The sequence below is a fragment of the Sturnira hondurensis genome, unplaced genomic scaffold (genome assembly GCF_014824575.4).
Source record: "Sturnira hondurensis isolate 20B ecotype Veracruz unplaced genomic scaffold, ASM1482457v3 Scaffold0005279, whole genome shotgun sequence".
Lineage (NCBI taxonomy): Eukaryota > Metazoa > Chordata > Mammalia > Chiroptera > Phyllostomidae > Sturnira > Sturnira hondurensis.
The window spans coordinates 17,956,069-18,100,247 of record NW_028077910.1 but is presented as its reverse complement, the minus strand read 5'-3'; the positions used below and the strand labels follow the sequence as shown (position 1 = coordinate 18,100,247).

Genomic DNA, 144,179 nt, shown 5'->3' with positions numbered 1-144,179 from the left:
GGAAACACAAAGAAGCCAACACTGTATCAGTTGAGATAAACTGAAGAATCAGGATTTTCTCAATTAACAGCCTCTTCAACGGCCCCCTGCTTCCATCTTTGCCTTGCTGCAGTGTCTTCGCACCCAGCTGCCAAGTGGTCCTTGAAAAGTATAAACCAGAGCCTGTCATCACCATAACTCTCTAGCAACTCCCACTCTCACTCAGCAAGAGCCACGGTCCTTGTAATGGCTTATCAGGACTTCAAGGCTGTTTTTCTCCCTCTCTCCAACTTGGAATTGATCTCACACTTTCAGCTCTGTTCACACTCCTCTTTGCTCTTCCTACAACATGCCCAGTGTCTTATCATCTAAGGGCCTCTGCCCCTGAGTACCTCTCCACCCGGAATGCTATTCCCCTGTACTTTGCCGCTGCTCAAATCCTTCAAAGTACATGATTTAAGAACACCTTCCCCCGCCACACCATATTCACCTCCCTAATTTACTTTTCTCTCTACTAGTTATGGACTGTTTACTTATTTAATGATTTATTGTGTTCCCCACTTATTTTGCCTCACTCAACTGGAACTCCATGAGGGCAGGAATTTTTGTTTGTTTTTCTAGTACTGGGAACATAATAGACATTCAGTAAATACTTACTGAAAAAATTAAAATAGTACAGGAAAATGTTTTACATTCAGTAAAATCAGTGTTTTTTTAGAATGTCAAAGAAAAAGTTAAAGAGCTGTTAGTAAAGAGAATGGCAAGAAAATGTGTTTTCAGATTAAGCTGAAGAGTACGTTTTAGGACTAAAGTCAAAGTGGAGCTTTATGGACAAAAGAGAAAAAGCAAGGGAGGGGAGGGGAAAGGGGAAGAAAGAAGAAAGAAAGAAGGAAGGAAAGCAGACATAATGTTGGCTTAAAAGGTCACTGGCTAAGATCCCTCTCTTCAACGAATGTTGTCAAGGTCTCTTTCACGGAGCATTACTGCTCGGGGCGGGGGGGGGAGTAAAATAAGGTTGTTAGCCCCCAACATTCAAACCTGTCCCTGAATTTTATCCCTTTAATATTTTGAGTTTCTCGATAAAGTTTTTATTTTGAAAAAAAAGGTGCAGATTAAAAACGATGAAAGAGTGAAACGAATGCCATNGCTTAAAAGGTCACTGGTTAAGATCCCTCTCTTCAACAAATGTTGTCAAGGTCTCTTTCACGGAGCATTACTGCTCGGGGCGGGGGGGGGAGTAAAATAAGGTTGTTAGCCCCCAACATTCAAACCTGTCCCTGAATTTTATCCCTTTAATATTTTGAGTTTCTCGATAAAGTTTTTATTTTGAAAAAAAAGGTGCAGATTAAAAACGATGAAAGAGTGAAACGAATGCCATAAAGTGCACTACCCTGGGCTACTTCTGAGAGATATCCGCTGGAGATTGCTGATGGAAAAGGTCCGAATCGCAGAAGGTGGACTGTAGAGACTCTCGCAGCCGGGCTTCGGGTTCTGAAGACTCCTGGGAAAGAGAGCAGGGCCACAGCAAAGAACAAAGAACATCCTGGTCTTCAGGGAACGGCCTCAGTGAACTTGGAGGTGAGGTGGTCAGAGGACAAGCAGGGACCGAGTGCCAAGAAAGTGAAGCTCCCCCAGAGGCAGTCCAGCCCGTTTGTTTATCTGGGGGAGTAAGCGTGCTGCCCTGTGAATTTGCAACTTCAGAGGGCACAGAGATAAGCACACAAAGACATTCTTGGAAATGATTCAGAAAACAGGAGTTGGAGCTCTGAGGAATGTGGTGGAATAAAAAGGCAGTGTGATTTTAGTGTCGAGAACAATGGTGTGCCTCCTCACTGGGCTCCAAGCGGGGTGTTGGTTGTCACTGCTGGAAACTGAGGAGTGAGATCCCTTGTTCTACGGGATTTGTGCCTGCGGTGGCCAGAGACACACAAATGGATCTATGACAAGTGTGTATAGGAAAATGTAGAGTATTAATACATGAATGTGGGGGAAGTCACACTACGCAGTCTCTTGGCTGTGAGTAGTTCAGTTTTATTTTTAGCTTTTATTAACTGTTTAAATTTGCTTGGAGTCTTGGAATCACACCTTGCCACTGGACTCCCCTGATTCAGGCCTTCTTGATTGAGTGCTTAGACTGCTAGAAAGAATCTCTGTTTTAACCTCTCAAAACCTCCTGTCTCTTTCCTCTCTTCTGCTCTACACAGTCATCAAGATGAACTTTCCGGAATACAGATTTGATCATATGTACACTCCGCAATGCCTGCAGTTTAAGATCTAAAGCTTTTATCATTCTGTGTTTCTAATTTACCTTTCTGGTGCTGCCACTCGCTCCTGTGCTGGTTTGGCCTGGAAGGACGTTGGCTGATTCCTCCCCACCCTCTCCCCAGTTCTAACACATACAGAGGACCAGACCCTTCTGGGCCTTTGCTCAAACTAACTGCATTCCTGAGTGTCCTTTCGTCTTTCTCTACCCTGAAAACTTCCGTGAATCTTTAAGGTCTAACGCAAATATCACTGTTATGAAGGATTTTTGCTTTAGGTTTCCCTCCACAGAATCACTTCACACTGGGCTCATATTGCATTTTAACAGCGTTAAATTCACAGATGGCTTAAAGGCAACAGACTAAATTCATAAATGGCTTACTGTGCCAATTAAACTGGGTGTTTTTTAAATATATCCACTCTTCTTATGCATCTCAAGATCAGCTTATGATGAACCACTAGCCTAATTCTCGTGCATAATAGATGTTCAAAAAGGTTTATTGAGTAAGTAAATGTCTTTTATCTGGGTATATTTTCACTTTTTACAAGCACAATCAAATAAAGGGAGATAGAGTTTCTTGCCTTGTTTTTCTGTTTTCAATTTACTAATTTCTAGCAACCTATTTATGAATGGTAAGTGCCTCAGTGGAGAGATGATTCTGCTTTGCTTTTGGAGTGCCAGTGGACTCAGCTGGAGGAAAGAGGTAGTAACCACTAATTCAGTTGATTGCTCATTATGTGTCAAGCCCTGTTCTAGGCTCAGGAGATTCAATGAAGAGAAAGATAGGCAACGCCCCTACTCTGCAAGAACTTCCATTCCACAAAGAAGAGACAAAATAAATGAATAAACAGAGAAACAAGGTAATAGTGTTAGTGATAAGGACTAAAAGGACCATAAAATTGGGTGATGTGGTATAGTAACTAATTAGGGATGGGCATTAATTAGGTGATTACCTCTCTGATGAGGTGAGACCTGAAAAAGAGCCAACCACTTAACATCTGAGGGGGCCATACAGTGTACCAGTTACCATATTATCTGCTTCCCATGTTTCTTCTGCCTTTATATCTTATTACCTTCTTGGAGCAAAAGTCAAGCTTGAGAAAAATGGTTTTAGATAGGATTTCCTCTGAAAAAAAAGCAAATACATTGAGATCTCTTAGTATGTTGCTGATATTAGCAAGATAATATTGCCCACCTTCAAGGGTTAATCTATTATATTAAGCTTTCCCTTATTTGCAAGTTACATATTTTAAAAATTATGTTTATTTATTCAAAACTATGGTAGAAACTACATTATAACAAGCTTCATTATAATAGAATTCTAACAGGTCAAATTAAAATGCCTATTGATATAAATACCAATAAAATTAAAATGTAGAGTTACATGAGAATATAGATTACTTAAATATTGTTTAATGTTTAAAGATAAAATAACAGACACTTCAAAGTTAAAAACAACATTCATCTGCTAAGAATGATTTCTTATTAATTGAATCTTTATGTGCAAATCAGATGCTGACAATCTGAGAAGACAGCAGATTATGCACCCTCAAAAGCCATCTTAACATATCATCCCAAGATGGCCTTTTTTAAAAGGAGAAAAAAGGGTAGGTAAGCCATTTGGAAAGATGTTAATTGGATAAGAGTTGCAGTCCCACAGGGATTTTCCTAGTACTTCTTTGTCTGTTGGTAAACAATCCTTTACCTGCATCGGTCGTTCCCTCCCTGGAACACAATGGTTCAGATACCGTCTAGATTGAATCACTCGTTGGTCTCCTGGGGTCCTGCTGGTCCTGCATTGCACTTCCTGAAATAACAGCTTTCCACATGCATTAATCACAAGTATATCAACTATAACTGAAGCTAAATTCTGTACCTCTTAAAAAAGATCTTTATTTCTTGAGTTCCCCTATCCCTGGTAATAAACATCTTACTTTACATCCAGAGACCTTGTTAAAGATAAGGACTAATATTATCATTCTGATTTTAGAAGGAAGAGATTGGAAGCAAGGTTTCTCTGGCCTTGCTCCGTCCATCTCACTTAGAAGTGGTACAGAGAGCTTTGCTTATATTTTCATAAGGTATATCTGCAAAAGATATCTCCTTGTTATTAACAAGAAAGTAAACAATTTGTGGGAATTTCTGCACGTGTTTTTGAGATTTGTGATTAACTAGATTTTAGGAAGCTAAGGAGGAGTATGAGTCAGTTACATTGAGATTTTGTTAAGGTACAGATAAGGGAGACTCGGGAGTTTTATTTTTAAACCAACCTCCTAGGGTCTTAATAAAATATGCAGTAGTCATTACTTAATGTATCTCTGCCTCACTAGTCTTTCTTAACAAAGCTGGAAGAACTTTAAAGAGCATGTAATTTCCATTTTATCCCATGGGGTCTATGTCCTTGGTCAGTTTGGAAATCAAGCCTAAAACAACAACCAGAGAAAGTTTGAATTTACATCCAGGATAACAAACAGGTTTCATATTTCCTGACACATCCAATCAATTAGAGGTGGCTGTCCAAGGTTGTGTGTTGAGCAGAATGACAAAGTACGAGAGCTCAGTGGGAAAAAAACGGAATGGATTATTTATATGTACCGTGAACCCAGGCAGGGAATGTGACAGCACTCACCGTGCATTTGCTGACTCTGATGAAGACAGTCACAGAAACAAGGGAGACCAACGATTGTTTTAGGGAATCATGATGAGGCAAAAGAAAACTTCCTCACCAAAAAGAGAGAAAACGTATAATACGTGTGTGTGTGCATATGAATCTGGAGTAAAATCATTCATTCATTCAATAAATGCTTATGGAGTGTTTGTTTAATTTGTACAATAGTATAATTTACATGTTAAATATAATATAAATATATAAACATAAAACTAATATAAATTATGCTATATAAAAATAGTACAATAATAAATGTTTGTTGAGTGTACCATTCTAAGGGTTAGAGATACAATAGGAAACAAAACAAATTTCCAACTCTCTTCTATTCCATGTGAGAAAAAGAACCCAAAAAGCAACTAAAATAAATGTTCTGTCTGGGAGTTTCACGAGCTAAGAATAAAAATGAAGCAAAAAAAAAGGAAGAGAGATTATTGGCCCAATATTTCCTATGGATGTTTGGCGAAGGCTCTCTGGGAAGGCCATCTGTGAGGACAGCATGGAAAAAGTGAGCAGCAGAGCAGTGCAGATATGCTGGGTGAACAGCCCTGTTCGGGGAGGAGGCAGCACAGAGACCCTGCTGTGGAAGTGTCCTTGGTGAGTTTGAGGACCAGCAAGGAGTTCAGAGTGGCTAGACTCTAGAGAGCATTGGGAGAGAGAGGGGGATGAGGTGAGAGAGGTTAATAGGATACAGATGATGAAGCCAAGTTTAGTGGGTCATTGTAAGAAAGTCATCTCTTATTCTGAATGAGACAGTTTATCAGAGGGGAGTTTTTAGCAGACAAGTCCCATAAATGACTTGGTTGCTCACTGAGAAAACCTGCAACGGTGAAGGGAAGGGGCAAAAATGGGAGAAGCAGACCACTCAAGAGGCAGCTGCAGTAATCCAGACAAAATGCTGGTTAAGCTTGAACGAGTTTAGCTGTGGAGAAGGTGACAAGTGATCATATTTAGAATATTTTTTACATTCTTTTTTCATTTTTTTTGTTGTTCAAGTTCAGTTGTCTCCATTTTCACCCCATTCCTCCCCCCTGCCCCCACATTCCACCCATCCCCCCCTCCCACCCTTGAACCTACCCCCTTTGGCTTTGTCTATGGGTCCGTTAGACATGTTTCTTGACAACCCTACCTCTATATTCCCCCCATTAGTCCTCTCCCTCCTCCTCTCTGGTTACTATCAGTTTGCTCTTTATCTCCATGTTTCTGATTGTATTTTGCTTGCTTGTTCCTTCTGTTGATTAGGTTCCACTTATAGGTGAGATCATATGGTATCTGTCTTTCACTGTCTAGCTTATGCCCCTTATGTCACTTAGCATAATGCTCTCCAGATCCATCCATGCTGTTGTGAAGGGTAGAAGCTCCTTTTTTCTTTCTGCTGTGAAGCATTCCATTGTGCAAATGTACCATAGTTTTTTGATCCATTCATTTATTGACTGGGACTTAGGTTGCTTCCAGCACTTGGCTATTGTAAATTATGCTGCTTTGAACATTGGAGTGCATAGGTTCTTTTGAAGTGTTGTTTCAGGATCCTTACGGTATAATCCCAGCAGTGGAATTGTTGGGTCAAAAGGCAGTTCCATTTTTAGTTTTTTGAGGAATTTCTATACTGTTTTCCATAGTGGCTGCACCAGTCTGCATTCCCACCAACAGTATACTAGGGTTCCCTTTTCTCCACAACCTCTCCAACACTTTTTGTTTGCTGATTTGTTTATGATGGCCATTATCATTGGTGTGAAGTAGCATTTCATTGTGGTTTTCATTTGCACCTCACTGATGGCTAGTGATGTTGAGCATCTTTTCATATGTCTCTTGGTCCTCTGTATGTCCTCCTTAAAGAAGTGTCTGCTCAGGTCCTTTGCCCATCTTTTAATTGGGTCATTCGTCTTCCTGGAGTGGACTCGTGAGTAGTTTATATATTTCAAAGATCAAACTTTCATCCAAGGTCTTATTTGCAAATATGTTTTCCCATACAGTTGGTTCTTTTTCCAATTTAATGCTGTTTTCTTTGACTGTGCAGAAACTTTTTTTAATGAGGTCCCATTTGTTCATTTTTTGCTTTATGTTCCTTGCTCTAGGGGACATATCAGTGAACATATTGCTGCATTGAATATCTGAGATTTTCCTGTCTATGTTCTCCTCCAGGACTTTTATGGTGTCACCACTTATATTTAAGTCTTTTATCCACCTTGAATTTATTTTTGCATGTGGTGTAAATTTGTGATCTAGTTTCTTTTTTTTTTCATGTAGCTGTCCAGATCTCCCAACACCATTTGTTTAAGAGGCTATTTTTACTCCATTTTATGCTTCTGCCCCCTTTGTCAAATACTAATTGACCATAGAGACTTGGGTTTATTTCTGGGCTCTCTATTCTGTTCCACTGGTCCATGTGTCTGTTTTTATGCCAGTACCAGGCTGTTTTGATTACAGTGGCCTTGTAATATAGTTTGATATCAGGTATTGCGACCCCTCCTACTTTGTTCTTTTTTCTCAAAATTGGTGCAGCTATTCATGTTCATTTATGGTTCCATATAAATACTTGAAATATTTGTTCTATATCTGTGAAATAAATTATTGATATTTTAATAGTGATTGCATTGAATCTATAAATTGTTCCAGGTATTAGGGACATTTTGATGACGTTAATGGGTTAATCAACCCATTTCCAATTAACCAATGTTAACTGGAAAATCCATGAACATGGTACATACTTCCATTTATTTGTGTCTTCCTTAATTTCTTTCTTCCTTGTTGTGTAGTTTTCTGAGTATAGGTCTTTCACTTCTTTGGTAAGGTTTATTCCTAGGTACTTTATTTTTCTTGTTGCTATAGCAAATGAGATCTTTTTTTCTGACTTCTGATTCAGATCTTTCATTGTTGGTGTATAAAAATGCCTTAGATATCTGAATATTGACTTTGAATCCTGCTGTTTTGCCAAATTGGCTTATTAGGTTTAGTAGTTTTTTGGTGGGATCTATAGGGTTTTCTATGTACGCTATCATATCACCTGCCAACAGTGACAGTTTTACTTCCTCTTTCCAATTTAGATGTCTTTTATTTCTCTTTCTTACCTGATCTCTGTGGCTAGGACTTTCAATACTATGCTAAATAGAAGAGGTAAAAGCAGACATCCTTGTCTTGTTCCTGATTTTAGTGGAAAAGCTTTTAGTTTTTGTCTATTGAATATGATGTTGGCCATAGGTTTCTCATATATGGCCTTTATCATGTTAAGAAATGTCCCCTTTACTCCCACTTCACTGAGTGTTTTCATCATAAATGGGTGTTGTACCTTCTCAGATGTTTTTTCTATATCTATTGATATGATCAGGTGATTTTTGTCTTTCCTTTTGTTTATGTGATATATTATGTTTATTGATTTGTGAATATTGCACCATCCTTGCATCCCTGGGATGAATTCCATTTGATCATGGTCTATGATTTTTTAAATAGATTTTATTTATTTATCTTTAGAGGGGAAGGGAAAGAGAGAGGGAGAGAAATATCAATGTATGGTTGCCTCTCACGCGTCCGCTGCTGGGAACTGGCCTGCAACCCAGGCACGTGCCCTGACTGGGAATTGAACCACAATCCTTTGGTTTACAGGTCCACGCTCAATCCACTGAGCTACATCAGCCAGGACTATGATCTTTTTAACATATTGCTGGATCAGGTTTGCCAATGTTTTGTTGAGGATTTTAGTGTCTATGTTCATCAGCAATATTGGCGTGTAGTTTTCTTTCTTTGTTGTGTCTTTATATGGTTTTGGGATTGGAATGATGCTGGCTTCTTAAAAAGAGTTTGGGAGTCTTCCCTTTTCTTGGATGTTATAGAATAGTATGGGAAAGATAGGGGTTAGCTCTTCCGTAAGTATTTTGTAAAATTCTCCTGTGAATCCAACTGGTCCAGGGCTTTTGTGTGCCAGGAGTTTTTGGATTACTAATTCAATTTTATCAACTTTTATAGGTCTGTTCAGGCTTTCTGCTACTTCCTCATTTAGTTTTAAGAGGTTCTATTTTTTCTAGAAATTTGTCCATTTCACACTGGTTTTCAAATTTTTTGGCATATGGTTGTTCTTAGTAATTTCTTACAATCCTTTGTATCTCTGTGGTATTATTAGTTGCAATCTCTCCTCTTCCATTCTGATTTTGTTTATTTGGGTCCTTCCTGTTTTTTTCTTGATGAGTCTGCATAAAGGCTTGTCAATTTTGTTTATCTTTTCAAAGAACAAGCCTCTGGATTTGTTGATCTTTTGGATTGTTGTTTTAGTCTCTATGTGGTGTAATTCTGCTCTGATCGTGACTAGTTCTTTCCTTCTACTTACACTGGGCTTTGTATGTTGTTGTTCCTCTAGTTTTTGTAGATGTTTAAGGTTAGGTTGTTTATTTGAAATGTTTCTATCTTTTTTAAGTAGGCCTGTTTTTGTTACTTCTTGTTTCTCCCATGTTGCTTTTAAGGTTCTCTCTTTGTCTTTAATACTTGGCAATTTAATTGTGTCTTGGAGTAGACCTCTTTGAGTTCATCTTGATTAGGATCCGCTATGCTTCATGACCTTGAGTGGCTTTTCTCCTCTCCAGGTTCCGAAAGTTTCATGTCACTGTTTTTAAACAGGGTTTCTATCCCTTGCTTCTTTACTTCTCCTTCCAGTATTCCTATGATTTCAATGTTGTTGCATTTCATGTTGTCTTGCAGTTCCCTTAAGCTATCTTCATATTTTTTTAGTCTTTATCGTGCAGCTGCTCTACCGGGGTATTTCTTTCTACCTTGTCTTCCAGCTCACTAATTTGGTCCTCTGCTTCATCCAGCCTGCTTATAATTCCTTGTAGTGTGTTTTTTATTTCAGATATTGTATTCTTCATTTTTCCTGGTTCTTGTTTATAGTTTCTATTTCTTTTTTCATACTGTTTTAATTCTCACTTAGTTCCTTGTAGTTGTCTGTGAGTTCCTTGAGCATCCTTATAAACATTCTTTTGAGTTCTACATCTGATAGTTTGCTTGCCTCCATTTCAATTAGCTCTTTTAATAAGGAATCTTCCATTCCTTTTTATTGCAGGGTTTTTCTTTGTCTCCTGATTTTATTGCCTCTTTTTGTATGTTTCTCTGATTCCTGACGCTCTGCTTTGCTAACTGTCTTTGTAGGGTGAACTTCTCTGGTAGGAGTTCTATGGGATTCAGTGGTGTGGTCTCTTTGATCTCCTTGTCTGAATACTCTAGGGTTACCCTTTCTCCCATTTGTGTTGGCTCTCTTGTTTTACCCGTTGGTGGTTCTTTCGTTGGTGGGTTCTCTCCCCCAATGGGTTTACTGGTGGTCATAACTCCCACCTTATCTTGTATGTGATCAGGGGCAGGGCAAAGGTGAAATGGAATAAGACAGCAGGAGAGAATTCTATGGGATTTAAAGTACCAGCAAGTAGAGAACAGATAGGAAATCCTTTGGAGAAGTACAGCAGTAACCTTGATATTTCACCCAACTAGCTACTTTTTATAAAAGGTAAAAAAGAGATAAGCCTTTTACTGGATGGGAGAAAGAATGTGAGCTGAATCCAGAAAACAGAGCACTTGTTCGAGTTTAGATGGTGAGATATAGTGGCAATAAGGGATAGAAACTAGGCATAGTATGCTAGAGAATAAAATTAACCACAATGGTAGTAAAGCTCAGGAAGATAGTGAAATGGGCTAAGACCAGAGAGGGGTGTTGTGTAGGATTTACAATAATATGGAACAACAATTATTTACAATAATGCAGGGACAACCATAATATAACAAGAAATATACTATCTGAATAAAGAGAATAGAAAATAAAAGACCAAGAGTAGTGTGTTATTGGAGTATGAGTGAAGTGAGAGAAGAAAAATTAAAATACAATGTGAAAGAGAGAACAAAGAAAACCAAATAATGCAATTAAACAAACAAAATGGAGAAAACTGAACAGAAAGAAGAGAAATAAAGAAGAGAACAGCAGTAAAAATAATGAAAAACAATAATAACAATAATAATAATAATAATAATGATAAAATGCAAGTTCTATAGGACAGCAAAGTGAAATTTGTCTCAGCTTCCCCACTGGAGTTAGCCTTCAAATCTCTCTCTGGATCTGTCTTTCCTTCTTTGGTCCTTTCACAGCTCTGGGTCTTATTGTCTCACACTTGGGGGGAAAAAAGCCTCCTGCTGACTTTAAACCCACCAAGCAAGTTCTGCTGGTCTTCTTGGATCACAGGTGGAGGGGGGCTGGGCTGGGCTTTTTTCCTTTCCTGTGGTTTTTTTGTGAGGATGGGGGCCAGGTCTGGGCTGCAGTATGCACAGGCGCCCAACCTCCAGCCCAAGCCCTCAAAGCTCGGCGTGACTCCCACTGTATATCTGCACCAGGCCGGCCACTTTAATGCACCACTTTGTGCCGCCCATTAGGTACACTAATTAGGAACAACCCCCACCCCTCCTCCGCCCTCTTTGCTGGCCTGGGGGCTGTGCACTCTCAAAGTCCCTTCGGGGCAGTTTAGTTCCCCCGTTAAAATAAGTCTCTCTGGGGACTGATAACTCTCTGAGTCCTTCCTGCCTGCCTCAGATCAGTCCGTGAGCTGCCCCTCCTCCTCCCTCTTCACTGCCCTGGCTACCGCACAGGAGAGGTCCTTGCACACAGCGGCTGCGCACCAGTTTTTTGAGTGAGTTCCCCTTGGTTATGGGCTGCTGTTCTTAACAAACGTCCGGCTTTTCACACAGTCCAATACTCTGACCAGTCTCGAGTCCCTTTGGGTAACAATCAGTCACCACCCAACTCTTCTCCCGTCTCCAGGTGTCTCCCTGCTCCCTGATTTCTCTGGCACTGTCCAGCCAGTGACCAGAGTCCAAGCCGGGGAAGCCCCCCCGCTGTGTCTCCCACTGCGTCATTATCCCCACAGCGACTTCAAACGGCCAAGGGTCTCCTAGGCAGGCTGACTTCCCTGCTCCGGGAGGGGAGGGACTGCAAAGTTACAATCACTGGCCCGTTTCTCCTCCGAAGCTCCTACAGCAGCTGTGGTCCCAGGCGCAGGGCAGTGGACCTTCCTGTCTGCCTCCCAAACCTCCTTACCGTCCATTTTTAAGCGTCTTCTGCAGTCTGGTTTCCAAACTTCACGTAAGCTATGATCCCGTTTGCTGTTCACTCTGTTCTTCAGAAGACCAGCTGGGTGTCTCAGTTGTGTGCACAAGCGAGTTAAGCTCCAACCTACCTCCCTGTCATCTCCCAACCCCTGATTTTTTTTACATTGAAAAAAATTATTCAATCTACTTAAATGAAAAAAAGTTTCTATTTCTCTTACTTCCCACCTACCCCTTCCTCTCACAACCACCAATCTGTTCTCAGTATCTATGAACTTAGGTTTGTTTCTTTCTTTCTTTTCAGATTCCATATATGAGAGATTATATAGTATTTGCCTTTCTCTGTCTGACTTAGTTCAGTTGGTATAATACCCTCAAGTCTCATCCACGTTGTTGAAAATGGCAAGGTTTAATTCTTCTTATGGCTGAATAATATTTTATTATATATATCATTATATATATATTTCATTATATATGAATGGATACATACATATGTGTATATATGTGTATATTACAATTTCTTTATTCATCCATCAATAAGCACTTAAGTTTTTCCATATCTTTGCTATGGTAAACATAAATGTAGCAATGAGCATGGGAGTGCAGATTATCTTTTCTAACTGGTGTGTTTGTTTCCTTTGGATAAATACACAGAAGTGGAATTGATTGATCATATAGCAGTTCTGTTTAAACTGTTTGAGGAATCCCTATGCTATTTTCCATAGCGGTTCTTCCAACTCACATTCCCACCAGCAGGGTGTATTGCAAAGGTAAGGCTGATGTAATTTGCTAACAGGTTGGAGGTGCAATGTAGGAGACAAGTCAAGAAAGACTCCAGCATTTATATCCTGGGGAACTGGAGAAATACATTTATCATGTATTGAGACAGGCAGGATCGTGGGAGCAGCAGGTTTTCAGAAAAAATCAATAATCATGTTTGGACTTATATTTTTTTAATTTTTAAACTCAACTTCATTGAGGCATAATTCACAAAAAATAAAATGCACCAATTTAAAGTGTTCTGCTTGATGAGTTTAGACAAATGTGTAGAGTTGTATAATGACCATTGCAGTCAAGATATGAAATGTTTCCCATCAGCCCCACATTCCCCTTGTGCCCTGTCCCAGTCAGCTCCCCCGTCACTGTCCCTGTGGCTTAGGTTTGTCTCTTCTACATCACATACTACGGTGATGTAGTATGTGATTGTTTGGACCCTGTTCACTCAGAGTAATTTTTTGTATGTGATTTTATCCACGTTGTGTGTATCAATAGTTCATTTATTTTATTGCTGACTATTGTTTGTCTTTCATTAATGAATTGTTCTAGTTCTTCCTATATTCTGGATATTACTCCTTGTCAAATATATGCATAGCAAATATTTTCCCCCANGTCTCTTCTGGAGATTTATGTATACACGGTGATGTAGTATGTGATTGTTTGGACCCTGTTCACTCAGAGTAATTTTTTGTATGTGATTTTATCCACGTTGTGTGTATCAATAGTTCATTTATTTTATTGCTGACTATTGTTTGTCTTTCATTAATGAATTGTTCTAGTTCTTCCTATATTCTGGATATTACTCCTTGTCAAATATATGCATAGCAAATATTTTCCCCCAGTCTTTGGCTTACTTTTTCTTCTGAAGAACAATGCACATTAAAGAATAGAGCTTTTAATTTTGTTGAAGTCCATTTTATCAATTTTTTCTATGGTTTGTGCTTTTTAAATGTCAGAAAAATTTTGCCTACCCTGAGATTGCAAAAACTTCCTCCTATGTTTTCTTCAAGTTCTATAGTTTTAGCTTTCAAGTTTAGCTCCGTGATTTATTTCAAGTTAGTTTTTATATATGGTGTGCACTTTACTTTTTTCCAAGTGGATATTCAATTTTTCCAGCACCATTTGTTGAAAATAATTTACTTTCTCCATTGAATTATGTTGGCATCTTTTTCAAAATTCAATCGACCATAGCTGTGAGAGACTATTTTTAGACTCCTTATTCCATTGAATTGATTTATGTGGATATTCTCATGGCAGTTCCACACTGTCTTGAGTATTATAGTTTTATACTGAGTCTTGCTTTGTCCTCCGAGTAGTGGTAGTGGCTTATTGTTGTTACTAATACCTGGATTTCCTCGTCATCCCTTGGTTGGCTTCTTAGCTTTTCTTCTTGCGTGTGTTACTATTCAAATGCATTAAGCCCCTTTGTTGTAAATACTTAAAGAAGTTTATGATTTCAAGTTAAATTGGACTAGCATAAACTCTCACAAATTTTGCAGGTAGCTACTATGATTATTTCCACTTTACAGATGAGGAAATACAGAGGAGTTAAGTCATTTACCCACGTTTAAAGAGCCAGTGAGTGGTGAAGGCAAGTTTCAGGCCAGATAGTCAAGCTCCAGATATTGTGCCTTTGGCACCCTGTTCTGCTTCTGGGAACATCACCAATGTAGATGATATTCAGACCTTGAACCTGAATAAAATCATACAGAATGGGATAGAAAGAAAAAGGGTCAGAAGACTGAATCGGGAGAACTGCAATGTTCAAACCTGTGAAAGATGAAAAGGTACTAAAAATGATACTGAAAAGAAGCAATGAGTGACAGAGGATGACCATGAGGAAGAGTAGACCTGGTAAAGAAACTGTTTCACGAGGAGGGAGTGATCAACTGCATCAAACGCTGCTGGGTGTTAAGTAAGCTGAACACTGGGAAATGACCACTGAACTTGGCAATGTAGACCGTTGATATTCTTGGTTAAGAACCATTGTGGTGGAATTGTAGGGTAGAACTAGCCCAGTTAGTGGGCCCAAGGGAGAATGCAGGAGAGGAAATTGAGACAGCAAGTATACACAGCTCTTTAGCTGAGTTTGTTGTGGGGGGAATGGGTCGTAGGTTGGGGGGTAATGGTGGGAGAGATGAAGTCAGGTTTGTACGATGAAGTGGATAATCTAATGAAGAAGATAATATTGGTGATGCAAAAGGAGGGAAAGAAAACCAGAAAACACCTATACTGGAGAAAGCACGTGAGAATGGGGCCAGATCCAGTGTGTCGAGAGGAAGGGCCAACGGTGGGTGGAAGGAAAAACTACCCCTTCACAGCAGCAGAGGAATAAGCAGAAGATGTGGGTGCAGGGTGGTCTGGCAGACTTTGTAGGGAGAATGCGTGAAAATTCTCTAATGAGAGCTTCCAATTTCTCAATGAAATAAGAAGATGGAAGTTATAGTGATTTTTCAAAAATGGAAAAGACATCAAATGGGAGAGTGCAGAGTAAATACATCAGAGACGTGCAGCAGACTTGCCAGGTTGGGTAGCACCAGGGACCTGCTTGAGGTTAATGGTCATGAATTTAAAGAGAGATTGAGTCAGTGAATACTGAATAAGCATTTCCATTTTTTAAGTGGCCATCTTTATTCTAATAACATAGTTAAAAAAAGACATTAAGCTAAATTTTTCAACTTTTAGAAATAACTGGCCAAAGGAATCTTCATAAAACTTGCCAATTAAATTATTATACTGAAGGCAATTTTCTGACTTCGGTCACTCTACTGTGGTTATATGGAGAATTGCTTGTGTTTATAGAACCCATAATGAAGTATCTGGGGGAAAGAGTCAAAGGTCTGCAACTCCTAAATGGTGCAGAAACAAGAATAATGTGTAAGTGTAAACTTGAATATACAAGTGAATATATATATATACATATATGTATACATACATCATATATGTTTACCATATATGTGTGTATGTATATATACATTTTTATATGTGTATGAATATACAGAGAGAAACAGACAGACATGGAAAACAAGAACACACAGAGAGAGTGAGAAAGGATAGAGCAAATGTGGCAAGTATTAATATCTGGGTTAATCCGGAAAAAAGTATTCAGGATTTGTTTAGATTATTCTTGAAACTTTTCTATAAATTTGAAATGGTATCCAAAAAAAGGAAAGAAAAAAGAGGACTGGCCAAGGATTTTTAGACCTATCTTGAAATAAAATACATTTGAAAAACCACTAAAATCTTATATCTTATCTTGAGTCTTCCACATAGACTTATAATTCAGAAATTTTAAGTAACTATTCAGATAAATGTTTGAGAAAAATGTCAAGGCAAGACTAATAGTTGTTTATTTTTAATCTGTGTCTCAAAGCATTAGGGTAAATCTTCCACTGAGTTATAAATGTCTATTATTAAGAAGGAATGTGGTTGTACTCGTCGTTACGTAGGTAGGCCTCATCTGTACCTGCACTCTCTCCAGGACTATGCAATGTAATGAAAAACATCCTACTCAGCACAAAATTCCAACAACCATTGTTGATTCCTCTTACTCCTTTTCTACGTCTAGTAGAAAATGCTCAGAAAATGCTATTGATTTGATCTCTCAAGTTCATTCTAAATTCCTCACTTCATTCTCTCTATAATCATCACTCTTGGCCAACTCACCACCACCATTGCCCTGCAGACCTGCTTTTGCTATTGCCCATCCGTCCAATACATTTTTCACATGGCAACCAAGGTCATCTGTTTAAAGTCAGGCATGATGAAATGCTTTGTACATTCCAATGCACTGAGAATTTTACAGGCCCTTCCTATGTCCCCAAGCAACTCTCTTCCTCCTGTCCCTGACATTCCACCTGCTCCAACCACACTGCATGTTCTACGGTTCCTGGAACAAGCCCAGTCTGTTCCCATATCAGCCTTGGCTGGAATGCCCTTCTCCTTGATCTCACAGCTCAACATTTATTCAGCTAAATGTATGAATCATCTCCCATGAGCTGGCACGACTCAAGGCTTTGGGGTTACAAGAGTGGAAGTGGTGGACACAGCCTCTTCACAAGGCTTATGTTCTAGCCAGTGACATAATCAGGACTCGTACATCTTCAAGTTAACGTAATTTGGCAGGTCCTCTCTTTAAAAAACCTATACAATTATGCATACGAAATTAGACAACGAAAGTGAATACTTATTTAGAAAAAGAGAAAACATTTCAACCTCTTTCTGGGCCTTGGAGATTCAAGCCCCTTTCCTCTGAGCTATCCTTCCGCAAATTACTAGACACGCCTGCATGCTACAGCTTTCTAGTTGCAGCCTGCCCACCCCACTTCACCCTAAACACTTCCCAGCATCCAGACACCCCCACCATTCACAGGGGCTCCAGATAAGAGAGGGCCTCTAAAGCTTAAACTTCACTGGCCTCATGGGAAAAAATTTCCCTGTTTCTGATTTTGTGAACAAGACTGATAACACGCAACAATGCTAAAAATCATTTTCAGAGAGTGCTAAGTACTACAAAAACATAAAAGTAGGCAGTGTGGTAGAGAGTGCATGGGCAGGCAGCATTAAATACAACAGAAGTGAAGATCTTAAACTTGATTCCAGAGCAAAGATCATACAGAAGCCACACACCCTTAATGGTCATAGGTTATTTCTAGTGCAGCAAATTTAAAAAAGGGATCATGTGGAAGGATAGCAGAAGCCTACATTGCATTTATTAAAATACAAAGCTGTTTTATGTCTTAAAAAGCTATAAATTTAATTTTTAAAGAAAAGAAGGATTTTGTCATAAGATAAATAAAGCTAATAAGAAAAAGCAACCAAGACAAGCTATTGTCACTTTTAGCTTTGAAATGGTAGTTCAAAACATCTTACAGTGTTTTGGGGGCATATTAACCTACCCAAAGGCCTTTTAGAAATTGTCTTCAAACTCTAGGGTCTCTGTTTAAATAGGAATGCACAGTGCAGTATCTTAGAGAAAGGAACTTAATGAAGAGGGGGTTCAATTTTTTTTATATTAAAGGGTTTTTTAAAGATTTTATTTATTTATATTTAGAGGGGAAGGAAAGGAGAGAGGGAGAGAAATATCAATGTGTGGTTGCCTCTCATGTGTCCCCTGCTGGGAACTGGCCTGCAACCCAGGCATGTGTCCTGACTGGGAATCGAACCTCAATCCCTGGGTTCGCAGGCCGGCGCTCAATCCACTGAGCCACAACAGCCAGGGCTGTAGTTTAAAATTTTTTAAAGATATCCTCTTACATCACAGCAAAGCTTGCATGAAATGTTTCATGAACTCTTCCCTCAGAGCTCAGTAGAGAGTGCCTGCCTGTAAAGTCAGAGGAAGTATGAAGTGTGCAAGACATAGCCTTTTTTATACCTACATCCTTGCAGAAATTTTGTCCTTGAAATTCAGTAAATTCTTTAGAATATCCCCTGATAATGAACACCCTGCATCATATTTTTCCTAGAATAGTATGGGCCTTTTAATCTGTAGTTTCAGTTATTTCTCCTTGTAAAAATATTCATTATTCTATTTTTGAATACTTTTATTCTATTCCAGTGTTCCATTTGTCTTATTCCTAGATACTTAAGATCTCTGTGTAAAATTGTGTTTTGTTCTCTGTGTCTGCTACATGCCCTCTAAATGCTTTAATCTCTTTGTCTTTTTCATATCAAACCACTGTGATCATCCCAAACCTTTCATCCATTTCAGAAACTCTATTCTATCCCCATTACTTCTAAAGTACTTATTAGTTCTGTATTAAACATGCTCATTTTTTGTTCTTAGACCTCAAATATCCCATTTTTCCTCTTTCTGCAACTTTATTTTTTGTCTTTGTTAAATCTCTTCTTAATTTTTCTATCACCGAATATTTCATGGTGTGTGTAACAGGAAACTAATACAGGTTTTTTTCTTGGAAAGTGGGGTGCTACTGTAACACATATCCAAAAATGTAGAAGTGGCTTTGGAATTGGGAAATGAATAGAGGCTGGAAGAATTTGAGGACACTTCATTAAAAAATCTAGATTGCCTTGAAGAGATGACTGGTAGAAATACGAATGTTGCAAGTGTTCTGGTGGGGACTCAGAGGGGAGCGCAGAGCACGGTAGAGAACTTGTCTGTCATCTCAGAGAATACGTACATCACCATGAACAGAACTCTGGTAGAAATACGAAGATAAAAGGTGCTTCTCGTGGGGTCTGAGAAATTTATTTCTTTGTTTGATTGTTTGTTTTTATTTGCCTTTGGAAGAGAAAAGAACAGAGTGGTCAATTCTGCTCTATTTGTATTTCTACCTGAGCACAGACATTGGTTATGTGTGTGTCTTTTCTTATGCTGGTTTTCAAAAGAAATGAGAAGAAAAGGACAAAAATTCCTCCTCCCTTTTTCTGGCGCTTGTCATCCCTCTTCCATCCTTCTGCCAACCCCCCGCCCACCATTTTTGTTCTATTTTTTGTTTGTTTTGCTAAAAGTCCACATTCCTGTTTATAATCATTGGTTTGCTCTTTTTCTTTTTCAGTAACATTTCATTACACACACACGTACAAGCAGAACTTATTTGTAAGTGGTGAACCTGGATATTTAGCTCAGGATGCTCCTAAGCAAAGTAGTGAAGGTTCACTCTGGTTTCTCCTTGCTAACTATAGCAAAATGTGAATGGAAAAAAAATAAACAGAGGGAGGAAGTATTAAACAAAAAGGAACCAGAACCTGATGATTTGTACAATTTTTAGCCTTCTCTAGAAACAAAACCAAGGATTCTGGACCATTTGGTGCTGAAGGGATTGAGCATGTAACTCATGGATCAAATCAACCATCAGGAAGGAAGCCAAGGATAGAGATGGAGTTATCAAGGAATGATCTATAATGGACTTGCTTGTCTGGTGGCATCACGTGCTAAGAACTGCATGGGAGACCCAAAATGCTTTTGAGAATGTTATGCCCATTTTGTTATACAAAATGAAGAAAGGCTGTCAGACTTCAGGGGTTCTAAAAGCAAAAAAGGGGGGATAACAAATTTGCATGGCTATAAATGTGTGCTAACCTTTAAGGAGAAAGAAGAGTCACCCCAAGGGCAGAGCCACAGATGCAAAGGCGGAAGCCAAAGGGCAGGCCCCTTATGCAGGTTCAGAGGGCAAAGCACTAATCCTGAAAGGATTATTCCCAGGCCATGAGCCCAATGGAACACGTCCTGATGGGTTTTGGACTTGCTAGGACGCCTTTATTTCTTCTCAGTTTTTCCCGATGGGAATGAGAATGTCTATGCTATGTCTCTCTCACCATTTTATTTTAGAAGCAGGTAACTTGTGTTTCTAGTTTCACATGTCTACATAGAGGGAAAATTGCGGAGGATTTCCAGAAATTACCAAGAGCTGTCCTCCAGAACTGTGTGAGAATACATTTCTGTTGTTTTAAGTCACCCAGTTTGTGGAAACTTGTCATGGCAGCCCCAGGACACTAATACATAAAAGAACAAAACTAATTTTGTTCTTTTATGTAATAGATTTCATCTGTTGGAGTTTGTTTGTTTGTTTGTTTGTTGTTCAAGTACAGTTTTCTGTTTTTTACTCACATTCCAGCCCATCCCCCGCCAAGCTCCCCACCTTCCTCCAATTTCCACCCCCCTTAGTTTTTGTCCATGTGTCCTTTATACTAGTTCCTGTAAATCCTTCCCCTTTTCCCCTGAAATTCCCTTCCCTCTCCCCTCTGGTCACTGTCCCCAGTTCTCTATTTGAGTGTCTTTGGTTATATTTTGCTTGCTTATTTGTTTTGTTGTTTAGCTTCCTGGTAGAGTTGAGATCATATGGTATTTGTCTTTCACTGCCTGGCTTATTTCACTCAGCATAATGCTTTCCAGTTCCATCCATGCTATTGCAAAGGGTAGGAGCTCCTTCCTTCTTTCTGCTCCACAGAATTCCATTGAGTAAATGTACCATACTTTTTGAATCCATTCATTTACTGATGGGCATCTAGGTTGCTTCCAACTCTTGGCTATTGTAAATTGTGCTGCTATGAATGTTGGACTTTTTTTAATACTATGTTCCTTTCTTCAATGCTTTTACTGTAGTACTTTTTAAAGTAGCTTTTATGTCATTTCTTTTTGTCTTAATTATTATTCATTTGAATTGCTCTATCAAAATCTTATTTTGGATCCAAATAATTTTGGTACATTCTTCTTGTCTTCTTTCCATGTTTCCTAGTTTTTTATTCCTCGGAATTTTGGTATGAATACCTGCCTTTCCCTAATTATGCATGAATGAGAAGGACTAACTCCAGCTAGAGACACCACAGACAGAAGACCTTCCCTATGTGCTTTTTCATATCATTTTGTTAGAAATTCTCTATATAAGAAAGTAGGCTAGAGATTTCAATGAATACCTCACAAAGGAAGATATCCACAGGGTCCATAAACATATGGATAAAAAAAAGACTGAATTGGCAAGGATCTGAAATAATTAAAAATATCATAGATTGCTGATAGACCTTAGTTCGATCATCTTGCAAAATTGCTTGGCAACATCGGTCTATTAAGCCTGATCACCTATGTACTCCATGACCCAGCAATTCAACTTTTAAATATATACCCAATAGAAATGTATCCATGTGTTCACAAAAGACATATAAAACATGGCCCTGGCTGGTGTGGCTCAGTGGACCGAGCACCAGCCTACAAACCAAAAGGTTGCTGGTTTGAGTCCTAGTTAGGGCACATGCCTGGGGTGTGGGCCAGGTTCCCACATAGGGGCGCACTAGAGGCAACCAATCAATGTTTCTCTTCACACATTGATGTTTCTCTCCTTCTTTGTCTCCCTCTTCTCCTACTCTCTAAATAAAATATTTTTAAAAAGACATACAAAATATGTTTATAGCATTTCCAAACTGGAAACTGCTCTAATAACTCAACAATAAAATGGGGGAAATATACGTGATATGCTCACACAATGGAATAATATACAGCAGTAAGAATTAACCAAGTAAAACTACACACAGTAAGAAGGATGATTCTCCTAAACATAAGGTTAGCCAAAAAGAAAGTCTGTTCTAGACTAAATGTTCATGTCCACACAAAGTTCACCTGTTGAAACTAGTGTGACTACATCTGAAGATAATTAAGTTTACATGAGCCATATGAGTGGGACCACAATCCAGTATGATAAATGTCTTTATAAGAAGAGAAACCAGAGAGGTAATTCATATTCTCTTTCTCTCTCTCTCTCTCTCTCTTTCTCTCTCTTTCTCTCTCTCTCTGTCTCTCAGGCACAAAAAAAAAGATGGTCATCTGCAAACCAAGATAATAGCTCTTACTAGATATGAAATTAGCTGGAAACTTGATCTTGTATTTTCTAGTACTGCAAGAAACTGAAGTTCTGTTGTTAAAGCCACCTCTTCTTTGTGATTGCTTCTTGTGGCAGCTCAAGCAGCCCAATACTAATCTATTGCATAATTCCTCCATTGATATATATTTCAAAACAGGCAAAAACTAATCTATGGAATTAGAAGTTATAATTGATGTGGGTAATGACTAGAAGAGAACACAGGAAGAGCTCTGAGACACTAGAAAGAATTCTAGTTTTTTTTAATTTTAAATATTTTTTTACTTAATTATTCTTCAAGTACAGTTTTCTGTCTTTTACGCCCATCCCAGCCCACCCCCCCCATGCTCCCCACCTCCCTTCCATTTCCACCCCCCTTAGTTGTTGCCCATGTGTCCTTTATACTAGTTCCTGTAAATTCTTCCCCCTTTCACCCTGAAATTCCCTCCCCTCTCCCCTCTGGTCACTGTTCCCCTGTTCTCTATCAGTGTCTTTGTTTTTATTTTGCTTGCTTGTTTGTTTTGTTGTTTAGCTTCCTGTTAAAGGTGAGATCACATGGTATTTGTCTTTCAACACCTGGTTTATTTCACTCAGCATAATGCTTTCCAGTTTCATCCATGCTGTTCCAAAGGGTAGGAGCTCCTTCTTTCTTTCTGCTGCATAGAATTCCATTGTGTATATGTAGCATAATTTTGTATTCTAGTTTTTTACATAATTGCATGGATGTCTTAACTTTGTGAAAATTATTTGTGATTTATGCACTTTTTCTAAATTTATGTTATACAAAAAATATTGTTTTTTTTAAGTTCAGTGTCTTAGTTCACCCCTCCTAGTCAAGCCATAATTGGGAGGTGGGGCGGGGTACTTTTGTTCATATGTTTTAACATGAGGCTACTCTAAGGGTGCAGCTCATTCTCCCCGATTCAGTGAGTTCAAACAGAGAGTCCCAGATCTTTGGATCCATTACTATCTTCTACCAGCTGCCAACCCCTTCCCACTCAGATTTTTTGTTTGTTTTTAACTATAAAACATTGGCTGATAGAAAGAAAATTTATAGAATTTCACCTGCAGTTCTCCAAGTGCCTCTTCCCACAGATGATTTTAGCTTATTTTCTCATTTGACATCCTTTACACTAGATCCCTCTGCACAAAAGGCATTTAACTGCTGCAGTTTTTCTTCTCGAAGGCAGCGGTTCTGTCCTGTTTACTGTTCACTGCCCGGCCCCCATCACCAGCACCCTGGACAGTGTCCGGTTCTAAATAAATGTTTGTGAATGAATACATGATTTAATGAATGGAAATGTAATCATAGCAAGTAAATATAGTGTGTGCTGATGTTAGAAAAAGAGAGAGAAGAGTCATCTCCTGGCCATTTCTTTACTCTTTTAAGGCAGTTTGCTAGCATTGCACTAAAGCACAAACTAAGCATTTCACTTACTACATTAGAAAAATTAAAACCCAAGAAGAGATGACACTAGAATTGAATGAAAAGTAAAGAATAAGTTGATAAACAAAACTGCACCCTGACTCTGAAAATGCCACACCATGAACAAATATCTTTTAAGACTCCAGAAAAAGAGATTGAAAACAATTTCATATTGATGCATTTGAAAAATCTTAATATTTGCAAATAGTAAGTGTCATTTTCTAGTAAAACATCTACTTCCAAAACTACTCCATGAAGAGGAAGAAAACGTGAACATACCAATGCACTATCCCCCCACCCCACCCAAGAATACAGGTTCCTGGTGATTTTATAACTCAGTTATTTCAAGTCCTCCAGGAATAAATCATTCTTTGCTTTTAAAGTGTTTTAAGGTAATAGAAAAAGAAACATCACTTTCAAGTGTATTTTATGAGGTCAGCATATTGATACCAAAATCTGGCCAGAATGACATTAAAATAGCTAATACTTACAAAGAACTTTTTGTATAACAAGCACTATTGTAAGTGTGCTAAGAATATTAATCCATTTAATTCTCACAAAATGCCTATGAGATAAATACTACTGCTATCACCCTTTACAGATAAGTAAACAGGCACAAAGAGGTTTTGAGTGGCTTCTCTAAGATCCCACAATTAGTTCATAGTGGGACTGAGGTAGAATCCAGGTAACCTGCCCGGTTCTAGAAAACAAGCAATTAATTATTGCACTGCCTGTCTCACATAGAAAACAGAAACTATAAGCTTAACTCATTTGTGTAATTAAAAAAAATTTTTTAGCCTCACCCAAGGAAATTTTTTATTGCTTTTACAGAGAGAGAGGAAGGGAGGCAGAGAGAGACACTGAGGTGAGAGAGAAACATCAGTCGGTACCTTCATATATGCACTGAACTAGGGATCGAACATGCAACCTTGGTTTGTGCCCAGACCGGGAATCAAACCCATGACCTCTCAGTGTACAGGACAGTGCTCCAACTGAGGGCCTAACTCATTTATGAGTGAAGATGCCAGCATCTGAGATAAGTTATTAGCAAGTTTAACTCAAAAGTATATTAAATAATATGAAAAAAAATAAATGTACATCGTGACCAAAATAGGGTTTATTCAAGAAAATCATAGATAAATAGCATGAGTTATTTATATAATTTTTAAATTCTTAGTAAATTAAAATGTGTATGTAGTCATTTCAATTAGAAAAAAGAACAATATATATATATATGAAAAAGGCAACAATTATCATCACTCATAGATAGTATAGTAAGTGCAAAAAAACAAATTTTAATCATATGAGAATTCAGTAAAGGAATTGTTGAATAGATCTGGGCAACTAGACCCAGAGTCTCGGAGCAAATTGTTAATCAGTTGTTAAGCAAGTTGTTAATGAGTTGATCAGTTAATCACTCTCATGTAATAAAAATGAGGATAGAAGCCCTGGCTGGTGTGGCTCAGTGGATTGAGCGCAGGCCTGCAAACCACATGATCTCGGTTCGATTCCCAGCCAGGGCACATTCCTGGGTTGCAGGCCAGGTCCCAGCGGGGGACGCATGGGAGGCAACCGTACATTGATGTTTATCTCCCTCCCTCCTTCCTTTCCCCTCTAAAGATAAATAAATAAAATATTTTTTAAAAAATGAGGATAGAAGGTGACAACAAATATATGCCACCTAATATTACTTTGGCCACTAGGTCGTAGTGTTATGGGACAGGGGCCTGGCCCTGAGAAGGGTCTGCATAGGGCCAGCTGGTAGTGTATAGATTCTTGACTACGTGTAGATAAGATTTCACAATGCTAGTCCAGGTGACTATGAGGATACATTTGTCAAAGCTGGGGATAGTAAAACGAGGAAGGTCTTAGCATAGAAGAAGCAACAGGAGAGCCTAGCCTGGATTGCTTTAGCGCCCTGAGAAGTGAGAGAAAAGGGGGCTTTAGGGACAGGTTCTGGAAATTAGCTTGGGACAAACTGGCCACTGCCCATCTCCTACAGGGGTGTCCAAATTTTTGGTGTCTCTGGGACACGCTGGAAGAAGAAAAGTTGTTTTGGGCCAAATATTAAATACACAAACACTAATGAAAACAAAACATCTCATAATATTTTAAGTGAATTTACAGTTTTGTGTTGGGTCACATTCACAGTCTTTCTGGGCCGCATGCGGCTCATGAGCTACAGGTTGGACACCCCTGCTCAGAGTTGAGGAGAAGTGTGTTTGGGGGGAAAGAAGTGGAAAAGTAGAGGAAAACGGAGTGGCAAGGGCTGTTCTCCAGAGGGAGAGAGTGTGTGCTGGGTGTTTTGTCTTGAGGCTTTTATGTTTTTCTTGCAAGTGGGAATTGATGGGAGGAATCAGGGGAAGGTTTCGGTAGAATATTCATCAGTTCTCCAGGCATGTCCTTTCAAGGTCCTGGTCTCCACTGATTGGTCAGTGACAGGGCAAGGGATCATTAGTTATTGTAGTTAATTCTGGCCACATCCACCTGGTTTTGACGCTTTTCTGGGCCTGGAGCTGAAATGCAACTGAGTCCTAGATTTTGTCTTTGGAGAGGGGAACTTCTGTATCTGGCTGTAAAGAGCTTGGGCAGTTTGTTCAACTACCTGTCTCGTTTTCCCTGTTCCACTTGCCAAGGAATTTTCCTAGCTCTTCACTATCCTGTCTCAATAGGTTACAGACTCCAAAAAATACACAATCACACACCTGCCCTTTTGGGATAAGAATGATGTTCGGAGAGTTCGCAGCAAAATTATATAATTTCTTATGTGTAAGACTGTCTCTTTAACATGCAAATATCTCTTTGGGCTGGCTGAGAGCTAAAATCTCGTTGTTAAAGATACTGCTCTTTAGCTGGAAGCTTCCTTATGTATTAAGTACAATATTTATGGTTATATCATTTACTAACTTTCAACAGGCATCTCCACTTTAGTGCAGGTACATTAGGGCAAGTATGTTGTCCCCTCAGGCCCTTTGTTTACTCATTCGTAAAATCAGGGGTTTGAACAAGATCATCTAAGATTTTTCTCCAGCTCTAACATTCCATGTTTCCAGGGTCCTCAGACCCTACCCAGAGAGCAGCGGGTACAATAGCCGTAGTGGAGGGACAGTCCCGATGTCCTGACGACATTAAGAAGGAGCAAAATGGGGATGGGATAGGAGGAGACTTGATGCAATGGGGACGGGGGGCTAAAAGCAAACTCCACATCTTTCAGGACTGGGTCTAGGATATGCCTTATAAATACTATTTTTGCACGTAAATATGTAAAACAGATGTCCTAAGTTAAAAACACCTGTACAGATAAAATGTACCAGGCATTCTTCATTCGGCTTTGTTCTGGGATATGAAGTCATGAAGGGGAGTCAATTACTGTAACAACCATTTATTGCTAAGATTCTGACACCAATTCTGATGTGTGGGGTTTCCCCCCACACCAAACAATTCTATACTCCAACTCAATTCTGACACTACCTACCTGGAATTTGCATCAGATTCCACAGGTTAAGGGCTCAGGCCCATAAGTCAGCCCTCTCTGCAGATGCCAATGACAAGTCCAGGTTGTTATGTGTGCTTATAACTAACTGACTATAAATCCGAGGACTAGGATAAAGAAAAGATGATATTGTCTTTTTATAAAGACAATCATTAAAATGTTAGTGTAATAATCTAAGAAAAATAGGAAAATAAGGTTCATTCTGGCTCATGTTAGCTTTGGAATTGTAGGGGGAGGATTCTAGAGATCCTATAGTGATAAAACCTTTAGGACTTGGAAATTGACTGTTGTATGGGAAGCAAGAAAGAAATCATTGAAGACCACTTCCCCAGGTAACTCTGTGGGTTAGAGCGTCATCCCCAATACTCCAAGGTTGTGGGTTCAACCCCCAGTCAGGGCACATACAAGAATCAACCAATGAGTGCATCAGTGAGTGGAACAGCAGATCTCTCTCTCTCTCTCTCTCTCTCTCTCTCTCTCTCAAATCAAATACAAATTTAAAAATAAATAAATAAACAAATAAAGAGGACTTGGATGTGTTCATCCTAGATGAACTAAGACAGTGCTGATTTCATAAAGTTTATGGGTTTACGGGAGCACAAGTATGTGAAGTGTCCTACAAATGGGAGGAAAAGTACACCTATTACTCAGGAAATCTACTGGACTCGATATAGGTCTGGTAGCTGTCAGCCCTGAGATTGTGGCTGAAATAATAAGACTGGGTAAAAACAACCAAGGAAGAAATGGTAGATGAAAGAAGAAAACGATGCTTTATTTGTGTTGACACAAGAAGGTCCAAATCTTTACAGAATTTTTATAAAAATTTATTTGAGTCAAACAGAGGGTATGTCTGGAAGCAAGATCTCAACAAACTGGAAAAAATGGCTTTAAAGAGTAACAGTTTGCAGTTTCTTTTATGTATTTGATATTAAAGAGTTAAGGTAAGGGGGATTACACGAAAGCAGGAAAAAGCAAGGCAGGAATGTGATCACAGTATAGTTAACATTATGTGCTCCCTAGAGGGTGTGCTTGAGAAGGAGGGCTCTGAGAGGGGTACTCCTTAGGTATGTTGACCCAGATGCACAGAAACAACAGGCAAGGCTTGCTTAAGACAAAGATAAACGTGTTGTTTAAAAAAAAGTGTATGTCTGGGGCTAGGCACCATGAGCTGCCCAGTAAGTTATTTTTATCAGACCACCCTGTGAGCTTACTTTTTATGGAACCTGTTTTTGTCTACATTTAGTAGACACATGATGGAAACAGAGGACAGCAGAGGCCAGTGCTAGCACAGTGATAACAGTGTCTGCAGCTGAGAACCGAAAATTCAAGAAATATATATACATTAAAACATTGAAAAGATCACAGGGCTAGAAATGAAAATGGGGAAGTTGGAGTTCATGCTGTCTGTAACTACCAGAACCAATAAGTAGGGACAAGGATTGAATCTTTGTGGGAGTTCTATTCAGATGCTGGCAATGAAAGAAGACAGCAGGTTATGTATCCTCAAAAAACTGTCTTAACATTTCATCTCAAGCCAGCCTTTTTATGAGGAGAAGGAAGAAGAGATAACAGGTTTGGAAAAAAGTTTATTTGGGTAAGAGTTGCAGTCTGGAGGTAATTTTTCTAGTACTTCTTTATCTGTTGATCAGCAATTCAGATACCACCTCCATTGCTTGCAGACCCCCTGGACACAAAGGTTGAATTGCTTGTCAACCTCCTAGAATCGGGTAGGTCACACATGCCAGTTCTTGGAATAAGAGATTACTGCCTGCATTAATTACTTAGGCCTATCAAATAGGGCTGAAATCTTTAATTCTAGGGTTTCCTTATCAGAAATAATAGAACAAGTTAAAAGAGGTTTTGAGTAAGAGGGATGAGAGGATTGGACAGAGTGGGACCACTCACAGTTAAGAGAGGTCTGTCTGGGGTCAAGATAATCTGAGCCCAAAAGGGGCTGATATGGAGGGAAGATGAGCATCCTTATAATTGAAGAATACTAACCTGACCCTTTTTGCTTTGAGATACCTGCAAATGATATTAATCATTCTCTGCCTTAGTGACTTATTGAGGATATTAGAAGAGGAGAAAGATTATACTTTGTGGAAAAAAATTTTTATACCTGCTTCAAAGAGTTACTGAAGAAATTAATCTGACCCTACATTTCTCAGCAGAAAGAAACTCAGTGAGTTTTATATGAGCAAAATCTGAGGGTGCCAAACTAGATGAGCTCAAAGAGGCCTACACCAAAACACATCGTAATTAAAATGGCAAAATTGAAAAACAAAGAAAGAATCTTAAAAACAGCAAAAGAATGACAGTTATCTGAAAGGGAGTCCCCATAAGACTGTCAACACATCTCTCAAAAGGAGGTTTTCAGACCAGAAGGGATTGGCATGGAATATTCAAAGGGATGAAAAGCAAGGGCCTACTACCAAAACTGCTGTAACTCAAAAAAGCTATTATTTAAAATTGAAGAAGAAATAAAGAGCTTCACATACAAGAAAAAGCTAAAGAACTTCATTACCAACAAACCACTATTATAAGAAATGCTATAGGTATTTCTAAAAAGGAAGAGAGAAGTAAAAGGAAGAGGAACAGAAGGAACATAATTACAAAGAAAAATGGCAAGAACTGATACATAAATTCAGTAAAGTAGTAAAAGTCAAAATTAATATTCAGAAATTGGTTACATTCTTCTACATATATAAAAACTATCAGAAAGAGAAACTAAAAAAAAATCCCATGTATAATTGTATGGAAAGAATACCAGGGAGTAAGTCTAACCAAACAGGTAAAAGACCTGTACTTGAAAAATAATAAGACTTTGGAGAAAGAAATACAAAAAAGATACAAATCAATGGAAGCATACACCATGCTCATGGACTGGAAGAATTAACATTATTAAAATGTTCGTAGTACACAAAGCAATCAACAGATTCAATGCAATTCCCACAAAATATCAATGGCGTTTCTCACAGAACTAGAACAAATAATCCCAAAGTTTGTATGAAATCACGAAGACCCTGAATTGCTACAGCAACCTTGAGAAAACAGAACAGAGTTAAAGATACTATTCTAACTGATATAGAACGATACGACAAAGCTAGTTACCAAAACAGCGTGGCAGTGGCACAAAAGCAGACACATAGATCAGTAGAATGGATTAGAGAGCCCGGAAATAAGCCCATGCTTATATGGTTAATCATATGTGACAAAAGCGTCAAGAATATACAGTGGGGACAGTATATTAAATAAATAGTGTTGGAAAATTGAGTGGATACATGCAAAAAATAAAACTAGACCACTGTCTTACACTCGATATAATATATACTATATTTAAGTCAAAATGTATTCGAGAACTAAAGATAAGACTTTACCACAAAACTCCTAGGAAAAAAACCATACACTCTCTGACATTTCCCTTAGCAATATTTTTCCTGATATATCTCCTTGAGCAAGGGAAACAAAAGAAAAATGAACATATGGGACTACATCAAACTAAAATGATTTTGCACAGCAAAGAAAGTCATCAACAAAACAAAAAGAAAACCTACTGAATGGAAAAATATTTTCACCAACAATACCTCTGATAAGAGGTTAATATTAAAAAACTTATGAAGAACTCATAGCAGCCAACACCACCCCCTTAAAAAAACAATCCAATTAAAAAATTGAATAGACGTTTCTCCAAGGAGGACGTACAGATGGCCAAAACACATATGAAAAATGTACAACCTCATTAATCACTAGAGAAAAACAAATTAAAACCATAGTAAGATATCGCCTCACACCGGTCAGGATGGCCGTCATCAATAAATCAACAAAGAGCAAGCATTGTCGAGGACGTGGAGAAAGGGGAGTTGGTGTACACTGTCAGTGGGAATGCAGGCTGGCGCTGCCACCATGGAAAACTGTGGACGCTCCTCAAAAAATTAAAAATGGAATGACCTTATAACCCAGCAATTCCACTTCTGAATATATAGTCAAAGAAATTCAAGACACTAATTCAAAAAAATATATGCATCCCTATGTTTATTGTACTGTTATTTACTGTAGCCAAGATTTGGAAGCAACCCAAGTGCCCATCAATAAACAAGTGGATTAAATATGGTACTACAAATATACAATGAAATATTGCTTGGCTATAAAAAAGAGAAAAAATCTTACCATTTGCAACAGAATGGATGGACCTAGAAGAAATTATGCTAAGAGAAATACACTATACAGAGAAAGACAAATATCATATGATTTCACTTATACATGGAATATAAAAACAAAATAAATGAACAAACAGAACAGAAACAGACTTCAAGATACAAAGAAAAAACTGATGGATGCCAGAGGGGAGGGAGGTTGGAAAGCTGGGTGAAAAGCGTGAAGGCTTTAATAAGTACTAATTGGTAGTTATAAAATAATCATGGGATTGTAAAGTAAAGCATAGGAAATATAGCTAACAATATTGTAATAGCTATGCATGCTGCCAGGTAGGATCTGGAATATCAGGGGGAACACTATGTAAAGTACATGCTTGTCTAACTGCTATGCTGTACAGCTGAAACTAATACAAAATAATGTTGAATGTATACTGTAATTGAAAAATAAAATTAAAAGAAGAATGATAGGTTAATGATGAGCTTTATCATTGTAAGTTAATTGTTATGCTATATAAAAAAAAAAAAAGAAGTCTCCAGTCAAAATACTTTGGCACTTTTTCCTGGACACACTAGAGATCTAAGAAAAGCTAGAAATCAATTACACTTAGATTATGGTTATAGCCAGGTGAGATGCAAACTTTCTTACTCAGAGGTTGCTTAGAAGCCACATTTCTTTATCTTGCTTTGCTGGTTTTGATTGTATGTAAGGAGCACCACCCTCAAGGTCAGAGTCAGAAAAAGAACAGAGATTTAAAGGCCAAATTGAGCAGCTGTCCTCGGTCTGGGTTCTTCCTGTGGCTGCTGTTGTGCAGTGCTCAAAGCCCTACCCTTGCCCCAGAGTCAGGGTCACCGAGGTACACAGGAAATGCATCAGGAAGACCTGCTGGAAGTGAATCCGAGGCACAGGCTCCTTGGTATGTACTGATGGGCATCCTCAAAGTACCTGCCGCTGGCAGCTCTCCCTCCAGGCAGAATTGGTTCCAGGCTTGTGAGTGCTACGTGTCCTAAAGTCAGGCTGTAAAACCACGTTTCCTTCCCCTTTCTCTATATATTGCCAATAAAGGAATTTGAATGCTCCTGGCGTGAAACTTGCAGTCTTCTTCGGGGTGGGAGGGGATGGACACATCTCTGTAACTGACACCTGTCTTCATGGGGGCGGGGCGTGCAGCCGGTCTCCTGGGGGCCTTCCTGCCCTGCAACACCAGGGCACACGGCACAGTTTAGGTGGAGAATGCGCTCCATTCCACGTGCCGAAATTTAATTTTCAGTCAGTCCGTCAGTTATAATCAATTTAAAAACTCCTTGGTGAGTGAAACTTGAACTCACAATATTCCTGAGTCTCATTTGTCCCATCATCACAGTTAGTTATTACATTCGGCACGTAACAAATATTTAGATGTTTTGCCAGATTGTCAGAAGAAACAAGCCTCTCATTGTTGTGTTTTATTATAGACAGAAATGTTACCATTTCAGCACGTTGTCCAACATCCTATCCACAACTTACTACCACCACCATTAAGTATTTCTTAACTCAGGGACACTTGCTCTGTTTCCTTGAACTGTAGGAGTCATTGTCAAGTCCTTCTTTTCCTTTAGCTTCAAAATTAAAAAATAAATAAGTAAGTCCTGAAGATTGTACCTCAAAATATTCTGCTTTAATGGCCTTAGATGATATTAATATTTTTAAATATCTTTTTGTAATAGTTTAAACATTTATTTAATTACCAAAAAAGCCAAAACAAAATATTGGGTTGGCCAAAGATTCATTGGTTTTTAAATAAAAATTAAAGACACACTTTTCATAGTTTGCTCATGTGGTAAACACATGGTAGGCAAATGGTCCTTTTTAGACCAGCTAGTTAATTTGTTATAAAATTAAACTATTTAATCTGAATATAAATTATTGCTGACAACTGTTAAAGGGGAAAGAGAAATTCAGTGGGTAATTTATTTTCAAATTGTTCTGATCACTAGAAAAATCAAAAGTAATCACAATAGTGAAGAGTGCTAGGTACCACATCCTAGCTTAAAACACCCATTTCATATTTTTAAGATCATCCACCTTTCAATATCAGACTGGTTGGCAGCGTTTATCACTGGCCCTACCCCTTGTCATCTGTCACCATCAAGAGCACTGTGATGAGAGGATTCTGACACCACCTTAAGACTCAAACGATAGTTTTTGTAAACAGATCTCTCCATCTGCATTTTTGCCTTCTCTGTACAAGCTTCCCATGACCATCAAGACAGCACAGGCATCCTCGGGTAAACCTCTCACCTTCTTGCTCCCTGGCACAAATTCCAGCATGACTTTCTGTTGCATCAACAGAATGTAAACAGTTTGCAGTACATACAGATTTCTTTATCACCTGGTCCCTGTCTTTTCAGTCTCAAGAAACAACTCCTCATTGCTTCTCTGTCCCAATGCTATTTACACTTCAGCAATTCCAAACTACTTGAAGTCATCAAAATATTGCAATGTATCTCACACAAAATTTCATGTTCTCTATGTTTTTACCTTCTTGAATGCTTTTAGCCTCTCTTTTATTTTGCAAATTCTTGAAATCAGATAAAAAATGAATTAGAAATGAAGTTAGCAGATACCTCCAATTACAAAGTTTTGGCCTGTCATGCAGATCATATGATACTATAAAAAGAACCCTGTAGTATTCACCAAAAAACTAGTACAACTGATAATTAAATTCAGTAAAGTGGCAAGAAAGAAAATTAGTATTCAGAAATTGGTAGCATTTTATATAACAATAGTGAACTAACAGAAAGAGAAACTAAGAAAACAATCCCGTTTACAATTATTGTATAAAAAATTCATATAAACAAGTATAACTAAAGACATAAAAGACCCGCACTTGGAAAATTGTAAGACACTGAAGAAAGAAATTGAAGAAGATACAAACAAATGGAAGCATATACTGTTCTCATGGACAGGAAGAATTAAGATATGTTAAATGTCCATACTACCCAAAGCTATCTATAGATTCAAGGTAGTCTTCTCCCCAATCAAAATACCAATGGTGTTTCTCACAGAACAAGAACAAATAATCCTAAGATATATATAGAACCACAAAAGCCTCTGAATAGCCACAGGAATCTTCAGAGAGAACAAATTTAAAGGTATCATGCTACTTCATGTCAAACTATACTACGACCTTATAGTAATCAAAACAGCATGGTACTACAACCCTATAGTAATTGAAACAGCTTAAAACCAGACACAGTGATCAGTGAAACAGAATAGAGAGACAGAAGTAAATCCACACCTATATGGTCAATTAATCTACAAAAAAAAGGCAAGAATATGTACAATAAAATACAGTTTCTTCGATAAATGATGTTGGGAAAACAGAACAGAGATATCCAAAAAATAAAACCAGAATACCTTCTTACACTATATACCAGAATAAACTCAAAATCCATTGAAAACCTAAATGTAAGACTTTAAACCATAAAATTCCTAGAAAAAAAACATAGGCAGTAAACATTCTGACATTACTCTCAGTAATATTTTTAACATATCTTCTTGGACAAGAGAAACAAAAGAAAAATTAATGAATAGGACCACATCAAACTAAAATGCTTTTGCACACAAAAGGAAACCATCAACAAAACCAAGAAAACCTACAGATTGGGAGGAGATATCTACCAATGATGCATCCAGTAAGTGGTTACTATCCAAAATTTATAAAGAACTCATGCAACTAAACACCAAAAATAAATAAAATCTAGTTAAAAAAAAAAAACAGAGAACCTGAATAGACATTTCTCCAAAGAGGACATACACGTGACCAAGAGACATATGAAAAAATGAACATCACAAATCATCAGAGAAAAGCAAATTTAAATCATTACGAGATATCAGTGCACACTTGCCAGAATGGCTTTCATCAATAAATCAACAAACAAGTGTCAGTGAGAATATAGAAAAAAGGGATCACTCACGCACTGTTGGTGGAAATGCAGACTGATGCAGCCACCGTGGAAAACAGTGTGGAGGTTCCTCAAAAAAGTAAAAATGAAAACACCTTATGACCCAGCTAACCATTTATGGAGGATCCAAGTGCCCATCTATAGACGAATGGATAAAAAAGTGGTGGTACATATATAAAATGGAATATTACCCACCACAGAAAAGAACGAAATCTTACCATTTGTGACAGCATGGATGGACCTAGAGGTTATTATGTGAAATGAAGTAACTTGGACAGAGAAAGGTAGTTATCATATGATTTCACTTATGTGCAATCTAAAGAACAAAATAAATGAATAAATAGAAACTCATTCACAGATACAGAAAACAAATGGATGGTTGCCAGTTGGAAAGGTGATAGTGTCTGAATGAAAAAGGTACAAGGAATAAGTACAATTAGTAGTTACAAAATAGTCATGATGATGTAAACAGAGGGAAATATAGTCAATAATTGGGATAACCATATACAGTGCCACTTGGGTACTACACTTCCGGGATGTGAGATCACTTCATAAATTACATAAATGTCCAAGCACTATGCCATATGCCTGAAACTAATATAAAATACTATTAAATGACCCTGACCAGTGTGGCTCCATTGGTTGGGCGTCATTCTAATAAACCAAAAGATTACAGGTTTAATTCCCAGCCAGGGCACAAGCTTAGGCTGTAAGCTCAGTCCCCAGTTGGGGCACAAACAAGAGGCAACTTAATGTTTCTCTCCTCTCTTCCCCTCTCCCTTACCCTCTCTAAAGTCAATAAGTACATCCTCGGGTGTGGATAAAAATAATAATAAATTTAAAAATTGCCCTTGTGGGTGTGGCTCAGCAGATTGAGTGCTGGCCTGTGAACCAAAGGGCTGCTGGTTCTATTCCCAATCAGGGCACATGCCTGGGTTGCCAGCCAGGTCCCCAGTGCAGGGAGCATGAGAGGCAACCATGCATTGATGTTTCTCTCCCTCTCTTTCTCCCTCCTTTCCCCTCTGTCTAAAAATAAATAAATAATATCCTTTTTAAAATAGAATAATATTAAATACCAACTGCAATTGAAAAAAAAAAGAGTTTCCCAGTCACTTATTTCAGATGAGCTTTGGATACAACTTGATTCTGAAAATTACCACATTCTATTGTAAATGCTTGTTTGCCTTTCTGTTACCCATTACACAAAGTCTTCCCTGAATCCATAATCATTTTATCTTTTGTCCTCTTCGTATATATTCAGTTCTGTACAGGATTTGCTTGCTTCTTCATTCAACATTATTTCTGAATGACCCATACTGATTTGTTAAGCTGCAATTGGTTATTTAATGTTATATGTGGTATTCTAGTATTCCATTTTATAAATGTGTGACAATACTTTACCCATTGTGTTATCAATGAACTTTTTGTGTTGTTTACAGCTTTTTAATTATTAGTAGAGACAACGCTGCTAGGAAGTCTTGTACATGTCTCCTGGAACACATGCGTAGGCTTTTTTCTAGAGTACTTATCTGAAGGTAAAATTGCTGAATTGGACTTTACATGCTTCTTCAACTTTTCTATATAATGCAAATGTTTTCTAAAACCTTTGGCTCAAGGGTAGTTGGCCTGTCAAAATTTGTATTTTCCTAGAACAATAAAATGTAATGCATGGACTTATCTTCTCAATGGTATTGCTGCCAGCAAAGTTTCTGCCTTTTCAGACTTTAAAACAGCATGGGCAGTAGAAAGTCAACCCAAGATGGACACCCTAGCAAAGCTCTGCCAGCTGGCCAACTCCAATCCAGCCTGTTTTTGTAGAGCCCTCAAGCTAAGGTTTACTCTTTTTTTTTTAACCTTTTGGGGGGATAGTTGTAAAAAAAGAAAAAAAATTCAACAGAAACTTGTGGACAAAGCCTAAAACATTAAATATCTGGGCCTTTACTGAGCAAGTTTTTCTATCTTTGTGCTTGCAAACACCCAAAATTTCATTGTACAGATAGCCAATAAACTCATTTGCCCTGTATAAGGACATTTGTTTCCTCCTGGAAGATTGTACAATTCGATACTCTTACCAATGATGCATAAGAAGCCAGGTGACTAAAACTTGATTATATCTTGGAGTTTTAATTGGCACTTACCTATTAATTAATGAGATTGTGTATCTTCTCATATGCTACGGTCATTCCCACTCAGTCTTCACTGGAATGTCTGTTTATGTGTTTTCCATGTGGGGGAATTATTTGGCTTTTATTTGCAGGTTTTTATATGGTCAAGTAATTTTCCGCTTTTATGTGTTGGCGATATCTTTCCCTAAGGAACTGATTGTCTTCTCTTGTTTTTTGGACAAATAAAAATAGAATTGAATTTGTGATTAAACATATCAGTCTCTTTATATTTGAACTTTTGGGGTTTTGAAATCATTGTGTATCACAAAGTCATAAAAATATTCACTTCTATACACTTCCAACATTTTCAACACTGTAAAAAATGCTCTGCCTATTACATTTAAATCCTTAATTCATGTAGAACTAAATGTCTTGGTATTGTGTAGTTATACATGTTTTTCATCTAAAGTTCTCATCACTGTTTTAAAAATTATGGATTCTTTCCCTATCTACCTGTAAGGTCAATTCTGCACACACCAAGTTTTCTTTTATGCATGAGTCTGCTTTTGGTATCCTTATTATAGTCCATTGATCTATTATTTTTGAATCAATAAAAAATTACTAATTAGTAAATTACTATTAAAATTACTTTATGTCTTCTTATCTAGTAGGTTAAATCCATACTACTTTTTTTAGGATTGTTCTGCTTATAATTTTCCCTTTGCTCTTCCATAAACATTTTATAATCAACTTATCATATTTCTAAAAATAATCTGTTAGGCATTTGACTGATGTTAAACTTAATTTATAGATTAAAAAACTGATATTTTTATTATGTTGAATATTCAGCTACAGGTACCTGATTTAATCCTCAATCTACCTGGTCTTCTTCAGTAACCGTCAGTTAAGATTTACAACTTCTACATTTCTTACAGGATTTCTTTCTAAGAAGTATCTTTCTATATCTATATTTTCATTTATACCATTATCAATACATATCTATATTTGTAACTATATACAAGTTTTATTAAGGTTATGTCTTCTAACCCTTTGTTTGTGCTCTATAAATATGCAATTAACTTTTTAAAATGATCTTATATCCAATGAATAGTACTCTCTTATAAATAATAGTAAGTTCTTAATAGCTTTCTTGGATTTTCCAGTATTGGTGTTCACACTGTTTCTAAACAATGATAGTTTTTCCATATTTGCTTAGTTTTTTCCTTCATTTTTCTTTTCTTTCCCCTGACTCCCTGTTGTCCCTCCCCCCTTTCTCTATTTCGTTCTTTGTTTCTTTTCTAAATGTATCACCTGGGTCCTCCAAATATAGTACTTAATGTTTAACCAAACTTATAGTCCTAGTTTTTTGAGTAACTTTTTTTACACATTGCCTGCATTCAGTTAGCAAACATATTGTTTTAGCATTTTTGCTTCAAAATGCATGAGTGAGTTCGATCTTAATTTTCTGTTCAGATATGATTCTGTTATTAGTGTTGTTATATTAACCTCATAAAATGAGTTAGGAAATATTCCTCCTTATTCTATAGAAAGTTACATGAGAATAAAACTGTTCATTCCTTTGATTTAAAATAGAATATGCATTTAAAAATATCTAGCCCTATTTCTTTTTATGAGAAGATTTGTATTATTAACTAGATGTATTTAATGATTATAAGATTATTTAGAGTCTCTGTTTCTTCTTGAGCCAGTTTTTATGATTTGTATTTTTCTAGGAATCCATTTCATCTCATTTTTAATATGTATTGGATCTAGCAACCTATAACATTCTCATCATCCAATTTCTGTTTTATCTGTGGTTTCTTCTTTTACAAATGCCTCATTGCATGTGATTACAACCTCCTACTCACTCATCTTAATTAGTCTTGCTACTTTAATCATCTCTTCAAAAATCCAACTGTGGATTTATTGATCTTTCTTATTATGTAGTTCTTCATGAGTCTTTTGAGGTCATCATTTCTTTCCTGTTACTTTCTTAGGATTTATTATATTGGTTTTTTTTTTATTTTAACTTCTTAGCTTAAATGTTTACCTCATTAGTTTTCAACATTTCTTTTTTCTTTTTTAATTATATTTTATTGATTATGGTAGTACGGTTGTCTTGATTTTCCCCCCTTTGCCCCCATCCATCCAGCACCCTCCACTCCCTCAGACAATCCCCCTACTAATGTTCATGTCCATGTGTCACACTTGTAAGTTCTTTGGCTGCTCCATTTCCTACACTGTACTTTACATCCCTGTGGCTACTCTGTAACTACCTAGTTGTACTTCTTAATCCTCTTACCTATTCACCCATTCCCCCACAACCCCCTCCCGTCTGGCAACCATGAAAACACTATGAGTATCCATGATTCTCTCTCTGTTTGCTTAGTTTGCTTTTTAGATTCAATTGTTGATAGATATGTATATGTATATATTTTTAAAATATTTTATTTATTTATTTTTTAGAGAGGGGGAAAGGGAAGGAGAAAGAGTGGGAGAGAAACATCAAGGTGTGGTTGACTCTCATGTGTCCCCTGCTGGGAAAATGGCCTGCAACCCAGGCATGTGCCCTGACTGGGAATTGAACCAGCGACCCTTTGCTTCACAGGCTCGTGCTCAATCCACTGAGCTACACCAGCCAGGGCTGTATATGTATATTTTTACATTTTATTGTCCATAGTTTTGATCTTCTTATTTTTCTTAAGTAAATCCCTTTAACATTTCATATAATTATGGTTTGTTAATGATGAATTTCTTTAGATTTTTGCTGTCTGGGAAACTTTATCTGTCCTTCGATTCTAAATGATAGCTTTGCTGGGTAGAGCAATCTTGGCTGTAAGTTCTTGCTTTTCATGACTTCAAATATTTCTTGCCAATGCCTTTTAGCCTGCAAAGTGTCTTTTCAGAAATAAGCTGACAATCTTATAGCAACTCCCCTTTAGGTAACCAACTGCTTTTCTCTTGCTGCTTTTACCTTTAAACTTTGGCATTTCAATTATGGCATGTCTTGGAGTGGGTCACTTTGCATCCATTGTGTTTGGGATTCTCTGTGCTTCCTGGATTTGCATGTGTATTTCCTTCACCAAATTAGGGAAGTTTTCTTTCATTATTATTTCAAATAGGTTTCTAATCCCTTGCTCTTTCTCTTCTCCTTCTGGCACTCCTATGATGCAAATGCTGCACCTCTTGAAGTTGTTCCAGAGACTGGTTATACTATCCTCATTTTTTTGGATTCTTTATTCTTCTTGTTGCTCTGATTATTTGTCTTTTGTTTTCTTATGTTCCAAATCATTGATTTGATTCTCAGCTTCATCCACCCTACTGTTATTTCCCTGTGTATTGTTCTTTATTTCAATTCATGTATCCTTCATTTCTGACTGGATCTTTTTTATGCTGTTGAGATCCTCATTATAGTTCCTTGAGCATCCTTATAACTACTGTTTTGTTCAGCATCTGACAGATTGCTTATCTACATTTTGTTTAGCTCTTTTCCTGGAGTTTCCTGTTCATTCATTTTGACCATATTTCTTTGTCTCCACATTTTGGCAGCCTTCTTATTTGTTTCTACATATTAGGGAGAGCTACTTTGACTCTGTGTCTTGGTAGTGTGGCCTAATGCAGTAGGTGTCCTACAGGCTCCAGGAACACAGCCTCCCCTATCATCCAAGGTTAGCACTTGAAGTACACCCTTTGTGAGGGCTCAGTACACCCTCCTCTTGTAGTTGAGGCTTGGTTGCTGTTGGCAGGTCAATGGGAGGGACTTACCAAGACCAGTCAGCTGTAAGGATTGGCTATGACCACTAACCACCGACCTCTACCCTCTGTGTAAGATCATCTGTGCAGGGGCAGGGTGGTGGTGCTCTGATGTGGTCTGTAGCTGTGCACTTGGTGCACGGGCCCTGGGGTTTCCCAGGTGGTACACCAGGAGGTAGGCCAAGGTCAGCTCCCACCTATGTTTTGCTTGGGACAATCCTGCCTGAGCTATAAAGCAATCTGAGATGGCTGCCACTTGTGCTGGTCTTAAGATTCCCAGGCAAAATCACACTGTGAATCTAGGCTCGCCGCCACCAGGAGGTAGGCCAAGGTCAGCTCCCACCTATGTTTTGCTTGGGACAATCCTGCCTGAGCTATAAAGCAATCTGAGATGGCTGCCACTTGTGCTGGTCTTGAGATTCCCAGGCAAAATCACACTGTGAATCTAGGCTCGCCGCTGCTAGTGCTAGGGCTGGGGCTCACTGCCCAGCTGTTGCTTGTCTGAGAGGATTCAGGAAGTTGTGAAGCATGAGCCAAGACCAGCCGATCATATGGAAAACAGTTCAGGTGGACCTGTAAGTTGGGTGGGGCAGAACCTTTGGGGATCTCAAAGGTGAGTCAACAGTGTTAGAAAAGTTGATGGAGTCGCAGGTATGGCACCAGCTTGCCGTCTCAGTCTAGATGAATGTGGTTCCTTTAATTCTGTAATTGTCAGACTTCCATTCAACTTGATTTCTGATAGTTCTGAATGATGGTTCTTCTATATTTTAGTTGTAGTTTTGATGTGATTTTGCAAAGAGGTGAGCCGTGTTTACCTACACTGCCATCTTGATCAGAAGTCCTCTCAACTTTTTCTTCTAAAGCAAAGGATATAAGGTTTTAAATTTCCCTCTAGACACTTCAGTTGATATTGGTATGCAATATTTATATTGCTATTCAGTTATTAAGTTCTTTTTAACTTTTATTATGGTTTCATATCTGATTCATGGGTTATTTGTTGAAAAACAAATTTCAAGTAGTAAATTTTAAAGATCTTATCTGAGGTTTTGCTTTTCATGGTTTCAGTTGCCCACAGTCAACTGTGGTCTGACAAAATTAAATGGAAAACGGCATGAATAAACAATTCATTTTAAATTTAAATTATGCTGCTGAATGGATTATTCTCGTCATAGGTAAAATTTAAGTCAATTTTGTCCAAATCCAGTACTTTTGCACCAGCTCTCTATTGGTTAATACTTGTCTGATATATCTTTTCTATCATTTTGCTTTTAACTTGTTTATAGTGTTATGTTTTAGATATGTATCTTAAATAGAAGATAATAGCTGAATTTTGCTTATGTATTGTATTACAAATCTTTTTTTCCTAACTGGAGAATTAGGTTCAATTATATTTATTGTAATTAATACAATAAATTTGGATTTGGATTTATTTCTACCACCTTATTTTGCACTTTATATCCTTTTCTAATATTTTACTTTTTCTCTTTCCTCGCCTTTCATTAGATTGCCTTTTATTTAATTCTAGTTTTTTTCTGTCTGCAGTGTTTGACCTTATGCACTCTACTTCTATTCTTTAAGTGAGCACACTAGTAATTTTTGCATGTGTAAGTAATAAAGTCTAAAATTGATCAGTATCATTATCCTCCTTCCCAATGAAGTGGACAAAGGAATTTGCCTCTACCCATCTATGTTCTTCCAACTGGTTTAATAATCATGTCAACAAAAAAATTAACAAAAAAATGAGACCTATTAACAAAAAATAAACCAAATTTACTTATATACATATGTATGGGATCCCCACATATATGACAGAGTAAGAAACTCCACGTATATGACACAGAAAGGGAAAATGAGGTATTGATAAGAAAACGTACATATGAACGGCCCTGTGTGAGCTACGAGCACTAAAGAATTATAAGAAACAGGGCGGGGTGGTTCTGAAGGATGACCTGTCCCAGATAAGGAAAAAATGCCTTACGTGCTTGCCTGGGACAGGACAACTGCCTGTTCCAAGAACTGATGTGTCATGAGCTATAGGTGAGGGGTTGATCAGATAATCTTAAGGGGATTTACGAGAAGCAATCTCCAGGGTCTGGCTCCAATTTAGCTCAAGGGTATGGCAGCAGTTACGTCAGAAAATAGTTTCTCCTCCACAGGTGGAGAAACCTGACATTCTGAGTTAAGGATGAAGCAAGACACCTTGGGACTTCAGAGGGAAGGAAGGTCATCGATAGGACAAAAGGAAGAGCAGATGTTCAGTAATTAGATGTTTGCCCTGCCCTGTAAATAGGTCATAAAAAGTTATCTCTGGTAATAACTCTTATTATGAGCAAGGCCCCAAAGTTACATTCTTTAAGGGAGAGGTAAAATTTTCCCATGAGCCTGCAGGGCTTCAGTTGCCTTTAGCTCAAACTAATTCACGTGGCAAAGTGGCACGTCTGAGGGAGGCCTGTTCAGAATTCCTTTACCAGCAACCAAAGTAAGCACGTCAGAGTGTCTTAACTCTAATTAATACTACCTTAAGTTACACACTACCATTATCCAGTATTTTTTATCCTCATACATTTTTTAGTCAATGTTTATTTAGATTCACCCATGTTGTTACCATATTCTTAGCTTATCACTTCTTTCATATCAGATGTTCTGTCTACTATCATTTTGTTTTATAAATTCATTCTCAAGAAGTTCCTTTACTGAGAATTAGGTGGTAATAACTCTCTCAGTTTTTGTTGGGCATAGTCTAGCTAGGACCTCTTAGCTATAAATCTTTTAATGGGGGCCACACAATTAGTATAAATTTTAACCTTACATCCTACCACAAATGATCTGATTTCTGGCTTGACCATGAATTTGAACATTTCTGACATAAATTTAACTGCCTAAATCAGTAGAAAAGCAAATATGTTTATTGTTGGGACAGTAGGAAGGAGTGGGAATGGGACTTCAGGGTTATTCATTTTCTAGTTCACCTTTTCACTGCAGCTGTTTCTTTCCAGTGTTCTCTCAGCTTTAGGCCGAGATCTCCGATCTTCCCAGTCTGTGCCAGGCTGTAAGTGAAGTCCCTGGCCTTTCCAAAGCCTGTGAAAGCTGAAGTCCCAGGTGTGGTGAGGCATCCTCAGGCAGACAGATGCCCAACAGGGGCACCGTACTCAGCATTCAGTATCTTTTTTGGATTCCTGGCTCTCCATATTTTTGGCTTCTGACGTTTTCCTTCACTTTCTCGTTGGCTCAATGGTGCATTTAAAGAACCTTTAAAAAATACTTTATCAAGTGTTTGTAAGAGTTGCAGACAAAGACAGCTTTTAAGAACCTACTCTACATCTTGCCAGAACCAATGCATTCCATGCTTAATAACTTATGCACGACAGCCAAGAGGACTATTTTCTCCCTCTGTTCCTGGAACTCAAAAAACTGCATGGCCTTGGACAACTGTAAATTTCAGTTTTCTGAGTTTCTTTACTGGGGACTCTCTACTTGATACCTTTAAAAAATGTACATATTTTCAAACTCCCATTAGCATTCTTGATAAAATCTGGAAATTTCTGGTAAACTTTAGTAAGATTAAGACTTCAGCTGAAAGTCAGAGTCTGAAAATAACTTTATGCATTTTTTTTTGCTATATACTCTATCTTTTTCTCTCTAAAATACCACTACCAAGAGTGAATCTTTAAATTGACTTCCTGCAGGGTTTTTTTCCCCTCTTTGCAACAAGTTAAAACTGCAAACTAAAATTAATTTTAGGCTACAGTAAGGAAGGAAAACATTTATTTGAGCAAAAGATAAAAGAAAAAAAAGCTGCAGACTGGGAGACACAGATTCAGGTAGTAACCTAAATTGTGTTCCCAAGAGACAAAGACAAAGTAACCTTTTAGAGGGAATTTTCCTGCTCACAGTTACTATTTTAGTGAGTTTCAGGTAAATGAGGTTTCCAATTGTACCATTCTAATTGGTCTCATTTGTGCAGGTCTGATTGGTCAATCGATTGGTCTAGATGCAAATGAGACTATAACTTGTGTAGTTCTGATTGGACAGAGCAGGTCCATTGGTCCAAAGACAAACCAGGGCTTCTTTGCAGTGGTTGACTTGGTGTAACCAAGGGGGACATGGGGGGGGAGGAAGTTCAGTCCCAGGTTCTACCTGGTCTACAGAGTATGTGAGGAGCCCCTGTCAGCAAATAGCCACTAGGCTTTTATTTTTCATAAAATTTGGGCCCTCAGTTGACCATGAGGAGTCCATGTCAACAAATAATTTCTCTTTCCGGGTTTACATCAAATGATTTTTTTCTTCTCTGAGATCCACAGAACTCATAGCTAAATAGTCCACAACGTTTTCATTAGCAAATCTTTAGTTTAAAACAATTGAATTATCTTTGTTTTCAATTTTCAGCTTTAAGTTTAGAGGTACTATAAACAAATCAAACCATCTCATTTTCTACTGGTAATAAGGTATTCCAGAACTGCAAGGATATATTATTATATTCTAAAGGAACTTTTCCTGTTTAAAACTTTTGTGCAAATTATAAAACAGAAACTAGATTGAAAAGTTTAAATTGAAATGTTAAGACTAGGTATATGAGTTTATGGAATTTCCCATTCATATGCAAATTTAGGGATTATTCCCAAGACATTTCTCTCTCCACCAACATTCATTATGTTAAGTAGAAGAAATATATTTCATTTTTAAAAAATATTTATATATTTATCTTTAGATGGGAAGGGAAGGAGAGAGGAAGAGAAATATCAATGTATGGTTGCTTCTCATGCATCCCCTGCTGGGAACTGGCCCCTGCCAGGAACTGGCCTGCAACTCAGGTATATGCCCTGACTGGGAATCGAACCGCGATCGTCTGGTTCGCAGGCCTGCACTCAATCCACTGAGCTACACCAGCCAGGGCGAAATATATTTCATTTTTAATGCACATGGCTCCTTATGAAGAAACTGAGGACTTGATACATGAAAAAAAAGAAAGACTTTTGTAATTCATTGTAATTCCTTGTTGATTATGTAAGGTTGAAATAACATTTTGGTAATTTAGCTTAAGTGTAATAAAAATTAAGCACTGGAATGTTAGAAGATCTAGTTTTCTCATAGAATGTACTTTAGTAAATCACCTTTCTACGCTTCAAACATTTCTGTGAAATGAGGATAACAGTAACTCAACATTTGAGTCAAAATGAATTGGGTTCAAGTTCCCATTGAGACACTTCCCACTGGTTTTAACTTAGCCAAGCTCCTTACAATTGTTTGTAGGGTATTTACACCGATATTTTCAGATTGCTGTGAGGATTAAGTATTGTCCGGAAACATGCACCAAGAAAGAGTAAAACATAGAAAATACTTTTGATCTCTAAACAGTAGATCTCTCTATATTCATCTAATTTAATGATTGTTATGACGTCTTTTAATGCCTGTCCTTTGTATTCCATTTACTGTTTCATGAGCAAGTATCACTTTTTCTTCTTGCTTTTCAGCTTTCTCTACTATGAAAAGTATGTAAAATTTATCAGTGCAGAGGGTCTCTCAAGCAGTGAGTTATTTTGATGTTAAAAACAGATATGGCTGCTGCTTTGGGGTAAAATGCTCTGAAAATATCAATAAAAAAACAGACTGCCAAGTCTAGGAAAATCCACCTGTATTTCAACACAAATTTCCCAAGAGGTGTGTGGGTGAGTGTGTGTGTTTGCAATTATATGTGATTCAAATGAGGAGACGGATCCATGTGAAAGCTACCTATATATATGAATAATTGAATAATTGAAATAAAAAATTAAAAAAATAGAGGGTGTTCAGTTTTTCGGAGCTCCTTGATATTTATAGCTGACAGAGGCAGCTTTTGTAAAGAAACAGCTGTCTTGGAAAAAGTATTTTGTTGGTTTATTTTTTACCCCCTAGAGGAGGAACCACAGGTCTTAAATGACGTGCTGTTTGGCTGCATTTAACTGACAAGGGGCCCAGGCACACGACATTCAATTTTAGAACATAGTTACAGACACGCTTCAAGCTTATTTTTCTCCGGCTCTCTCACTCTTCATCTCCCAGCCCTCACATACACTCATTACAAGATTCCCGAGTCAGGAAGCAGGAGCAGAGTTTCAGTACAGAATGTAGCTCTTCACATCATGTTGGTCTGACTAAGAAAAAGAAAGAGGGGGAAGAAAGACGAAAAAGCAAAGGGGGAAGGAAAGGAAGGAGAGAAGGAAAAGGGGAGACTGAGGCAAAGAAAAGAAAGAAACGAGAAGGAAGGAGGGAGAGAAATAAAGGAAAATGAGAAAGGAAGTAAATCTGGATGAAGGGAGGAAAAGGATCAATAAGAATGTGAGAAAGAATCAAATAAGAATGTGAGAAAACGAGAAGAGCTCCAGTAGGGAGGAAGACAGAATCTTCATCAGCACTTAACAGAATCTCAAAAAGGCAATGCATTGTTTTCTAGACAGCCCCAAGCTAAGCAATTCCAAGAATGTTTGACATAGCTCTTTTGGGAAGGGTGAGGTGGGGCATGGGTTGGGGGTGGGGGTTTCTTACACACACACACACACACACACACACACACACACACACACACAGACAGGCACACCCGGCCCCCACGCATGATGTGACAGGATTGGGGAGACCTAGTGGAAACCTTCAGGTCACCCAGGGAACTGCTCCTCTCGCTAGTCCTGCAGCGGCGAGGAGGGGGGTGGTGAGAGCACCGAGACGTGCGGGGCGCAGAGATGAGCAAGTGGCGAAGCTGGACCGAGCGCAGGCGGGAGCAGCCGCCCAACTCCCGGCGAGGGATCTGCTGAGAGGCCACGGTGAGTCCTTCCGGGTGCGGGTCGGAGGGATGCCGGGGGTCCCCATCGCCTCGGCAAGGCGGGCTGGTAACCTCCCCGGAGTCCGGCCTCAGCCGGCGCAGCCCGGAGCCCGGAGAGGCTCCTGTCGCTCCCGGGCAGACTTGTGGTCCGACCGGCGCTCCGCGGGGCGCCTGGCCCCGTGCGCTCATTGGTCGGGATGTGTCTGCTCGGCAGCCTTCAACTTCTCCCGAATCCCACTGGCGAGTCCCGGGAGAGCCAGCTGGCACCGGGGAGCTCGAGGAGGAGTCCGAAGGGCACCAGAGCCCCGGGTGGTGGGACCGGGTGGGATGGGCACGGGGAGGTCAGAGCCGGGAGGGAGCAGCTGTCCTCGAGGTGCGAAGAGCGGGGTCCACGGGTCAGGTCCAGAGCGATCTCAGCACCCGCTGGGACCCCGCAGGATCTCAGAGCCCGGGACCCCACAGCCGAGGACGAGGGAGGCGTGTCCAGGGAAGGAGCCGTACTGGGACCTGAAGAGTGAGGGCATGGGGCCGAGGTGACCTGGAGGAGAGCTCTCAAGTGCAGTCAGGTCGACTCTTTGGGTTCATTTCCATAGCTGCCTGCAGCCGCTGACTCGTGGAGTTAAGTGCGGTTACCGAGATCACGCTGCCTATTTGCAGCGGGGCTGGTTTGGGGGCTGGGAATTTGCCGTTCCGCTGTACAGACACTGCCTTTATTATTATTTTTTAAGCAAGGTTTGTTTTTCATTTTGATTTCTGTCGGATTTTCTCCTCCTTTGCAACTCACTTTTCTATGCTTACTTTTCCTAACCTGAAGATCTTTTCATTATCTCTCCTCTTCATTTTGCTTAGAACCTTAGTTTCCTATTATGTAATTTGTGCAGTATAGCGTACTTAAATCACACAAAGGTTGTCTGGCAGGGGTGGGGGGCAGTTCTTCTGTAGATGAAGTTTCCTTACTTAGTCGGTCTCAGTCTATTTGTAATTTGAAAATACAGATATGGCAACCTAACATTCATCTCTAGCCACTGGGTCAAGTCTATTCCTCTCCTATATGTGATGCAAATGGTAATTTAAACTGAAAAGTGGTACCTGGTTTACATCCTCAGCGTTTGGGAGCTCCTCATGGGTAAATCGGTTATGAAGGCGTGTATTTCTCTCTGCTGAACTATTTCTGGGTTCCAGCACTCTGCAACTGTCCAACAGTTTTGGGGACTCAATGCAGTGACTTTCGTTGAGCAGCTCATGGGAGTAATGTGGATGGCACTTAGTGTTCAGAACTCCATATTCCTGACCCAGCAAACACAAATTAACGTCCAGGGAAAACATGATGATTTCTCTTGAGTACCTGCCTCCTGTGCTTCTGAAGCTGTAGTTAACTCTGGAACTTGTTTCTCCAGCTTCTTGTGCCTCAGTTTCCATAATACAAACTTTAATTGCCTAGTGTACCTTCAGGCACTTGCTGAAATATTAATGAAGTCATGTGCTGTGAAGATGAAAATTGCTTAGGTTTATAGACTTCCTTTTAACAAACCAATTATGCTGTGAGTTCTTTGATTTGACTACGCGACTATTTACAACTGGTATAAGCATTTCTGCTTTATATTGCTTTGAAATTCAGCTTCCACTTAGGCAAAATAATCATTTAATTGGATGATGTTGTCAAGTTGGTAAGATTCTTTTGGGTTAGGTCTCTTAATTCTCTATTCTGTCCCATGAAAGCATCTACTTTTCTGTTTATGACTTCCATCATATTTCCAGTTAAGGTGAAATACATTTTGGCATATCTTGTTTTATTTAGGGACTGCAAGTATCAACTTTTATATATGTATATTTCTTTTGTGTAATTGCTGTCTTTCCAAGGCTTCTCTCAAATGGTGTTGGGTGTGATAGAGCTGAGTATTCAAGTATCTGGGACTTCCTGAGGTCCAAGATTCTGACCTCTATGTCTTTAAAAGAAGGTACTGAATCTGCCGGAACTACCTGGGAGTGAATAACAAAGTTAATGAGGAGGTTAAAACTTGGATCATTTCTGCTTTGCTCAGTGCTGTTATTGAACAGCACTACTTAGGAACAAAAAGACTGAAATTTGCAGAGGATTTCCAAAAAGGGCAGATGGAGAGCTTGCAGGTGATTCAAAGCTGATATTCTTTGACTTGGGTAAAAGTGCTAAACAGCTTTAGTCCCTCCTGCCTACTGTTGTTTCCTGTGATGATTTCTGCTGCCTTGGGTGCAGAGCCACAGAGTCCAGAAGTTTTCCTGCAGAAGCCTGGTGGCGCTGAAGAGCACCTTTCATTTAACCCCATAGCTGCCCTGATTCTTGGCCCTAAGTTTTTCTGGGGAAACTGATTGTTGTTTCAGAGAAAGAACTAAAAACAGAAGTGGGTCATATTATGTTTCTTTAGATTGTCTTTTGAGATATTATTAGAGCAGGGAGAGAAATAGTCAAGAAAGGGAAATACTTCTGCAAGTGTGATTCATATGTGCTTTAGGTCAGTCTCAGTTTATTCTGAGGGAAGTTTTGATTGTTTATCTCCCTGTATGGTATAAGTGTTAAATTTGTTTTCATCCTTTCTTTCCCCAACCACCCTTATTAAAACTACAAGGGCTACGATCAATGTAATTCCATATCATAACCCCAGGGGCTGAGACCAAGACAACATGAGTTACATAACCATTAAGAAAGACATTTTAACATTCAGGTACATTGCATTCCACTTTTATTGCACAGACATGCTTTTCATGGTCTAATAAAATATTTTTATTTGAAAGTCTGTCCTTGGTTATAGCCTCATGTAATCAAGGGGAGAGCATGCTTAAGACTCTGTATCCAGAACTTTCAAGTTTAGTTGCTGTGGTTCACTTATTAATAATTCACCAGGGAGATTGAATGTCTAGTTATCTGCTGGATCTGCCAGACCACACTGCAAATGTAGACTCTGTTTCTTCTTTATCCTGTGCCTCAGTTTCCACAAAATACACCCTGAGGGAATTGTGTATAGTCAACAAAGATCTTTATCTAAAAGAGCAATTCTGAGCAGTTGCTTCATCTAGGAACTAAATTACATGCTTAATTTTTGTCAAGCTATGAAAAGCTAATCTGTTAGTTTACAATGCTCTTTTCTACATTCCAGCCCTGCAGAAAAACTGAAGTTATCTGGGCTTTCGTAGATGGCCCTAGAGAATCAACAGGACTCTAAAAGAAACATAGTGAAATCAGATGTTTAGGCTTAATATCCCTTACATTTCCCCTCAAAACTTAGGCTGTGTGATCTACAATGGCTTTTATTATATGATGACACAATGTTATGTCAAACAGTGGCCAAATGTGTTCTTTATGAAGAACATGTACTAATTGTATAGCCTGGGGCAAATTACCTGACATTTCTGCACCTCCATTTCCTGCTGTGCAGGGTTGGAATATCAATATGCCCCTTACAAAAATTAAATGCCTTGGTACATGTAAAGCATGAATGGCTATGACTGACACATGGGAAATGCTCAATACATGTCCACTATTATTAGAAGTATTAATATTAAAATAGATAGACATCTTGACCATTGTTACTCTTACCTACAAGGTAGGATTTTTTAAATCATATTTTTTGTTCTTCAGTTACACAAAGAAATTATGGTTAACATCTTTCATCCCTAGAGGTGAGCCCCTGACTTTTGGTCCAGTGAGTGATCCTTTGCAGAATGTTGTCTAACCAGCCAATAGCTACCTTTATCAGCAGTAGTCATAATTTTGAGCTATAAAATCAAAAGTTGTTTTTAAGACTAAAAAGAAACTGCCATGTGTTTGTTTTTAATCTGCACTTCTGTTTCAAATATTGCTTAGTCAAAATCACAAACTGTTAGTTACTCATTCCCAAGCTTATAAAGGGAACCATTGGAACATGATATAAAATTCACCTTTGACATCGTCCAAAGTTCAGAACAGTGGTTTAAAACTTTCCTTCATGATAGCACAGCAATTATTTGCTTAGGAGCTGCTGAAGGAATCCTATGTGAGTATTTAACTGAATCTCTTGTTTAGTTTTCCTTGGATCTTCTGTGAATGTATATAAAAGAAAAAACGAAAGGTTGGGACAGTGACCTGTCAAATTCATTGGGCTCCATATTTTTCTCTGTCGGAATCAAAATCTTGACTTTAAAATTTTAATTTATTTATTTTTAGGGAGAGGGGAAGGGAGGGAGAGAGAGAGGGAGAGACACATCAATGTGCGGCTGCCTCCCATGCACCCCTTCACTGGGGACCCAGCTGCAACCCAGGCAAGTGCCCTGATTGGGAATCCAACTGGTGACCCACTGGTTGGCAGCCGGCACTCAATCCATTGAGCCACACCAGCCAGGGCAAAAAAAAAAAAAAAATTTTCACTGTCAACCAAAATCTTCTGTTTCTTACTTAAAATGAGTTAGCCTCTACTTTATTCATCCACATTAAGCATTTGGAAAATTGTATACATATACTTCTTCTTTTTATCTGTTTATTACGTTTATTAGAAACATTTTTTACACATTTTTGAACTTTTTGCAGATTTTAGGTGATGGGCAGATCAGAAAGTCAGATGGATATAACTGATAACAACACTCCAAAGCCAAAGAAGAAACAGCGATGGACGCCCCTGGAGATCAGTCTGTCAGTCCTGGTCCTGCTCCTCGCCGTCATCGCGGTGACCATGATCGCGCTCTATGTGAAATACGATGGTGAGTTCCTCCCCCAGCTCAGCACAGGTAAATGCCGAAGGGAGTGACGTCTTCATCTGACGCTGGTGCTTTAAGGAGAAAGACAGTTAAATTAAAGGTAGTGCTATAAAGGTACATGTATAAAGTCTAACATCAATATGTCAAGACACATAACTTTGACTAAAGTGGATGTCTTTAACGTTTGAGCTCAGTGAGTCCTTGCCAAGTGTGTTTAATGCCCTCATGCTGTTTTTATGAGGATTCTAATGTATAATTTCATTTGATTAAAGTATACACAATTTTGTGGCCAACTTCAATTAGTCACTTTCATTGCGTCATTGAAATTTGAAAAGGCGGCACAGGAATGTGAGAGGTCGAAATTGAGTCTTAGAAGTGTTTCACAATAAGGATTAGAAAAGATTGGTTCCTTAATGACCAAAAAAACAAACAAATCATGATTCCCAGACTAAAACAACTGGTTATTTCAGTTTAAAAGACCTAGAGCTTAGTGGGTAGAGATGATGTAATAAACACATTTTTCTTCATAGTGAAATATTTAAATTTAGGATTTTCCCACTTCAGTCCTCCACATTTTTAAACTACTAACAATGATATGAAATATTCAGGCTCAGTTCTTGCTTTACAGAATTGGTTGTATAATTGGTGGGTTTTATAACAAAAGATAGGGAGAAATTAGAAGGTGTATTGCAAATATTTATGTGTATACCCTTCTTTTTCTAGATGGCATTTGCAAGTCAGCAGACTGCACAAAATCAGGTAAGAAGATGGCTTTGAAATATAGTAGTGTTATAATTAATGTATAACATTTAAAAATCAAATGCTAATAGACATATCTCTAAATTTGCTTTGTTTACAATTTTACTCATTTTGGATCACTTACAGGCAAGAAAAATAACAGTGTATTTAAATGGTAGATTAATTGACATGTTTATTCTAAAAAAAGAACGTAAGGAGGGAGCGACACGTACTCATTTAGGTTACATGGAGAAGTTGAGATTTGGGAGGGGCCCTGAAGCGGGGCTAGGATTGGAAGAGGAGATGCAGTAGAGGGAATTCCCAACAAAGAGGAAGGAATAAATCACATTGCCAAGTGTAATTCAAGTGAAAATGGAGGCACGATAGATAGGGGCACATCATTGAGAGCTTTGAAAATCTATGGTTAGCCTTGATGTTGTAATAACAGAGAAATGGATATTTTCCTGAACAGGCCACTTGATAAGGCAAAAAATTGAAAGGTGATTCTGGGAATGCTAGTTTAGATGGATTAAGTGAGAAGCAGGAAACCAGGAAGGGTGGGCAGATAGGGCTTGTTGCTGTAATTCAAGTGTGAGTTGGAGAGGTTGGCCTGTGGTGGGATGAGACAGCTATGGGGCAACATGAAGGGAGAATTGGGTGGCTCAATAGAAGTGACTTGCTAAATGAAGGATTTGAATAATTTGGAAATGATACCCAGTTTTAAAACCTAAAGGACTCAGGAGAATGGTATGAGGGCATACAGAAGTAGGAAAGTGAGGAGCTAAGTCTGTTTTAGGAAGGGGTGTGATTAATATGGATTTGTACGTGTTGAGTCTAAGCCAGGGGTGATATCCCAGTGGGGACAGCCAGCAGGTAGGGAGAGATGGAGGGTTAGAGAATCTCTCACGGGGTAGATGCCGGATCTGTCAGCCCAGGGGTGATAGCTGAGCCTTGGGAATACTGGAGTTCCCAAAAGGAGAAGAGAAGAGGTATAACAGCAGAACTTAAGAGGACATCAAAAATTAGAGTGGAAGGAAGGTCAGAGAAGTGTAGGGAACTGCCGAAGTCACATCCTTCAGAGCGTGGTGAAAAAGAACATTTTGACAAGGAGAATAAAGGTGTAGCTGGGCAAGCACCCTGGATATAAACACGCTATCAATGCCCTTTGACAAGAGATTCTAAACTTCCTTCCAAGAAATAACCTGCCCTGAAATATTTGTAACCATTTGCTGTTGCATGTTCTTAATCTGGGTTTTTGTTATTCACTGACCTTTGCAAAATAATGGTGGGACGATATTTTAGGATTAAAGGTTACAGTCTAATATTTTGAATATGTGCTCCTTTGTATTTCTTTATTGCTTTTTGATGTATTATTATTATTATCATTTCTTTTGCTCTGGACGTTAACTGCCCTAGCTGTATACTCAACCTGAGACAGGATGTGGGTAGCTTGAGGAAGACTCGATTGGGGTAACAGCCATTTGCTGCTCAGCATAACAGGCACTTTCCCATCCAATCATTCTGGTTTTCTAGAAACCAGGGAAGTCCCTTTCATCCTCAGGGAAATGGCTGTACAGGTGCCTTGGCTGGGAGATATCCAGGGTCCCTGTGCCAGAGTTAGTAATGTGCCCAAGCTGTCAAAGTTACCATTTGCTCTCTCCCCACTCCTCCCCCTCCGTTCCCTCTACCAGCTGCCCTGTTACATGTTCATGCCATCCTGCTTTGAGGAACTTCCACTTATGCATTGCCCTCTAATTATCTCTAAATTTCTCATCCCTAAAACACCTCCTGTGTCTCTTAAGCCTCTTTCACACAGTCTCTTCTCTTCTCCCTCACACTTTTATTTTCCTCTTTCTTTTTTCTTATATTTTGTTTTGAAGAAACTGGATCCTGTCACTAGTAGGTAGGCAAGGAGATCTTGATGTTTTTCTCTATTAGTATGCTCCCCGGGAGAAATGTGATATTTGAAATCTGGAATCTTAGATGTGACTTAATGTTTAGATGTATGGATTTGGCTTTTTAAATAGTATTTGACAAGTCTCAACTCATTGAAATGTATTTAACCTGTATCCTTTTATTGTAGCTTAGAAATCATACCAAATGTAAAACACCTTGTAGAACTGTATCTTGGCAGAGAAATGTATACAAGAGCAATAGCTTCAGTGGTAAACAAGGTTGCTGAATAGCATTGTGTGTTTCTCCATTCTGCTCTGTTGGTCCACAATCTGTTAGACTACTTCCATATCCATAGTTATTACTCTTCCTGGGTGAAGAAAAATGAAATTCAAATTAACCCTTGTGGATACAATTTCACACCCATGCGCACGTAGTCCTCTGCTAGTTAGGAAATCTGTTCTGCCATAGATAATGCAACTGTTGCTTTTAGAAGTTGCTGCAAATTAAGAAAACTCTAAAGGAAACCTTGAACAGAAAAAAGTAATAAAGAAAGGGAGAGAATGAGAAGAGTGGAGTGGATAGAAAGGAAAATGAAAAGATGGAGAAAAAAATGTTGAAAAACATATAACGTCTACCAATTCTATAACTTACTTTTTTAAAGGCTAGGAAAATCCAAACCAGAGTACAGAAATTCTTGAGAAATGAAAAATTAAGTATTGAGAGCTGAGGTGCTTACTTTGAGTGGAGTTGATTCTGACTTAAACCTTTCCGCCAGCGGATGGGAGGTGCACGTCCCTCTTTGATTCTGCGAGGTCAAGGGGCCAGCTTAAGGCATAAAATATATATATATATATATATATATATTGTAGAAGGCTGTGGGTCACCTTGAAATCTGTTTATTGTTAGTTTAGGTACTAAAATCTGAACATCTATGAATTTAAATATCCCTAATATATACAAAATGATGTTTATGGTAAACACTTTAAATTCACTTGTCTATATATGAATTGCAGCAGTGTGAAAGATTACACCAGACCTAAAATAAAACAAACTACTTAACAAATCACCAGGTAAGGCAGTGCTTAAAACCCTGCTATTAAATATGAGTAATATTCTTCATCTCTTATTTACCATATAAGATTGTCAAAGGTGTGGAGTTATAGCGCTTGTATGTGATTTCTCAAACTTCTCTATGTAAATCTAAATCCTGTAACTGGTTCCCACTACATTGCAACCTTACTAACTTGGAAGATTTCACGGAATCATGTGCTTTCAATCAGGTGTTCTTAGCTTTCTCACTGATGACGTTTGGGGCCGGATAATTCTTTGTTGGGGGAGGAGGCTGTCCTGTACATTACAGGATGTTTCCCAGTGTCCCTGGATTCTACCCACGAGGTGTGTAGTGACAACCAAAAACATCTCCAGATGTTGCCAAATGTCACTGGAGGCAGCATGGTCACCTCTGGTTGGATACCACTGGCTTACGTGATCTGAAGAGATCATGCTTTTACCTTGGTGGTAGGCAGAATGATGCCTCTTTAAAGGTGCCTGCATCCCATCCCTGGATCCTGAGAATGTGTTACCTTATACAGCAAAAGAGACTTTGCAGATATGATTGACTTAAGGATCTTGATATGGGGAGATTATCCAGAATTAATTGGATGGTGTCATGTAGTCACGGGGTTCTCACAAGTGATGAGGGAGCAGGAGGGTCAGAATCAGAGCAGGAGGTGTGGCGCCAGACACAGAGGCTGCAGTGATGTGGCCACAAGCCAAGACGTGTATGCAGCCTCTAGAAGCTGGAAAGTCGAAGGAATGTTCCTTCCCTAGAGCATTCTGAAAGAATGCAGCCCTGCCAGCCCTCTTTAGAATTCTGACCTTCAGAGCTATAAAACAATAAACTGGTGCTGTCTTAAGTCACTCAGTTCATGCTAATTTTTATAGCAGCAATAGAGAACTAATACCACACCCTCCATAGTTCCTTTATTTTAAAACTATCTTTGAAGAATGAAAATACACACATGTTTGTTTGTTTGTTTGTTTGTTTGACCAAACTGCTGTTTTCTTTCTACATTGAGTAAGGTGATATGCAGGTATAAGGAAGGAATGTTAAATAGATTAATAGAGGAGTGAACAATAGAATGCAGGAGAATAATAACAGGAAATAGGGTATAATAAAATAAAAATAGAAGATAATGAAATATACTAATAAGAGCTAACACTTACCAAAGGTCTTATGTGTCTGACACTATTGTAAGCAGTTAGTGCTTATTAACACATTTGATCCTCGTAGTGACCCTGTGAGGCAGGTATTATTATCTTTTCTTTTTGCAGATGACAAAACTTGCATTAGGATTCTAACCCAGGAGGCAGCCTGGCTCCAGAGCCTGTATTTACGGTCACTTCTCCATGTTACCGCAAAGAAGACTGGGAGTCTCAAACTTTCAGTACCCTAGGCCTGTGCACACAGTCTATGAGAGGTGCTGCCCCTCCTGCTGAAAGACATAAGGTGACACTCAGAGACTCCAAATAGTTAAATCCAGACTCAGAAGGAGACTGTCTTTTAGACCCAGAAGCCAACTACTTTACTGAAAACAGTGAGCAGCTTCATCATCAAATACAACATGGAGTAGAGGGGTCTGAAGAAGCAAGTGTTGGCAGTGCAGTCCTAAACTCCCCAGGGGAAAGAAAAGCCATGGTACATGGGCAATATGTTCAAGGGGGAGGCTGTGCCCTGCACACCGAGGCAGCTGAGAGGCAAGCTCCTGGGGCATCAAGACCCGGATGCAACTGCTCAGAACCATCCAGTTCCTTTCATTCTCTACTAACCAAGCAAACTTTTCATGAATACTCAATTATTAATACAAGAAAAAGAGGCATTGTTCACCTGAAAGATGCTTTCAGCGTGATGAATATATGCACATTCTGATTTATTATCACTTTTGTGCAGCTTGAGCTATCATCTTTAAAGGAAATGAAACTTCCAGCATCTGGTCATTTCTGCAAAAGCTGGATCCTGGTAGTCCCCTAGGCGAAGTATCCTGGCACCAGTTGGCCTTTTCTTGATAGCAACAGAGACTCTCTGCCTCTCTGTGGACCATGGTCTCTCCTTTCTTGCCTATTAACACACCAAAAAAACCTTTGTAAAGAAAAATGGCACTAGATAAGTATGGCGGACTGACTCCTGAGGCCTGCGAGTTACAACCTTTCACAGTAGGAGATGAGGTTATTTTATTACGCAATCCACAATTAGGTCTGAAAAAATTTTTTTCAGGCAATAGGAACTCAGCAGGCATCTTAGTAGAAAGACTGCTGAAGCACACCTTTGTTAATTTAAATGTGGCATGTGGTAATTTGCTGTGGGTGACCACCCCAACACCATTCTCCTGACAGTTGTATAGCAGTATTTGCTTTAAAAATTCTCCAGTCAAAATTTACACTCGTCAATTAAATTCTTTCCAAGAAAGAGAGCTAATTATATGATAAACACACACATATATAACATATAGTTTTTCTTACCCTCTGGCTAGTTTTTAGGCAGTTGTACCGTGTCATTTTTTTTTAAATTCATGGTCAAGCTATGAAAAACAGAGATAAGTTGGGTTAATCAGTTAAAGGGAAAGAAAATTAGCAATGCCTTGTAAGCTTATTTTGAATCCAAAGGTTTGTTTTATAACTGCAGAAATTACCTATATTTAAAAGAGAGTGGGTATAAAATGGAGTGTAGACCAGCATGAGGACCCCAGCTTCACCCAACACGCTGGTGTAAGAGAAATGGGAAGGCCCCTCTGTGGTGGAAGGGTCTTGCTTTGTCCTGGTTATTACCAACTCCAAGGTGCTTCTTGAGAAGCCTTCAATATAACATAAAACTCAAATTGATAGCATTTTTTAAGATTATTTAAGGGAATTGAAATTCATGAAATTAACAAGATAACAGAGGGAAAGTTTAGTAGCCTTAAAATCATAAAAAATTTTATTTTCTGAAATTATTCAGAGGAGGAGTTACAGGGAGCATGGAGTGAATGGGGCGAGAGGAATTTTGATCCTATTTTTAACTGACTAAAAATTGGAATAAGTTCTCTCTGTTTAAAATCTTCTAAACCTGTACTAACTAAAAGGGCTACCCAGAAAAGATAGGCAACACTAAGTGTCAGTGAGAATGCGGAAAAACTGAAGCCGCTGTATATCGTTAGTGGACTGTAACAGACTTCACTCTATACCAGCAGAAAGTGTAAAAACCACTTTGGAAAAGTGGGACAATGTTTATGAAAATTAAACATATGCTTTTCATAGAGCCCAGCAATTCCACTCATAAGCACGAACCTAAGAGAAATAAAAACACATGTTCCTACAAGGACATTTATGCCGTTGTCCATGGCAGTATTATTCATCATTGCCCACACGTAGAAACAGCTCTGATGTCAGCCAACAGCAGATGAGTGAGCAGAGGGTGGTACAGCTGGAAAGGGGAGTACTCACTACACCACAGTAAAAAATCATTGCTGTGATCCACGCAACAATGAGGATGAACCCCCAAAGCACCAGGCTAAGTAAAATAAGCAAGACACAAAGACTGTGTATTATTTCATTGTATTTATGTGAAATTTCCAGAAAAGGCAAGCTTGGAGAGGCAGAAAGCGGAATTGCTGTTGCTTAGGGCTCGGAGTGGAGAAGGGATCGCTGTAAGTGGGCACCAGGGAACTTTCTGGGATGATGGGGGTATTCTGAAATTGGGTTACAGTGATGGTGGCACAACTGTATCAGTTTATATTAAATAATTGGGTTAATTGATGATATGCAAATTATAACTCAGTAAGATTGTTAAAAAAAAACCTCTCTCACCCTTTTTTCCATCTCTAATATCCATTTACAAGTAATTATCTTATATTCTGGCCTTATGCTTGCTGTTAAATATTGAGTGCATTGATTTCTATTTTTACAAATCAAAATGAGTATGTGTAGTACCAAATGTACCATATGTACCAAATCTGTATTAAATAACTTAACTCAAGCTTTGCAATTTGAGTACTTAGTCGTTGATTATATTAGGGTTATATTGATGAAAACTCTATGGAAAATAGTAAATCAACTAGCAAGTTAAATTACTTTTGAGTTAGACATTGGGAGCATTGTTCGCATGCCCTGGGGTTTCCCTTTCAGAAGAAGTCAGAGTTGTGTGCAGGATGGAAGGGCCAGGTGCACCAGCCATCTCTGAGTCCAAGTTTAGCTGCTGGGTCTGCCAGAGAGCCATGACCAGGGACAATCCCGCTCCTGGAAAAATGTGTTCGTTTTTTGTACGGGTCCTGTGGCGTGTTTCCCTGTTCGCCTTGACTGCTAGTAAGTAAGGGGTTGTTTGTAGCTTATGATTGCAGGACCTCTGCATACATTTGATTCACTAGCATTACTCCCTTTTTCTTTCTCATCCAGTGAGTGTGAATTCACTTATTTTACGTATTCCTGTAAGGCCACTTTGAATTCTTTCCCAAGCACTGGAAGTTAATAATTAGATGACTAGAGTATAAATAAATTCCAGTGATAGATGCGTGCAGGAGAAAGGCTGTTAAATAGTAAACTTCGTTTCAAAGAGTTGCAAGTGTTATGAGTAATTACAGCACAGTCTTTGAAAGATGAGTGTTTCATTTTCCTCTAAGCCAATTTAGCCTGGAAAGGCTAACGTGCCAGTTCTGGCCATATCCTGTGTTTGCTAGTATGTGATCTTAATTGGGTCAGTTTAGCTTTCTGCATTTTGTTTTCCTAATCTGAAAAGTTGTAATTAAAAGTGTCTCATTTTACAGAGGAAAAGCAAAGACTAATGACAGCCCATTTCACATTACGAATCCTTCAGGGAGATGCGCCATCCGTATAACGCACAGATGTATTCCATTTAATGTGCTCTTTCATGACTGTTACAAATGCTCTGTTTAAAACTGTTTATTGAGAATCAAAAAACAATCAGAATATTTTTAAAGAGAATGATGTAGCTAAAAAAGAGGGAGAGGAGGAGAGAGGGAGAGTAGTACATTTCAGATATTCTCAGGTAACATTTTCTTTGACTATCGGGCTCCAACTCAACACGGGGGTGGGTGACAGGTTAGCCTGTGATTCATCCGAAAGGAGCACAGTCAGAAATGGACACTTGGATCCATGTTTCCTGCAAAGCAAAACCTACCAGCAGACACACCTGGATTTGAACATGTAGCTGCTCTGTGTGCCTTTGGAGACCCTCTCTGTTAGCCTTTTCCTCACCATGGATTAACCCCTTAAAAAAAAAAACAGAGGCCTGTAGCAAGAGGGGAATAACTAGATCTTTGCTATTCAAAGTGTGGTCCAAGACCAGCAGCCTTAGCATCAGCAAATACAAATTTCCAGGCCCCACCTAAACCATACTGAGTCAACGACAGCTATCCCTTCTAGAGTCCCCAGGAGAGTAGTGTGCATAATAAAGTTTAGGAAGCACTGGAGAATAGTGATTCTCACCTATGGCTGCTTTTAGAGTAATTTGGGAGGCTTTTAAAATATATCCACACCAGACCTTCTCTCCTCTGTGAGGTACAAAGTTCCTGTGCATTCAGTGGGGTGCACTTTGTTAGGTGTTAGGAGAAAAAGCAATTCAGGTAAATAAATGGGCATGAAGGTATGTAGGAACATTTGCATTTTCAAAAGAAGGTATATGTTGGCCAACAAATTTCTTCAGTAGGTGCCATTTCAGACTGCGCTACTCAGGGAAAACTAATTCTGAATGAGATACTGGGCCTGCTTTTCTGCTAACAATGTAGAAGCTGAACCTGGAATGCCCTCCTGAGATGTGTCCCAGGATAAGGCGGGCATGAATGTTTTCACAGGGACTTCAGAACAATGTCTCTCCTCATCCACTCATTAGTTTATTTATTCGCCTATTTATTTACTTGTTCATTTTCTTAAACCAATAGCATTGATCGGGCACCTTCTAAATGTTGAAGACTTTTCTAGAAACTGAGAATAAGATACTCTTTCCCTTCAGGAAAATGATAGTCTGGTCAGCATAACAGAACAATAGACAAATCACCTTATGGTTTTGGTAAGTGCTATGATGAATATTCAGAGTGCCCTGCTGGAACCCCTAACTAGATCAGTCATGGGAGTGGGCAGGTAGTGATGGTAAGGGGACCAGGGGGAATTCTCCAGCGGAAACACCGCCCACTAGGTTCTGAAGGACAGTCGGAGATTGCCAGACCGGGAAGCAGAGGACAGCCCGTACATACAGGCTGGTTGTGAGATGCAGGCAAAGACGTGGCGAGTTTAGGACCTGCACGTGGTTCCTGATGGCTAGGATGTACTGTGGAGTGCTCCAGGCGAGTGAGATGTGATGCTAGTTCATATGCCACCCGGGTTGTAATTCCCCCTAAAATCAGTAGAAAATGAATAAATGTGTTACAAGGATCATCTAAGGATTTTAAGCAGAGGTGTAGCATTCTCACACTCTCCTGCTATCAAGCTCAGCCCTGGTGAAGTGGAGGCAAAGATTTACCCATACAAATATAACACTTCTGTCTCCTAGGTGCTAGGAGAGCTGGGCAAGACTGAGGAGCTGAAAGAATAGCGACAGGGCCAAGTCGGAGAACGTGTGTATGGGGATGTGAGCGCGGGAGTGAGAGGGAAGTGTGGAGTATTTGCACAGGTGTGAGGAAGAGCCGGATCTTGTAGTCTGTGTTAGGGTGCATGGACCTTCTACGAACAGAACTGGCAGTTACAGAAGGAAGGGTTTTATTTTTTAATTGTTTAGATTATTTGTTTATTTTTAGAGAGAAGGGAAAGGAGGGAGAAAGAGAGAAACATTGATTGGTTGTCCCCTCGAATGCGCCACAGCCAGCCAGGGAGAGAACTGGCCACCCATGCGTGTGCCGTGACCAGGAATCAAATCAGCGAACTTTCACCTTACAGGATGACACCCAACCAATTGAGCTACACCAATCAGGGCCAGAAGGAAAAGTTTTAAATGAAGTGTGACTTGGTCAGAATTACTGAGAAGGACCAGTGACTATAACTTAAAAAATGGCTGCAGGCAGGAAATTAGGCCGCTACCCATGGCAGCTCATGGTTGCCCCTATTTGAATGGTAACAGAACAAAAACAAAGATAGATTTGAGAATATTTAGCAGGTATAATTCATAAGACATGACATTTATATAAATATGTGAAGTACTGAGAAGGGAGTAAAGTATAACTCCAAGTTTCTGACTTGGGAAACTGGATGGTGTGTGGCCTTTCACTGAGCCAGGGAACAGAGAGGAAGAGCTGTGTGCGCAATAGGCTGGGGCCAGTGCACAAAAAGTTCCCTTTGAGACAGTGTAGATCCGAGATACTGGCAGGTCTTCCACAGGTCGAAGTTCAGGGAAGTCAGGGTTGGAGATAAGGACTCAGGAGTCATCAGCAAATGGATGATGTGGTTGGGATTTCCCAAAAAGGAAGTGGAGATTTCCAAAAGAGACTGAGAGGAGGGGTCAGGGAGGTAGAAGGAAAACCAGTCCAGGGCAGTACACAAGACCAGACAATGTGTACATCTTGTTCTTGGGCATGCAGGAGAGGATGTGTCCAGAGAACAGACAACAGGACTTGGGAAAGAGGCAGTGGTGGTTTGGAGGCTGGGAAGGATAGGAAACCATATGACTCATCATTCAGTTGCTTTAGTTTTTTCTGGAAGGTAAAAGGCAAAATTTGCCCTGGGAAAGAGTGGACAGAGAAAGTAGGAGAGTATTGAAGGCTGAAGAGGGGCAGTGGAAGGGGAGGGAGGGCCATGTGGAAAGGCTGTGCCCAGAACTAATGACCCTGTTAGAGTCGAAGGCCATAATCAGAAATGGCATTAAACCACACAGTTAAGGGATTTTCCTGGCATTGTGAATAATATCTTCCACAGGTATTCATTGAGCTATGCTCTAGTTCCTGCAAATGCAGAAATGAACAACACAGTGTTCCTACTCACATGGAGCTTACAGTTAAAAATGAGAAAGACACTAAACAAATCAATCACTAAATATTTAAAACCCATGATTAAATATCTTAGCCTGGAGTTGGGAAAAAAGGAAGGCAGATGGATAGATTTCAGATAGGGTCATTTTCAGGGAACAAGGGAAGGAAATACTTAGGTGAGACGATGACTTAAATGATGGCATCACAGGACATAGGTTAGAAGGTACAAGAAAGGCAACGGAAAAGTAGCTTGGGCACAGGGTGAGAATTCTCGGTGAAGTTGAAGCACAAGTGTAGAGAGACTAAAGAAAAGACCTCTGAGGACTGTGTATGATTGGAGCATGGGTTACTCAAGTTGAAGATTTCAAGGGTGAAACTGCTCTGGGTGTTATCAGGAATTACCATGAAAATGCATGGAAGGATGTGACATGGAGCTGAAGGTCATGAGAATTTAGAAAGTAAGACATTCTTAAGCTAGAGGGTTAACAGAGGTGTTTTGTGTGTCTCCACATAGCCCCTGCTGTTAGCTGGGAAGGTGGTAGAACTTTCAGGAAGGGAAGACCAGGAGCAAGATACCAGTCTTTAATAAACAGAGGTAAATGTCTGGGAAGTTAGCAGATGGCAGAGATAAAAGAGTTGAGACTGAGGTGGTCGGCTGGTGGAGGCCTAAAATCAACGTGGTGGAGAGTAATGATTTGGGTGCTGCAGAGGGGTGATAGGCAGGCAGTGTTGCCTTTCATAGAGGTAAGAGAGCTTCAGGGGGAGGGGTTTCAGTTAACCTAGAGAGCAGGAGGGAGCCTTCTCTGAGTAGGCTTAGGGCTGATTTCAGTCCTCGCTCCTTGCCCAAGGGAATTCCAGAAATGTTCTTCTAATTCTATTTCCCCTCACAACCCAAACCCTTTTCTTTCCTTCTCTAGAGAGATAGGTTTGCAGGATGTTCTATTCTGGGTAGAGGTAAATGTTTGCTGACAAAAGTGAGATTCTAGAGTCGTACAGTGTGCCACCTGATCTAGAAATTAGCTCAGGTAGGTTAGAGTTTTTGCCTGGTGTGTTGTCATGTGTAATTATACCACTCAAGTGGGTAAAAGCAATCAGCAGGAGGAGACGTTGGCCTCAGAAGTTACATAAGTGTCTAACCACTATGCTGTACACCTGAAACTAATATCATATTGAATGTCAACCAATATTGAGTATTTTTAAAATTTTTCCTTAGAAAAGGCAGGTGTTAGAAGGCCACCTGTCTGGCATATTATTGTAGACCTCCATTTGGTAGAATTAGAACTACTAATGAATTCACTTTTTTATCTTTTCACTAGCCTAGTTAAAAAACTCAAAAAGAGGATCAGTGAGTTCTTTCCTTGAAACAAAATGTTTGTTAAGCATTTCTTAGAGGCAAAAATCTTCCTTAAAAATTAAAAAATAAAAAAGAGAATTGTTACATTTCAGATATTAAAATGTCTTTCTAAAGAACTCTTTGGTCGAGAGGAATCTGACAGTAGCCGAGAAGCTAATAAAAACAGAGGGCTGGTTCACAGCCCAGACTAGGTGACTGGGGAGTCAAACTGAAGTCAACTAGGAGGTAGCCAATAGCAAGCAGGGGGTCTTGAGGCTTAAGGCAGAACAGGCAAGCCAACTACATCACTGATATGTCCCAGCCATAACTTTTATGTAGTTTCTTTTTTTTAATCAAGGTTCTCTGAACTGAAAAGAAATTCTTATTTAAAGAACTCCCAAGTCATTAAAAACTTGTGCTTTAAAATATGCTTCAGAATCCTGTACTGACTTATAAACACTCTGAGAAAACAGCTTTTGTTTAATCCATCGGCTTAATTTTCTGGCATAATTAAATTAGCTGAATAAAATTAGGATGTTTTTGACACCTCTACCAGGCTTAAACCAAAATGAATTCATTGTCCTGAAATACATGTATGTAGCAAGTAATGAGGTCACTAACTTAGAAGCCAAGGAGCAAAGTATTAATAATTGTATTTATTCAGAGAAATAAGTTAATTATATTTGAGTGAGTTAAATAAAGGAAACTTTATAAAAAGGCCATCAACTGAACAGAAAATGTCTCAAAGCACTGTGTATGATGTTCTGTAGCAAGGATCCGACAGCACGTTGAGAAGAAATGGCACAAGTGAGACAGCAAGTCCTCTCAAACACATACCCATGTACATATGCACCCTTTAAAAGAGACCGTAAGACAGTAGCAATACATGTTATGGAACTTTACATGTTATATTTCAACTGCAGCAATAAAATTAAAACAAAGAAAAGAAGTGGGATGATTGGAGAAGCTGACAAACTGGTTGAGTTCCATGCAAGGCCCCTTCTGCAGGATCAACCCATAGCAGGCCCTGGCACCCACTAAGGCCAAGGTCAATGGCTCTGGCTCCACCTCCAGTCAGCTTCTTGTCTCTGACCTCAGCTCTAGTAAATGGTTACTACCTTGTATCTTGGGATCTCATGTCTTACTCATTCCCCAGTTCTAGAAACTGAGCTTCTGCTTTTCTTCTGTATTCTGGGATTGGAATTGAACTTAGCTCTTAACCTTATCATGTTTTGCCAGGCTCTTGGACCCTGAACTTTCTTGGGTCACCACACAGTGTCTGCTGTTGCAGCTTCTTCATCACAGCTGCCTGCTGGTCCTCATCCTGTGTAGCTTCTTCCATGACTCTTAGGTAGAAGTGTCCTCTCTTTCTGACCCCTGTAGTCTACCTAAATAAGGTTCACTGTCATTGGACTGGCTCAGACTACTTCTACCCGAGCCCAATTTACACAAATGACAAACATTTTGTATGGAAAAAAAATGTGTCTTTATTTTCGAAGGAAGGAACAGTTCACTAATTTTGTACACCAACAAAGAAAGTCAAGGATCCTGTTTTTTCCTCAGCCATCAGCCACCACACATATTAATTTTAAAAACTTAGGAGGCAGGAATCAATTATCCTGTTTTATTTAATACAATAAAATTTAATTATGTGAGAAAATTCCAAACTTTTCAGATATTTCCCATCTAACTTTAAGGGAGCAATACAAGTCATTTTAAAATTCAAGTGTAGCAGCAGGAAAAAGAAACCAGCATCAAAATATTTTAAGATTCTGATATAGAACATGTGTGGTTTTTAAAGTTTCTAAGTAACAGATGGTGATCATTTACTATAAGAATACTTTTTCTTAACTGAGAATAAAGGATTCTTTTGGAATGTCTATTATGGACTCGTCATTGTGCAAAATGCTGGAATTAGAATCCTTGCTTTCAGTGAAGGGTTACAATTACTATTGCTTTTATAGTCTGTGGGTTACCTGGAAATATACTTTGAGTTATTTCTCAGAAATTGCACACCTCATACTGATCAGTTGTTGCATTTTGATGGTCTGAGGCTCCATCCCTCACCGAACCATATGGTCATACAAATGATGCTGTGATGCATGAGCCTTACAGAAGAGGTCGGCAGCAGCGTAACATGTGCAATCCATAAGAACTCTGCCTGGGTTCATGGGAAGAATAGTCCAAGCTAGGGCTCGTGAAAACTTAAGTTGACTTGACAGGCCATGTGTTAAAGAGGTGATTTACAATGTTGTGACTAGCCATAAAGATAGATTGACAGTAAAGGAGACCTGTTCTCATGAAATGTCCATGATGAGGACTTCTAGGACATGCTGGCTGTTTCCTTCACCCTCAGCAAGAGGAAGTCCTCTTTCCCATGATCAGATCCCTCCACTTCAATGGTCAGAGTGACAAAGACCAAACCCCTGCTTATTAGTTCCCACATACCTACTGTCACCAATCAAAGGCAGGTAGTGCTTCTTCTGGGGTGTGGAAGCCTGGAGAACATAGTTCTTCATCCTTTATCCACCCTGCATCCTTCCTTTAGAGGATGGCCCACTCCACACCCAGCCTCTCCACACTCTAGTCTTCTTTCCGTTGCCTCTCTTGTCAAGGCCATCACCCACCTTCTCAGCCTGGATCACAGCTTGGTATCTGACTCAAGTATTTGTTGAATGAGTGAGTGAATGAATGAATGAATGAATGAACGAACTGCTCTCTATCTTCTCCACCTTTGCCTGGCTAATTTCTCCTTCATTTCCGGCACACCCTGCCCTCTGCACACAGCACTCACATTTTACTCATTAGTTTCCAATGTCTAGGTTTGCCCACCATAATGTAAGTGTTGACTGTATCTTATTCACCATCCTGTTTCCAGCAACTAGCAAGGTGCATGGCACGTAGCAAGTTGTCAGTGGATATTGGTTGAATGAATGAACATTTTAGTCATTTTTTATATTTATGCTCAGGTTCCTTGTCTTGAGATCACAAAACCATTGTTATTAAAATGAAGTGATTTGTCAGGGTACCCGGCACACAAATACAGCAGCAAAGAAGTGTTTTCAGTCTGGTTTTATTCCATTTATGTAAGTCAGATTTCTTAGTTCTGTATTTCTCTGTCAGGCTCCTAAGTTTAGTCCTTCTCTGTCTGATCTATCTATTGCCTTTGCTAGAAGTCGATTGTTCCTTTCTCAGTTTAATTACCTCACGAATTCTACCTTCTTAAGCTAGAAGTAGGTCAGCAAGGTAACAGTTTCTATATGTTTCTTTCTTTCCCACTATTTTCCTGTTTCAGGGATTATTGTCAACTGACCTCCTACTTAGGTGAGCATTTCCAGCTCTCTAAAGCTAATATATCCACCAGTGTGGCCTTTCTTTTCCACCCAGTTCTTTCAGAGCTTCTCCCCTCTCAGTGACTCATTTCTGCTCTACTTTAATGAAGCCCCCATGCTCTCCTTCCCTGGGATGCAAGAAGGAGGGGCAACACTATTTAGTGAAGTGTCGCCACTTTTCACCAGTCAATGTCTAAGGCTCCTCCATCCCTGGTTGTTTCATGCCTAGCATGCTCATTCGAATCCGCAATCAGCTCGCACATACAAGCATAAGCTAGTTCATAGAAGCCCATTGCAAATGGCACCTTACAATGGCTCCAGATGATACCTGAAGTAGAAGTTTTACATGTCAGCTGAATACTGGATGTGTTTGGGAGCTGAAATGTGAACTAACAACCCCTCACATCTAGATACAGTTGCATTAGAGGAGTTCATGTACGTTATGAAAGAAACAGCCTTCTCTCCGAGGAAAACTCGCAAGCTCTGTGAAGGCAACTATTATGTCTGTTCGTTCATCGTGGTATATTCAGTTCTAAATGATATTACACATAGAGGGCACTGACAAATACTGGTCACGATGAAATGAAAACATTCAGTCTTTTCGTGTTATAAAAGGAAAAACTCTTTTTGGAAGAGGCAAATGATTTCACATAATCCTTTGGGCTTTCTATAATATAAAAGAGCTGTTTATTCATTGAAAAACATAAACATGTGGAGCCAAACATTTGTGTCAACTAAGTGCTCCGTTCATCAGTAAGTGCTAGATTTAAAAACGCTCACTAGGAGAGAGCCCATTTTCCGACGTGGACTTCATTTTAGGCAGCATTGGAAAGGCACCACCAGCCCAGCGGTGCTCCTGCTCTGATCATTTTCCACCTTTCCCCAACCACACCGGTGCAAAGAGGAAGGAAGTTTGAGTTACTCTCAATAATTATATACTATTGAAGTTGACATGATTAGTCCTGTTCAATAGCATCATCCAAAATAACAAAACGTTTTAATGGGAGAAACATGGACATGTCATCTCATTGCACCCTCTGTAGACGCATCCGTCAATGTCCAGGGAGCTGGGGATCCCCCTAAGAAGGTCACTAAAGATGCAGTGGAGCCTTTTTGTAACGTTCCATATATTTCCTTCAAAAAACTAGATTATTCATTAGCACTCTAATCAACACACAGCCCTAATTTTAAGTGATACATTGCATTTAAATTGCAGTTTAACTTCTAATAGCTTTTTGCTAGCAAAGAATCTTTTAGGATTCGAAATGCAAATTGGACCTAAAAAAGAGAAATTATTTTTAGACTTATGGCACCTCAACTTAACTGTAACAAAGTTTCAGGGCTTTCGTTTACTAGCAGAATATGTTTTTGGTTGTGAAAGTTGGAGGAAACCCCTACTGGAAAAATGTTGACCATCCTCTCTTGGCTGTGAGTCATTCATTTAAATAGACTATGAGATAAGGCTGAAGAATCTCACTAGTTCAGGGAAAACCAACTAAGGATCATTATTGTGGGTCCATTAGACTCAGTATTTCTGTGATTATCTCAAGAAGTTCTAAAATCCAGGGCCAAATGAGGTGGAAAAAATTCAGGTAGCTACATTCCTATTACAGGGCAATTAAAATTTTAATTGAGCATCAAAAAATACAGTGGTTTTTGCATAATTTAATTTGGATTCTCACCCTCTTGTTATTTGGAGTTATGGCAGCATGACATTGTAGAAAAGACATCGGCTTAAAATTAGACCAGGGCACAATCTAAACTCATATTGATGACCTTGGGCATGTAAGTACTCTGTGACTATGTTTCCTTCAAGTAGGGGTAATGTGTCCTACATTACAGAGCAGTTACAAGAAGGAAAAAGAATTAAAACCAACATCATAGTTAAGAACTCAGATTCTGGCCACCAGGCTGCATACAGTTAAACCTCAGCTTTGTTACTTAATAACTATGTGACTGTGGGTACAGACTCCTTACTTTCAATTTTTACATCTCTAAAAACAGCCACAAAAATATAGTTACCAGAAAGAGTTAAATGTTAAAGAATTTAGAAAAGTGCCTCTCATTACTGACATATGTCAAACATTGACTTCATCATTATTACCATTATTACATAAGTTTCTTTGGCTGAACCCAAATGAAAAATTATCTGCTTAACATTCTATATGTAAATCTGTTCATCTGTAAATCTGATAGTGAATGGATTCTTAAGAACTATTTATAGGCTTGTGTCTGTGTGTGTGCATATGCATTTAAGGTAAATTGGTCCCATGCATATAAGAAATTTAATTATAAACTGATTATTTCTCAAACTAGAGCGCACAAAAAAATAGCTCTCCTTTGTTGAGATTTGAAGCTCTGCAGAGTAAATTCACTGTGTGCTTCACAATTTCCCTCACACTTACTTGTGTAAATCCAGTTTTTGAACATTTGTATAGTGATGGCTTTTCTTGGTGCTGACAAATGAGAGCGGTCTAAGACTTGACCTTGCCTTAATTGGAACTTAACTGGAGGTTGACAGAGAATGAATTATATCAGCTCACAGTCCATCACATTCAGTATCAGGCATTGCCCCACCCCACCTCCAACCTTTCCTTCCATGATATACCACAGAAACAATCGGGAGAAAGAGCCATCATTTAAAAGTGAGGAGTGGATTGTGGAAGAATCCAGGATGCTTGTAAGAAAACCATTTGGTTTTTATTAGTATTGGTCTGTGTGCTTGCTAATTTTCAGTCATTTTCTCTTTAGGAATGGTCCCCCGGATTCTAGTTCCCCACATTGCTGCCTTTTGAATGGATTCCTTTGTGACCCATTGTGATTACATTGCATTTTCTTTGTGTTCTTTCGGGATGTTCTGACTTTGCCTTAATTTTAGTTGGGGGATGGTGAGAGGAGGGTTCAGCAGGCATATGAGGTCGGCCATGTTTTCAGAATGTTGTCAGAGGAGGTTTTTAAATTATAAAAAATTGCCTAGTAAGAAATATCAGGCTTAGTGTCTACTAATAAAGCAAACGTTTAGGACAGAAGATTGGATTGGAAATGGGTGTCCTAAGGTCTTCCCAAGAAGATTTTCTCCTGGCACCTCAACATTTATCTGACCTCTCCTAGACACTTCCAGAACAGCCATAAGCCAGACTGATTAGAGCGATTTTAAGAGACTGGAATGAAAATGTTGTGTGGTTGAGGTCAAAAGGCCAAGTGCTTCAGTCGAGTTGGAGAGAACAGGCTGAAAACAGTTTTGCTCCCACACCATCCCCTAAAGCTTACTATCTCAATGCCGAACAAGGACAGTCAGTGAAGAAATTCTGTGGTGGATCTGGATATAGGGCGCGGGTGTTGTAAATAGAAGGCTAATCTGCGTAACATGTTTGACACTAAAATACATTGTGGCCAGGAGTTTTTAAAGTGCAGTAGAAACTGAGAAAGAAATTCTTTGCCTGCCATCTCCATTTAACTTCGTTGCCCGTTTTTGTACACTGTCTTGGATATTTCAAAAAGCCTGAAACCAAAAATGGACAAAAGCATAAAAGATCCTGATTATTTGTGAATTTGCTAATCTGCCTCCTGGCTGAAATGCAATGGGATCCCAAATTCTGTCTTCGAGGTGCAGATAGAACCAGACCAGTCAGAGATCTGAGTTGCCTTGGACGCGTGGGGACCCAGCTAAGGTCCAGCGTGAAGACTGTAAACAGGAGTCCAACCCTGGGTCTATTTTGGGTCACATTCTTATGCTTTTTTTTTTTTTTGGTGGTTTCCCTGCTTAAAGTGTCTCCCAAGCATAGTGCTGAGTGATGTCCAATATTCTGAAGCACAGAAAGGCTGTAATGTGCCTTACAGAGAAAAGGCAAGCATTAGATAAGTTTAAGTATCATGTGTAGTGCTATGTGCTGTAAGTTCAATGTTGATTAACTAATGACATGTATTAAACAAGATGTCTTTAAATGAAACAGAAACACATAGACATGATTATGTTTTAATTGACTGATGAAGGTGTGTGATCAAACGCTCATAGGAATCTAATCCTGTGTTTCCCCAAAGATTCAGTATTTGCTAATTTAGTGTTAGTGGTGACTTTAGAATAAAACTCTAGTGAATAATGAGAATTGTCCGTGTGTGTTTTGTAATTCCCATGAATTACATTGCATTCTCACTAGAAAATATCAGTGACCTATTAAGGAGGAACCAACATTAAAGCAAGTTAAACCCACAGAAAAAAGTACTACAGACAAAGCTTTATGCTATCCGGGTGCTTTACTGTGAATCTCCCCAGAAGTGCTTCACACACGCAGACCTTCCTATAGAACATACACACACGCAGGACCAGAGAACGAGCCTCCAGGGAACAAACACATATAAACATTGAAATAGTTGTTGTATACCTGGGTGTACACACAGGCCCTGGGAGAAGCCCTGAGACTAAAAATCTACCTCTGTAAGGGGAGGGCAGGAAAAAACTTAAGAAAGAGACTAACGACTCCAACATTACATCAAGAGTGTAGTGAGGGGCTCAGGCTGGTGTGGCTCAGTGTATTGAGTGTGGGTCGTCAGTTCGATTCCCAGTCAGGGCACATACCTGGGTTCTGGGCCAGGTCCCCAGTTGGGAGCATGTGAGAGGCAACCACACATATCTGTTTCTCTCCTTCCCTTTATCCCTCCCATTCCCTCTAAAAAAGTAAAATCTTAAAAAAAAAAAACATGTAGTAAGGGAACTTACATATGAAGTGCATTTGGAGGTGGCAAGATGAAGTGGCTGTCCTCTGTGCTCCATGGCAGGCACTAAGGAATTATACAGAATGGCAGAAGGGATAGGAGAACCAGTGTACGGTCTGCCCCAGCTAAGGAGAAACTGCCTTATGTGCTTGCCCAGTACAGGGCAGGGGCCTGAGCCGGGAACCAGCACACTGCGGGGCCTAGGGAAAGGCTCAGTCAGAGCATCTGCGAGGCGATTTATGGAAAGCACTCTCTGTACTGGACTGAATCTAGCTTTGGAGTTCAGCAGTGGTCATGTCTTGGGACAGTCTCTCCTTCGCAGTGTAGCGCCCCAAATGCCACTTTCAGGTAACATGCTGTTGATGTGATGGGAAAGCCATGCATGTAGATAGGAAAGGGGAGAGCCTTGCAGCACGAGAGCCCTTGAGCGCAGGCTAAGGATTGTTTCCTCTTGCAGTAGACATGGAGTGGGCTCCACAGTAGCTGGAATTCCACCCTGTCTAATCATGTTCTTGTGGAAGGGTCATACCTCAAGTCTATCACTCCTGAGCCTCTTGAGATAGAGAGAGCTCATCTTCAGGGAACAGAAAGTCAAGCCCCACAAAAATGTTCCTTAAATCAAGTCCTGACCAAGTCAGAATCGAGCAGAGAAGCAATTGTGAATGTAGTGCAGTGTTGGCTACAGTAATCCACCCCCCCACCCCACGCCCCCAAAACCAGGTCCACTGTTCCTTGTGGTTTTGGGGAGAAGAGGGCATGCAGGTCCAATCTAAAAGACCTCTTCACCTTTAGGTGCAAGGAGCCCTCCTTGGACTCCTCTAAGGCAATGGGAGATGGAGGAGAGGCATTTTCCATGCACCAAACAGCTCCAGCACCAGAGGGAACCAGATCGTGGATGAGGTCTGGGCCAGGAGGCTGTGGAGCAAAGTCAGTATAGCAGAGTAGAGGCCTGAGGGAAGTGGGCTGGTGCAGGGTCACAGGTGTGGCTTCCGGTGACGCTGTGCTGGGGACTCATGGAGACTGAAGTATACTTACACCTGCGGCTGTCATGATGTGAGCCCATTCACACTTACAGGCTGGCACGGCAAGAAGAAGGATGCCTGATTCGTCTAGGGGTGGTCCCCAACTGGGACCATCTATACTTTCTGATATTGGGCTTATTGCCCTTATTTTCCATGTTTCTCTGTTGTCTGAGCTGATTGTCCTCCCCTGACTCAGAAGCCCTTAAAAAATGCCTGGACCACCTCTACGATCGTGATTTAATTAATCAGGGGCGGATCCTGGGCATCAGTATATTTAAAAGACTTCTAAAATGATTCACAAGGTTAACTAGAGTTGAAAAATTAGGCCTAATAACATCACCGAGATTTCTCCCTCTTCCTAACCTGGCGTATCCCCTGCCAGGAGAGGTTAGGCAGAAACTGCTCACGTGTCCACCTCAGGAAGATGCACTCCGGACGGGCCTTTAAGTAGGAACGGCTTCCATACCACTCTCCTGTCTGCCTACCCAATGTGAAGAATTCATTTGTTCTTCTCCCTTTCCTTCCTCCTGCTCCCTACAGCCCCTCGGAGTCCTGAAGCTTTCTCCTGCCTTTGACCCAGCACTAGTGGCTGGTGACAAGGTGGACTTTGGGAAGGATGGGAGCTGTGGCTATGAGAGTGTGCGGGGAGAACAGGTGGTAAAGAAGAGGGCAAGGCAGGGAAAGGGGGGAAATTGGGAAGGGATGGAAAAGAAGAAACCACAAGTTACTGCCTCTCACGTGTTCTCAACTGCTGTATCCACAGTATGATGGGAAGAAGATGAGCTCAGAGCCACAGATACCCAAGTGCAAGTCCTGATGCACCATCATTTACTAGCTGCTTAATTTTAGGGAAGTTACTTAATCTCGAATAGTTGTCCCCCACTCCCCACCTCCTTAACTATGGGGAATACATCCCAAGACCCCCCAGTGAATTCCTAAAACTGCAGATGAGTATCAGACCCTATAGTTACTATTTTATTATATATTTATATATAATGTATATTATTATATGATACATAATGCATATTATATAATGTGTACTATATAAATTATATACACACACACATACACATACATACACACACAAAAAAACCTTTTTACTTAAAGGAAGAACGTTATGGCTTCTCTTTGGCGTATCTGAATTGCCAGCATCACTATTCTTGCTTTGGTGCCGTTGTTTAGTTAAATCGGGGTGACCTGAGCACTGGTCAACAACACTGTGATACCTGGACAGTCAGTCTGATAACTGACATGGCCACTGGGCAACGAATGGGTGGGGGAAATGCAGCATAAATATGAGGGACTAAGGGATGGTCTGGGAGAGATGGAGCGGGATGACGCAAGATTTCATCTTGCTACTCAGCACAGTGTACAACTCAAAACTTACAATCTGTTTATTCCTGCAATTTTCCATTTAACATCTATGGACTACAGTTGATGGCAGATAACTGAAACCATGGAAATCAAAGCCACAGGTGAGGGAGACTACTGTACAGCTAAAAAGTGCTGACCCTCAGCGATTCGAAACAGATCTGCCCGATTTCAGCGCCCCACACATTCCCCGGCTTATACCGCATCCTCTAGTCCACGCCCACACATAGACCCTTGGTAATGAATACAGTAATTAATAACTTCCCAGATGCAGGTTGAGCTTGTTTTTAAATCCCCATAGTCAAATAAGTTGGGAGAATGTTACAAGAAGATTAGTTTGGAAAATAATGGTGTGTCATTTATTATCAGCCTAGCACATTCAGAATTGTCAGTCACAAGAAATAAGCTCATTATTAATAGATTACTTGCCTTGTCTTTATGTGACTATTTTCTTAAGTTCAGGATAAACTGTTTTCTTATTGCAAAAGCAGGACATGTTCATCTAATACAAATTGGAAAATAAAGATAAGCAAATAATACAAAATTGAACACACTTATAATCCCTCCACTCAGATATAACTGCTATAAATGCCCTTTCGACTTTCTGGGCTTTTATACATGCTTTTAAAAATCATGATATACTCCCTCTTTCACCCTACAAACATCTGGTCAACAGCACTCTTTTGGGGGGTGGGGGCCTTTACTATATCCATTTTTATATCTACTTATTAAGGCGAATAACTTTGTTTTTAAACCAAATTTATTTATTCAGAAACCACAAACTCACAGATAAGGAAACATCTGAAGAGCCCAGGTGTGGCTACGTAGAGAGGTTGAGCAATTCAAAACAAAGTGCAAAATATAAAAACAATTACAACCGGTTTGACAGTGGTGCGTCCGTTTCCTACGGGGCCCTTCTACCCACAAGTCTACCGCTGACTTCAAAGAAAAGTCAGCACAGAGGAGGTCCGGAGGATAAGGTGCAAAACCAGAATCAGACCCACGATAAGAGATTAAAGGAAGGTTGATCAAAGACCCAGCATAAAAGTGCGAGCCCATGACTCGCCTTGGCCCATGGCCCCCAAATATTCATCAGAACGGAGAGCTCTCTTTGAAGTGACTGGAAGCGCCCCTGCTCAGATGAGCATTCTGGCCAAAGGGAAATTTAAAAGGGGGCACAGGAAGGAGTTTGCAAAGTTGCTTCTTCCTCTCTCCCGTCTGCATAGCCCTCGCAGATCGTTTGAATGCGGCCTCTTTGATTTGCTGTCCCGATGTAAGCAGTGTAACTGTGCTGGATGTGGAGTGAGGAGTCCGGCCTCAGAAGGGAAGGATCATCTGTTTTTCCTTGTGGGAGACGCAGGAATGACAGATGATCCGCACCCACCTCTCCTCCTTTTTGTTCAGAGTGTTCGAAAGGGCATGTGCCTCTTTTCCAAAGAGGCGGTAAGACTTGCTCATTCTACTAATTCATTGCTTGTTCACTGCTCTCCCACCCGGGAACTTGCTGCTCTTTGAGGTGTTGGGACATAAGCCATTCATTTCCCCAGAGAAGGAAAGAAAATAGAAGCACTTCCCAAATGGCGGGAACCTTTACGGCATTCAGGTTAAATCTGTAAGTGTTTTGAAAGACAATGTTACATAAAATTGCTGAAAATGTATGCTTAGGATATCTTTAGTTAGCACGTCTTTCAGGCTCCGATTGTCTGGTTTTTCACTGATTTCTGGCTTTACATGATCATCTTCTATGTATTCAGGATCTTTATTTTCACTTCCCCTGCTATCATATCTTCATTTGCTTACAAGCTCGAGGGAATTACTTTTCCTCTCCACCTCTTTTAAGTCAATGTCCTAATCCTCACCTGAGGTTTCGGGTTTTCACCGGCAGGGCTGGGTGGAGCACGGAGTTAGGCTCAGTGACACAGACCTGGGATGTGCGTTTCCTTCTTTGCCAGAACCACGGTCCAGGGGAGGACACCATGGATTTTCCAGCAGCAAATGGTGAACATGAAATTTCTAAATGTGAAACACATAAAGAAAGGATATGGTAGGAGTTGAGGCAACATGGTCAAAGGTGCAGAAGCAGAAAACAAGAAGGTGTTTCAGAGCAGAAACTCAGTACATTCGTTTCATGGAGGCAGTGGGCTTCTGTGAGAGAGGGATGATAGAGAAGCATCACTAGATATATGAGGGTTAGAATATGTGGAATCTGGATTTTATTATGAATGGAAAAGGATTATATTAAAAACCTGAGAGTGGAGAATTGCGTGCTGAATTGTTATGACAGTTCATCTGACAGGTCACAGGATAGGTGGGGTGGAGAGAGGCTGGGGTCCCCTCTGAACTGGAAGGAGGGAAGGGCTCCTGGAGAGCCTGAAATGAGAACTGGTCTGATACTCAGGAGTGGGGCAGGGGAGTGTGGGCAAGGAAGGAGTTACAGGACTCAGAGATGACTGAGGATCGTAGTCACACAGACATACTTGCACACCTTCTACTGAGGTGCTAGGTGGTGGGAACACCCTGAGGGTGGGTTAGGTTCAGCATCAGAGTGGTTGTGAAGACAGACTAGGTATCCACAAGAAGAAGCCCAAAGTAGCTTCACCTGAGCGAGGCCATGAGCTCTCAGAGAAAGAAAAGTTCCCTGGAGTTTGGAGTAATGGAAGCTTCAAGGAAGAGGTGAGATAGAGCTGAACCTTGGATAGTGGGGAGAATTTAGGGAGAATGGAAGGAGGGGTTAAAAGGACAAGGTGGGTGGAGGCGGGGGAGGAGCAAAGGCAGGGGTGGTGAAACACAGGTGTCTGAAGCACATGGAGCCAGTCCATCGGGTCGGAGCAGGAGTTTGTACAGAATGCAGAGAGGGAAGAGGGGAAGGTGGAGACTTTTGATTGGTCTAGTAAAAATTTAGAGGCCAAGCTAAGGAGTTGTAATTTAATGTAGGCAATATCAAGCCACTGACATTCGAGTAAGGGAGTGGCTGGTGCAAAAGGTATTCTGGGAAGTTTAACCTGTGAAGGGTGTGTGGAAATATAGATGTAGGGAGACAGGACTAGGAAAGTGAGTAGTTAGCTGACTCTAGACAGAAGAGAATGAAGATGTAAACTAGGTTGATGTTGATCATGGAAAAATCATAGAAGGGAGACAAAGTTGTTACTGATAAACCCAAAGGCAAGGGAGTAATCGAGTTTGACCCAAGGTTTCTAACATGGGAGGCCGTGGAAACAATTGCCCTGTATATCAACATATAAAAGTCCAGGGAGAACTGGACTGGAGGCAACCTGGACAGATGGAGCTTGAGACAGCAGCCAAGCAAAGGGTCCAGAAGGTGGTTAGGAGTGGGGGCTTGAGGCTCAGCTGGAAAACAGACTTACCACTCCAAGGGGAACAATTCCACACAGTGAAGCAATTGTGTGCAGTTTTAATTAAATAATTTATTTAGTCAGCGAAGTATTTGCAAAATCTCATTCGAGAACCTGCACTCTCTTGACACAGATGAATTCTCAATTGCTCTTTTGTTTTCCTTGCAAAACAGTTCACCTTGTCTGAGAAAGAACGTGGGGAGAGCAGGTGAAAGGTTTCTCTCACTATTCCAGGTGTAGAAATTATGGGCATCGGGCCTCCTGTACGTCATATTCTTCCCTTCAGTGGTAGTAATTCATATTTTATGTGTCTCTCCATCAATTGCAGCACCTAGCACAGTCAGTGTTTTGTATATTGTAAGCACTCAGTGTTGGGTGATTTGCATTTGCATCGCAGTTCTCAAAGATAAAAGAATGGACATAAGAAAAACTAACAAGAGTACAGCCAATTTTATAATGACAGCATCTACATAAACATGCAAATTTGATGTCAAATTTAAATTGCAAAAATTTTGTAAGCAAGGTTCAAGAAGTAATAAATGTAGCTTCAGGTATGTACTAAAATGACAAAAACCCATTAGCAATCCTTCATCCCTTGGAGTCTGAAAGACATTCAAAAGTCACAACACCTTGAAGAACAGAGTGGGCAACTAAATAGTCAGAATGAAGAGTGACCTTGTGTTAATCCCAAGCCCAGCACATCCAAAGCAGATATGTATGTGTGTGTATATATATATATATAATCTGAAATAGGAACTACCAAGAACCTAAGTTACTTGGGGGAGAGGGTGAGATGGAGAATTCTGGCCCAGACCTTTTAGGAATAAAACCAATCATCTGTACTAAAGGGAAACTATACTTAGATAATATCCATCATCCTACCCTGAATTGAAAAAGAAGCATCAGGCCAGATGACTTGCTCTTAAAGGGGAACTAAAGGGGAAGCAGCGTGCTTTCCCCCGCCCTTCCAAACTACTCAAGAAATGCCCTCTTTGTTTTATCTCATCCTTTATCTGGTCTTTCAGCTGCTCGACTCATCCAGAACATGGACACCACCGTTGATCCGTGTTCAGACTTTTTCAAGTATGCCTGTGGAGGCTGGCTGAAACGCAACATTATTCCTGAGACCAGCTCCCGTTACAGTAACTTTGACATCTTAAGAGATGAACTAGAAGTGGTTTTGAAAGGTTAGTGAAATTTGTGTCTGTGCATCAAAGATTTCTGTGCATCAAAGATTTCTCTCTCAATCTACCCATTTTTTGAGATACAACCCTTGGCTATTGTGGGTAACACTGTGCAGGATTAGAGCCAGTAATCCCTCCAAATTTTGTGGACCATCATCTAGTCCCATTGAGGCTGGTAGACACTGAACTGGAGGTGTTGGCATCTCTTGGCATGCCTGCTTTCGTGTGTAGGTACACAAACCATAAGTCCTGTCATCCCTAAAGATGGCACTTTTATGCTGTTATATAGAAAAAGAGTGAAGTGATTTCCACTAAGCACCACCTCCCTGGCCTTCCCACTACGGCCCTGTGTTGAAGACTAAGACTCGCTGTCCCAGAGGGGTCTATTGGTTCTGACCCAGCTAAGACACTCTCCTAGGAAACTGAGAAAGTCATGTCTGGTCCCCATCCTTTGTTCTTCTCCTCTGGAAGTTACTTTGAGAAAACAAGTTTTCCAAACAAGTTTTCCTAACATCCAAACAAGTAAAACAATTCATTTAATTTGGAGCGTGAACAGTACGATCACACAAAAAGAATTCTTTTTCAGCCATCAAGAGGAGTATCATATTAAATTCCAAATTCCTCTGTATTCTTATTTGTTTTCTTTTTAATCTCAATTTGAAACCAAAGTAACTTATCTGTGGCAGAGCAGTACACATCACTATTCAAAAAAAAAAGAGAGAAGATAATCTAGTCAAAAACACTTCCATGTAACTTGGCTGATGAAAGTAACTCCCGCTTCTGCACTAGGAATGGTGATGAGGTGAGGGGTTTGGTTTTTCCCGTAGGGTTTTGGCATGCAAAGGGAGTGAATGCACATACAAAGAAGCAGGTTTGTTACTGAACCCATGCTGAAAATGTTCATTACTGCTGCAGATGAGCAATTACATTAATGCACTTTCTTCAATGCTCCATTTCAGACGTCCTGCAGGACCCCAAACCTGACGATATAGAAGCAGTGCAGAAAGCAAAAACACTGTACAGATCTTGTGTAAATGAATGTAAGTGTTCCTCATTGTGTTTCACTAACAGTGTGCTAAAATGTGCACAGACTTCTTAATACATTTGTTTCCATTGCTTTCGAAAGCTATTATCGATAGCAGAGGGGGGATGCCTCTCCTCCGAGTGTTACCGGATATATACGATTGGCCAGTAGCCACAGAAAACTGGGAGCAAACATATGGTAAGGCAGTTTTCCTTCTTTTTTAAAAAATAATTTCCAATAAAATCTATGTTATTATATTATGGTATCATATTATGCACGAAAGCTTCTAAAGATGTACTCTACCTTTTATTGCTTCAGGTACTTCTTGGACAGCTGAGAAAGCTATTGCTCAACTGAATTCTAAATATGGGAAAAAAGTCATTATTAATTTTTTTGTTGGCACTGATGATAAGAACTCCATGAACCATATAATTCACGTAAGTTTCTGTGGCTGTCGACCAAAGTTACCTTTCAATTGTAATAAAACTTCCACATACATTGTTGTTGATACTGAGAAATAATGCACATTTTCATTTGAATTACATGGGCAAGGTGGCAATAAATTCATGCTCTGTCCCTAATATCTAGATTCTCAATTTTGGAAACATATTCTTAATGCTATATTTTAGACATTCGTCTCTCCTTTATGGTTTATTTATTTTGGATACCTCTCCTTTCATAAAAAAAATAAGAAATGAAAGACATCAGGCCCCTACCATTTAGAAAAAGCTCCTTCTTTCTCTGTATGTTCCTGAAAGGAAAGTGGGTTGGTTTACATAGTAATGCAGCCTGGAAACCAGAAATTCCTAATTGCTTCCAAAGAGAACATAGAGAAGGAAGGTTTGGACACAGTTTTGGTTCTTGCTAAAGAATGTCTGTACTTTTTTCTCTATTAAGGTAAATAAGATGCCATTCTTTTCAAGTGGCTTTGTCAGATTTTTTTTTAATGTAAGCCATTCATTTAGGTTTATCTAAGGTGTCACCTAAAACAAGATTTATACTTAAGGAGTGTGTTTGGAGCAGACTAAAAAATGTATAAAGCTTTTACTCGCTCTCCTGTAAAAGAAACTAAACCAAAAGTTGCAGGTCACAGAATCACATTTGCGTCACTATCACATAAATCTTCATGGCCAGTTATTTAACATTATGAAAAACATTGAACGCAGCTCGCTTTTACATTGGACCCTCTCTTTCCTTCCTAATTTCTTTCCCTGGGCTGTCAAATGCCAGCATCCTGCATGATCACCATGAGGTCGATTGTGTTTTTAAAGAAGGAGCAGAGCTCTTCTCGTAGAGATGTCTTCTGGCTTTTCCCACGCCAGCCCTCTGCGTGATGTTTCTTTTGTCCTGACCTGGTTCTTCCTGCTGGGACTCTCGCTTTAACCCATAACTGTTCACGTTTGGCCTTGTGCCCATCTTCTTTTCTTCAAGGGCTCAAAATATTTTACTATTAAATAGTAAACCAAGAAATATTAAATTACAAACCAAGAAATATTTATCATTAAATAGTAAACCAAAACTATATCAAACTGTTTAGTTGAACATCAAAGACATTTGACTTAAAAGCTTCCCCTGTAGCCCTGACCGGTGTGGCTCTGTGGTTTGGGCATCTTCCAGCAACACGAAAGGTCACCTGACTGATTCCCAGTCTGACCACGTGTCTGGGTTGAGGGATCAGCCCCTGGTCAGGGCATGCACAAGAGGCAGCCAATCCATGTTTTTCTTTCACGTCAGTGTGTGTCTCCCTGTCTTTCTCCCTCCCTTCCCCTCTTTCTAAAATGAATACACAAAATTGTTTTAAAAAGTTTCCCTTGTACCCATCTTCTTACTATGCAGTGCACAAAAAGCAACCTCACAGGGCTGCGAGCATGTCCAGGTAGCTCCCTCAGCGTATGGAGTGACCTGGACACCACAGAGCAGACCTGAGGTTCATCTTTCACACGCTCCGCTGGCAGCAGCGTCTGCTGAAGTCCAGAGCAGGGAAGCTTTCAAGAGAACCAGTGAGGCATCTTCTCTATCCCCCTAGGCTAGGGGATCTCAAAAAATTCTCTGGCAAGATTCCACTAGCAAAAAATTCTATACTTACCATAGAGGTTTTCCACCTTTTATTTTTATTGCATCCCAGTTAAGGGTGTGAGTAGAAGAGAATGTTCCCCCAGGGGTGCATAGTATAGAATCACAGGAAGCGGGATATCTTGTAAACGTGTAGGGTAGAACCTGCTCAGTCCTAGATTCTCATGTGTTTTTGTTCACTTGCACCTTCTGTTCTGCATTAAAATCCTTCCCAGTGTATTTCCTGTTCAAGTTTTCTTTGGTTTTTCTCAAATATCTGTGACACAATCTCCCAGGTTACCTAACTACCCACCCGTTTAATACTTTGAAGTAGCGTGAAAACCATTTCCTAATTATATGTCTACTCAGTGTGTGATCGTTACCCTTATAAACAGCAAGAAAGCATTTGCTGTTTATAAGGTCTTGGCTCACACGTAGATAGGCATGCTGGTGTTTGGTAAACTGTTCCATATCAACTGGCTCATTTTCTTCTTTTGTATATTTTTCATAGTTCGACCAGCCTCAACTTGGCCTCCCCTCCAGAGACTATTATGTATGCACTGGAATATATAAAGAGGTAAAAAAAAAAAACTTAACAAAATAAAACTACAGAATCATCCATCCAGCAACAAGTGTAAACTTATAATTAATGAAAAAGACTAAGCCCAGATATGTGCTCTTTATGTTTTTTACTCTGGACAGATACTTAAAATCACACACAATAGTCAGCTCCCTTTGATAGAATGAATATTCTCAACAGAATGAATGAAGGTGTTTTTAAGGAAACTTGCAATTCTTTATTTGTATCTTGATTTCTAGTATCTATGACCCATTTTGAAAAGTCAATTTTAAATGCTTCATTCCCCTATTAACTGGATCATTTGAAAAACGGACAGATTAATCATCGTCCAGGGCAATACCAGTGAGGAGTAAGGTCCAGTATGAGACACACCAAACTCTGTAGCACCAGAGCCTTCTGATTTGACTTTCGGAGGACCACCTAGAGCATCAGGTACAGACAGACCTTTGCAGCCACACTCTGGCCTTTCCACTGGTCAGCTAGCCAAGGGCTGTCATGCCCTGCAGAACTGCTAGACGGCCCACAGGGAGTACTTCTTTCCATCCCCCCGGCTTCCCTTCCTCAGGCTGATGTTTACGTGCTCTTGTTTGTTGATGTAAAGGAACAACAGAAGACAGCTTGGCAATGTGATACATTATTAGATATTTGGGGAAGGGGAAGGTGTTGTTCTGTGGCTGTCGTCTGCATAAGTCAGTTACGTTTCCCTTTGATGATGCTAAAGGGTCACAGTATAGTGGTATGGCTGAAATCAGCCCCTAGGTCAAATTATTAGCTAAATATCTTTATGCTGAGTATGTATTTTGTGTAATGAAGTGTAAATAGCATGGAATAAATTCACCACAAACTGACTCTTTTGAGTGGCTCCACAATAGTGAAATAAAGATAAATATGTATGATAAAAGGTCCCAATGGCACCGTCACGTGCGTGTGGGATTTGAGTTCACCGCAGTCCAGTTACTGTGTGGGCTGCAGCTATGGGCTTTCTCAGCTGTCCAGCTGCTTCCTATTGCAGAGCTGAGGGTGACTGAGGAATCTGGGCTCATTATACCGCACTTTCATCGTCCTCTCCTGGAATGTTTTTTGTATATAGAGCTATGTCCTAAAACCGAATCGACTTTTTTCAATCATAAAAAAAGCACGTATATTTTTTTATTTCCACATTTCTGATACCTGGCAGTGGGTGGGCACATTTGATGTGCTGAGTTTTCTTACTTGTTGTTGTTCTTCCAGAAAGCTGTTGTTAAGATGATGTTGTGTTTGTGCATTTTACATTCAATGCTGTCTCGTAATTGAGAACAGGTTACAAACTGGTAATCATAAGCTTGGGTCTGACATAAAGGCGTTTTTGCTTAACTTGCAGCTTTTTGTTTGTTAGTTCTTCTAATTTGGATTGGTTTCCAATATTTTACAATGTTGGAAGATTTCACTTGGGAATCCAGATTTCTTGAAAATTTGGTGGAAAATTTGGGGACCCCCAGGCCTGCATGGCCACATGGCAGCAGTTAGACCAAGCTGCCTCCTGTTGCCCCCTTTAGGTGGGTCACATGTTCCCTAGCTTTGAGCAGCTATTGTCTACATGATTCATTGATTTATGTTTACTTCCTTGTCCCTCAGGCATTTGAGTTTGTAAATTAGTTGGGTCCTGGCTAAGCTTCAGTAACAAAGAGACCTGAAAACACCGTAGCTCAAACAAGAGAGAAGTTTATTTCTATTTCCTGTCGTAGTCCAAAGGTAGAGAGCAAGTTCAGATGAGGTAGGAAGCTCTGTTCCATGAGAATGACCAATACCACAGCTTTCTTTGATGTTTAACCTTAATAGCATTTATATGAGTTTAATTGGTCAAAGTCGGTTCACCAATGCCTTATTCACATTTCAGGCCACCAGGGGAAAAAAGAGAAATTGGCAGACAAACCATTTCTTTTTATGCAATCGATGAAGAAATTATATACATTTCATTGGCTAAAACATTCTCATGTGGCCACAACTAAATTTTAAGGAGGCTGAGAAGTGTAGTCATAAGCTGGGTAGTCATGTATATGGTTTGTTAAACTTCAGTTTGGGGTGGAAGGTTCTATTAGCAAAAGAAGAAGGGGGGCTTGAATGCTAACAACATGTAGCCGTCTCTGCCACAGCTGGCATCCACTGGTCAGGGAAATACTACATTCGTTGTAGAATAACAAAGTGGGATCCGTCATATATTGTGTTTATAGAGCTTATTGTCCCCGAACACTCAGCAAAACAGTAACAGAACTGCAGGTAGAACTTGTCTTATTGCTCCTTCCATTACATCTTTCAACCTTCATAAGAGTAGTACTTCATAGGAATAGAGTTTTTTAGATGAGAAAATGATGTAGAACTCAGAAGCACTTACAACCTTGGAAGTTATTATCAGTCAAATTACGTGCCATCCGATGATCTGGGTTAGACTAGCAAACACACAGCACCTGCTGCCGTGACACCATAACTATGGCTATTTGGTCACCACACTGTTTCTCGCTGACCTTGGACCACGGGATACTTCTCAACCCAGTGCTCCAAATTCCAAGCAACATCCTTCCAGTTGAAGGCAGTTGGCATATGAGAAAAAAAATCTAATTGTCATCTTGGAAATGTGTAATTACTAGAATATTTCTGTACACTTTTCCTCTTTTAAAATCTATTCTCTCAGGGAGTGTTAGGGGTAAGGAGTGATGCATGCATGGAAAAAAATACATTTTTTCTTATTTCCCTCATAATATTTGCTACTCTCCCCCAGTCATTACCACCTGAAATTTCTCACATAGTTTCCTCTGCATCCCCAGCCAGCTTTCAAATAGAAGCTAATTCTAGTTTGCCAGCTACCTTACTACCTTAAGTGTTTTTTTCTGTTTTACTGCTTCACAGAAAAAAAATGGTGAAAAGTTTAGGATGACAAGATAATACCTAGTGGAGAAGTGACGTGGTAGAGAAGTTAAAAAGCAGGAAGAAATCTTAATATCAGTGTATCAGCATATTGCGGGTCTTCACTGATTGTCTCACTTACTAGCTTTTACATCTACTAGTCCCTGTGCCTGGAACTTGTCACACACACGCATGCCACCTGTCCAGCTCTCTTCCTCTTCTCCTTACCCTCTAAATCTAATTTCAAATTTTTGCTTCCTCCTGAAGGCCTTTCTTGGAACTTTTGACTAGATACCTCTACGTTACTATAGTATATGGGTTTCTACATATTTTTTGAGTTAATGTAAATTTTTTTTCTAGAACACTGTAAACTTGGTGGGAGCAGTGCTGTATCTCACTTATTCTTTCCTTTGCATCCAGTACCCAGCTCAGTTTCTGGCCCTTAGTAATGGTCAAATACATATTGTAGAATCAGTGGCTAAATGGTTGAGGGGGAAGATGGCAGGGAAGAAAGAAAAAGGAGAGAAGAACCCAGTTTTGTTAGGGGACCCTCCTAGTTCTCACCTGGATTCTGAGCCAGTGTGAGCTCCAGTGCATCCATAGCTAAGGGAATATACTTCCTGAGCATCTTATAAACCATGTATCCTTTTTCTTCTTTTCAGTCTCTGCTATAGTCAGTTTGCCTGAAATATTTACATTCAGTGAATCTCATACTTTTGCAGTCTACATTATCTTATTGAAAACAACCAGAGACGTTTTGAAAACTGACATGAGGTCGCCAAGTTTATTTTTACCAAGAAAGGTTCTGTCTTTGATTAGAGAAGCCTTCCTTCTCTGCCTTCTAGGCAGTGATTTTCAAACTGTGGTGTGGAGTCTGCCTCTGCACGGATGCCTCAGGAGCTGGAGATAAGGGACGGTCACACCCCCTCTTTGATCAAAAGCACCCTAATCTGTCCTGATTGATGTAGTTCAGTTGGTTGGGTATCATCCCACAAAGCAGAAGGTTGCCAGTTCAATTCCTGGTCAGGGCACATGCCTGGGTTGCCCAGTTGGGGTGCGTGCAAGAGGCAGCTGAGTGATGTTTCTTTCCATGTCTTCCTCCCTCTCTAAAAGTGAACAAATAAAATCTTTTTTTTAAAGCACCATAGATCTCTTTGATAAAATCATTCCCTAAGCTCATTCTCCCAGGTTCTTTCTGATCCCTCCTTATGCGTATGCAGCTCCTCCAGGAAATCATCCTCCATGGTTCTGAGACTGTATGTGAACAAGAAAGCCCGTCCCACTTAACAGGAGCATTTTTTCATTCCTGGTACCTTAGGAATGGAATTTTTGAGTTGGGATGTGGCAATAACCTGGAAAGATACCCTGTTTCATGGCACCACCCCTAACATGAAAATAGGTAATGCATTTTTTTTCAAGAACTATATTGCACCTTCTTCCTTTAAGACAAAACCTACTTTACTTTTGTTAAAAGGCCTTTCAAACTTATTATGTGCTTTTATTCTGGTAGTTTTAAATGTTATATTTTGAGAAATGCGTGTTGTATTCCTCTGGTTATTGTTCTAAACTTCAATGCCTCAGTTCCTTGCTGTTTTCAGTACTTTACCTCTCACTTGAAGAGATGGAATGTGTCCTAAGGAAACAGAAACCCAAAGATTTATATCCTTATATTTTTTACATGACAGAGTTGTATGTTTGCTTTAATAATTAAGTTTGCTTGGGCACAGACTTTAAAAGCTAAATGTGACATTAGAGGATTTAGTCTAGCCTCTCATTTTACAATGAAGCAACAAAGAAGTAAAATGACTTGCTTAAAAGTCATAGATTAGAAGATCTGTGTGCTAGCTAGAAACAGCCATTGTAAGAAGTAGAAACCTACTCTGATTAGCTCAAATTTTGTAAAAAAAAAAAAATGCTTTTGTTTGTCTCACTTAACTGTGAAATTCTAGAGACAAACCAGGCATGGGTGGTCCCAGGGGTTCAGTCAAGTGGTCTCACCCTTTCTCATTCTCTAGGTTCGATTTGCTTTTGTGTTGGCTTCCTTCCTTAGCACTCTGTCTTCGTGTGGCATCGAAGATAACCATTTGTAGCTTCACAATCCAGAAAAAAAGACACTCCAGCCATCCTCACATTTAGCAATTTCTAAGAAGGACCCTGATTGGCCTATTTGAGCCATCTGCTCTTCCTTCAAACAACCACTGTGTCCAGGAAACGTCATCCTCTGATGAACTAGTTGGTAGTGCCAACTTCTCTTTATGACCCGGGAAGGGAGACCCCTTGATTGACAGTTCTGCCAGTAGGAAACAAAATAGAGGTTTCTGTTATAAGACAGAGGAAAAATAGCTACTGTAGCCCACTTTGCTATTTTTCTGTGTCTTGGTTTTTAGTCTAGCTTTCCTTCCAGATGGTGCTGTTTCTACAAAACACCTGAGAGCAAATCTCATTTAAAAGTATTAATTAAGCCAGCTCACGTGCGTGGTACAAGTTGCCAAACAAGACTAGATAAACACCATCTTATTCCAGGGACTTATAATATAATATTGTTAACTGGGTGTTCTGTAGGCCAAATATGTGTATTAGGCAGAAGGCCATAAAGACATCTGTGTGAATACTGTACAAATGCATACACTAAAAAGCTGACATGTCTTACCACTTTGGATTTACTGTGTGGTTCTCGTGGTGTGAAGCTTCCTTTCCCAGGAAATAAGTAGAACTTCCTAAATGTCATGGCAGAGGAGCTGATCTCAAAATGGGTTCATCAGTGAGTTTCTCATGCTGGGTCGCTCTTCTTAAAGAGATAAAACCTGATTTCTGAGGTACTCTGATGATTTGGAGATGACTTAATGACACACTGCTACCTTAAAAGATGTAACTAGTGAGATTTTAAACTGTTCTGTCCCTTACAAGGGTATAAATTTCCATGCTAGGAAAATAATATAAAAGATATACATTACCCATAAAAAATAATCAGCCTATTTATGAAATTTTAAAATGAAACTCGTCAACTCCCTCCTGTGAGACAGTACTTGTATACTGATTCACTGAAAGGAATGATGACAATAAGATTCCTTGAAAAATCAGCCGCTTTCAGAAGAATCTCTGAACTCAGTATTGGGGTGAATTGGAATTGGTCTCGAAGCTTCCCTTCTTTTAACCTCTGTGGCTCATCAGGCCCGTTTTCTTGTCTTCCTTCAAGGGAAACCTGTAGGTTGGGAACCCAAAATGTTTGACTATAGTCGAGTTAGAGAGCTGTTGTACTTATGCTCTGTGTTTGTCTGAGAAGGTAAAACCAGCCGGGGTGGTGGGTTCCCAACCTGAAGACCACCTTGTGTGGGCCGGTGACCGGCTCTGTGTGGCCATGCCTAACACACGCACATCCACACTCCGAGAAAGTCCATCCCGATTTGTTTGACTTGTGTACACATCAACAGAATGTCTGTTTGAGCAGATCATTTCTGGGCTAAAAGAAACATGAGAAAACCCATGGCCCAACAGATGAGAGCCCGGGGAGGGGAGGCCAGGGTCGGAGTGTAGAAGCAGTGGGATATAATGCTGTGGGGACTGGCAGGCAAGGATGCAGAGTCGTGAAGAAATGTAGAGCTCTCAGAAAAAGAGGGCTCACAAAAAAGTGAAAATGTTTTAGGAGTGAGGATAAAAGACTTGCAACATGGCCAAGATGATCAGACACCGGAATGAGATGACCAGGAGTATTCTCTAAGCTGGACCTACTCGGGAAAGTGCACAAGCTGAGGTTGCTGCCCTGGAGGTGAGCAGGGACAGGCCGAAACTCAGTTAAACCCCGGGAGGATTTTGGCTGCCCACCTGTCCCAAATACAAACTGCTCTGGGCTTGGGCTGAAAGCAATAATAATCTGATGCCATAGGGAGTGAGTGAAACTTACTTAACATACCTAAAAATTAACTTCATTTTTTTACAATTTAACAGCTATCCACTGAGCTTCTACTGTATGACAGTGAAGCTTCTACTGTGTGACAGTTACTTTTCTACACAGTAGGGAAAACAGGGAAAGAAGGCAGAAAATGTCCTTGTGAATATGGGACTCGTGTTCTACTGGGAAATGACAATAAAGGAACAAGTAAATTTAAGGAAATAAGATAGATGAAGATAGTGGCTTTATGAAGGAAATAAAACAAGGTACTGTAATGCAAGGTGAATCACTGGAGTAGCAGTAGGTAGATAATTTAGATATCATTTTATTTGTTTAAAAAATCACTCTGACTGCTTGGTTGACTTGAGCAAACAGATCCTACAGGGGAAACTGCTGACCTCATTTTGTCCTTTCTGGGAAGCAGGTGACTGTAGTCAGGAGGTTTCACCCAGCCCAGGTTTCTGCATGAACAAGACATAAAGCGGCTTTTTAACTTGGCGCTAGTGACTATGACAAGAGAATTTTTTGAGATTGACTCAACCAAGTTTGTAAAGAAGAACTACACGCAGCTTCTGAAACACAGGCAACAAAACCTTAGAAGTGAAACAATAATTTCTCCCCAAACTGCAGGTTCTCCAGACAGTCCCCATGACAGTCCACAGTGGATCCTTTTCACTCCTGTTTCTCCATCTGTGTGTCCTCTGTGTGTTCCTTCTTGTGTAACACTACTAAATATCCCCCAGCATCAGTGGCTAGGAAGAGTAGAGTTCTGGAACTTCTCAGTCACATCATGCTTCACATTATGTCAGTTTTCTCCCTGAAAAGGGGAAGGCAGAAAATTGGTAAGAGCTGGGAGTCCTGGAGTAGAATCTTTGGAAGTGAAAATCCTGGCCCACAGGTTGTTGGCACACTAGGGGTCCCAAATATCAGCCAGTCTGACTGGGGAGCTGTCTCTTCTTCCCTGGGTCTTGCTGTTACGTTAACAAAGACTCTGAAGTTTGAAGGATGGTAGTCAAATGACATTGCTTCCTTCCTCTTTGACAACTCCAACAAATGTCAGCTTTCATATATAAGCTGGAGGAGGCAACTTCTCAACAGAACTAATGAATACCTATCATTGCTTGGTCCTGCGAAATGAAGATAGTTCTAATTAGAGTAATAATTCATGGTGTTGGATGTTGCTAAATATCACCTCAGTGATATTGGGTAATTTAAAAACTCACGAAACTGCTATTACAGATTTTACCCAGCTATTGTCATCTCTGAACCTGCTAGTATAAGCACTGGGATTTACAATGTTTTATTTTTAAAGGAAGGGCTACATAGATATTTGGGTGGGTTTCTTTTTCACAGGATTCTCTATAGCAGGGCTTGAGCTAAGTTGTCTTACGGTTCAAGAAAATGGCTGACTCTGGCACTTGTCCTAATAACTAATTGCTGTCTTACTCACACACACACCAACATAACAGTGAATTTCAATTTTAAAAAATATTCTGCCAATGTACTATTTAAATGTTAAAATATGTGTTGATTAGTTTTCCCCCAAATTATGACAATTACAGTCATTTGGCATTTTATACATTTAGAAGTGGCTCAAGGATGGAAGTTAAAACCTTAAAGTTGAATCACATCTTCTAGAAAGGATTTAAAAGCAGCAGTAAGCCTGTGTGTTCTGACAGCTGCTATATAAATTTGGAAGCTGGGGAAGATAATCAAGATATTAAGGCATGATTTAATCAGTCACATTGGAATTCTTGCCAGGTAATGAAGCTCATTAAAGGAAGCAGTGTATTCCAAGTAGCTGTATTAAATATCCAAGCATCCCAGAAGCTAGTGCTTCCAGTTTTCTGGGAAACTTGACCAGTGCAGCAGACTAGAAGCATCATGCATCATCGTGCTTACCTTATGCCAGGTCCCATAGTTTTTAGATACATCTATAAGAATGAAGATATTGTAACAGAATCAGTTTGCAGAATCAGCAAAGTGCAAGAAAACATTCTTGTTATTGTTTAAGAAAACAATGTGATTCACAAAAGGCATCCCTTGTAGAGTAAAAAAAAATCTCAGTAGGTTGATACTGAAAAATTCAAATTACCATTTCTTCATAGTCAGTCACAATCCCCTGATGAATGTAGATGAATTTATGTGATCTAAAGTAATTAATTCAAAAACAATGCATGCTTATGTTTTGGAATAGTTGGTCCCGTGAAGTATGAACTCAGACATATTTGTTTACTTCTAAGAGAAGCAAGAATTCTGATTACCTTTGAATAGGAAAAGGTTAATTCAAAAACACTGCATGCTTATGTTTTGGAATAGTTGGTCCCATGACGTATAAACTCAGACATAATTGTTTACTTCAAAGTGAACAAGAATTCTGATTACCTTTGAGTAGAAAAAGAATAGAGCTGACATGAATACCAACAAAACATTCTATTATCCTGTACCTTAGTAATTAGATTTTTATATAGACTCATGGATGAAAACTAGTTTGTGATATTGAGCATCAAATCCATAGATAGAGATGCTGGCTGGATAGCCCCTGCATCACAGAGTACCTGTGGAAGAGGGAGCCCTCTCCGCAAGAAATTGTTTCATTAGTATTTAGTAAAGGTCGGGGAATACCAGTACCCAAACCTTACCTAAAGGTGTCCTCTGGACTTTCAAATTGGTAGTAACTCTGTACATTCTGCTCTTCTCGCTTGATAAAACATTTTCGTTTCCTTATGAGTTTTATGTTTGTTTAATCCCTTTAATGGGTCACTGTAAATTGAGATGTGATTTTTGTATTCACAGTGAATGTAGCGTATCCCTATCGCTGGTAATCGATTGGAAGAGCTATAAAACTCTCTTGCAGCTGTGAAAGCATTAAGCACTGGACAGCCTTCCTTGGCATTTACCCTGCAACCAGAGCCTGGAAGCATAGCCGTGCCCATCCACCCGAGACGCGTGTGGCATAGCTCTTGTAATCGTGTTGTCAGTCACACAGCTGGGGCTGGGAACTTGAGTTCTGAGTAAATTTTAATGAGGTTGGGTCATGATTTATCATAGTTGTCGTTAGATGACGATGGCTAAATGACAATGGGTTGAGATTTATGGAAGTGGCATTCCATTTCCTGGGGTCGATGCCACTTTGAACCTAAATAAGGCATTTATGTATTCTGTAAAAGGCTGATAATGTAACTTGTTTACAGCTTACCTTCACAAAATTAAAATGTATTTGAAGATAAGGTGGAAAAAATTGGGGGTCTTAGAAGAAAGCTGACAACCAAATCTATGGTATCTTAGAAATTTTATAGTGATGGGAGCCAACTATAGAATTAACTGAGGGCCACAGGGTTGTCTTGGAGAAACTCGTGAGAATGCAGTCTCATTAAAAAAAATACTGGTTGACCAGAGGAGACAAATATAAAGGGGTCCTAATAATATTAATATGAGTTTGTGGCCATCTCATCATGAGTGTGTGATACACACACACACACACACACACACACTTGCAGAGAAAAGCTAAGAAAAGGAAATTTAGTAAAGAAATAAATTACTATTTAAGAAAAATACTAGGTTAATGTTTATCAAGTATTCTATAACTGATGTCTTATTAAGACAATTTAAAATAACTTGACTAAAAGTTGAAAATTACAAAATATCCCTAACTAAGTGGTTATGAATCACTTAGTACTTTCAAAGTGATGCCTTATTCTCCTGCTCTCATTCAGACACATTGACTTTCTAAGAATCCATGTAGGTCATTTCTTTTAGGATTTAGGAAAGGACATCTATTGTATTGTGCTTTACCCGTTAGCAGAAATTAATATGGAATTGAAACTAAAATTTTAAGTTAAAGTCCTGTGATGAATATTAGAAGGGCTGCCAGCAACTTACTGTTACTTATTCTTGCAGGCATGTACAGCATATGTGGATTTTATGATTTCTGTGGCCAAACTGATTCGTCAGGAGAGAGGACTGCCCGTAGATGAAAACCAGCTTTCCCTGGAAATGAATAAAATTATGGAATTGGAAAAAGAAATTGCCAATGTAAAACATTATCTCTGATACACTGAATAATATCAACCACTTCTTTTTTCTTTTTTCTCTCATATTTTAAGTAAAAGGTGCAACTCCTTAGCCAAGTGATAAAAGTACCTAGCTTAGTAAAGGATCATTAACTTTAAGAGAACCTTTGGAACTGTAGCATTTTATAATAAATTGGGTCCTTGACATTCGAGAGACACATTCAACTTAATAAATGTTAAACTAGGTACACTTGATTAATAGGTAATAATGGCCTGTTATAAGTGGCTTACATCATAATTCTAACTACAACCTGTTGGTTGCGATGTCCTTGAGAATCAGGATATACTTGCTTGCTCAACTATTCAGCAAAGCTGTTTTTGTCTTGATAGTCACAATTTTACTTTTTTAAAAAGAAGCTTATAGAGATTACAGAGATTATCTCTATCTCTTTGCTGAGGAGTATTAGCTCCTGAACGTGGTCACATGACTGTGTGATGTCACTGAGTTCAGTCTGCCTGTGGCTCACTTAGCTCAGGGGAGGTCTTACAGGAAGAGCCATCAGCAGAGCCCAAAGGGGGTATTCATGAATAGCCTCTAGCTCCCCGTGAACTCTGGGAGTCTGAGTCAGGGTTCTCTTGTCTGAATGGGTCTGCAGCCTCAAGTGAGAAACTCTGTTGAAGCAGCATCCAGGTTATTGATTGAGCCCATGTTCAGTTTTGGTCTCGCCACACAGAGTTCTCTCTGACATTGCAAATAACAGTCCGTCCTCCTAAACTCCATCTCCTTGCCACTGCCAACAGAATCTTGGAGACCGAGCATTTTTAAAGACAGTTTTAGCTTTCCGAGGACTAATGAAACCAAAAATCTCGGATCAGAACCAGGCTTTGCCTGCAGTTGCAGTGGGATGGATGGCAGTTTGATGGGTTCCATGTGGCTCTGTGTGGAAAACAGAATTATTAGAGGAGAACAGTTTATTGTCCTGAGGTTTTGCCACTTGCACCTTCCCAGACCATGTCCTCCTTCGATCATCCTCAGCATTCCGGTGGTTGTATCTCAGAATTATTTGTGCCCAGATTTTCTGTGTTTTAGACTCTGAGATTGGGCTGCTACCTGAGTCATCTTCAATCGCCGACGTATCTCCACCAGTGTCCAGCTTACTGTTGCAGGGAGGAGACGCTCAATAAGTAAATTTTAAAGTAAAGTCATAAATAAGTGATGTAAAGGGGAAATTGGAGCAAGTGTCACTGAGGAACAATTCCCATTTTAAACTTTGACCTTTTGTTGCTTCTCACCGAAAATTGCTTTTACTCATTTTGCCACTAGTAGGAAAGTTGTTACTGCAATTTTTTTTATTCAGTGAAAAAAATAAAATAAAACCGGACACAGTTAAGCATAGAGCATGCAACTGGTTAGGCAGGACATAAGGACAGTCACAGAAATACACGGTGCTGCCCTCTCCTCAGATAACTTGCAACCTAAGTAGCAGTTTTCTCTGTTTCATTTGCTTTAAATCCTTGCAGAAGCATTGTGTGTGTGGTTTTTTTTTCTGTCTTAATTTTAACTGGGACACTGGATGGTAGTGGTGGATAGTGGGAGACAGGATTTGAGCGATAAATTGGAGGTGACTGTGTTCAAAACAGTTGCTATAACGTGAAACAGACGCAAGTGGGCTGGCCCTCAACCATGGAAGGAAGCAGGCCTGCAAATATGGCTCATGTGGCCGGGCCGTTTTCAAAAGTATNTCTGTTTCATTTGCTTTAAATCCTTGCAGAAGCATTGTGTGTGTTTTTTTTTTCTGTCTTAATTTTAACTGGGACACTGGATGGTAGTGGTGGATAGTGGGAGACAGGATTTGAGCATAAATTGGAGGTGACTGTGTTCAAAACAGTTGCTATAACGTGAAACAGACGCAAGTGGGCTGGCCCTCAACCATGGAAGGAAGCAGGCCTGCAAATATGGCTCATGTGGCCGGGCCGTTTTCAAAAGTATAGGAAGATTTTGGAAAAGTTTATATACAACACTGAAGCCAAATCTTGATCATTGTTATTTAATATCCTTAAAATACCTTAAATCTCACTTCTTTTTTTGATATGTCAGAATAAATTACAACGCAAGCACAGAACTTAAAGTATATTTACATCTCTCATATTTCTTTTTTACTCAAATATAGTTTTATTTTCCTAAAGAATTCTTAGTTCTAAACTAATTAACAAAAAATAAATCCACAGGCTACAGATGAACCTGAAAATCGAAATGACCCGATGCTTCTTTACAACAAAATGACCTTAGCACAGGTCCAAAATAACTTTTCACTAGAGGTCGATGGGAAGGTAAGTAACAAGTTTTATGTACTCTCTTATAGTGCCATTTCTAACACATAACCTCAAAATATTAAAGTGATTTATTTCTTGCAAGTATTGAATATCAAATGAATTTAGATCACACCAAGCACTTGACTTCATAACAGGACCTGAAAAAAACGATTTGAAACTATTATATTTATATGTAGTTAGAGGGAATTTTAAAGGCAAAAGTCCTTTAAAGCCAACTCTGCAATAATGGTGGGAAGATCATAGGAAAGGGTTTGGAAGATATTAGAACTGAAAATCCTTTTGAAAGACTGTTATATAGCCATGAGAGTTGGATAGGCAGATTATAAATGCACTCAAGTCCTTTTAACTACTAAAAATATTAACTTATTCACAGAACTTGCTATGTTCTCACCAAGGCATCTATGGAGGTATTCAGAGCCATAATGGAGAAATAGAATAGCACGCAGGAAATAACAGAACTGTCATAGCTTCCATTTATAAACAGAAATTTTGACATCTTTTTGTTTAGTTGTATTCATTAGTAAGTATGTAATTATCTCTTTGGGGGACTACTCATGTGTACTTGGGGACTACTCATGTGTACCTGGGGAGTAGTTGGGGCACACAATTGAGAAATAATGCAGCAACCATGGGAAAATCTACAAACTTCATTTTAAAAAGGCAAGATTCTGACTTTTGGCTGCTCCAAACCTAGCTTCTGAGCTCTAAACGTTGCATGTCTGCACACCCTGTGTTGACAGTGCTCTGTCTGTTGGACGTGACTCACTGCGCCTCTGCTACAACCATAATGTGATTTCGTTCCCGGCAGGGTGGCCACTGAGATACATCACTGTTTGAGTGGCTGTTTATTAACATCCACTTCTAAAAGATAAACTCTTTATACCCACTTAAATGTTTGCATAAACCAAGGGAGATTTATTTTTTAAAGCTAAATTTTTCTTCTTTTTAAAATATTGGTTAGACCAAGAAGATGACATCGAGCCTAATTTCTAGCTTAGAGGCTTTGCTTTTGTTCTTAAATGGTTGGTTTAATTCTGTTATGAAAATAATCATGTTGCAGAACTAATTACTATTCAAAACCAATTGAAACAAGTGAGGGAAAATCCCAAATGAGTATCCGACCTACAACTGTGATAATGATATTGTGATGCAGCTGATACCCTAACCCTGTCTGACCCCGAACCATAATTGAGTGTTGGAATCAAGAAGAGAAATTCATAATTACTGAATGTTTTGTGCCTGCTTTTTTCCAGCCATTCAGCTGGTCAAATTTCACAAATGAAATTATGTCAACTGTGAATATTAATATTGCAAATGAGGAAGAAGTGGTTGTTTATGCTCCAGACTATTTAACCAAACTTAAGCTCATTCTTACCAAATATTCCACCAGGTGGGTATATCAGAGTGCCCATGTCCTCAGAGTTTACATTTAATATCACTCTTTAGAAGCTTTGCAGCCTCATCTTTTCTGTTGCTGGGTGGTGGGTTTTTTTATACAGAGATCTTCAAAATTTAATGTCCTGGCGGTTCATAATGGATCTTGTAAGCAGCCTCAGCAGAACCTACAAGGAGTCCAGAAATGCTTTCCGCAAGGTGAAGAAACAATCTCTCTTTTCTTAAGACTTAAAACATAAAGAGGTACATGGTTATGAAGGTGCCATGTACACGGCTAGAATGTGGAGACTTTGCCAAAAGACAAAATGCCAAACATTGATTGTTTTGCTCATATTTAGGCTATGATGTCTAGAAAAGCCAGTTTTTATGGGTTTTGCTATCCTATTTTTGTCTACTGTGGCACCATGATTGAAATTCCCCGAAAGGATATGCATTTCACTATGTGAGCATTTCATGAAACACACTGGCTTGGTTTCTTTCACATGTTAAAAAGTAATCACAAGGATGTCTCAGTTAACTCTAGTTTTTAGGTGTTTGTAGCACACTAGATATGTACACAGATGGACTATACTGTCGTGGACAATCCCCTGAGAACACACCTACCTGGAGACAACCTCAATGCCTCTTACTAGGCTGTACCTACATTGAAACAATCATCACTTTAGTCCTGTTGTGTGGGGCCAGGGCAGAAGGGATTGAGCGAGGAGAGAGTCTAGCAAACAATTCGTGTCCAGTACTGGATGGTGTCACTCACGGAAAGGAAATAACTCTCAGATTGATTGAAATTTTCTTGTTTTTACCCTTTAAAAATACAGACACATTTTTAAAATTAAAGAATGTAAAAATGGTGTTTTGCTAAATCTCCCATACCTAAGTTAGTCCCCATAGTGGTACTTAAATTTATACACATTAAGTTCCTCTAAGTACTGGAAGTTCAGCTAAAACATTAAAAAAAAACAAGAACGGGTTTTTTTGTGTGTGTGTGTAACAGATTTCTGCCCCGATGTGTTTATTGAGCATCATCTCACATTTGTGATCATACAGTGGTAGCAGTGTTATTTTTTGTTTGTTTTGAAGGAGTATTATGGTGGTGGTTGTTGCTTTTTTCTGAAGCTGTCTAGAAAGATATTAACGTGTAGTAACTGAAAGTTCTATGGGGACAGGTACTGAAAATATACTTTATTTTCAGATCATATATAAGTAAACAATCCAATCAGATTGCGTTTTATCATAAGCAAGAACCTGCCTTGTGAGGAGACGCAATGAATATTGCAAGAACTTAGGAGACGTAAAGAATAGAGCCCCGAGAAATCTGTGCTCTCACCGTGCCCCAGCCGTCTTCCTCCTGACCAGACCATCTCCTTTCTCTCTCCCATAGGCCCTTTACGGCACCACATCAGAAACAGCGACTTGGAGACGCTGTGCAAACTACGTCAACGGGAACATGGAAAATGCTGTGGGAAGGCTTTATGTAAATGCAGCATTTGCTGGAGAGAGTAAAAATGTGGTAATGTTTTCAGCCCAGTACATTATCAGTTCTTTGTTTGCATTGATGGGCAGTTACACTTGTCCATAAGTTGGCCAACATTTTATTAATTGCCAGGGAACTTCTGAGTCATAATTTGCCATTATTTCACAGTAAATCCCATTCCAGTTTTGTTTCTGACCCTGACATGATTTAGTCCACAACCAGCTGTCCTTTTTTCCAGAAGTAGTAGATTGTGGAAATAGTCACATGTTCTAGTGACATAGTCACTTGTAAACTCTTCAGTTGGCAAAATTAAACAAGAATTAGTGTTGTCTTTTTTTTATTGTTGTTCAGTTACACTTGTCCCCATTTTTGCCCCTGTTGAGTTAGAGTTTTCTCAAAAACCTAAAAAGTAAACCCACATTTCCTGGAAGTGTAAGAAATGTACTCCATTTGTCATTGTTACTGAAATGAAAACAATGGAACTTGAAGGGCTGGTGAACCTATTGATATACTTCTTCATGTTTTACTAAACTACACATGGTAATGACAACTAATATTTTATGTCCTTTTATGATAATGCAAATCATTACCTTTTAAACATGATTTTTTATTAATGTATATATTAAGACCTGTTTAATCATAAGTGTTGATAATAGCACAGTAATTATCCACGTATATCCATTTGCTCAGGTCACAGTTTGCCTATATATTTATATTTATTAATATATTATTGAGTCACATAAAGACAAATTATAGCTCTATTTTTTTTAATTTATACTACAAAAGATTGACGAATGCCCTAATTTGCCTTCCATTCTTTCGGTTTGAGGTTGAAGATTTGATCACACAGATCCGGAAAGTTTTCATTCAGACGTTAGATGACCTCACCTGGATGGATGCTGAGACCAAAAAAAAAGCCGAAGAAAAGGTAAAAAGCACAACAGGACTAACCAGCAAAGAAGAAAATTCCTCTATAAAGAAATGTCAACTTTAAGAAAATCCAAGAAACATATAATCAAGAATTACATTAAAATTTTAATAAAAATTCTGATCAAAGGCAGTGATAAAAAAAGAATTGCACAGAATAAAAGCAAGCTCCTTCAGGATATAATGTCACCAAGAATAGTTTTCATGGCTAGAAATTGTTTCTGTGATTTTTACTTTTTGTTTTTTCTTTGTAACCAAGCTCCTACTCTCCATGTCCATCTCAAAACTTCGAAAGACCTTTAACTTTCCCTTTTTTAAAGAAAGTCTTCAGGAAACAGGGGGAAAGTCTTACACATAAAAGTGAAGAACAAAATGACACTGTCAGTGGCCCATAGCTGCCCTGCTTTTATGAAAGATAGCTAAAAGGCCTCTAACAATGTCAAAAATATGTGCTTAATTTTGAATGCAAATTTCTAGATCAATTTTTAAAAACATACCCCACCTAGCTTTCTTTTTTTTCTTTTTCTTTAGCTTTTCTTTTTTTATTTATTTAATTATTTTTCAGGTACAGAATTTTCTATTACTCCCATTCCATCCTACCCCACCCCACACTCAAGAATGCTATATTTTTGTTCAAGCAAATGTAAGGGGGTGCAATATTTGAGTTTTATAAGGTGATCTGGAGTCCCTTTTGTTGGAACTTGTAATATCTCACATAAAAAGAAAGGTGAGATTTCTAGGAAATTTTAGATTTAAATTCACTATGATTATTTGTCTTGATAACAGTGTAAAACTAGAAGGAACATCATGTCCAGTGAAAACTGCATGTGCTTTGTGAGCCGAATTCACATACAACCTGATTATTTCTCATAGTTAAGGTGACAGGAAGAACAGACCATTTTTTTAACTGATAACAGGAGTTCAGAAACCTATTGTAATAAGAAAATCAAGGCTGTAGTCTAGTTCTCTTCCAGGAATAAATCACATGGAAGGACTATCGTTTTCAGCTTCAGAGCCCTGGGTGCATTCAGTCTAGAGTTTAAGCCCCCCCTATATTTTCATCATTCTGACCAAGTCCTCGGAAAGCTAGTCTGTATTGGCTGTATTTGTGATGTAGCTCTCTGTGACATGGTTTCTGTTTGATGGAGCCAGTTGCTTTTTTCTCCATCATTATTTCCCAAGATGACATCACAAAATGAGGGACCTGCCAAATTGTTCCACAAAAGAGAGTTCCATGGTCAAAGAATTTAAGAAACACTTCCTGCAGGAAGGCTTCCCTGATCCCAACCTAGTCTAGGTGAGGTGCTCCTAGGGTGGGATTTTATGACACCATACCTCACACCTGAGACTCAATTCTCATTTTACTGCCTATCTACTGGTCTCTACAGTAAGATCTCTGGGGGGAGGGGCTTTTGCCTGGCATTGAAGCCTCAACCCCTTACAAAGTACCTGGCTCGTCATAAACCCTGGAGCATGTATTGAATGAATAAATGGATGATTAATTCCTCCTCTTGGACACTTAGAGTAACCTAATTTTGACTCCAAGAAGTCCTGCTTAATGTTATCATCACAGTATTTACCCAAAATATTTGACAATAGATTCTTTTTCTGTAGTAACTTTTATTTCAGTCAAGTCTGTGCATCTCAGAACACTCTTTGAGGAAATGCCTTCTAGAAAATGAAGTGCTAATGAGAAGGGGCTGATTTGTAAGGAGCTGGTGGTGTGGAAACCTGTTAGAAAATGGGGTTGGCCCAACTGCCTGAGTGACACATATCCTGTCCCAGCCCCTGAGGAAGTCCCGGGCCAGGGAAACAGATCTGTAACAAAACCCCATCTATTTGACGGCCTAATGCCCCAGAAAAAAATTTAATTAATTAAGTTATTTAAGAGCAATGTGAAATGATAGCATCAAAAGTCGAGTATCTTTGAGAAAATAAAAAAAAAAGAGTAGAGCAGTTAATAAACAAGGGGTAATCAGGAAAAAGAAGGAAACAATTTTGAAATAATAAACAAAATCATAAATGGCAGTTAGCAAGGGGTAGATATGAACTGGCGTAACAAGGAGTTCTCTTGTTTTGCACGTGTGTAAGTAATGTCATTCATTTAACTTTGAGAAGATAGGTAGACAACTTTGGAGACCCAAGGAGAACATAAAAACTCCATGAATCAATATTCAGAAAGAATATTAACACAGAATGGATATAAGCCCATATCCATTTTCTCAGCCAAATCAGTAAAGTGGAAAGATAATTATAAGCTGCCAGAATGGAAGCTCTAAATATTAACTTTCCTGTAAATTGACAAAAAAGCCTCTCAAAGAAAAATTTCATAAAACTACAATGCCTGTGGCATATTGAATTATCCAATTTTATTTTGGTTTCCTTGGGAAAGCTGTAGCCCATTAGGATGGGGCATTAGGAGCTGAATTTCAGACCAAATTTGTGTTTCTTTTGAGCCCCAGGAAGAAGCCACTTCAAAAATCTCTTTGTGTTGTCAGGTACTCTTTTTTGTAAACAGTATGAGATCAAGTTATTCAGTTGATATTCATGGGCAAATTGCAATGTTTGCATTTAAAAAAGTTATGCAATCTTCCTCACATTCAATACTATAATTTTCATAGGCCTTAGCCATTAAAGAAAGAATCGGCTATCCTGATGACATTATCTCAGATGATAACAAACTGAATAAAGAGTACCAGGAGGTAAGTCTCTATGAAGACTGTGGGCTAACGTCACCTGGGGCTGGGGGGCAGTGTCCTTTCTAACTTTCGAGTGGCAGCAATTATGTAAAGTAGCCAAAAACCATAGGTTTTAAATATTATATAAAGCCTTTAACACTGAAGACAGAAACATGTCTGCTTTAGTTTTAGCCTTTTGTTTCATTGGCCTGGTTTGTGTCTGTTTTTTGGGTTTCCATATATTCCACTTTAAGAAGTAAGAAACACCTGGGGTCCTTTAAAGAGTATCAAGGGCAGACATCCAGGTGCTGAGTCACAGGCAGACTGACTCCCGTCTCATCCCCCACGGGCCTGAAAATCAGATCTTCAGGTTTCTGTCCACTCTCTGATTTTTCCTCCACTGGAAAAGCTATGTCATGCATTCTCTCTTAAAAAAAATAAAATAAAATAACAATAGTTGAGAACCGGAGACTGTTGTGTTCTCCTTTGGTAATGTAACAAGGATAAGAGCAGAGAGATGACTAAAGTCCCTGCAGAACTGACTTCAGACCTAGCTGAGGATGTTGTTGCTAACCTGTGGTCACCACGACTCCTTGAAATTCGGGGGATGACAAGGTAAATCACTGTGCAAATCAGAGGTGACAGTGATTCCTAATCCACTGACTCCCAGCCTCACATGGGGGCTTGCAAGCCACAGTGCCTTCTCCTCCTTTTCTATTCGCAGAAAGGCGTGGCTGTTTCTTTTAAATGAGCTGCCTGCAGCATGTGAGTGCTGGCGGGGCCTCATACCAGTGACTCAGACCATAATACTCAAAGCTGAGCTGTGCAGGTTCAAATCCTGGCTCCACCACTCAGTAACTTGCCAAGAGAATAGAATCAGAGTCAAACTCAATGGTTCAAATACCCGCTCCTACATTCAGTAACTTGGGCAAATGCACTTGTCTGTGCCTCAGTTTCCACAGCTTTTAAGTGGTGGGTAGCAGCCTATTTTTATAAGATTATTAAGAGGATTAAAAGAGTGTCACCTATATTTAAAATTCTTAGAATATTGCCTGGAATTTGGTAGGTACTACAAAGAATATGCTATTGACCCATCTAGTATGTAAAGATTAATATCAATATAGTAAGGCTTGACTGACACTGGTTTTATCTGATTAATTACAAAAGGATAGACTGAAGCAGTCATTCGGCCAGAGCAGCAGTGACCTGTGATAGAGAACTAATCTGATTAGAACAAAATTCTTCTTTGGTAAATTTTAATGCTCTCTGTTAACTTTATTAACAGAATTTGGGGAAAAAATTATCTATTGTTTTAGCAAAAGTTTTGAAGGTACTGGTATTAATATTTTTCCCCAAATCTTTTATATAATATAGTTGAACTACAAGGAAGATGAATACTTTGAGAATATCATTCAAAATTTGAAGTCAACCCAAAATAAACAACTGAAGAAGCTTCGAGAAAAGGTGGACAAGGATGAGTATGTATATTTCAGTCTCTAATGTTTATTCGGAAGAGGGTCCTTTCCCCTGCTCTTGGTTGGATTAGGAGAAAGACTCTGACTTAGAATAATGCTGTTAAAAAGTATAATTGTCCTCCTTCTATGAAGTATGAATACTTTTAAGATCATCTAAGAATATTATACTAAAGATGGGTCAGGGATTTAACCAAATTTAAATTTTTTATGAAGGTGTGTTCCCAGGGAACCCAATTTCTTTGGCTTGTTTTCATTTTATTGCCTCTCCCTCTGCATTTTGGGGGGACCTGGTTCTCCAGAACACCTAATCCAAGTAACCCATAGCTTCTTCAAGCCTTCTCTGAGGCTTTCCTTCTATACTCAGAATTTTCTTCTGGCCACAGTCCCACCTTTTATTTCACTGGTAGGTCTGTATGTATTATTTTGGTTTCCATAATTCCCCCAAAATATGATGTCCTTCAAAGAGTATCAAGGGCAGACACCAAAGTGCAGAAACACAGGCAGAGCTCAGACTCCCGTCTCATCCTCTATGGGCCTGAAAAGTCAGATCTTCAGGTTTCTGTCCACTTTCTAATTTTTCCTCGATTGGATAAGCTGGGTCATGCATTCTCCATTTAAAAAACAAAACAATCTGATATTTGAGACCCCAAGGCTGTTGTATTCTCCTTTGGTAATGTAACAAGGGTAAGAGATGAGAGATGACTAAAATTTCTACAGAACTGATTTCAGACCTAGCTGAGGGTCTGGTTGCTAACCTTTGGACCAGTGAGTCATTGGCATTACACAAGTCCACCCCTCCCTGGATTGCGACGTGTAAACACTTCTCTTACCCTCGTGGTGGCCAAACACGAGATGTAATCATCACTCTCATTCACAGCCTTGACGTGCTCTTTATCTCTGTTTATCAGTGATTCATGTTAACCTTAGTGGTTCACATTTAATAGCTCATGTTAGCTATTGGTTTAGTGTTTATTGCTCAACTAAATGGATGTTTCTAACATATTTATCAGCGTATGTGTTTGTGCACTTACCTCCCTAGAATTGCTTGTGTTGACATCTCACTATGTTCTTAGCGGCTAGGAACAGGAGCTATTCCTTTTGACCGTTCAGCACAGGACTGAATACACAGAAGATTTTCAGTTAAAACAATCGTTGAATGATGAGCGAGTGAAAAATAAATATACTAACTTGATTACTGTGTAACAGACGCAGTAACAAACCAATGAGGTGCATGTATGCATTCACTTGTTCTTCCGTGTATTTATTTATTAAACCAATATTTTGGAATACTAAGTCTAGGTGTTATTGGGTTCTGTAAGAATCAAAGGTGAACTTTGACTATATTGTGTTACAGTACAAAAGTCCGGAGTAGTGTTGAGGAGGGAGAATTCCCCCTTTACCTCTCTGGAGTTCTTATGGCTGGACTAATAATAAAATTGACCTAAGACCAGATTAACAGAAGAACAAGCCATTTAATACTTTTTAGTATGGGAGATCAGGAATGACACTCTGAAAAAGGATGACCCAGCCAGCTTTTTATACCCTTCAGACAAAGAAACAGGACGTTTGTGAAGAATTGACAGGACAAAGAAACTCTGGTTTTTGTATTCATTAGTGGAAAATCTAAACAAAGTTTGGGCTTGGCCACTAAATTAGTAAAGAAATAACAAGTGTTGTTGATACCGCTTTTTGGCCCTGAATTCCTGAACTCGTGGGATAAGGGTGTCTCTCTCACCTCCCCGGAGCAAGGAGGGCGCCTGTCACAGGGAAGGTTTATTTCCTGCGTTCAAGGAGAGGAGGGAGGGTCAATGTGCCCTCTCGCCTTGGCTGCTTGTCAAATAACTCTAATTCAAAGTAATAGATATGTCATCGTGGGATATTTTTAGGGTGGCCCAGAGCAGGCCTACTGTCTTCCCGGCAGTAGGGAAGACACGATGTAATAAACTGATCCACCAGGGGGGAGATACTGTGTCAAGAAAGGTACGGAATGCAGTGGGGCTGCTTGGTGACAAGAGCGTCCTCTCCTGAGTAAACCAATACATTGCAGTCCTTCCACGACATTTCGAACCATTCACTTATCCTGGAAGGGAGCCTGATTTCCTTTGCTGACCTCTGCGTTCAGACTGGAGCAAATGTCGTGTTGTCTGAGGCTAAAAAACGGGGCTGCAGATGTCAGAGACTGAATAGGGTCCCAGCTGACAAAGAAGGAAGGAAAATGGTTACATGTGGTTGGTGTTGGAATAGATGAACAAACATTTGCTCTAGAAACCCACACAAAGTCATCAGAAAAATATTCCGTGGGTTGTTAAATTTATACTCGGAGAAATTTCTGACAAGTCTGAACATTTTAATTTCTTTAAAATATATATATATTTACATTTAATCATTGTTAACACTGTAAATTATCTACTGACAGAAAGTGTCAAATATTCTTTATGAGAATAGCTAATATAACCTGCATCCACATGACACAAGAAGTTATTTATTTATTTATTTTTGTTTTAAAGGGGAAGATCGTATTAATTTTTTTCCTTTTTATTGGGCTTATCGGGGTGACACTGGTTAACAAAATTGTATAGGTTTCACATGCACACTTCTACAACACATCATCTGGACACCGCATTGTGTGTTCACCGCCCCCCAGTGAAGTCTCCATCCATCCCTCCATTTATACCCCCTTACCCTCTTCCACCACCCAATGATCCTCCCTCTGAGGATCACTGCACTGTATGGAGGTTCATGAGTTTTCTCTTTTTTTCTTTTTGCTCAATCCCTCCAGCCACCCTCTTCCCCAGACAGCTGTCAGAGGGCTCTCTGTCTCCGAGTCTGTCTCTGTTTTCCTTGTTAGTTCATTTTGTTCATTAGATTCCACATATGAGTGAAATCATATGGTACTTGTCTTTCTCTAATTTTAAAAATAGTTGTTGAAATATTGCTTAATGTTTTCTTTTGAAGTTGATGTAGTCTCTGCTCCAAAATCATTTGGTGATATAGTTTGCTCTTTTTATGCCCTGTCATCACATGCATTGATTTTCTCTGAGTCCTTTTCTCTTTACAATAGTCAGAAACCAAACTTGTGTATAATATTTTAATGAATGTTTGTTTGGCAGCATGCAGAGCTCAGTAGTACTTTCTGAATATTTCCCATGAGCTTCTGAGAGTCAATCACAAGTGAACTCTGGCTTCTAAGGGGGCCAGGCTAGTTCTTCCTTCTCCTTCCTCCTGAATGCCTGTAGACTGAACAAAAAGTTTCTAAATGCTGACTGCACAGAGGAGTTGTCCAGGGAGCATTAGAACTGGTACTGATGACCCAACCAGGTCCACCACCCTAGATATTGATTTACTTGCCTGTGGGTGGGGACCCAGGTACAGCAAGTTCCTGAATAATGTTGTTTTGTTCAACCTTATTTTATTATCATGTTGATGAGATGCTTAAGTAGGAACTTTTAACTCTTGTTTATATCAACAGCAAGCCTATGGTGAAGTTTGTTTCATTACACATCATTTCATCACAGTTCTAAGAACTAATGGATGTCTTTAAAAGAGGACTTACTGTACTGGCATTGTTTTTAAGTGCAGCATATTACTGTACAAAGCCACACAAGATAAAATCATCCACAAAAGGAAATGATGCAATCGAGAGACGTAGTAAACATGAAATGCAGGAGGTCATTGTGGGTATGATAGAGCATATTGTTACAGCAAACTTCTTCTTTTTATGAAGTAGAAAGAATAAACTCTAAAATAACAATAAAAAGAGTATAGTGAAGACATAAATCAGTAACATAGTCCATTACTACCATCAAGTATTATGTACTGTACATACTTGTACATGCTACATTTCTACAGTGCTGGCAACACGTAAGGTTTTTTTGGACCAGCATCACCACAAGCAGATGAGTAATGTGTTCTGCTGTGACTTTGCCAGGCTAAGATGTCACTAGGCAATAGGAATTGTTCAGCTGTATGATGAACTTATGGGACCATCATATATACAGTGGCATTGACCGAAATGTTATGTATGGCATGACTGTACATAAAATTATTTACTTTCTGTAGTATGATTCTTTTCTTATAGCCTATAGAAAATATAAACCTGTAAAAAGAAAAAGATGTACCAGAACAAAACAAAACAAATTTTTCTTCTCTTGTTTTTAAACTTGATGCCATTTTGTTCATTTCTTGGGACAAAACTTTCTGTAATATAATTGGGACAGGCAGTGCCAGGGTTTATAAGTTATGGCTGTTGAGTCATGGAGTTACTTTTTACGACCTAAAGAGACTTCTTTCATTGCCGAATCTTTCTCGCTGCTGTTCATCCACATAAAAGCACCAAGTAGCTACTGTGTGTGTGGCACACGGTGCTAATCGCTGTGGAAGAAAAAGACGTGAGTGAGATGCAGCCGTTGCCTGCGGAACTCAGGGTCCAGTGAAAAACAGGCTTCTGCTGAAAGGTGGGGTTGGTTGGTGGCGGCCCTTCTTTTAAGGCCACAATTAAATCTTTGCTTATTAATGAAACATTCCCTGGACACATGTCAGCATTTCAATGAATATTGAAGTGAAGAGAGGCTTCACTAAAAACCGAACAAATAAAACAAAATGCTTGGCTCCTTTCTGCCATCCCCTACCCAGTATCAAGCCTGCTGTTTTCCCGATGGGATGGTGGGGAGCCCCTGAACTAAGTGGCATCCCTGAGGCAGACAGCCCAACATTGGTGCTTCTAGGTGGTTCTTCCTGAAAGGCCAACCTCTCCAGCAGTGGCAAGGAGGTCGGGACCCTGTGAAGTAACATAGTTTTGCTCCTGCTTTGAGTCAGTGACATCTTTTTTTATCCGGGTTCTGCCTGTTACGACTTGTGGCCTTTGAAAAGCCATGCAGTGTCCTTACTTATAAAATGAACGGGTTGGTTTAGACTGTATTGCATCTCTAGGTCCTTTCTATCATTAAGATTCTATGGCCCTGACTGCGACGCTCTGATAGGAGCTGCAATGTTTTCCTCCTTGGCTTCTGCACATTAAGTGAGCCAAGAAGGAAAGAACATATTCTCGAGAGGTAGGGAAGTGCTCCACCTCTTTCTAAAATACCCCTTCTGATTCCCCCCTTTGCTGATGTTTCTAGAATCACGTTTCTTTCTAAGTAAGTCCAGTTCCAGTGAACTTGATTATCAAAAATATATATAGTTGTGTGGGACTGCCTTGGTGAATGAGATGGCACAGAGGTGGGCACTAAAAAGACCTATTCAGGGTGGGCGTGCAAAGTGCTGGAGACTTGGGCGCAGATGCCTGTGGACTCATGGGGAAGATTTGTGGGAAAACTTATTTGGCTCATCAAGCACTACTCAGCGAGAAGGAGGGAACAACAGGTAGACTAACCCTGGACCAATCACCAGCTCCACGTGACAGCGTCTCCCGGGTAGTGCTTGTGTTCTGCCTATGCCTAATAGAGAGAAATTGTAATCTTTTATACTCTCTTTAAACCACCCAACTTTGCAATTTTCTAATGTGTTTTGGAGTTACAAACAAAACGTATTTGGTCAGCAAAAATATTTCTGTTTTTTCATTAGCACCCGAAGAGGGTTTTGTTTTTTTCTTTTCTTCTAGGGAAGGAGAAGTAGGGAGGGAAGATAAATAATTTATAGGTTGAAATGTTAAACTGGGAGAACTCTGCAAAAGAATCCTGGAACTTGTATAGCAATGCGCCCTCCTGAAGGGAGAGATCCAGACAGCAAACTCCACGCAGTCTGCAGAAAGTGCAGCTTCTCTGAGGCCTGAGCCCTCCACCCCCCCACTGGTCCAACTTCCTTAACACTTAAATGTGTTAAGAAGATACATCTTATGTAGGTGTTCTTAAAGTAATTTTTAAAAAGAACAACACACAAAACATCCCTCCCTTCATGGAGTCAGAATCCAATGAGCTGGACAGACCACAGACTTAAAATATTCTGTGATTGCTAAGTATTTTGCGAGATGGAGACAGTTTCAATTCTTTTCTAAAAGATTCCAAGATTATTCTAAATCACAAGAAAAGTCACCAAAAGGAAATTCTGACAGAAATGATCCACCTACCCCTAAGTCCCAAATTAGAATTTCTCTGTATTTGGCACATAGGGGTGTACACACTTGTGCCTGTACACACTTATAAAGCCATTGAAGACTGAAAAGAGTGTGCTTGTTGCCACTCAGAGCCACACACGACCAGCGGATGACTTCTAGGAAGAAAATCAGAGTAGTCATTTCCGTTGCCTTTTGTTGAACATGAAGTGGATTCTCTCCATTTAATGTCAGAATAGGAGCTCCGCTCTCAGCGCTCAGACAGTGAGATGACTCACCAAAGCACTTCAGTTATGTTAACAACTCTTGTGTGACAATGACCAGTTTAATGAGGCTCTTTGGTCCTGCCTTGCTTTTGCCTTTGGAGAAAAAAAGGCACCTTGCAGAACAGTGGGAAGACTTTGCTCTGGGAGCTGTGGCCGTGGGGGTGGTGAGGGCTCAGAGGTGGGGGGGAGTAGGCAGCCCTGAGATAAGGTTTCTGCTCTGAAATTTATTCACTGTGTGGATGTAGACAACCTACGTAATACCACTCCGCCTCAATGATTCCTTTATAAACTCAGATAATAACATCTGTTTTTGCCCAGTGGGGTTGTTGTGTTGTGTATTGTGTGATGTGCCTGCTACATAACATAGGTTACGTAGTTAAATAGCTGTTTTTGTCATTGTCTGCTCATGGCGGGATTTCAGGGTGCTGCGGAGACCAGCCTTCTCAAGCCTATAGGCTAAGAGGGAGCCGTGTGGAGTGAAGGGGTTCAGAACAAGCCTCCCTAGAATGAAATAGCACAGCACTCCTGTCAGGATGTGCCACTTTGGTGCAGATGATTTTGAGCTGAAGACAAGGCCCCAGAGACTCAAAGAAATCTTTTCACCTCCTCCTAAAGTGCATAAAAAAGAAAAAAACTCTGATGAAGGCTACCACTAGAGATTAACCACAGAGTGTGCGCTAGCTGTGGGGAACTCAGCAAGGACTGTTTAAATTTCTCTGGGTCCCACTGTCTGTGGGTGGCATGGCAAAAATGTGTTGACCAGACATTTGCTCTTCCCATCTTCCTGTGAATGGAATTCCTTGTCTTTGGAGCCCTCCTGCTTAGCCATGTGAGTCTCAACTGCCTGGCTGGCTTTGGCCTCCTCCTGCCTATGTGAGGTTCCTGTACGTATGTGATTACATTTGTTTTTGTTTTCCTGTTAATCTGCTTTATGTTAATTATTAGATCAGCCAAAAGTATGTGGAAAGTAGAGGAAAAAGATTTCTCCCCTACAGAAGGAGTTTAAAAATGAGCACTTCCAGCTTTAAAGAGGTTGGCAAGAAAATGGCATTCATCGTTGTAATTTTGCATTTCATTGTGTATGATTTAGATCAACAGCTTAGAGAAGGGGATTTAACTGGAGGGTGATAGGGTCTTCTCTCTCCCTCGTTTTTTTTTTTTTTTCCAGTTGTATCATTTAGTTTACAAGTTTCAGAAAAAAGAGTTTGATAACTATACTGTGCCTCAGTTTCTACACCTGAACATTGGGAGCTTCATTTCTCTTAGATGGGTGGTTTGAAGGATAAATGAAGGTATATAGAAAGCTCGGAAGTCTGGAAGAGTTAATATTAATAAATGTAAAAAAATATATAAAAAATAAATGTAAAGAATCACCGTGGTTACTGTGATTACAAAATGAGAATTCTCCTTTTCAGCAGTACCTGAGAAGGGCAGAGAAAACCGCTGTATTACACTGATGATTTCGAAGGCGTTCCTTGAAGACCATGAAATGCTGAGAAATTGAACACTTTCTGTTCCGTTAACAGTTCTGTGGGTTTAAGTTTTAAAGTTACACATGAGTGGTAGAACAGGAAGTTTTATTCCAGGTGTTTTTGCCACCCAGTGGGGTCTATTATGTCCAGAAAGCTGTAGAATCACACTGTTGATGTCTGCTTTTCTTCCCTGCTATAAAAACGATGTCTGTGTGCTCTCAGTTTATCACCACTTAGGTTCTTCAGGGTAATGAGAGCTAGCAGAGAAACACCTGGTCCCCCTCTCAGGGGTGTTGCAGTTACATTTCCCATCCACGTTGTTAGCTCGGCTTTGAGGTGCATGCTGCATGTAGCGGCTCTTCTTTGTTCCACCATTGAAAGCCCCAGAGGACAAATTTACCTGGCAAAATTGTGTCTCAGAAATTAAAAACAAAGTTTTCTTCCATCTTGCTTTGCCACTCTTTGCCTTATACCATACCACACGCATTTTCACTCATACATACAGACCACAGGAGGCAGGAAGAGAAATCAAAGAACATGGTGAAACTTAACTCATGTCGCAGGTTTGATACCTGCTCAAGAAGCTGCAACTCCTGACTTTCACACTCTAACGGCACCCTCAGGCAGCGTGCACTAGCCATTATTTTAGGGGAAGAACCACCACCTTTTGGTTTTCTCTTCTGCTGTGCATTTTCTCTTTTCTGTACTGCTCTTCAGGGTCGATTTGTCAGTGTCACATAAACAGAAGCTTCTCCCAAAACTTGGAGGGTACATCCAAATCAAAAGAACACACTGTTTTGTTTCATCACCATTTCATTTGAAAACACTGTCTTTGCCCTGGCTTCTTTTTCTTTTGCATTTTTTGAAATCTCCTTTTAATCACAGTTTACATTCAATATTATTTTGTATTAGTTTCGGGTGTATAATGTAGTGGTTAGACAATTGTACACTTCGTAGAGTGTCCACCTGATTTTTCCAGGACCCACCTGGCACTATGTATGTGTGTAGTTATTACAACACTATTGATCATATTCCCTGTGCGGCCCTTCACACCCCATGCCTGTTTTGTAACTACCGATTTGTACTTCACAATCCCTTCACTGTTACTGCAGCTTCTTGACCACAAAGTTTTGACATTGAGCCTCTAGGTGTTATCTTCCCTTTATTTACGATGTAACGACCGAATCACACTGCTTCACATTCTAATCATCCCAGGGACAGTTTGTCTCAGACGAATGAATCTGGGTAAATTCCTCAGAGGTGCTCTGAGGGCACGTGGTGAGATACCTAGAGGAAGAAAAGGCAAACAGTAAACACTAGTCCTCTGTGAACCTAGCCACCATAATTCTAATTTTATGTAAGTATTCTGCGGTCATATATAGCTATCTATTGAAGGGACAATTCACAGTGCACATTTTAATATGTAAAACCCTCCCTACTACAAAACTGCAAATATTGATCAAATGCAACCTTAAGCCCTTTGAAGCAATGTAACAGAAGAGCAGAAAAGCACCAGAACAAAAGGTATGACATTTATTTTTACAAAAGCAATACACAGGAGATGGGTAGTATTCATTCATCTCTGTCCCACTTTTGAGATCTGTTGCTGTCCGAAACGTTAGTTTCCGACATCTAGTTCCTTACCTCTGTGATGTACCTATTTTTTTAATGTTTGGGTGGGCACCTTTCATATTCCAATGTTAGCACTGTGCCTGAATCCACACCCAACAATTTACATATTATTTGTGATTACCCACAAAAGCCCATGCAGAGTACACTATCACTACATTAGAAGTTTATAAGTGAGAAACTGAAACTTAGAACAACTGAGACCTGGAAGCATGTTGAATTAACTTTTGTAACAATTGAAATACTTATAAGCTGTTTATGCATAAAATCTACTGCCATGGTTTTGGTCACACAAACAAAATCAAACTGTGTTGCATCGTTTCTGATCTCTCCATTTCCAACTGGCGCCCCTGGGCTTACAAATACATGGTGTTGCTGTGAGTCACCACAAATCATGAGGGAAGCAAGTGGAGTTTAATTAAAATAAATAAACTTATGTGCTTGTAATCATCGGCCTCAAGGAATTAAAATATTGATGCCTCAGCTGTAATTAAACTAGGGAGGACTGATATACCAGTCACCCCATCCTGTTTGAAATGTTTTTCTCCATTTAAAACAACCTCAAACTAAACAAGAAACACATTGATCAACCATCCTCCCTCCCACACCCTCTATCTTCAAACTCATTTTCTTCCTAAAGAAAAATCCACGGAAATGTTATCTGGATTTTTTTAAGTCCCACATCCTTTATGTAAATGTCCTAGCCGTGTTATTGGAGATAAAAATCCATATTTAATTACAATATATCAGACACATTATATGCAGCTCTGCCTCAGCTACTTTTAAGAGAGAAGAGTAGAACTCACATCCGACCTCCCACAATAGTTACTGAAGTTGTAGCTCATTGGCGATTTGGGCAGCTGACTTTGCCCTGCTTACCTCACAAGGCAGAGTCTGGAAACAGTTCTGTCTTAGCGTCATTGTACTAATTACTGTAAGCTCCTTCTGTGAGTAGGATAATAATTGCCACACTAATCATTGCTCTGAAAGTGGAATAACCACAATGAAGTCGTCTCTGAGTGTCTGCATATGTGCTGACATTTAAGAGATTAATCTGAAGTTAAAGTGTCCATTTTTTAATTAGTGTATAAGGATGCATATTATTCTTTTATTAGACCAATATGTCAAACTAATATATATTAGTCTGTTAAGATGGGAATAATACTTCTGGCACAGAAAAGTGCTTAATTATGATTATGGATATGCGGTCTTTATAACATCTGAGTAGAAAGACAAGGGAACATTAGCATCTCTGCTAACACTACCCTTGAATTACTGTCTTAGAGCTCTTTTTCTATACAGTAATTGAGTCTTATAGTTACTCTCATTTCCTGAACTAAACTACAGTCTTCTGAATGCAGAAGTTGTGTTTGATAAAAGCTATAGAATCTATACGGAGCCTGAGTCATGCATACAGACAAATCTATTTAAGAACCACCTGGTTTTCATTTTACAGTCATCGAACAAAAATAAACTTTTGATCTACTAGCTGGGATGTCTCTTTTTAAAAAATATTTTTAAACAACAATAATCAGAGGTACATTACCTTTCTAATACACTGTCAACTGATCCAGAATTGTCGGCCATACACAGTTACCTGGTATCAGGAACACAAAGTTAAACACCTTTCAATATAATGACAATACACTGTAATTTCTGAAGAGATACATTTCCATGGGTTTTGTACTATCAGATGCCTCCATAAAAATTCATGCAAATCAAATAACAGATTACTGACCTGAATATGTCCTGATTTTTCAAGAAGTAGAAGTACTTTTAAGTGTACTTCCTTATCTAGTGAGCTGATTTTAACCTTTTCAACATCGTTCAAACAGAAAGTTAACATTCATCTAGGAACAGTAACGGTGCTTCTCTTGTGTTGAGTAGATTGAATCAAATAATGCAGTACCATTAATAATGAGTTTTTATATTTTTCTATAGGTGGATAAGTGGGGCAGCTGTAGTCAACGCATTTTATTCTTCAGGCAGAAATCAGATAGGTAAGGTCTGTTCCTACATCATTCTTTATTATTCCTTTACTGTTTTCAACCTGTAGTGAATTGCATGACCAATTTATAGCGCTCCCCATAAGAGCATAGCTGTTACTGATTTACTGAATATACTCTTGGAACGTGAATTTATTTCTGTATCTCTTTTCACTATAATTGCAAATATTGAATTAGTACAAATCACATTAAGTATTTTTTAAAACATTCTCATTTTTAGCTAAATGGTTTGTTTCTAAGTACTTTTTCAATTTCTAAATATTTTTAAAGGCCCTTATATTGCTACAAAGTTATATGGACTGTAAGACTTCCTAAGTATCAACATCTTCAAGTAGTTGAAGGTTCCAGGAACCAACTTTTCAGAGATTTGATTTTCCTGGCAATTCTATATTCTGGCTTTGGTGGAAGTGGTCCTGTTCCATCTCATCTTTTTTTCTAGAAGATGGCATGGGGCTCAGAAAGTTGAAAAGTCAGTTATACTAGGTTGAAACATAGCAAATTATATTTACTCAACCACTTTTGACCCAAAGACAAAAAAATCTCATGTGTTCACTAATAATATAGCAGAAATATGCATCGAAAGTAATACATGAGGGAACAATATATATCATAATTAAATGCTTTAATAGAATGTATTTTTTCTCTTGGGAGACCTTGACATCTTTAACTTTCTCTTAAGTATCACATAAATAGGTCTGTTATTGGTGAAAAATGAGTTCTTGTGGTATCATGAGGAAAAGAATTTCCTGAGACCCACACAAGAGAATGGGACTCTGTGGTGTGGCTTATTGATGATGCAAAACTAAGGGGGTTCCCCTCCTGACGTCCCAATGCCCCATCTGCGTCACCATGGAAGAAGCCCAGTCTTGTCTTCAGTAAACCACTGCCCAGAGTTTCTGCTCCACATTAAAACGCAGCACCCGACTAGCTTCCTTCCTGCTTCCAGCTGCAGTCCGTGGCTGTGCTGTGGTGTCCGGGCTCCTCCTGGNGGTCTGTTATTGGTGAAAAATGAGTTCTTGTGGTATCATGAGGAAAAGAATTTCCTGAGACCCACACAGGAGAATGGGACTCTGTGGTGTGGCTTATTGATGATGCAAAACTAAGGGGGTTCCCCTCCTGACGTCCCAATGCCCCATCTGTGTCACCATGGAAGAAGCCCAGTCTTGTCTTCAGTAAACCACTGCCCAGAGTTTCTGCTCCACATTAAAACGCAGCACCCGACTAGCTTCCTTCCTGCTTCCAGCTGCAGTCCGTGGCTGTGCTGTGGTGTCCGGGCTCCTCCTGGGGCCTGTGTGGAGAGTCCAGATGGCCAGGGGCCACGTGGCTGTTAAGACCCCATGGCCACAGAGAAAACAGAGGAGTGCACTCTGTGTGAGGGGCATCGGGGGAGAAAGAGAGAGAGAGGGTGTGTGTGTGTTTGTTTTCCTGGGACTATATTAGTCTAGAGTTGGGATGGACCAGGTATCTTTTCAAAAGAACCAATCAATTTGCCAAGCTGACACGAGCTTTGGATGGGTTTACACCCTCTGGTTAGACTGACAGGCCTCTTGGATCCAGCACCTCTCCCTGCAGCCCCCAACAGTTGGTACTGCAGGGGGAAGGGAGGAGTGTTAATCCCCTTGGCAAGCAATGCTGGGATCCCTGGGGTGTAGCTTCGAGCAGGCTTTTTTCCCCCAGTTTATTAAGCTCAATGTCTGAATCCCTCTGTTCCCCTTTCTTTTTTTTTTAAAGCTTTTATTTATTTATCTTTTAGAGGGGAAGGGAAGGAGAGAGGGAGAGAAATATCAGTGTGTGGTTGCCTCTTCTGTGTCCCCTTCTGGGAACTGGCCTGCAACCCAGGCCTGTGCCCTGACTGGGAATCGAACCTCGATCCTTTGGGTCGCAGGCCCGCGCTCAATCCACTGAGCTACACCAGCCAGGTCTGTTCCCCTTTCTTAATAATTAATAACTACATAAATTCTGATGGCATTTCCCTAGTGCCCCTATGTCCCTAAGGGTTTTTAGTATATAAAAAGACACCTAATTGGTTCAATACTAGCATAGGTATTCTAAACAGTACTGTCCTTTATTTCTAAGTGTGGTCAAGAGTCAAGAGAGGAGATAATTTCAGCATCATTCTAAACTACTCTCTTCGGATCTCAGAGTCTACCCTGAGCATTGTTTTTCTTGAATTTTGTTACTAATTAGATTAAAATTATGAAAAATCATGCAAGATTTTTACCATTGGTTATAAAACAAACTCTAAAAGAAGTTGAAAATCTTATTTTATTTGAAAATTAGATTATACTTTTCCTCATTGCTTTTAAACTTATGAAGAGTTAAATTAAGAAGTTATCTATGTCCTGGCTAGTGTGGCTCTGTGGATTGAGCACCTTGGGCTGTGGGCCTTCCAACCAAAGGGAACCAAAAGCCACTGGTTTGATTACCCCCCAAGGGCACATGCCTGGGTTGCGAGCTGAACCAGGTCATGGGAAAGGCAACTAATCTATGTTTCTCTCCTTCTTTCTCCCTCCCTTCCCCTCTCTCTAAAAGTAAAAAATAAATAATTTTTTTTTCTAAAAAGTTATTTTAAGAAAAGATATTAACTATAATTTCTTTTGTGGTTTTATGGTTTTTATTTTATTGAGTCAATCTGTTATCCAGCTGGAATTTATTTTGTTATGTGACATGAAAATGAATTATAATCAGAAAAGTAGATAATAAGTAAGGCAGGTTCCCTGGGTTAAAATCAATTAGCTCAAAGTATTTTCTAGGCTAAAACATTTCCCAGTGAGCGAAATGGTTACCTGAACTCAGACCAGAGTCCGTTTAATGATCAACTCAGGATCCTGCAGTCTGTCCCTGGAAATGTAGTCCCAGAAACCATTCAGACCTTTTCTTAGAAGTGCCGTTATCCCTAGAGAGAGGCTGTGCTTCGAAGACCTTTTTCTGATATTCAGTAATTCCGTCAGTGTGACATCTAGTCCATTCTAGACTTGGACTTAAATGAGATCGTTAACCTTTCATGGAATCCCAAGCCAGAAGCCCTGGATTGGGCTTCTTCATTCGGGCAGACGAAGAAATAGAGTATCATTTTATTCCCTCTCAGGGAGGGCCCTGGATCCTATCAGACCTGATAGTGAGACGTCCCAACAAGCAGAGCCAGGCAGAGGCTCCGTAAGATCACCCTGTTTATCCCTTCAGCTAGTCTCTAGAGCAGGTCCACATAGCCCAGGTCAAGACAGAACCTTGTTTGGCTCCGAATCACCCTCTGTTCCAGGAGCTAGCTCAAAAGTGGTCCATATAGAGATTTTCTCATCAGAGGAGACCTGGGAATGTTCCCGTTCTGTGCTCAATACCCTCAAACCAAAGAAGCACACAGCGAAAAGAAAAGGAAGGTGCAAATGGCCCAACGGTTCACAAAGACCGTTACCCCAGAATTCTTAATCATGAATTGGCTGTAACAAGCACTCATAATATACAAGAAAGACCTTTTAAAGACTCTTAAGATAAATTCATCTGAAGGAAGTACGAAGTTTAAAAAGTTGTTAACCTCTCTTCATAGGCTTGTCTGCTAATAATAGCAGTTCAGGGAAAGGGAAAGTGTCACGGGAGGAAAGATCTTTGACGTGTGACGTTTTCTCTCTGACAATTCCTCTAAATCTTCAAAGTGGGGATTGTCTTAACTGGAAAATTGAAGATTCTGATCTCCCTCTCACTTCTTACTAAAAGTGTGTGTGTTTGTGCATATGTGTACACACATAAACATATAACTTCTGCAACATTGTTTTAACATTGTCTTAATGGCATGGTCATCACATGCATCACAGAATTAGAATTGGTATAAAATAGCATCTGTCTCATAAAGGACCCTCCCCCCTCACACAAATTCCCAGAATAACATTGCGTAACGTTTCTCATGGGATTGGTTTTGTTTTGTTATGGTAAAAAAAATAACTTGTTTTGTTATCACGTAGAGGGCTATGTTAATGATTTCCGCCTTTCAGTTCAATTGCCACCTTTTGTCATAACTCACACATGTAGGCTCTATTCCAATTTTTATGCACTTCCACCACTTCCCATCAATGAAACGTTAGTCAACTTCTAGAACCGTTTCGGAGTGCACCAAAAGTGTGTGATGCATGCATTGGTTCCCAAACCTTCCTCGCACATTTGCTGCATGAAGCTCTCGAAACCTTTCATGTCATTAGGGAAGCTGCACGCGAATGCTTTGTCAACCATCTCTCTGTGAGCTCCAGGCTCTGTTCAATCATCCTAAACCTTAAAATCTTATCCAAGGAATTAAGTTAGAAGGGAAGACACTCTTGCTTTCTTTATTGTCCTTTTCCATTAACAGTCAAAAACTTTTTCAACTTTAGGAGATCTATGGATTATTTATGTTTAGTTTATCTACCTTGGGTGGTCTGTGGCTGCCTTGAGATAATAAAATATTCTAAAAGTGTCTTATTCATTCCTAAGAGTCTTGTTTTCAGACTTGAAAATAGAGAGTAAATATTTCCAAACACTTAACATAAAAAGAATGTTTATTTTTTTCTACCAAAAACTGATTTTACCTAATTGTGCTCTTGAGTGTTATATCAAAGATTCTAAAATCATACTTCTTATAACCTTACAAATAGAAGCCAGAGAACGAGGGGGAGAGAACAAAGGGAAACAGCCTTCATTTCATGGGCTAATGACTTATTTAATTAACTAACTTGTTGACATCTATGAACATAAAAATGCACAACTAAGCAGTTGGTTATTATGGAGAGTTGTGAAGTCTACTTCAGTAACAGCAATAAAGCTAGTGGGGAAAATCCTCATCACAAAGATTCAGCTGACAGAGTGAAAAGAGAAATCATAATTTGCAAAGTTGAACTTGAAGACTAGTATTTAATATGAGCCATAAAAATCTTATCACTTGCCTGGAGAATGGCATATCAGGGTATAATTAAAGCAGCGGGATCTTTACAGTTAATGTTTAGTCTTGCTAGCACGTTTTACAAGAACATTTATATAATGGGTGGATTTTAATCAGAGTACATAGTGTGGGAGATAATGTTCACTTTAAGTTAATAAAGTACTGCACGTATTTTTTATAGTTTAAGCTAAAAATTAGTTCTTGTCACTGTTGATAGCTCAGGCAGCCACATGTGGGTATAACTTCCATCAAAATTCACCAAGGACAAAACTATTGTTTTATTATTCCATCATTTTGAATCTTATAGCAATGTTGCAGTTTTTTTAAAGGTCTGAAAAGCACTTAAATTGCCCTGTGTATTTTTAAAGTCTTCTGTGTAAATAACTAATATTCATCCCTGAAACACATACGAGGCTATGTCATATTCACCCTACCTGAAAGATGAAGAAACAGCATTTGCTACTCTGGGTTAACTAGATATTAAAATTTCTAAGGTCAGGGCCCTTCTCTTGTATTCCTGGTATCCCACAGAGCAATGGCCCAGGGCTTTGTAAGTAATAGATGTCATGCTGATGATATTTTTTGTAACAGAACATGCTGTTTCAGGTATTCAGTGAATACTAGAGTTTTAAAGCATGAACGATAAAATTACTAAATTATGAGCATTATGAACGAAAGGAAGGGCATGAGGGCAGTGTACAAGTAGGAGAGAACCGCGGGACCAGGCCAGGCAGAAGACTTTGTGTTTAGTTAGAGAAGCAAGGTTTTTTAGCAGGGAAGTGATAATAAGTTGCAGGATATTTGGCTTCAGGGTAGATTAGATTTAGGATACATTATACTGAATACAATAGGTGGTGAGACAGGAAGTGGGAAGACCAATTAGAAAATTAACTCTGAGGCAAGGAGTACAAGTGTGAATGAGGATGATGTCAGTCAGACTGACTGACAGGAGGAGAAAAGGGGTGGTCCTGGAAGGGAAGTGCATGATCTGGTCTTTTCCTAAGCAGACGTGTAAGACTTTGTTACAGAAAGGAGGCACCCGAGATACGTGGAAAATGTTCACGTTGAGTTAATTGAGACCCTTTGCATGCCGCCAACAGGAAAAATAAAGTCAAGAGAGTGATGGCTCAGAGGGGAAAATGAGGAATTTGATGTTTGAAATGTGAAATTTGAAGAGTCCATTTAGACATCTAAGTGTAGAAAGTTAGCAAATTAATGTAGATATCAGGGTAGACATAAAAATTGTTATTTACAAAAGTCTTTAGGACACCGTAGTTAAATTCATTCATTCATTCATTTTTCATTAGTGATTTCTTCAACCCACTTTCTAAGCACCTAGAATGTTCCAGGCACTATGCTAGTTTCAGGTGCTGGAGATAAACTAAAAAAAAATGAATTCAAAAAACCAAACAAACATAGGTCCAGACACACACCTCTGCTCCCCATGGGCAGGTAGAGGTGCGAGGGGTGGGACACTCAATAAAAAGAAAATTATATGTAAGGAAATAAATAGTCATAGGTTTCTTGGTGAAAACAAAATAAGATTATGTGATTGGGGATACCTCTGATGGAGTGGCTCTACTTAATAAACTGGTCAATGGATAAAATGTTAGAGATAACATTAAAATTAATGTTTTTGTTGTTAAGCATTTCTCCTAAATATGTACAATGGGGAAAAGACCTTCTGCATGAGAATGATAATTTCTGCCTTGCTCTAGACTCCTGATAGCAAAAACAATCTTACTCAAGATTGTCCAGTGAACTGTGTTTATAAATTACAGATGAATGGTGTGGCTCCGAGATAAACTCTTCGTTGCTACCAGTAACAAAAGGCCTGCATTTGTTTCTATCACAAAAGATTGTTGTGTATAAATAAGTGAAATGGGTACACAGGAAAACATCTTTGCAGGCAGGAAGCTAGCCCCAGGCCTCCTGTCCCCCAGAAATGCCACACGTAACCCTGCCTCACCTTTTCTTGTAGTCTTCCCGGCTGGCATTCTGCAGCCCCCCTTCTTCAGCGCCAAGCAGTCCAAGTCACTGAACTACGGGGGCATCGGCATGGTCATAGGACACGAAATTACCCACGGCTTCGATGACAATGGTAAAGTGCACTTGGCATTCCTGTGACTAAGATATAGCCTCATACACCTGGTTAAGAGTTATTATAACTCATCAATACGAAAATGCATTAACCATCCAGGTATCATTGGCCTGATAACCACCACGTGTTTAGTGTTTCCTTTAAATTGTTGCTTAAAGAGATCAGAACTTTCGAGTCCTGAGGTAAGCAGTGTGTACTTCACTCTCTGGTGAAATAAAGCAAATATTCACAATGAGAAAACACTAATGATAATATTTGGACTTATTTCACAACTTTTTATGTCATAGTTCCCTAGCCTTTTATGGGGCAGGGTCCATGTCTTAAAGTCAGATATAAAAAATGAAACAGTAAGATGCCCATAAGCCATAAGAGTCTTAAACTGTCTGTGGTGTGTGACTTCTTCCTTTACCCCCCTCCCCACTAGTTTAAGGCCTTGCTAACAGTGGTCACTTAAAATCTATCAGTTTATATACTGAATAATAAAATTTTGATTGGTAAAATAGAGTTCACATTTCAATGAAATTGAGAGGAGAAGAAATAAAGGCAGGAGACAGTAAAGAGCTGATAGTTGAAGTTGTGACAAAGATGGGTTTGTCAGAAGAAAGAAAATAGGAAGATAACAAAAAGAGGAAATAATTCAGCCTTAACTTGACCTTCAGAGATCTAGAGAAAGAAAGGGAAGCAGGTCCAACTTTGGAAAGGACTTACTAAGTGTCTGTTAACCCAAGTAACTATACAATAGTCTTCACAGGTGGGTACTAACACTACCTCCATTTTTTTAATGAAAAGAAAAAGTAGGGACACACAAAATACACAAATTACAAAGCGGGATTGGTGGGGCCAGAATGTGCGTTCAGGTAGTTTGTCTTCATAGCCCTTTTCATACTCACTACATCATAGATGACTATTAAAAAGATGATAAAGTTCAGTGTCGAGACATATGACATATATAAAGGCTATTATAGCTCAAAAAAGGAAAAAACCAATGTGTTGGTTTGGCCAAAAAGTCCATCACATTTTTTCTCTATGATGGCTGTAGTAGTGCTTAGTTGTCTTTAACTTTATTCAAAACAATTTTTTTAGATTTTAGGCTGTCATATTAGCATGCATTTAAAAAATTGGTGAATTTTTGTGCAGCCATTTTAGTATTGAAAGTGGAAGAAAACACGTAGTATTTCTTGGACTATAAGACACACCCCTCTCACCCCCAATTTGGGAGGAATAATGGTTGTTAATGCTGCTGTTGAATTCTGTTTACATTTACATTGGTGAAATATTATGTCATTTATGTTATTAAATATTTTACCACATTTTTTGCTTCAAAAATTTTTTTACTATTTTCCTCCTCTAAAACCTAGGTGTGTCTTATGATCCAAAAAAATATGGTATTTCAAGAAAGGTAAAAACATAACTGAAACATGAAAGATTTGTGCAGTGTATGGAGAAGGTGTTATGACTGATCCAATGTGTCACAACTGGTTGGTGAAGTTTCTTGGTACTATTGACATTTTGGCCAAATAATTCTTTGCTATGGGACTGTCTTATGCATTGGAAGATGTTTAGCAGCACCCTTGATCCCGACCCACTAGAAGCCAATAGCAAGAGATAGCAAACATACTCAAAATATCTAAATCAATAAAGTTACTGGTGAAAATGAAAAATGTATATTTTATTTACAGGAAAAATGTAAATGTAATGAGCTTTTGGGTGAACCTAGTATTTAGGGTCATCAGGAAAGCTCCGGGAGGAAAGGTCACCTTTGCTTTGTGCTTGAAGCAGAGGGAAACTGAGTCCCCAACATGTCATGAGGGTTTGAGATATGAAATGAATGCCAGAACAAAAAATATTGATCTTTTAAAATTTCAAAATCTCACGTTAAACAGACTTGGTTCAGGCGAAAATCAATAGAAACAAGGCATTATTTCAGGAGTGTGTATCTGGTGGCCGCAGGTGAGATCGTAGGAGCCAAGTAGGTGAACTGTCTGAATGAACACTAAGGCCCATCAGCAAAGAAAACCCTGGCAGTCCAGGTTCCAGCAGCTCTGCATGAGAAAGGATAACAGTTCCTCTCATTTTCCGTTCACCTTCATGTTCTTTCATGCCGTGGTATTTCAGTTCCTGCACTTCGAATTAAAAATATCTTACTGTAATTCTTGATGTAACGAGTTCTCATTTTACTGGAATAAATGTATTACAGGCAGAAATTTTAACAAAGATGGAGATCTCGTTGACTGGTGGTCACAAGAGTCTGCAAACAATTTTAAAGAGCAATCCCAATGCATGGTGTACCAGTACGGAAACTTCTCCTGGGACCTAGCAGGCGGGCAGCACGTATGTCATCGGCATTCTCTTGAAAAGTTTCCAATATGTCCAATCTAGAGTGAATTATTGAGGTTTTCTTAACCATCAGAATACAGTTAAGGGTCTATTTTTTTTAACAGCTCAATGGAATTAACACACTGGGAGAAAACATTGCTGATAACGGAGGTATTGGCCAAGCATACAGAGTGAGTAGTAATATTTTCTTCCCATTTTAGTGGTTGGAGTGTTGAAATTGATCATATTTCATTATTCATTTAAAGCCATTTGCAAAACACACAAATAAACATGTAAACCACAAAAGATGAAAGTGGGAAATACCAGGAGATAGGGAATTGCATATGCGCTAACCAACAGGGGCAATCCAGTTGTGACTGAGCGGAGTGCAAGAAGCTGAGGAGAAGAAACACAAAACGTTTTATCAACAGAAGTGAGCGGATATATGCAAGTCTACAGAGGAGGCAACCTTTTTCTAAGAAATAATTTCCGAACTAAATTTATCACAGAAGAGGCCCCATAAAAAGAATTATTTCAGAATCATTGATCAGTGTACTGAACAAGACCTTCCGTTTTCACAGCAGGTGAAGTAGTATTTGGGAACCGTAATCGGCATAAACCACAGGTAAATTATTAAACTGCAAACCAGTTACGATGATACAGCGAAGGACTAGGTGATCTGGTTTCAGCATGCGGCCTGTTAGCCATCCAAGCTGTTATAGCCGAAGGAGTTTACCATGCAGCATTCCCTAGATTCTCAGTGAGCCTGCCATTAATTTGTGCATTCAACATATGCTTGTCGAGGACTTAACTCTGTGTTTGGCAATGTTCTCCGAGATGCCATGTGCACAGGAAAGGTAGGGATTTTCACAGTGAGTGGACAAATACCGGTCTTGGAAGTAACAATGGGGAGTAAGGATAGTGTTGAGGCTTCTTCCAACTCTGAGGTAGCCAGGTGTGGGAGAGTGAGCCGAGTCTACTTGAGAGGATGTGGCGACAAGGTGTCCCCATAATAAGATGAATTGAATATTCCACAGAGTGGATGAGGATGTAGGATTATTTGTTCACTGTAGAAATCTCTGGGTTAAAGGGGGGGAGACAGGCCCAGGAGTTGGATCAGGAAAAAGGAGCATCAAAGTCATGGGGGAGAGATGACCAGCGAGGCCTGAGATTTGGCAGTGAACATGGACAGATGAATAGAGTGTGAGTGAGACTTGGGAGGTTAAGCTGACTTCAAAGTTTCCAAAAGAATGAATCCCCGCCAAGTCTTGTGAGACCGTAAATTGCGGCTTCTTGGAAAGCTTTGTAACTTTTTTTTTTCACTGGATGCCAGACATTGGGCCTTTTACCTTTTTGGGTGTTGGATATTTTCGTTTTCCTATAAATATTTTTGAGCTTTCCTGCAAGACACAGAAAAATTCCTCAGCAATGGTTTGGTCCTTTGGGGTCTTGCTTTTACAGCTTGATGGGGTGGGACTAGGAAAGTGCTCAGAGTGAAGGCAATCATTCTCCATGGCTGATGCAAGACCCTACTGCGTGAACCTTGAGGTCTTGCATTGTTGTTGGGTGTGCGTACCAGACATTTTTATCTCTAATCCTTGGCTGAGGTTCCTTCACAGGTCCCAGGTATCTTGCTCATATGCACACTCACATACTCAGCTGAATACTGGAGCATGCCATCTGATCTTTTGAGATCCTCTATCTGTGCAGCTTTCTTTTCTTCAGTGCCCAGACCTGGGTGTCCCTGAACTTTTTGGCCTCAACTCTAGGAGTCCCTCGGACTCTGATTGAGTTTCCCTTCTCTACAGTGTGGCCTGCAAAGGCCCAAGGCAATAAACTGGGGCAGTCATAGGGCTCATCTTTTTCTTTACTGCCTCCCAGAGATCACTCTCCTTTTGCCCAGCGTCAGGCAAGCCATTCTTTTACATATGTTGTCAGTCATTTGGCTATTTTAGTGGGATGGTTACTTAACCAGTCCCTGTCACTTTATCTTGCCTGGAAGAGGAAGACATTGGCACTCTTAAAACTCCCAGGTTCTAACATACAGCCCTGTTAAGAATCACTGCTTTAAAAATCCAGCCAAAATCTGGGATAATGGTACTTCTTTGGAGATCCTCATCTAGAGTAAGTATAGAATTATAATGAAGCAAATTATATTTGTGCAAATCTTTTATTATATATAAAATCATAAAATCTAATGCCCTGTTTCCTACTAGACTGTGAACTCTTTAAGAGGGAACAGGCTCAAATATTCCCCATTTCCTCAGAATCTTTATAGGGAATAAATCTATGGTCATGGCAAGCACAAAGAAATGAAATATAACTTCTGCTTATCTAATTAATCACATTCCTTTGTATTACATTGGAAGTGACATCTCAGAATATTTGTCATCAGTCCTTTTCTTAAGTATATTTAAGTAGAGAAAACCTGTATTTTTCAATAGTGTCCATGAATCTTTAAAACTTGAAAACATTTTTTTGACATTCAAGTAACCTAAATTTCTTTTTTTTTTCTGATGTAACTATGGTTCGCTTTATTTTGCCCTGTCTTCAAAGGAGCCAAAATAATTGCTCATCCTTATTTTCAGAATCATGGGATATTAGGCCTCTAAGGGAGCTTAAGGGACGTTTGGCAAAAATCACTCAACATCTGATATGAGCGCATTTTGCTAAGAGTAGTAACTAAGCTAAATACAGTAATTACAGACTCCCTTGGTAATCCATTCTTCCAACTAGTTGGACTGGTCTACCTATCAATAGAAAACCATTTACAAAAGTGTCTCATTACTTATTTAACTCATTCATTCATTTAACTGGCATTTATTGCTCATTTGACATGTGTTGGGTTCTTGTCATTTTTAATCAGTATGCTGTTCTTTTCAAAGCATTTGTGAGCGCATTCTAGGTTGCCACATCAAAGTATATTATTATGGTGATTCTAATACAAAAAGTTAATGACTTGGTTCAGTGGTCTTTTGTATAATTTATACATAAATTTGGAAGTTATAAGCACCATATTTCTGTTTCCTTAAATGCCTAGGCCTATCAAAATTATGTTAAAAAGAATGGTGAAGAAAAATTGCTTCCTGGACTTGACCTAAACCACAAACAACTATTCTTCTTGAATTTTGCTCAGGTACGATATCCTTCGTGACTGACAGATGTGAAAATCATTTTGATTTATAATTTTATAGTAAATTAGATAATCCATGCTGAGGTTTCTTATTTTAATTAATTGTGGCAGATCATTTGACTTAACTAAATTTCATTGTGTATAACAGACGGTCAGATTATATTAATGGTATTTATATTCCTGGTTGCTGATCATTGAACATTATCCGAAGAGTAAGTGGCTGAAGAACTCAGAACGCCAATTTCATCTTTAGAGTAGTAGGAAGTTTGCTTTTTCCTCAGCCTACTCACTAAGTAATATCCTCGATTAAACCTATGCACAAAGTTTCCTTTCTCTACTTCTATTCCTAGGTGTGGTGTGGGACCTACAGGCCAGAGTATGCAGTCAACTCCATCAAAACAGATGTCCACAGTCCGGGCAATTTCAGGTGCGTGGGTCTGAACCTGAACAGCAGCCAGGGGGCTCCAATATTGGCTCCAATACTTCCAGTTTTGGAAATTGGCCTTTTCTAACTGATTTTACAGCATTTGGAAATCCAGTGTTCAGTTTTCTTTTCTTTTGAGGGTTGCAGGTCAAATCAACAGAACATGTCAGGCTAAGTGTCGTGTTTACACAGGCATAACCTTCACTGCCCTCATCCTCAGAATAAGTGTGAGCTAAGCTCAGTGTTTGATGGAGTCCAACAAATATGCCACCTCCAAACAGTGGCTCTGTTTAAAGGTGGCACAAGGACATTTCTAAGGATCTGTGAAAGGTGTAGGCCTAGGACCAATGAGTAGCTCTCCCAAAGAAAGATTTCTATTCAGCATAAAGGGAAACTTTCTAGCAATTACAGGTTGTCTGGCACAGAATAAACTTGTGCCCAAAGCTCCAGGAGAGAATACCTTGAAGAAGAGGTCCGCGAACAACCCATCAAGGACGAGTGTTCTGCGTGGTGGAAGGTTGAGTTAGAAGATTTCTAAAGCTCTTTCCAAATCAGACAACTTAAGAAAACATTGGATTGGAAGAGAATCACTCTAACCAGGATTTGAATGTTAAATCTTAGATCTCTATGTATCTATTTTCATTTTCTAATGCGACCTCTTCCCCAGGTACTGTAACACGTATAATCAACACGACTTTTCTCAAGCAAGACTGTCTGAAAAACAAATAGAATCTTTTGTAAGGTGGTTGGAAAAGAGTTTGAAACAAGAGAGAATTAACAGGCTGAAGTTGAAAAGCTCTTTCCAAATAAGCATGAAGCCCAGGTCATTCACGCATAGGGAACAACCACATTCAATTATGAAACAATAAAATAGCACATTTAAAAACTAAAGAATTTACTCATCTTGTTGTAGTGTCATCATCATTATCATCACCATCATTTAGTGATTGTCTTAACATTTCTTTCAGAATTCATTCACTCAACAGCTGTTTATTGTATGTCTGCTTTGTATATAATCCAAGCTAAATTTAGCCTTGCTAAGATTATCCAAATTAATTGCTTTTTAAAGTGATAAGCAAAAAAAGTCACTGGATCAATCAACATTATGGTTTATCCAAGTAACTTTTAGATTCAGTTTTTTTTTTAATGTTTATTGATTTTTAGAGAGGGGGAAAGGAGGGAGAAGGAAAGAGAGAAAGAAACGTCAATATGTGGTTGCTTCTCTTGCACCCCCCAACTGAGGACCTGGCCTGTGCCAGGCATGTGCCTTGACTGGGAATCAAACCAGCAACCCTTTGGTTCACAGATTGGCACTCAGTCCATTGAGCACACCAGCCAGAGCAAGTTTTAGTTTTTAAAAAGATTGTATTTATTTATTTTTAGAGAGAGCAGATGGGAGGGAGAAAGAAAGGGAGAGAAACTTAAATGTGTAAGAGGAACATCAATTAATTTGCACGCCCCCAACCTGGGACCTGGCCGGCAACCCAGGCATGTGTGTGCCCTGACTGGGAATTGAACCAGCAACCCTCTATGTAGGTTTGTAGGATGACGCCCAACCCACTGAACCACACCAGTAAGGCCCAGTTTGAATTTTTTAAAGTTGTCTTTTTTTCTTACTGAAGTCTGTGGAAGATACAAGAATCCAGTTCCGAGGATAGTAGAGAGCAATTATAGGCTCACACATACTACCAACCACCACAATGACTGAATTTGTCAAAGCTCTGCCTTGCATATCCCCGTGAACTAAAGCAAGTGTGCGTTAAAAACCTGAGTGAGTGTAAGTAATATTATTGTAATACCTGGTACATCTGGTGTCCTCAGAGAAGGCGGGTTGCAAATTAATTAATTTCTTAATAATTTAAACTTGTCTCTTTAGTATGAACATTTTTTATCTTAACCACTGGATTAAAGCTTCTCTATTTAAAACACATTTTCTACCTTTCTGCCTTATTAATATGATATCCTGAACAAAACCTAACCTTTTTTTTGTTATGACTAATAGTTATGGTGTTACTGTTTATTAGTTTAGGGAAATCCTCAACAGCTAGAGTGTGGGGCGCTATTATTTCTACACTAAAAATAAAGCATCGCTAGTGATGATGCTCCCTGACTTTTTATTCTGGCTTTTTGTTAGAGTTTTTCAGACGAGATCAGGCACATTCAGGGCGGTATGGCCGTACACTAGAGTTTTTCTGTTTGTTTGTTTTGCTCCTAATTCTCTTTCCTGTTACTCCATGGCCTGCTTTTGGCTGTCCCCTTCTTCCCATCTCATTAGCTCAGAAAACATATCCTTACATTTGTATGGTAATAAATGACCACAAGCTTTCAAGTAAAAAACACTTGAATTCAATAATAAGGGCGGGGGAAGCAAAGAAAAAAGAAAAAGAAAGAAAGAAACCTAAAATTCCTTTCCCCAAAAAGAAACACTTGGATGCCAACCATGGCCCTGCCATTTACAGATTTTTACTTGACCCCTGCATCTCAGTTTCGTCATATATAAAATGAGGATTAAATTATTATGAGAGTTGCTAGGAGGATTAATGTTAGTGTTCCTGAAGTGCCTATTCCATATTTGTGTTTTAAAATTGCTACTAGGATTTCTTCTAAATACGGAAGGGAAAAACAGAGTATGGATTCCTATAAATAAGGTATATGTGGACTTTGCAACACTCCTTCCGTGTTAGCTGACAGTCAGGGGCTTCTTGGTGTTCATTTCTTATGTCTGAGTAGTTCCGAATGTTAATAACCCGTGACGGGTTAAGAGACATGTAGGTAAATATACAACTGTTTTCTACCACGGATTTATAAACCCAAAATAATTTTATTATAATTAATTGTAGCATTTTGTATTTGTAAAAATATGCATTTAGTATAAGTATGTAAAATTATTTGCAACTTTCATTTTCTTTGTTCCGACCAAAAAAAATGTCTCTCTGACTAATTTTCATTCATAATAAGAGAAGTATGTGTTGATGTTTTTAAAGGGTAAATGGAATGCCAACCTTTTGTTAAGGAAATTATTTTCTCTGGGGGTAAAGGGATTTCCTTGGCAAATGGCTGAGGTTGGGTTTAGTTTTGGAAGCAGGCTATTTCCTGGCTGTACAAAGTAAAACATGTTTTTTAAAGAGCTTTGAAAATTGAGAGGCATTGAGTTTGCTATTGAAAAATTGTATACAGTGGTTTAGGTAGAAATTTGTGAAATAGAAGCAGTTTTTGTATTTTCATGCAGTATGAAAAAGAAAAGGCAAGTTATACTTGATATAAAGCTGAATATGTAAAACCGTTTGTTAGATCTAAGCTAGAATTTTTTGAATTTTCTAACTAAGTTTTTATGTACATTAAAATGAGCTCCTAAAATATTAGTATTGAAAACAAAAACATTTCCCCTTGATATTCTAGAAATTCAATTTGCAATTTCATGACTTCTTTCAGTCACTTCAGGGACTGGTTGTTATGATAATATTTACTACATAATCTATAAATGTGTTGATAAAGTTATTTAGATATAATATTTCCACATAACATAGGAGGGTGTGGTAACTTTTTAAAGTAAATATAAAGAGACAAAATGATACCTGTGTGTATACTACCTAAATCGTAATGTTACTAATTTAGATGCATACATTGTTTGATATTATTTCTCCAGTCAGAAAAAAGAGCACTTTCCAAGGCTTAATTTCGAATACCTTTGAAAGAATACTATTTCCAGTGTTTTATGCAGACATTTTCAAGTAATCTAGCTATTTTTTCCTTACAATTCCATGATTTAGCATGCGTAAGTTAAACCCTCTTTGAAATACTGATGTTTTTTCCATTATAAATATTAGCATTGGCTTCTCATATTTTGTAAATATTAGTGTGGACTTTGGTGAGCCTGGTAGAATTCCCATTAGCAGTTATTAAATCTTTAGCCCTTACTTAGAACTCTATTTAGGCATTTATTTGTTTATCAATTTATAATAAAACGTACGCTGGTCAATGTGACCTTACTTTAAAAGAATCATGAACATTAGTTAATGGTAAAGACTGGATAGTTTACTCATTAGTTAACCTTGTAGCCAAGTTATTCCTTTAAAAGAACTAACCATAGGTTGTCAGAAGACCAATTCATTGCAAAAAGCTCATTTAAAAATTGAGTTAACTGCAGACAGGAGTAGTCAGATAAATTATAGGATTAAAAAGTCCATTTTTGGGCCCTGGCTGGCGTAGCTCAGTGGATTGAGCGCGGGCCTGCAAACCAGACGATCGCGGTTCGATTCCCAGTCAGGGCACATGCCTGGGTTGCAAACCGGTTCCTTGCAGGCTAACTACCAGCAGGGGATGCACAAAAAGGCAACNTATTCCTTTAAAAGAACTAACCATAGGTTGTCAGAAGACCAATTCATTGCAAAAAGCTCATTTAAAAATCGAGTTAACTGCAGACAGGAGTAGTCAGATAAATTATAGGATTAAAAAGTCCATTTTTGGTCACATGATGTTCAACCCCAGAACTCTTAGATTTTTTTTTTGGTTTTTATGTTTTCCAGTTTTATTGGGAAATAACTGACATACTTCACTATATAAGTTTAAGGCATATGGTGTGATTGTTTGACTTACATATATTATGAAATGATTATAATAGCTTCACCTAACATCCATAACTGTTTGTACCTTTTTGACTGCCTTCTTCCAATTCCACCTCCCCCTCCCTCTACCAATAGATGTTTTTAACATAAGTGATTATTTGTCATGGGAATAAAAAGCAGCCGTTCAATAAAATGTATGTAACGAAGTAAAATTTTCAAGTAAACCACTTTAAGAAATAATTCTAATGAAATATGTTTCCACTCATTCCACTCTTTCTAAAAGAAAGGATTTATTTTTATTAATAATATAATAATATACTTTAATAATAATTATTATTACTTTAATAATAATTATTATTATTTTAATAATAATTCTACTTTTTGAAGTAGAATATTTATATCATCCATCCAAAGATTTAATGTGATAAACAGCTGAGCAACAACTAGACTCCTGGGAAAGTAAATAAGGCCCAAGTACGTTGTTGACCGGATTATTCAAAACCAAAGTAAGTGAAGCCTTTGGCTGCCAAGAGAGGAGGTGAGTTGGAGATGGAGAGCAGAGTGTGCATTAGGTTGAGTGCTATCGCATGGCTAACTCCTCCTGATGTTTTGTGAAGACTTTCTTGTTTTGAGTCGTGGCTTTTTTCTGTCAGCCCTTTCCAGTTATTCAGGCTGGATCCAACTTCCAATATTTATGGAACTCTTTTGGAAAAAAAGAAAATATTTGTTGTCTTCCCTAGTAAGTCAAATCAACAAATACTATTTAGAGTCTATTATATTTAAGTTACTATGTGAGCTCTTTCAGGATATCATGAAATTTTGTAATTTTATTCCTTGACTAAATTCTACTTATCTTAACTGCAATTCCAAACATGAATTATGCATTTATTTTACAACCATGTACAGAATGTTTATAAATTAACTATCCATAATAACCTTAAGATGTAGGTACTATTATTATATGCATTTTACAGAAAAGGAAACTGAGGCACAGAGAGGCTAAATAAATACAATTCATAACCAGAATTTAAGCCATACCAACAGTCTTTAACAATCTGTTGTGTTAAGTCTTATACTTTGTTACCTTTTCATTTAAAAAATATATTAATTAGCTCTGGCTGATGTGGCTCAGTGGACTGAGTGCCAGATTGCAAACCAAAGGGTCGCCGGTTCGATTCCCAGTCAGGGCACATGCCTGGGTTGCAGGCCAGGTCCCTAGTAGGGAGCACGCAAGAGTCAACCACACATTGGTGTTTCTTTCCCTCTCTTTCTTCTCCCTTCCCTTCTCTCTCTCTCTCTAAAAAAATTAAGTCTTTTAAAAATAAATAAACAAAAATGAACAATCTGTCAATGAGAAGAATGGGCTCATCCTATGAGTTCTTTTTTTTTTTTAACTGTAAATTCCCAGTTCGCTCACTTGGCCTATACAGGGAACTGCTGCGGCACTCCCACGTGCCGTGGGCGTGAGTGTCCCATGCTGATGGTGACTTCTGTTTGTTTCACAGGATTATTGGGACTTTGCAGAACTCCCTTGAGTTTTCAGAAGCTTTTCGTTGCCCCAAGAATACCTACATGAATCCCGAAAAGAAATGCCGAGTCTGGTGATCTTCAGATGAAGTGGTGCAGCCCTTGGCCAGACTTGTCAACAGCACAGCACTGGGGACTCTGTCCAAGAGAGTGGCCGCAGAGGTCACTGTTATTACATGGGGATAGTCAACAGAGACAAGAGCATCACAATAAAAATGAAGTTAGGTTATTTTGGAAACAGGAGTGGAGGGAGGAGGGTGTCTAATGTCTATCAAGTCAGTCATTTCTCACTGTATAAATAATGCTTAATCTCTCAAGATAGAATTACCGTTCGCTTCTGTTTCTCATATGTGCTGCCAGTTTCCATGCGGTCTTTTGAAAACAGTGCTAACCATTATACAGAGCAGGGTTTCTACTCCGAGGGAGAAGGAAGAGGTTGAAGAAGACAGTTGGCAGCAAAAGTGCATCAGCGACGTGCGTTGAAAACACGTTGTTGAAGTACTTACTCGTACTTTGATTCGCAACGTCTATGCCCCTTCCAATCTCTTCCAAAGAATTCTTCTACGTATTGGGGCCTTGGGACTTACATACTTTCAAACTCACATTTCTAGTCATCAGTCATTCATTCTGCGGCCATTCATTTGAGCCCCTCAGGCTAAAATCAGTGTCTAAAACTCTTTTTTGTGGTACCTGTCTGGACTGATATTAAGATTCTTAAGGCTCCCTGCAATTTTTTAAGCGATTTCTTGTTCTCTCCCTCTCACAAAACTTGGTCTTTTTAAGAGATTTGTAGTAATGTATAAATAATAATTTTTATATTTAATTGTTAACTACATTTATGACTAAGTAATTATTATTATTAATCATTGAGTATTGAAGTTTCAGACTGAGATAAATAGTTAATGAACGAAGGTCTGTAAAGTGATGTACAGAAGAACATTAGAGACTTTTTAAACTTATAAATCATATTGATGACAAGCTTTATGTACAAACTTTGGGTTAAAATTGCCATTGGACAGTTGTCTGAAGATACACGAGACTTGTGGTTTACAAGCAGGATTTCCAGAATTAAACCTGTCCCTAAGGTGGCTATAATAAAGGGCAAAACTGCATCTATGTAGCTCTGCATCTCCTTATCTTTTCAGATTTGTCACATGATGGAAATATTTTGATAATAAATTAAAATTGTGAGCCCATTACTCACTATGGTTGTTGTACCAGCCTCCTCGCTTTGGAAAGTGCATTTTTGAATAGACGTTTGCGCCTCCATCTCCAGTAGACCTGCTCCTAAAATTCTAGCTTGCATAGAGTTCTAGAAGGAGGCCATGTAGTCCCTGAGAGGAGCTGATCTTCTGAGGCTTTTATGTTCTTCTCTTGTCCTGTCCTGTTCACTACTTTAGTTCATTTCGTTACTTGATTAGTAATTGACAAAAGAGATGCGCTTCCCAAATCTTTCCTTTTCCCAACAAAACATGAATGTGAGGATGTTGTGTTTTTTTGTTTATTGGTGTTCTGCTTCTTGAAAAATGCCCATTTACCTTTTTAAACAAATGCCAGTGAAATACAACATATATACAAACATTTCATAAAGCACAAGTGTACAGTTCGGTGAACTTTCTCCAACTGAACTCAGCCCTGTAACCAGCACCTGTAAGAAACAAAACATCGCCAGCTACCTGGAAACCCCTTCTCCCAGACATCACTTAACTCCTCCGGGACATCGACTGCCCTCACTTCTAAGTGTCACCCATAAGTTTTGCCTGCCTTTGTCCTGTATGTAAATAGAATTACTCAGCATTTGTTCTTTCGCATCTGGCTTCTCTCACTCAGCATTATGTTTGCGAGATTCATCTGTACTTTCGCATTTGATTGTGGATCCCACAGTCTCATTGCCGAATGGTATTCTAGTGTGTGAGCACACTACAATTCATCCATGCCATTGTTGATAGCACTTGTGAAGTTTCCAATTTGGGACTGTTATGAACATGAATGCAAATTACTTGAGATTTTGATGAACTCATTTCCACAAGTCCTTCCTAAGGTTATTATGAATATTGAACACATAATTTCAAACTTCAAAAGTGGATATGTTTGTGCCTTTTTCCTTTATCACTGCCACCATTATCATGGATAATTTAAAATGCACTTATACAGATATATTCTTAAACTGAAAACATTTCTAAATAATATTAGCTGGAGGAACAGAAGCACCCAGCTCTGAAAAGAATAACTATCTTTGAATCATTTCATGTCCAACTTGTCTGAGCAACTGAATAACCAGAAATGAAGAGTGACTATTACAAATAATGAAAAGACACAAGCCCTGGCTGGTGTAGCTCAGTGGATTGAGCACCAGCCTGCAAACCAAAGGGTCGCCAGTTTGATTCCCAGTCAAGGCACAAGACCTGGGTTGCAAGCCAGGTCCCCAGTAGGGGGCACATGAGAGGGAACCACACATAGATGTTTCTCTCCCTCTCTCCTTCACCCTTCCCCTCTCTCTAAAAATAAATAAATAAAATCTTTTTTAAAAAGACATTACACTTGCCACTGCTGGCTCTCTAAAATGTAAGCCTGCTATCTGTATGGAGAGATTTGAGTGACATTTTCAGTGGGTGACAGGCACCTCTCCAATTCCTGGATCTCCTTTCTCTATAAATACCACATTTTCTGAGTCTAAGGGACAGACCAAAGTCAGAAGACCAATACCTCCCGATCCCCCATCACTAACCATTGTTGAGTTGTTTGGAAACTTACGGTTCCTCTCGGTCTCCCCCAGTCATCTGGAGTTGTCCCATCAGATGAAATCCATCTGTAATCTCACACATAAGTCCAATTGCACCATGGCTGACTCCTGGTCAAAGACAGAGTCCAAAAGCTGAGACACGGGTCAGGGTCCTGTGTAGCTCCGAGATGAGGACAGGACATTTTCCAGCACCCGGCGAGGGGTCTGCCTCCATGCTACCATGTCGGTGTGGACTCTCGGTGCAAGGCGGAGAAAAGGCTATCCTGGGGGGAGAGTTCTTTCTCATTCTAATTCTGTTTTGCCACTGATAATGAGGGGACCATGGGCATTAGATCTGTTTGCTTGGGCCTTTGCTTTTCCTACCTGAAATAAAAGAGAATTAGATTCTATCAGTAGTTCCCAAGAAGAGATGGAGAATGTCTCCAATGCTGCCTTACTCGTAATCTCTCCCTCAGTGAAGAACCACTGGGTAAGATAATTCCACAACTCCTATGTAAATGCCTGAATCTCAATAGATCACAGGCTTGTCCAAAGAAAAGGATCACAGCTTTATTGAGCTAGGGTCTGTGCAGTTCTTACAGTTTCCTCAAAAGCCTTAATCCTTCCTGTCGACACAAGTGGAGTTCTCAAAGCAGAAGATAATTTAGAAATAAGATTCCACCTCATCAAAGATGGAAAATCAGAAAGTTTTATCAGGTTCCATCCAATCTCAAAAATACAAAGTTGAAAACAAACATTTTTCATACTATGCTTCTTGGCTTAGTCAGTCCTGCTCTGGCTGCTCCCTCACCCCCAAGTCAACCTCCGTAGCAGTTTTGTCTTGAAAAAATGTTGGGGCCAAATGGAGGCTTTGTCTAAGTAATATTACATATCCTGCTAGCTCGGAATCAAGTCTTTTTAAATTGAATGATATTAATTATTTTACCAATATTTTCTCATTTTTACCAACCCATTCTTCCAAAGACAGCATAGTTTTCTGATCTGATTTCTTTTCAAAAGGTCAATGAAAACGTTGCCAAACGCCGTGGGGTGTCACAGGCATAATCAGACAAGTTGGGCAGACACCAAAAGTGATTTTGTGCACCGTCCCTGGACAGAGGAACTTGACTGTTGGTTGATCAGGTGAAGAGAGGGGCCACCTGTGAGTGGCGTCAAAGTGTCCCACGTTTATTGCATTCTCACCTTTTCTTCAATAATGTTGTCTTCATTTCAACACCTTTGTATTTCACCTTTTCTGTGAAACAGTGAGAGACACTACTGTCATTTTCAATCTCGTGGCCGAACTAGTATGCTTCAACAGAAGCATGTACACTGAGGCATGTACACTGAGGCATGTACACTGAGGCATGTACACAGAAGCATGTGCATGTCAATGAAAAACATTCATTGACAAAGCAGACCCTCCAGTCGTGCGGGAAAGCCTGGCAGAAAAACGAGGTGGCTCCACCGGAGACGATGGACTCTCGGCCTGGGCCCTGCACAGAGACTAGGTAGTCTAGCCCTTGCGACTGTTTTTTACGTTTCTGGATTCTCTTTCTACCCAGAAGCCAACAATAATTTTTTCAGGTATCATCCATTTTAACATCTGATTCTACTTTTTTAAATGTACTTGCTGTCATCTTCAATCTGATCATCTCAGTGAGAATGCATCTTAAAAGTTTGCTCTATGTCCAGGAAAACAAAAATGGGGCCCAGTACCTGAGTCATCATTACCTTGTAGTAAATTGCTCAGTGTACATGCTGTCAACGTCCTACCCCCAAAGTACAGCATCAAGCGTGGGGTGCTAAAATGTTTACTGTGGTTTGAGCTATAATATCAAAGAAATAGGAAGGAAAGACTAACTAGCAGAAGACACATTTGTTCAAAGAAAATATGAAAGGAATGCAATGTTGGATATGCATTATGATTTGAATTATGTTAAAATATTGTCACATAGAAAAAGAGTTGGAAAATATATGCCAAAATTAATAGGGAATATCTTCGACTGTTGGTATGTAGGTGATTCTTATTCCCATCCTTCCCCTGTATTTTAAATATTTCTATAAGCTGAAACACTACATTTTATTTTTATTTTTTTTTGAAACACTACATTTTAAAAGTCATCTGAAAGTGTTATTTTGAAGAGAGGAGGAAGTAAGTGAGAAAAATGGGAGGGGAATGAGAGGGATACTTGACAAAAAATTGAAACATAGTTCCATTGAATTTAGAATGTGTTCATTTATTTGAGAAGCTATTCAGCTTGGTATCCCAAGGCATTCAGTCCGTGGAGTGCGGTCAGCAGCTCTCCCCCACCCCGAAAGGGCCAGATCTCAGTTTTATGAGGTGGCTTCGATACACACTGCCTACCACAGAGCAGGGGAACTGAAGCTCATCCTGCTGACTGTGCTTAAGTGGTGCTGTGAGAACAAAGCATGTACTCTAGAGGGGGTTTTTGGTTTGGTTTTGGGGTTTGGGGTTTTGGGTCTTGGGTTTTGTTTCTGAAAGTGCTAAAGGTTTGCCTGATCTAGGCACACTAGTCCACCTGGTCTCCCTTCGTACAAAACCCTAGTACATGCCAAACCCTGAGTAAGGTTAAGGATACAGCCTATAACCATGAAACCGAAGCCAGTAAATCACAGTGATCAGACCTCAACATTCCACCTGGTGGGCACTGCGATTTCCGGGCGCTCAGATGCTAAAATTTAGGGGTTGAGCATGGAAGAGGCAGCAGGATGCAGCTAATCCCAGGTGACTCACTGCTTATGTGTGCTGAGTTTTCACTTTGGTTGCAAACGTAAAAATCAGACTTATTCTGGGTTAGCCAGAACTGGGCTTTGTTGACCCACCCTACCAAACATGGGCACAGGTGAGTAAGGGCCTTCTTTCCATGTGTCAACTTGACTGCTGCAGACTGCCTTTCTCCAGAAGAGAGCCGCGATGGTCAGCCACACCTAGGCTCAGAGATTCTCTGCTTCCTTCCCAAGGGAAGGACAGGCTCAAACTGCAGTCTCTGAAATCCTTGAAAAACCCAATCGGCCCTTTGAAGAAACATGCCTACCCCTGTGGACAGGGCAAGAGGGAGTGGTAAGGTTGTAGAAGTTACGTTCACTGACTTCCCTACAGAGTCAGAGAGGGGTAGTTTTCTGAAAGAAGGAAAGGGCCATTCCTAGAAGAGAGAGGTTAAAAAAACCAGATGCCTTCACACCAGTAATACTAGATACTTCTTAAATGCTTTGTAAAACATCTCAGTTTGGATTACGTTGTGCTTATTAAAATTTTAATGCATCAATTTTAATTTTGGGCAACTAAGATGAAGACATTATACATTTTAGTTAAATTTAATACTTAAGAAACTTAAAAATTATTAATAAAAAGATGGAAAGGAAAAGAAAGAATGTTTATTTTTATTGAGTGAGGCACATAATTTAGGTTGTTTGTATAGCTTCCATTTAATATAACTAAATTATGAGTTAGGCTGACAGGGTCCAGAGGGGAGAGGGGAGAGAATCACAGGGGAAAAGGGGAAGGACTCAAATGAACAAGTATAAAGGACACATGGACAATAACTAAGGTGGGGGGCGGAAATGGGAGGGAGGTGGGGAGCACTGGGCGGGGCAGGGCTGGGAATACAAGACAGAAAACTGTACTTGAACAAGAATTAAATAAAAATTAAAATTAAATAAATAAATAAATAAACTATGAGTTAATGTTAATAACCCTGATTTTACAGATGGTGAATTTGCGTTTCACAGAGGTTAGCTGATTTGTCCAACTTTACACAGTAAGTGACAAGGCCAGGGACCAAAAAAAGTATTTTGAAGTTCAAAACCTACATAAATTTACCATCAAAGCTCTTTGTATAAAATGCATGTAGGTCCAACTCCTTTGTAGGTAGTCATTTCCAAAACATATATTTTTTAAGAAAAATGAATGAAAAACAACACATTTTCCAGCTTTTATTCCTTTACGTAAACCTTTATTATTTGTAAAAGAGAATTAAATATTTCAAACAATTATACTAATAATTGAACATTAATGTTCAAAGTACTTTATTACAAGCAAAAATAACAATAGTTCAAAAAGAAAGAGAAAAACAAGATAAAGTAATATTCTTTGGTTTGTCACTATACTTATCCAGTATATCTGTTCACTTATTCACTCATGAAAGCATCAGTTACCTTTTGTATAATATACAATAATATGCAATGTCACACATTAAAGGGCCTATTAGAAGATTAGCTTCTGTCGGATCCACTAGAAGACATAAACAAATGAAAATCACCGGCCTTTAAATATAGTAGAGACATTAAAAATACCTGCAAGTAAATATAGCTGAATGTGTGTGATGTGCCAAGAGATATAAGAAAAAAATGAGAATAAAGAGGGATTTTGTTTCCTAGCAGGCCAAAGACATTCTACAGGAAGTAACATTTAGGTAGCATTTGACAGTATGGATGGGATCCTGACGATCAGAGAAGGAAATGAGGAAATATTTTTGGTTAAGTATCTCCTATTCAAAATTCGGCAACAGAGTAAGAGCTCCACAGTCACTCTGTGTAGCAACACGAGCTCAGGAAAAACAGCGAAGGGAGCACACACTCCGCGACTGCTGACCAGTACCCACACTGGGCTCCTTGACGTGCCTTGGACCGAGAAAAGTGTTCCTTATCTCTGTAAGTGTTTTATGCTATTCCCAAAGTTTATGCATTATCATTCTATGTTGAAAGAAGTCCCGTGCATTTCTTGCATTTGTTCAAAGTTGTGTGATGAGGATAACCTTCATCTTTTTCTGGGAAGTGAGAATTCTACTCTTGTTCCGGTCTTGTTACTAAATCACTGCACAGAGTGAGTGACTAGTTTTCTACATTTCTATTGCCACATAATTAAAACCAGAGTTAGGCTCCAGGCCTCCTCCAAATCAGAAGGCAAGCAGATGAAATGTTTTTCGAATTAAACTCCTTGGAGATGATGAGAGATCCCTTCACGCAGAGGAACGAGGGCACAGGGTCACAGAAAAATGTGAATCCAGACAGGGCCAGATAGACTCGGGAACACCCAAGGTCGAAGCTAGGCTACATGGCAAGTATTTGGCTCCTCTAAGCCTCAATTTCCTCCTCTTTGAAATGGTCTTAATCACGTATACCTCTCTGGAAAGGATCCTGTATCAGTTGCCAAAAAATTATATTTTCTACTTTGTTGAAATTTAGTGCCTTGATCGTTACCTCTGACTTTTTCTTGACACTAATTAAGTCTGTGGTATTTTAAAAAAAAACCACAAGAGGTTTTGGCCAAAACACTAAAATTTTTTTTACAATATTGTCTTTTATGTTGCCCTAGGTGAGTCACATACTTGATCACTTTGAAATCATTTTTCTCACTAGATACTCTCGAAACAGAAAAGGCACAGAACATGCAATCCTTTAAATAGCAGGGGATTTCTTTAAAAGTAAAAAGAGAAAAAGCTAGAACACACTCACAACAAAATGGAAATTTTGAGGAAGATGATAGTTTGGAGGGAAACAGCTTATGCAAGTATTTTCACTGTTCTCCAAAAATGTCATTGGCTCAGAGATCTTAGGAAAGTTATTTAACTCCTTTGAAACGTAGCTAGCTCACAAGTGAAGTATAAAAACGTAATTTGCTCATTTAGATAAGTGATAGTAGAATAATACTCCATCCCCCAAAGATGTCCGTGTCCTAATTTCCAGAACCTGTGGATATGTTAATGATATATTTCAAAGGGGGAATTAAAGATTGCCAATGAAATTAAGGTTGCTGACCAGATGACCTTAAGAATGTGAGGTTACCCTGAGTTATCCACTTGGGTTCTCAACAATGAAGATCAAGGCCAAAGGGGTTAGAGCGATGCAATGTAGAACCAGCTGTTGCTCCCTGTGAAGGTGAAGAGCATCAGAAGGAGTGCAAACAGCCTCTAGAAGCTGGAGGAGACCAGGAAACAGATTCTGCCCTTGACCTTCTAGGAGTGCAGTCCTGCCTATGGCCTTCTGGAGACTTCAGTCAGAT

At 39.3% G+C, this 144,179-nt stretch overlaps 1 protein-coding gene across 4 annotated transcripts; it reads left to right on the top strand.

Annotated features, from left to right (window-relative positions):
- Positions 1-47,643: 47,643 nt before the first annotated feature.
- MME (membrane metalloendopeptidase) lies at positions 47,644-136,638 on the top strand. Of its 4 annotated transcripts, none has more exons than XM_037046692.1 (23): positions 47,644-47,733; positions 52,270-52,439; positions 53,160-53,195; positions 80,165-80,326; positions 81,283-81,363; positions 81,450-81,545; positions 81,666-81,784; positions 83,911-83,976; positions 94,649-94,783; positions 96,991-97,092; positions 98,349-98,485; positions 98,595-98,688; positions 99,869-99,997; positions 100,791-100,889; positions 103,510-103,590; positions 104,941-105,044; positions 116,399-116,457; positions 123,348-123,467; positions 125,665-125,798; positions 125,909-125,974; positions 128,824-128,919; positions 129,267-129,343; positions 135,411-136,635. In XM_037046692.1, the coding sequence occupies exons 2-23, from the start codon at positions 52,280-52,282 to the stop codon at positions 135,508-135,510; spliced, it is 2,253 nt and encodes a 750-aa protein (XP_036902587.1). In that variant the 5' UTR covers positions 47,644-47,733; positions 52,270-52,279; the 3' UTR covers positions 135,511-136,635. The 4 variants fall into 4 exon arrangements, with proteins under 4 accessions (XP_036902587.1, XP_036902589.1, XP_036902588.1 ...); XM_037046694.1 differs by lacking the exon at positions 47,644-47,733 and adding an exon at positions 48,364-48,464 and having other exon boundaries at positions 135,411-136,638; XM_037046693.1 differs by lacking the exon at positions 47,644-47,733 and adding an exon at positions 49,695-49,859 and having other exon boundaries at positions 135,411-136,638.
- The last annotated feature ends 7,541 nt before the right edge of the window (positions 136,639-144,179 follow it).

What these genes read in the sequence shown, in the direction of transcription:
- MME (XM_037046694.1), top strand. Translation starts at nt 52,280, where the DNA reads ATGGGCAGATCAGAAAGTCAGATGGATATAACTGATAACAACACTCCA. An exon ending in CTGGAGAGAGTAAAAATGTG is followed by an intron (nt 99,998 to 100,790) that starts GTAATGTTTTCA and finishes TTTCGGTTTGAG; the next exon opens with GTTGAAGATTTGATCACACA. An exon ending in CCACGGCTTCGATGACAATG is followed by an intron (nt 123,468 to 125,664) that starts GTAAAGTGCACT and finishes AATGTATTACAG; the next exon opens with GCAGAAATTTTAACAAAGAT.